The 144179-nt window shown below is 43.5% G+C and overlaps 4 protein-coding genes and 1 long non-coding RNA gene across 11 annotated transcripts; 4 read left to right on the forward strand and 1 right to left on the reverse strand.

Annotated features, from left to right (window-relative positions):
• Nucleotides 1-7028: 7028 nt before the first annotated feature.
• LOC113036113 (transmembrane protein 87A) lies at nucleotides 7029-29237 on the reverse strand. 2 transcript variants are annotated; one of them, XM_080288388.1, is made up of 21 exons: nucleotides 29020-29237; nucleotides 25083-25155; nucleotides 24552-24646; nucleotides 23016-23129; nucleotides 22863-22919; nucleotides 22563-22616; nucleotides 21861-21899; nucleotides 21638-21758; nucleotides 20760-20821; nucleotides 20470-20653; nucleotides 20285-20384; nucleotides 15822-15915; nucleotides 14245-14315; nucleotides 13746-13852; nucleotides 13613-13671; nucleotides 13311-13414; nucleotides 13152-13225; nucleotides 12679-12740; nucleotides 11932-11984; nucleotides 11812-11842; nucleotides 7029-7557 (listed from the first exon to the last, which is right to left on the reverse strand). In XM_080288388.1, the coding sequence occupies exons 1-21, from the start codon at nucleotides 29140-29142 to the stop codon at nucleotides 7516-7518; spliced, it is 1719 nt and encodes a 572-aa protein (XP_080144514.1). In that variant the 5' UTR covers nucleotides 29143-29237; the 3' UTR covers nucleotides 7029-7515. The 2 variants fall into 2 exon arrangements, with proteins under 2 accessions (XP_080144514.1, XP_080144513.1); XM_080288387.1 differs by lacking the exon at nucleotides 14245-14315 and adding an exon at nucleotides 15624-15700 and having other exon boundaries at nucleotides 29020-29236.
• Nucleotides 13868-15062, forward strand: LOC145419918 (uncharacterized). Its single transcript, XR_013901179.1, has 2 exons — nucleotides 13868-14444; nucleotides 14539-15062. It is a non-coding gene; the product is annotated as an uncharacterized LOC145419918 (long non-coding RNA).
• Nucleotides 29238-30533: 1296 nt separating the features above from the next.
• Nucleotides 30534-39328, forward strand: LOC113036540 (calpain small subunit 1-like). The gene is made up of 11 exons (XM_026192947.2): nucleotides 30534-31303; nucleotides 32678-32736; nucleotides 32819-32855; nucleotides 33242-33334; nucleotides 36678-36735; nucleotides 36866-36930; nucleotides 37080-37148; nucleotides 37240-37318; nucleotides 37512-37628; nucleotides 38232-38290; nucleotides 39020-39328. Exons 2-11 carry the CDS (start codon nucleotides 32690-32692, stop codon nucleotides 39044-39046), a joined length of 651 nt encoding a protein of 216 aa, XP_026048732.1. The 5' UTR covers nucleotides 30534-31303; nucleotides 32678-32689; the 3' UTR covers nucleotides 39047-39328.
• Nucleotides 39329-41481: 2153 nt separating this feature from the next.
• Nucleotides 41482-56709, forward strand: LOC113036394 (synaptosomal-associated protein 25). Of its 3 annotated transcripts, none has more exons than XM_080288393.1 (8): nucleotides 41482-41624; nucleotides 45166-45316; nucleotides 50244-50285; nucleotides 50952-51000; nucleotides 52369-52480; nucleotides 53392-53538; nucleotides 53843-53987; nucleotides 55447-56709. In XM_080288393.1, exons 2-8 carry the CDS (start codon nucleotides 45233-45235, stop codon nucleotides 55510-55512), a joined length of 645 nt encoding a protein of 214 aa, XP_080144519.1. In that variant the 5' UTR covers nucleotides 41482-41624; nucleotides 45166-45232; the 3' UTR covers nucleotides 55513-56709. The 3 variants fall into 3 exon arrangements, with proteins under 3 accessions (XP_080144519.1, XP_080144518.1, XP_080144520.1); XM_080288392.1 differs by having other exon boundaries at nucleotides 41494-41637; XM_080288394.1 differs by lacking the exon at nucleotides 41482-41624 and adding an exon at nucleotides 43820-44142.
• Nucleotides 56710-56843: 134 nt separating this feature from the next.
• Nucleotides 56844-76942, forward strand: LOC145419240 (uncharacterized). 4 transcript variants are annotated; one of them, XR_013901174.1, is made up of 9 exons: nucleotides 56844-57043; nucleotides 60803-61072; nucleotides 61694-61788; nucleotides 62241-62397; nucleotides 63533-63712; nucleotides 63973-64020; nucleotides 64503-65447; nucleotides 74838-75719; nucleotides 76604-76942. XR_013901174.1 is itself a non-coding variant. In XM_026192724.2 (7 exons), exons 2-7 carry the CDS (start codon nucleotides 60931-60933, stop codon nucleotides 65378-65380), a joined length of 1500 nt encoding a protein of 499 aa, XP_026048509.1. In that variant the 5' UTR covers nucleotides 56844-57043; nucleotides 60803-60930; the 3' UTR covers nucleotides 65381-66073. The 4 variants fall into 4 exon arrangements, 2 of the variants coding, with proteins under 2 accessions (XP_026048509.1, XP_080144515.1); XR_013901173.1 differs by having other exon boundaries at nucleotides 74838-76942; XM_026192724.2 differs by lacking the exons at nucleotides 74838-75719; nucleotides 76604-76942 and having other exon boundaries at nucleotides 64503-66073.
• The last annotated feature ends 67237 nt before the right edge of the window (nucleotides 76943-144179 follow it).

Below are 144179 nucleotides of genomic sequence, written 5' to 3' on the forward strand. Positions count from 1 at the left end.
AAAAGTACAGTAGAGTAAATTGGGTAAATTTTATTGTTAATTTTCTCTGAATCATACAGTAATTTGGGCTGTGGATCACAGGGGGGAAAGTGGAGATTAACCAAAACTGGGAGTGGATTGTGAAGTAAAATAGTGTCAGGACACAAAACACTGCGTTTCTAAGCCAGTCGGCACCGATACCGTAATATGCGTAAGAGTAGTGCAACCACATTCTCGGTGCGGCTGGCGGGGCGGCTAGCTTGACTGTGACTTCGTAAGTGAGGGCTCACTTGACCGCAGTTCTCCTGTTGCTACTTCAATCATGAAACTGATCAATGATCAGCTGATCGGCTTTTCTCTCTTGTTTGTTTATCGCCCACTTTGCGCCAGAAACAGGAAACCAGCGGATGCCGCGCTAAACAACAGCAGCACGTTTTAGCTTGATCAGCTGTTGTTAGAATTTATTTAATATTAATTTCTAGTATCAGCTGATGTTTGCTGGAGCCACAGCTGTAAAAACTGCGGGCAATAGCGCACTGCTGGCACGTCTCTGCGCACAGAGAATCTGCGTTGCGCACAAACAAAATCTGACCTGAATTGAAATTAACATTAAAACTTTAACAATCGTGTTTTGCAGTGTTAGCCAGTGAGTGACTGGCTGCTCCTGTATGGGATTAGAAAGATGCCATCTTATCCCACAGACGCAGCCAATCAACGTCGTTGACAGGCTGTGACAGCGGCCTTATGTGCCGGTGTTTTAGCAAAGCGGCTGATGTGGAGTGAAGCCACGTTAATGACAACCTGTACAACCATTGGAGATGTGAGCAGGACAGACGGAACAACTGACGGGAAAAGTGTGGACTTTATACCAGTTTTTAAATTGTGTTGATCGGCCACGTAAAACCAGAGTTATGATAAAATATCTGCAATGTTTGTTTTTCTTCCTGAATACTGTCGTTGTTTATATTTGGAAACCAAACCCCCGCCCAGCCTTTCCTATTGGTGGAAAAATGTACCACGTGGACCAATCAAAAAATGATAAGGCAACATGGTATTTAGTTGTTTAGGGAGGGGGAAGTTTTAGGAGTGACGGCGTGTTTTGAGATGTGAGAGATTTGAGACGTTTAGCACAAATCTTGTGTAGTCAGTGTGTAGTTAGTGTGTAGTGTAGTCAGTAGTGTTGTTGTGTGTGTCAGAACAATGAGGCGCCTGCTGAGTGTTACAGGTGTTACAGCAGTGACACATCTGCTGCTGTCAGGCCTGCAGGTATCAGGCTGTTGTTCTCCTTCATCTCATAGTGGACAGAAATTATTTTTTGGAGCGGCACAAATAATTTGTGTGGCATCAAATTTGATGCAGAACAGCTGATTGTTCTGTAAATAGTTTGAAATGTTTGTTTAAAAACACCTTGGCTGCATTTTTAGGTAAAAGCTGCAAAACACTGTTGTTTGCATGACTCAGTAACTTTTTTGAAGAAGTAACTATATAATTAATTGCCCAACATTGGTCATTATTTACTGTATTTTGCAGACAGAGTTACAGACTCTCTCCCAGACCACAGACTCATACAAGTCAGAGCTTTATTTAAAAAAAAAGAAAGAAAGTTGTGTTTTCAAAATTGGAGTTCAAGTTATTTTTCCTTCCAGTAGTGTTAACATGCTACAGGTCAGGAACTAGATTTGTTTAAATTGTCATTGTAAAGCAGTTAATTAAAAGTCGTCTAACATAAATGTAAATGCTGTAATTTGATTATTTTAATAAACATGTAACTTGGATGCTGGCGTGACCACAGTGCACACGTCTGCTGTTGCTCACAGTGGTCCAGGGGACGCTCAGGGAGTTTGTGTGTTTGCTCAGACACATGAAACATTAGAGGCAACATTGGTCATGATGGTTTGGATATGTGGTGAGAGGGAAACATGAAGATGAAACCAGGAGATGTCCTTACTGAACCATCAGAGCTGTGATGGAGAAACAGGTTTACCTTTTAGGTGACATGAATGAGTTGAAGTTATGAACAGTTTCTGAGAGACAAATAACACCAGGATCCTTTTCTAAGTAGCTGACAGCTGGTAACTGTGCAGGGGCGGGTCTAGCAAAGTGTTGCCAGGGGGGCAGGTAGGGCATTAACAGGGAGAGGGGGGCACAAAGAAATACTTTTCTTTCTTATTCTCATTTAAAATGTCTCACTTTTATTAAATAATTATCTGAATCTTACAACCAAAGTTTTTATCTGATGTAAAATGCATAGAAATCATACATATACCAACAAGACTGTACATCACTGTCACAACAGCGTTTGCTTTCATTCAAAGGCTTTAATGCCTGGTGGGCCGGTCTCTAGTCAAAATGCCCATTTTTTTGTCCCAGTCCAGCCCTGGGCACGACACGCAGTGAATCAATCTGAGAGGTGCATTAAAAAATAAATGGCCGGGCCAGCGATGCACATCGCAAATCAGCTGGCATAGACACATTAGTTGTGCCGCTTCTTAATGACGATATCTTAGCTAACAACCCCAACTACCAGATTCAACTTGTAATTGGCTAAAAATAACTTTGAGCAATGAAATTTCCACATTCCAACACTTCAAATGCTTCAGCATCTGTCCGCTCAGCGCAGCATCAGCACCACGGAAACACACGGATACATCCGTAGACTGAGACAGAATTCACAATGTGTTTTCAGGTGTTTGGACCAATGTTTTCTTTTCTGATCAAACCAGAAAGCTTCAATGAGCAGCTGGTTTGTCTCACATTAACTGGCTGAGTTAATGCCAGTTAATGTGACATCGAAATGCAGCTGATTGAACTGAAAAGCTCGACTCTGTGGGGGTCAAAGTTTGCAGAACTACAGACGCAGCTGGAATCCACAGCTGTGCGTGTTCATGGAGCTGCATGCTCACCTGCTGGACATCACTACCTGACAAGTTTAACTGTCTTCAGAACATTGCAGAGGCCTTATTGACAGTATTTGGCTCTACATGTCTGTGTGAGCAGATTTTCTCTCACATGTGTCCTCAGGCAGCCTCTGAATGCTGGACACTCTGAGACCTGTGTCTCTGAGTGGGAGACCAGAGATCACAGTAACATGTGTGTCTCTGTATTAACAAACATGCCATATTGGCTCATTTTATTTTTCTTATCATTGTTGTGAGGAGGCCATAAATAGCATTTGCAGTTGTTTCAAAATAGCTGATAACTATTCGCTGACAGCTGCCAACATCTGCGAACAAATATAATTCTATAAAGTTGTTCTATATAATGTGTAACTGTTAATATAGAGCATTATTAAATTTATTGCTAAAGCAATCATATGGCACACTGACTGCTGAGCAAATTTTAGATGCACTCGTCATCAGAAAGGTTGCCGACCCCTGCGGTAACATTATGTTGAAGCACAGTACGTATCACTCCGCGAGGCTCCTGCCTACGATGCCGTAACGCTCCGACAATCCATCAAGCGGTGCGGCTTCGTAGCTCAGCAAAGTCGTACTAAAACATTTGACAGATTTTCGAGCGCCGTGCACATAAAATCGTTTCGAGGTCAGTAAACACAACCAGAGTTCATACATAAGGCACACGGGATTATAAGGGGCTCTGCCGACTTTCAGAAAAATCAAAGGATTGATTTTAAGTGCGCCGTATTTTCCAAACAACACGGTAATAACGACGGCCCGCTAGCATGCGCTACCAAAAATAGTGCTTTGTTGTGTATCTGACGGACGAAAGCTAAACCAGTTCCACACCAGTGAAGCTGCAGCATTTTTACAAACCAGTTCAGGTTCATCGTTTCATTCAACGATCCACTTTCTCCGCCATGTGCGTATGAAAACAAAGGCACAGCGCATGCGCGTTTTACCCAAATTCTATCGTCATATTTCATTTTCTTATCGTTGCCCAACATTATACCGTGAACGGTATGATATGGCCCAGCCCTACACCAGGTGAGGTCATATTCCACCTGTTCTCCATTTACAGTGAGAGTTGAGTGGACCTGTCTGAGCCTGCTGACACCCATTATGAGACGTCAGCTTCAGGTTATTCTCTTTGCAGCAGCGGGACAAGTTCTCTACCTCCACCCTGTACGCCGTCTCATCTCAGAGGGGGCAGAGAACGCAGCTCTGCAGGGGTCCGGGAGGTGCGGGCCGAGTCGGGCTGATTGAGGCCGGTTTGTTTGGAAGATCCAGGAGCAGATGGTGGTGGTGGTGGCATCCTCCATGGAGGACTACCCGGTTATCCCCCTCGAGGGAGGGGGGTAGACGGGTAGTCTATTCTGTGTAAAAGTCATTAGACAACCAATCAGAACAACCAATAAAGCCAATAAACAATAAATGTCATAAGATGCAAATATCAAACACATAAGAATTGAAATATGTGAGTAAAATCAGAATTTAGGGGCAAAGCTCATAACTTACTTTTTATTAACAACTTCTGATTTTTTTAAAAAGCAAACGGCAAAATAATTTTACAGACTGAAGTGGAAAACAAAGTTTCTCCCCAACATCACAGCTGATACAAAAACACACTTTTCACAGAGACAAACGGTCATCGCCGCAGACGACTGAGCGACTCCTGCGTCCACAGTTCAGCAGGAACAGATGTTTGGTTTTTACTTTTCATCTAAATTTAACGGCCCCGTAATCACACACTGCTGCGCGAACGCTGCGCACATACTCCAGTGTAAAGCTCAAAGCCTGCATTACATGGATTTTATTTATGTGACGCACTTTTCATCTGTAACAGCTGCTGCTCGCTGGATTTAAAATGAGACAATGCTCGCTGTCAGACCCGTCTTATCTGCTCGGGATTTGCTGTAGGTCCACTTTATGAGAGCAGCTGCATTATGTAAGCAAACACAAAACACTGAATATGACTCGGGATCAGCAGCCCTCCAAAATAAAAGTCCAGCCTCAAACCTCACTGAGAAAAAGATGAAAGTGGAGCTGATTTCTGTGAAAGCGAGCGAGCGCTGCAGGCTGATGGGAGCGGGCAGCACACAGGGAGAGTTTTCCTGCAGCTGATCCGGGCGATTCATGGAGCATTTAGTCCATCCAGACAAGTCAGCGTCAACACTTAGACTGAAACACACACACACACACACACAGGGCTGTGTAAAGAGTGTGTGTGGCTGAGAGAGAAGACACTGCAGGCGGCCGAACAGACAGATAAAAAGATGGTGCAAAGTTTGAATAGGAGACGTTTTCCCGGGGCTGAAGCACAGACTGGATATCTGGAAATAGGAAGAAGCCTCCAGGGTTTCTTCCTGTTAAAAGGGAGTTTTTCCTTCCCACTGTCGCCAAAGTGCTGCTCATAGGGGGTCATATGATTGTTGGGTTTATCTATTTATGTATTATTGTAGGGTCGACCTTTCAATATAAACCACCTTGAGGTGACTGTTGTTGTGATTTGGCACGGTATAAATAAAACTGAATTGAATATAAAAGATGGATGCAGCCATTGTGACATCATTAGCCAAGTCCTCCAAAAGCTGCAGTTCCTCCAGGGTCCACTCGAGGCTCCATAAGTGAGTCAGCGGCAGTTTTGTTTCAAACACTTTGCCTTTAAAAAAAAAAATTCTCTTATGCAGTGAAGAGTAACCAGAGGTAATTTTACCGGCAAACAAATCAATTTGAAATATACTGAAAGAATCCTCAGAGACCGACTTCCTGCAACTATCCAGGAACAATCTGCTGACAATCTGTGCACCTTCCAGCATGATGGAGCTCCATGTCACAAGACAAACATGATCTGAAGTTTGCAGAAATCTTGAAACTTTGGATTCATGGGCAGGATAATCTGACCCAGAATCTTTGGTCGGTGGTTGGACGAGGAGAAGCCGACAAAGCGACCAACAGGCTGAAACGCTGATCGGGCAAGAATGGATCTAACAAGTCGTGACAGTGAACCAAGTGTGGCGACTGGACTGGTTCTTAACTGCACACTCAAAGGGCTTCATCCAGCGTCTCACTGACACGAGCACAGTTTCTAACATTCACACTGCCGTGGATGCATCTGAGAGCACTTTGGGGTTCGGTGCCTTTCAGAGGAATACTCTGGCATCCAGACTATCAACCTTCCAGGTAGATGACCATAAATTTGTCGATACAACCCGAGTTTGAAGTATTTGCTACTTTGGTGTGTCTGAGTGTTTGCCAGGTTCTTTTAGACTTGTAAAAAATCGGACAGGGGCTCCGCGGGGCTGTGATTCATACATTCAGTTGGCAGGAGAAAGGTCGCTGGGTCAAGCCAGAGCCACAATTCCCCTGTGAGGTTGCATCAGGAAGGGAATCCAGCGTAAATCTGCAAAATCAAACCACCTGCTGTGAAACCTTTTATGGCAGAGGATCAGCAGAACTAGCTTTAAACTTCTCACAGTCTGACAGAAAACACTGGAAGGAGCCGAAACAAGTAAATCGACAAGTTAAAAACTGCCACAGGCAGCTCCAGCCTGGCACCTCGGGTAATTCCAGTCCCTGAACTGGACCTTGTTTGTACCGTTGGAGCCTTTTTAATGACATCATCTGACCAATTATATGGCTTCTGTGAGGTTACTGTAGTAACCATGAAGTCTGAGTGAAAGTCGAGGACTTTATTTGGATGTGACTCAGCGCTAATTAGCAGGTATCTGTGATGTGAGCGTGTTAGCCATGTTAGCTAATAATGCGGCACCTCAGCTCTCATCCAAATACAGTCCCCGCTGGCGCCAAAGCGCCAACATTTAGGAAAGCATCTTTTATATACAGTCTATGATTTTACCCCCAGCCAGACTCTGAGGTCTGATTTTTGGCGTTATGATCGAATAATAGACCTAAATTATCACCAAAGACAGACCGCGCTGTTTCGTTTTCCTGCTCCTTTCTGTGCAGTAATGAAACCCTGTGCGTCGGGGCCTCGTCGCACGTTTTACGGCATCTGAACCGGAGCCTGCAGAAGGCGTCAAACTCAAACAAGCCGTCTCAGCACAGGAAGGACGTTAAGTTATGAATTAATAATGAGAATTAAACGAGCTCCACGAAAACACAAAACTGGCATGAAAGACAAACTTCAGCTTCATCAGAAATACTCCATGTTTACTCACATTTTACTTTTATGATTCACAATTTAAGTCTCTGCAGGTTGAAGAAATCAAAACACAATTTTTTCATTCAGCTTAAAAAACCAAACAAACCAAAAAAGCCCCCAAAACCCACTGCGGTGAGGAGACAGACACCTGCGCGTGTAAACGTGAAAAATCCAACAAACACAAAACATTTAACGTTAAATCGGTCAAAATATACTGTTTGTGTATGCAGAGTATACAGAGAGGCGTATAAGTACAAACAGGAAATAAAAGGATCTGAGCATCAACTCTGCTCCCAGCGTATGTACAGGTCAAGGCTTACAAAGCTCATAAGTTCAGGGATGAAATCACACGGCGACAGTGAGCTCTCGCTCCCATCGGTTCCCTCCTTCATCTCTCCCTCCTCCTCGTCACGTGGGCGTACCTCTCGGTGATGCCAGTCTCTTGTTTTTTTTAAAAAGCTTCTCTTTTGTGCTTCACTCCATCTTGGACATCTCAAACTTGGTCGTCATCGTTTCCTGCAACAGAAAACACAGCAGCACGTTTATAGTTTCAGGAGCTTTAACCCACAGACTGTTGAAGCGTCCACCTTAGAGCAGACGCACGGCCTCAGAGCTCCTGAAAATCATCTATATCATATCTTACAGAAAGACAGATTTAGGAAGGATTTACATCCTTTTGACTCGACGCTGGAATATCGTCTGCAGGCTGTTCCACTCCTGCACGGCCACACGGGGAATTTTGTGTTTTTGTTAAAATTACTGGAGTTGACCTCACTGAAATTTGCACCTTTTGCAGACTCAGCCCGGCGAGCTGAACTGGACCCTCTGGTGGTTCTGGTCCCACGTGACCCCTGCTTTACATTCTCAAGCAGTCAAAATGTTTCCACAGCAGGACAGTGGAGCTCAGCATGGACGTAAACAGCAATGGTCCTGAGTGGATCTACAGCCTAAACCTTCTGCTCAGAACCGGCCTTTCTGACAGCTCGGTGCACTCTCTGAGCGACAACCTGCAGAGGTCAGCACCATTTACAAATATTAAAAAGCTCTTTTACATCAGGTTATTTCAGGCTCGGGGATTAAGGAAGGTCAGAGAGCAGCTTCTGTCTTCACCTCCGTGTTTTCATGAGAGACACTGAGGAGCGTTTCAAACAAAGCAGGAATCTTCACACGCCGGCTCAGCTGCCAGAATCCAGGTTAACAGGATTTATTCAGGTAGCAAAACAACACAAAGCGTCGGGGTGACGGCAGGTGAGGCAGAATTTCCTCCTCGATCGTGATGAATTGCGTAATTTACCATAACAGGCAGGTTGGGTTCAGATTCAGCCCTCGTTTATCTCTTAAATAACAAGAACGCGTTACATAATCTACCAAAAGGAGGTGACGAGCAGGGAGTTAAAGGCATTATTTCCCCTTAATTTAACCCTTTGATGAGCCGGCTTCGTTACGTACACGTCCATTATCCTCGCTGGCAGAACGAAGCCCGCTCGCCCTGCGGGGAACAGAGCGTGTGCACACTTCATATCTTCTGTGGGTTTTAATACCCCTCTGCGTTCATATGGCCGCTTATGTAAGAAATTGATTTTACATAAGAGGCACTTTGTTGATTGCCGGACGCCTTAAAGAGGCTCGGTTTGGAGACGAGAGAGTAAATAATTTGGAAAATGGTTTGAATGAACAGCCAACAGAGGACACGAGGAAAAACACAGACGGATATTAAAACGAGCGCGGCGTCTGCTGGACGTCAGTCTGAGGCCACGGGAGCATTTTTACTGATCACACAAACAATGATGAGAAAAAATACAAATTTGTTTTTATTCAGAGGATCATTAACAGCTGCAGCACACACACACACACGCACACACACACGCACACACACACGCACACACGCACACACACACACACACACACACACACACACACACACACACACACACACACACACACACACACACACACACACATCTGTCGCGTCACATCTTTCTGCTCACCATGACAACACAGAGGACGATAAACAACAGTATGACGTAACCAGCAGCACAGGGTGTCTACTGTGGATCTGCTGCCCCCTGCTGCTCGTAAGCTGTGTGTGTGTGTGTGTGTGTGTGTGTGTGTGTGTGTGTGTGTGTGTGTGTACCTGTGTAGAGATCTTTGTGGGGACCAACAGTGACTTATGAGGACAAAAGTGGTCATTAAACACATCAGAGCTGCTTTTCCACCATCCCTGGACTCGCACCAGTTTGCATACAGGGAGAACCGGTCAACCGAGGATGCGATCGCCACAGTGCTGCACACATTACTGAAGCACTTGGAACACAGGAACACCTATGCACGGCTCCTCTTTGTAGACTACAGCTCGGCTTTTAATACCATCCGGCCATACAAACTCCGTCCCAAACTCCACCAACTGGGACTTAACTCCTCTCTGTGCAACTGGATTGTGGACTTCCTCACTAACCGTAGACAGAGTGTCAGAGTGGGTAAGAACACCTCTTCCACCCTTGTGGTCAACACCGGTGCCCCTCAGGGGTGTGTTCTGAGCCCTCTGCTATACACTCTCTTCACCCATGACTGTATTTCCTCCTGCGCGTCCAATCTCATTGTTAAGTTTGCAGATGACACTACAGTGCTCGGACTTATATCCAACAATGATGAGACAAACTATAGGACAGAGGTGCAACAACTAGAGTCATGGTGCCACGACAATAACTTGGTCTTAAACACCAAAAAGACCAAGGAGATCATTGTAGATCTCCGGAAGAGGGGTCATAACAACCATCTGCCTCTCTTCATTGGCAGTGAGGCGGTGGAGAGGGTGAGCAGTTTTAAATTCTTGGGGGTAACTGTGACCGAGGACCTGTCCTGGGGCAACCATATCACCTCAGTTGTACGGAAGGCCCAACAGCGCCTCTACTACCTGAGGAGACTGCGGAGCGCACACATTCCCAGATCTCTGATGTTGAACTTCTACAACTGTGCCATCAGCAGCGTTCTGACGTATGGATTTCTAGTGTGGTTCCCCAGCTGCACCAAGGCCGATCAGCAAGCACTCCAGCGGGTGGTGAAAGAAGCTGGCAGAATTATTGGAACAAGTCTGCCAGAGATCAGTAATATCTTCCCCACTCGCTGTCTGAGGAGGGTGCACAGTATCCTGCGGGACCAACATCACCCTGCGCGCCACCTTTTCCATCTGCTGCCCTCAGGGAGAAGGTACAGGTCTATACAGGCCAGAACATCCAGACTGGCCAACAGCCTGTATCCACAGGCTGTGAGGCTCCTGAACTCTCTGCCCCCCTCTCACGGACAATAACCATATCCAACTTCTTAATAGCAATGAACTGGTCTGCATTGGTGCATCATATCTTTATTCTCTTCCCCCTCCTGCCCCCCCCCCCTCTTTCTTAAATAGATAACTATCATATCTGATATCATATCTCACAGTACAATAATATTGAATGGGTTGCATTGTTGTATTTTGTCATGTTTCTCAGGTCTTTGTCTGAATTTCTACGAACATTATTGCTAAGGATTGTCTTATTGCATTGGAGTCACACTGGGTTAAATATGTACACTTTTTAGTTTTAAGGGGTATTTATTTATTATTTTCTTCTTTTTTTGGGTTGTATGGAAGCCCCAAACGCAATTTCATTGTTCTTGACAATGACAATAAATAAATACTACATACTACATACTACACAAAAGTGGCCGTCCTCACGAGACTGAGGGCATTTTTGAGACTCAAAATGTGGTTTTAGAGTCATGGTTACAGTTAGGTTATAGCTATGGTTCAGGCTGATGGTTAGGGTTAGCAGCTAGGGGAAGCATTATGTAAATTAGATGTCCTCACAAACAAAACATGAAAACGAGAATGTGTGTGTGTGTTTCTCAATAAGTTCGAGTTCGTTCACTGAGCTCTCCGAGTAAACTCAGTAAGACTGCAGGTGAGAACAGTTTGACGCTCTGTGGTCTCCAGAGGGAGATCCATCCAAACCACCACAGCTTTACTTCACAAATGAATATAAAGTGATAATGATGATAACGTGGAGTTTCAGGGTGAATCACAGAAATGAAAACACTATTTAAACCCTGCAGCTTCGTTCCACTGGTTCAGTTTCTCTTTTAAATGCAAATATATTTAATATGTTAAAGTTGATTTTTTTAGCCCTCTATAACAGAAACATAGTTTATAATAGAAACATCTGCTTGACTTTGCACCTGATCCCAGAGGAGTTGGGCACCTTGTCCTCTAAAGCATAAAAGATGTGACCTTTAAAAATGATATATTCCTGTGGATTTCAAAGTTTTACAGACTTCAGAATTTCAATTAACTGGAAAAGAAACAGTTTATTGACATTAAATGAGCTCTGATGGCTCAAATGCGATACCTCGCAGCCCATGAGGGGACCCCACACTCTCTGGGGACCTTTCGGGACTTCTCATGTCCAGAGACACTTCCTGCATTTCTCTTTAACGCAGATAAACAGACTCAGGTGATAAAGCTGCGTGCTGCTTGATTTTGTCGTTGTTACCTGCAGGTTATTGTCAGTAACGATGACGATCTCATTTATTATTTATCTGTTAGCGGCCTCAAACACAATTTTCAAACTGTGATAAAGTTTAAACTTTAATAACTAAACCATCAGCTGGTCAGATCCCAGTGAGTCTACTCCGGGTACCATTTGTGCCTTTGTGCTCTAAATTCTCCACAGTGTTTCAAAGTTTCATTTTACGTTTGAAGTGATGTCAATTTTTTCCAGTGAAGTGAAAGTTTACCTCGTCAGAGTCCAGCAGGGGCGGCAGGGCACTGCGAGGAAGGGAAAACACGTTCAGTGTCACGTTTGTGATTTACAATAATCAGCAGATTCACACTGATTAACGCTCGTCACGACTTACACATCTGCAATAGATGACGGGATGTTCTCCTCAACCCACTTCAGGTCCTCATCCTAAGGAGATTAAACATGAGGGATCATGCTGCATGATGCAAATAGAAGATTTTCCTTTGAACACTAAACATGGGTTCATCAGCTGTTACAGAAACTGTGACTGAATGCAGTAAAATAAGCAGCTACCACGACTGAACAATAATCAGTTTAGTAAAAACTTTAGTGAGTAAAGTTTAAAAAAGGATATAAAAAAAAGAAAAATAAGTTTTAGTTTCTAATCCATTCAACGGATCCAAAAAAATTAAGATAACGCTGGAGCACCAAAAGCTGCAGTTCCTCTGACGTCCACCGGAGGCTCCAGCTGCTGACAGTCATGTTAAAACGTTACAGCACAAATGAAGCACGTTTACAGCCTGATACAAAGAAATACGCTTTTGTCTCCGCAGCTAATTTCCTCCTTTATTACTGTAATTTTTTTAAATAAATCATTAGTTCACATTTTATTATTTTATTTTTGTATTTCCTTCATATATCTGTACCTGAGCTGAGGTGACACAAAAATTTCCCCGTTGTGGGATCAATAAAGTCTTATCTTATCTTATTGAGCAACTTTTCTGGACTGTGTTTGTGCTGTTGGTGCCTTTAGGACCATTTTAATGCCACAATCTGACCAGTAACACGGCTGCTGCGAGGTTCCTGTACAAACCACTAACACGGGCTGATGTCTGGCGGTGTTCAGATTCCTCTGACTCACCACTTTGTTAGCTTTGGCTGAGCCGTTGGCCTCATTCTTCACGCCCCTCATCTTCATCCCCTCTGGAGACACAAAGGAGTGAAAAACAAACAAACCGTGAGAAAAATAATAAAACGTAGATGATCGTTTACCAGAGGTACCTCACACATGTGCAGCATGGCTCCTGTTTCAATGATGGAAACGTATTTAACATCGTTAACGTGTTAAAAATGAGTTTCTAATAATGAGGTCACAGCTGCTCCTCAAAGCTCTTGTTAATGAGGGGCATCCAATCAGAAGAAGGCTGGTTTAAAGGGCTAAAAGCTAAAACGGCTCGCCCTAGACGGAGGATGGACTGAGTATCAGATAACGGATTATTATGAAGAGTGAATCATGGAGCTGAAGAATAAACCGAACGAATCCACTTTAATGGATTCATTTCATCTCAGGCTAAACAGAAAGAGGAGAGAAGTGAGGCGGGTGTGCATTCTGACCAAAAGCCTCGTTCATCATGGGCTCCTTCTCCTCTTCATCGCTCTCTTCATCCACCAGAGGACTGAAGGCGTACCTGTTACAGACACAGAGGACACGGCTTTACTTTACAGACACAAACTAGAGACTGGGGATTAAAAAACCCCAAAACAACATCCCACCTCTGGTTATTGGCTGACGGTCGCCATAGAAACATAATGACCAATAGGATGATGGAGAACAAGAAACGCCAGAAAGCGTCATCTATCCACAGCTCCCTCCAGTCCTGCAGAGAGAGAGAGATTCAGCAGTGAGGAAGAAAAAACAAACTCGGTTCAGAGAATAAATCGAATTAATCGTAATTCTTCTCATTTTTGCAGTTAAATATTCTCCAATGAAATTTACCAACCAAATGAAAGCAAGAAATGAAAGAGAGAGAAGCTGGAGAGCAGCTTTAACTGAATCCAAGCGCTGAAGCACTTACAGACTGACATTTGGACATCCTGAAGGTCTTCGTGGTCCAGATGATGAAGATGACTGACGCTGAAAAGCACACAAACATCCTTAAAACAAGGACATGAAAATAAAATGTTAAACACAAAGAGAACTTTGAATACCTATGACAGCAAAGATGAGCGTGTTGGTGAAGTGTCTGTAGAGCAAGAGCTTCACCACGTTCCTCCTGAGGCGCAGCAGCTTCATCGTCTGAATCAGGCTCACAAAGATGTGACGACACGGTCAAGGAACTTCACCAAGAGGAAGGCTGAAACTTGTCATGCAACATTCACTTCACACGCAGGACAATTTAATACTTTAACTCTGTCCCACTCAGCTAACATCCACTCCCTCCCTGCCACAGCACAGGTAGGAACAACCCAACAGCAGACGCACCTGTCGGATTTTCTCTGTGCCGATCATGCTTTGAGTTCTCCTGGTGCTTCAGGGTAACTCTCAAAACGGACCCTCTGATGTTTAAGGACACCTCTGATTCAAGGGTCCATGTATCAGTTAGCTCTGGCTAAATATGTAACAAAGCAGCAAGGTAGAAACAAGTGAAAAAGAAAGGGAGAGAAAGCCAAACTTTCACTAGAAAGGGGGGAAGGTGCAGCGGCGGATATCCACCAGCAGAGGGTAGAGTCGAGCACAGCCAGAGGAATAGCAGCCAGGAGCACTACATCATCTTCAGCCTGGAGAGGGAAAGACAGGAGAAGACACGGAGGATGAGGCGAAGGAGACAAAATGAAGAGGAAGAGGAGGGACGCAAGAAAGCAGGAAGGGAAGGAAAAGAACGGAGGAAGTAAACAGAAAAGAGAAGGGTGAGAGGAAGAAGAGAAATGCACACACAGCCCACCCACACGCAGCACAGCGAACAGCTTCTGTTCAGTCTAAAAGGTTTGTTTTGCTCATCAGGGTGCAGCAGGTGGGTGGAGTTTATTCAGCATCCCTCATGTCGCTCCATCATTGGATATTTTAGTGGGTCGGACGCATTTACATCCCCCAGCAGGGAAAAACAAACAGGAAGAGACAAACAAGAGGACCCGGTGTGTTCAGAGATGTATCGCCCTCTGGTGGCTGCAGCTGAAACAGCCGCTTCGTTTGGACTTTAAATTTAGACTTAAATGTGTCATAAAATATTAAGTCAGTTGAATTCTGTGGTTTTTTTGCTTTGCTGAATTTTTTATTATAAATTCAGTTTTTACTTTAATTTATGCTTATTTTAGTTTATTGGATGGTCCATTTTTACCTCATTGACGTTTTCATTTTGCTTATTGTTATTTTTATCTGATTGGACTCGTTTCAGCTATTTCTTATACATCCGGTGTGTTTTACTTCATTTTGACTGCTGTAACTTTCCCCCCCACAGTCGAAGACTTTTGGTGACCTGCCACTGACGAGGGCTCAGGCTTCTAAATAAAATAAAATCTTGTAAGCAATGTGTTTGTCCAAGAAAAGGCATGAAACAGGAAAAAGAAACCTTCACTGCCGATGCTCCCTGGATGCATTTGACACCTAGTTTAGGTCCGTGTAGCTCAAATGTGCAGAGCAGAAACATTTGGGGCTCAGCTTTAAGCCTGCAGAGATTTACAGGACCGAACCAAACCTTTGGCACGGAGCTCGCAGCTTTGAGCCGTCCACTCAAACCAATTATGCACGGACACCTCGCTCTGGCATTTCAAATAAATTAACGCCCCTAATGGAAGCTAACACAGCCACAACAGGTGCAAAAGAGACTCTTGTCTGCATTAAATTAAGAAAAACCCTCGGTATGATTCATTTCAATACTCTCCTCCCAAAACGATGACTCTGAGAGGAAAACCCCTACAAACACAAAAAGATGCCTCCCCACGCCGATGCCTCTTTATCAAATCCTGACAGTGTGGTCATTAATACATTCTTCAGTGATTTATGTGCACTTATGTGTGACGGATTTTATTTAGTTTTCAAAAGATTAATTAAGCGTGAGAGGATGATTCTCTTAATACATGTTAAAGGATATCCACCAGACAATACAGGAATCAGTGAAGGCCAGCACTATGTCACACAAAACTCTACTGCTGGTGTCCCCTCGATCCTGCAGAGAAAAACATGTCAGACATAGACACACACACACACACACACACACACACACACACACACACACACACACACACACACACACACACACACAGTACTGCAGCGCTCTTGGGACTCACAGCGTTGACTCTTAAGAGTCCCTCGATGATGGAGAAGATCAGGTAGAGCAGACCAACGCCAACGACTCTGTGCAGCAGAGCGCCGAGTCTCGGCCTGCGGGAGAGAAACGAGAAACGTCACTCTGTGTGTGTGAACTGTACCTGGAGATAATGACCGCTATATAAAATGAGTTGGATCAGGTGGCAAGGGATGGCGCTGGACAGACCTGTCACGCTAAAATGTATAGTGAGGGTGTGTTGGTAACGCCTAGCAGAGGCCCAGTCCGCGAGATCTTCAGCTTCAACAGCATTCTGAGGGAGACTGGGGACATTGAGTCCGGATGGACCATGTTCAGCATCTCCACTGTCGAAGCCGCTGCACTGAGCTGCGGCCGCAAGGTGGTTGGTGCCTGTCGTGGTGGTAACCCCCGCACCAAATGGTGGACACCAGATGTGAAGGAGCCACCAAGCTCTGATAGGAGTATGAATGCATCGGAGAGCAAGTGGGGAGCAAGTGTATTCGGCATGCAGACAGGAGCCAGGGATCGAACCACCAACCGATCAACAGATGACCTGCTCTACCTCCTGAGCTACCCCAGTTGTATTCCAACTACAGGGGGAATCACACTCCTCGGCCTCCCTGGGAAAGTCTATGCCAGGGTGCTGGAAAGGAGAGTTAGTCCATTAGTCGAACCTCGGATACAGGAGGAACAATGCGGTTTTCATCCTGGTCATAGATCACTGGACCAGCCCTTTACCCTCACAAGGATACTTGCGGGTGCATGGGAGTTTGCCCACCAATCTACATGTGTTTTATGGACTTGGAGAAGGCATTCGACCGTGTCCCTCGGGGGGTCCTGTGGGGGGTGCTCAGGGAGTATGGGGTGTCTGGCCCATTGCTACGGCCATTCAGTCCCTATACAACTATTGCAAGAGATTGGTCCACATATCGGCAATAAGTCAGACTTGATCGGGAGATCGACAGACGGACTGGGCAGCGGCCGCAGTGATGCAGATGCTCAATTTCCCGGTTGATCTACGTCCCTACCCTCAACTATGGTCACGAGCTGTGGGTAGTGACCGAAAGAACGAGGTTGCCGATACAAGTGGCAGAAATGAGCTTCCTCTGAAGGGTGGCTGGCCTCTCCCTTAGAGATAGGGTGAGTACGGCCATCCAGGAGGGGCTCAGAGTAGAGCCACTGCCCCTTCACATCAAAAGGAGCCAGTTGAGGTGTTTCGAGCATCTGACAAAGATGCCTCCTGGGTGCCTCCTGGGTGCCTCGTTCCGTGCATGTCCCACCGGGATGAGGCCCCGAGGCAGACCCAGGACACACTGGAGAGATTATATCTCTTGGCTGGCCTGGGAACACCTTGGTCTTCCCCCACACAAGCTGGAGGAGGTGGCTGGGAAAGGGGAGGTCTGGGCTTCTCTGCTTAGGCTGCTGTGCCCTCGACCCCGTCCCGGATAAGCAGAAGGAGATGGATGGATGGAATCAGAAACACTTTCAGTGGATCTCAAAGTTCTTTCAGTTCGCCGCTTGACTGCATTTCCACAGTGGTGATATTAATAGAAATCTATGGGAGGATTCCCCATCTGCAAACATGGCGGTTATCCCTTAAACCGCGAAACACAAGCAAGTTCTGGGATCTGCTACAGAGACTCTTATCTTCCTCCTTGTTTAAAGCTGGAATCAAACTTTTTTTGTTTAGTGAATGAAATTTTAAAAATGCAAAGAGTATGCTTTTGACATGACATCGATTCTGAGCCAGGTAAACAAACAAAAACCTGTAACCCAATCAGGTAGCCGCACTGATCTGAGGATGGAGTTGTGCGCCATTTCTTTCTGGGTTTTCTAACTTTCCTTGATGCATGATATAAATTTTAATGGAGTCCGTTCAGTCCTCTGGTTGGATCAGCAGAACTGACGATAGCATCAGCGGTCTGCATTTAAAAGTAATGTCATGTGACGCTGCACAGAACAGAAAAGGGAGGAAATCGTATTTTTGAGCAAAGTCAGCAAAATGTTTTGATTATTTTATGAGACTTGACTGGAGACTCGACACAAGCAATTTTTATATCCTATTATTATGTAACTAAAGGTAAGACTTTCTCCTTTATGTCGAGGATTCAAAATAATACGAAGCACTCTGGACCCATCCAGGACTTCATAGATGTAGTTTCAGGGCTGAAAAGTGACACCACTAAAGACCAGCAGGGGGCTCCTCTGGTTCCAAAGACTTCTGATTACATAGAACAGCGTTTCCCAACGTTTTGGAGCCACAGCCAGTGTTGGGACTAAGGCGTTATTAAGTAACGCGTTACAGTAACTACGTTATTATTGTGGTAACGAGCACGGTAACTAGTTATTATGCCAAAATCAGGAACGCGTTAGTCGTTACTGGGATTTAGATAGGCTCGTTACTCGTTACTTCGTGTGGTGGCATCGCAGAGCTTCCACAGATTCAGTAACATTAGCAAGTGGTGGAGGCAGCAGGTGGAGGATGGAAAGGGGACGCAGAAGGAAAAGAGACCCGAGGCGGCCGCTGGTCCAAGTGTGAACTGAACTTCAGGTAAGAAGTTATGACCTGCAGTCTCTCTGGGTCAGATATGAACCAAGTTTAGGTGGAGTTTATTTTCGTTATTCTGACTTTTTCCGTACTGCGTGCTAGCTAGCATGACGGAGTTTCTATACAGCTGGGTGGTGCTATGAAGTTACTGATGTTGAACTTTATTTTGTTCATAAGTTATTAGAGTTGCCAACCGTCCCGTCTGGTATTCAGAGAAAATATTACGCGTTTCTTATTGAGGTGAAAAGGAACAGTTTGTCCCGTAATTCAGCTACAATGAAAATGGCACAAAGCTGGAGTTATTCTGTTTTTGCTGCACAGCTGCCTCTTCTTCTCTCATTCTCTCCCCCTCCCTCTCCCGTTTCTACTTCAATCATGAAACTGATCAATGATCAGCTGATCGGCTTTTCTCTCTTGTTTGTTTATCGCTCACTTTGCGCCGAAAGAGGAAACCAGCGGATGTCGCGCTAAACAACAGCAGCACGTTTAAGCTTGATCAGCTGTTGTTAGAATGTATTTAATATTAATTTCTAGTATCAGCTGATGTTTGCTGGAGCCACAGCTGTAAAGCTGCTGGTCATGATGTTGGTTTGGATACGTGGTGAGAGGGAAACATGAGGATGAAACCAGGAGATGTCCTTACTGAATCATCAGAGCTGAACAGGTGATGGAGAAACAGGTTTACCTTTTAGGTGACATGAATGAGTTGAAGGGAAGTTATGAGCTGTTTCTGAGAGACAAATAACACCAGGATCCTTTTTTATGTAGCTGACAGCTGGTAACTGTGCAGGGGCGGCTCTAGCAAAGTGTTGCCAGGGGGCAGGTAGGACATTAACAGGGAAAGGGGGGCACAAAGAAATACTTTTCTTTCTTATTCTCATTTAAAATGTCTCGCTTTTAAAAAATAATTATCTGAATCTTACAACAAACGATTGATAGATTGATGCATATATACCATCAGAACAGTGAACATCACTGTCATAGCAGTGTTTATTTTCATTCAAAGGCTTTATGATTTTTCCTATATTGGTGGGCCGGTCTCTAGTCAAAATGCCCGGGACAATTTTCTGTCCCAGTCCAGCCCTGTATGCAGCTCATCTGCAGTCTGCTGTTACCTACATCTTCCTATTCAGAAGGCAGAATTTCCGAGTTCTGAGTGCAATCGAAAGCACCACGACTGCAGTTTTTGTGTTGGATGTAAAAGGCGCACATGACGCTGTGACGTAGGCTAGAATCATGGCAGCAGTCAATGACGGTCCAGGCGTGGGATTTCTCTCGTGGAAATGTGCACATTATCTTTTCCTGTCTATTGGTAGGTGGCACAGTGCACTGTGGCAAGTAAGCAAGCTAGAAGACTGGCAAAGTTATGGAAGCAACACATTAACAAGAGAAGTCTGAGTAAAACCAAAGTTACTTTCCCTAGTAACTAGTTACTTTGAAAGTAACGAGTAACTTGAAGTAACTGAGTTACTTTTGAGAGAACTAGTAATGTAACTAAGTTACTATTTTAAAGTAATTTACCCAACACTGGCCACAGCACATATTTCACATTAGTAAAATCACATAGGACACCACCAGACAAAAATGTCACAAAAAGCATTTTTGTTTCCCAGTACACCTTTTTTGCAACAACAACAAAACAATTTCCAGGCCTAAATGAACATTTATGGTATTTTTCTACGATGATGCTGGGCTACAGCTCCATCTGGTGGCAAACGGGTGCATAACATTACCGGCACTAGGCTCGTAAATCTGCTAACTGGCTTCAGCTAAGCTGCTGGGTTTTTAACTGCACAGCTGGAGGTTTTCAGACACATCAGCCTCAGAGTCGGTCCTTCCTTCTACTACAGAGGAGGTTCTCACAGTGGAAACATATAAAGCACCTGCCAGCCGTCAGTAACAGCTGTGAAACTCACTTGACGATGCCGTATCCCAGACTGGCGATGATGACCAGCACTCTGGCCAGAGTTCTCTTCACTGCAGAGAGCACCTCAGCAAACACCACCGCCCCGGTGACTGCAGGAGGACACGTGACACAGGATATTCATCACAGCTCTGTCACAAACCACGTGGGCCACCACCTGTGTGCGTCTTTGTCTACCTGACACGCCTTCATATCTGAGGCTCTGGAACTCGGCATAGTAAACGGCTTTCTCCAACATGCCCAGGAAGATGACACCTCCGATCCAGAACTGAATCCGGAGCAGGTCCCTCCAGTAACACGCGGACAGAACCAACCAGAGCACGGCGAGCAGCACGTACACGATGCACATCACCATGTAGAACTGGAAGAAAGGAGCGACAGGAAGTAAATGACTTATTGCTGCATTTTAAATACCAGAGCAAATAAATATCATTTTAATTTCTCTGCGTGCACGTGTTTGCTCTTACCATCATTAGAGGCCATTCGGACGCCGATATAAAGCCATGTGGACCCTTCATACTGATCTCGACTGCAAATGCAAACAGAGTGGGTATCAGACGGTGACTAAAAGCATTATATAAAGTAGCCTCTGCTCACTGAACATCAGAGCAGACCATCCAACTCCTCTCAACATAGCTCCATGTTATAGTCCTCTACTCGACCAATCAGCCTCCTTTAGCAAATGCTAGCTTTAAACACAAACAAACAAACAAAACCCCAAAAAAACAGGCAGAATCAGCCTCACTCTAAAACAAACTGAAGGACATGAAAGTCATTTTATTTCAGTTTGGACGTGTTATGGATGCTGGATTTGAGAAAAACCAAATCAAAGATGTTCTTTTGTTGTACAGAAGCAGGTTTAAATGGTTGTTTTTCACCAGTTTAGTTTCATTTACACCAGGGGTGTCCAACTCCAGGCCTCGAGGGCCGGTGTCCTGCTGGGTTTAGATGCGTCCTTGATCCAGGATGTGGATTTAGATGTGATTCAGGAGTGTTGACCCAGGGTGAGAGCTAAAACTTGCAGGACACCGGCCCTTGAGGCCTGGAGTTGGACACCCCTGATTTACGCCTTTGATTGAGGACCAGCTCTCGAGCGCCCCCTGCAGCAACACCAGGTGAACTGCAGTTGATGTTTCTCAAATTCGCTCTGATTAGACTTCACTGACACGCTGGTTGAAATGTTTTATTTAAAAAGCCTGTTATTGTGATTTTGAATGATTTCATTATGAGACACAGACTTAACATATTTTAATTACAATTGTAAATCTCATTGATTGTTAACTAATCCTGAGACTAATGCAGACAGCTGTCTGTGTTTGTGTTTTATGTATGCGCGTGCACTGACGCTTCAGGTTCCATGGATTTTTGGCACTAGACTGCTGGTTCTTGTCTTCGATTTTGAGGATGAACATGTAGGGTCCGTCATCCCAGCTCTGAGCCACCGCATCGAAACCAGGATTCCCAGCCTGAGCAACAGCGGAGAGAGCGCAGCTTTTACATCAATTTAAAGAAGCCTCCACCTGGATGTCCTGGGATCACAAGATAATCTTTCAGGAATAGCAGCTGACCTGTTTTTGATCTTTGACGGTGTCGTTCGTCTTTGCTGACTGTGAGACAAAGAAGAACAACATTAGTTAAACTGACTCAAACACTCGACTTCGTCCCATGAAGCGTTTCGTAATTTGGTCCAAAACATGCACAACAATGACATCATTTCCTATTCTTCCATTAACTGAAGACAACAGATAAGCAAACACACAAATCAGAACATCACAAAGCTTTGTTTGCTGCCACAGCAGAGAAAGTAAAGGTACTTTCAGCTGCTCCCACAATTATTTAAATTTATTATCAACATAATTTCCTTAAATGTTAAGGAGCCCTGGTTCCAGACCGGGCGGAGACAGAAGCCCAGGCTCAGAGGGGCACAAACTAGTGTAGCTCTCATACTGATCCTAGATGAGGAACAGGAGCGTGGGGTTATAAAGGGCGTGAGGTAGGGTGCACAATCTGTGGAGGGTGAAGCTGAGAGCAGCAGCTGTTTTTACGAGCGTGGAAAGAGCTTATCTCAGCTTCTGCTGTTCGTTATTTTACACATTAACGCCCTGAAATTCAACTGTTGGTCTGACACTGTGTATTTATGCAGGCATGCAATTACATTTTCTGCATGCTCCCCTTTATGCTCAGTGAATGCGCATTCATATCTTTGTGGGGACCAAAATCCTTGTCCCCACAAGATATGAATACCCAACGCGTGTGCATGATGTGCTCACCTGTGGCTTTGGAGCCTCTCTCTTTCGTCTCCCTGAAGCGTTTCCTGTGCTTGGCTGAAATACAAACAGCAGCTTAAACCAACCGGACAAACCAGAAAAGGTGTGTGAGCAAAGCGGCCATGATGATTCTCATCAGACACGCAGAGCATGTAAAACACGCGCAGTCTGAGACACACCTCTAAGGGTCAAACTGGGAGTACAGTCAGTACACAGAGCTGAAGCTAGCTGCCGAGACAAAGGGCCGTAGTGCTTCGGGTGTTTGGCTTTTTTGATTGTGAAGAACAGAAGGAAAAAGCTCACCTGTGCCTGATGCAGTGGTTTCAGTGGATGTATCGCCTCCGATTGATTCAGGTTGAACTGAGTCATAAAACAAACACGCCCGTCTTAGCGTTCAATCACCACACAGACACTTCATTCAGTATTTGCACTGTATGTGCGCGTGTGTGTGTTCACCTTGGGGTTCTGATGGTCACAGTGGATTGTATCATACGTGTGTGAAGAATAGGACCCAGTTCCTCCTTCTCTCCTGACGCTCTCGGACATGGAGTACCATTTTGCCAGATCTTCCTGCAGATGGCACACATGTGATCATTTGACATGTTGGATCCTGAGACGAGACTCAGTGTTGTCACACTTATAGCAGTCCGAGGATTATGAATTTAAAAAAACAATTAAAACTGTGATTGTTGTTATTGCATTCAGTGGGAAAGCAACTAGATGACAGAAAAAAGAAAATGAAACGTGAAAACTGAATCCTGATTGTTTGGGAACGCTCCTGTGTGGAGTGTAAACAGAAGGAGGACAGACGCAGCGAGGCCCAAAGGTTTGGGGAAGGGCCGCCATCTTTGTAGTCTTTACCCGCAGACCATCAGATTACACATATATGTGGGGTGTGTGTGTCAACTCAAGCATATCAACATTCTCTGAGGTTTGCAACACTTCCTGTTGGAGAAGTGTTGCATCAACTCGTCTGCAGCAGAGCCAAAGTTTTACTGCCCTTCAAAAAAAGCATTGTGTTTGTATTTTAAAATATTAATGCAAATTAACTAATAGAATATATAATTTCACTTTAAGTCAGAATGTTATGACATCCTGGAAAGAAATATGGTCTTATGCACCCCATGCCCACCTTTAGATTCACCCCTGCTTCTTGCAGGTATCACTGCCGTAGACAGTTTATCATATCAGAAGAAGTTTACAGCTCATCTGCATATTTTAATGCAGCTTCTTTTTTCTCTGTGTGGATGAAGCATCTACAGAGTTCTCCTTCCTTCACGCTGAAGCTTGTGGATCAGGTGCTTTGCTTTAAAGGTGACTAGAGGAACAAGAACCGCTCGCTTGGATCACCTCTGCTTCCTCGCTGTGTTCCTGTGTGTGTGGACAGACTCCACATTAACCTGCTTGCTGATAGGAGGTCATATAATTGGTGGGTTTTTCTCTGTACATATTACTGTAGGGTCGACCTTAAAATATAAAGCGCCTTGAGGCGACTGTTGTTGTGATTTGGTGCTATATGACAACATCATCCTCACTGCTGATGTTGTGTTATCAGTGTTGCTGTTAAGAAACTGGAGCCTGTGTGGTCAGAGCCGTAAATAAAGCACAAAAAATGTGCATTGAAGATCCTTTTTTTTAAAAGTCAAGTTATACATCACCTCCTTACTGATCCTGTCCCGTTATTTGTATTATTCAATGAATAATGGTTGGAGTTAATACGTCTGTTAAACCCTTAAAGCTGAACGTCTGCACTTCACGTGACTGTCTGACTCGGGCTAGTGCACAAAGGCAAAACTGTCCACAAACTTCCAACCCTAACTGTTAATCAGTAATGATGTTCGGACTCTGTGTTTTTGAGCGTCTGTGTGCGACAAAGTTACAGGTTAAAAGAAAATACTCAGATCATCTGTAGAAGTTTGCAGAAGTCCAAAACATGGAAGTAGTGAATACTCCAAATAAGCAGTTTCCAGAGAAGAAAGCAGAGCGTCTTACGTTCAGGTTGAAGACTTCGTCGCTGCAGCGCGAGCTCCTCAGATACCAGGAAATGTTCAGGATCGGGTGAGAGGTGGTGCAGTCTTTTGATACAACTGCACACACAAACAAACCAAATTAACTCACTTCTAGGCCGCAATGCTGTTCCACTTGTTATTTTCTTTATTTCACTTCATAATTTTAACCTGACCCAGTGTTTCTAAACCAATGCTCAAAGTCAGCTTTCTTCTGATTGGCTATCCTTCATTAACAAAACGTTTGAAGAGTGGGTGGGTGGAGCTTCTGTCCTCTCAGACAGACACACAGGTAAACCTGAAAGTGTCTGCCTACATTTAATATGAACACGTGATATGTTCTGTAAAATAAAGTTTAATAAGTCCACTTTAAGTAAGCTTTTTCTTTCAGAATGTGAGACATTAGTTTCTGCTTCTGCCTGCACAGCAAACATAAACTGGACTTTTTGGACAAACCCAAACGTTATTATCCAACTCTGTAAAATAAAGATTTAAGAAAGAAGAAACATCTGCTTACATTTGATACTGATAAAGCTGTTATTGAACAGAGTTTTACTGTAGAAGAAGTACGTCTGGTCCTTCAGGACAGCCTGAAACAAACAAAGAAAATCCATTTTTATTCTCTGACAGTTAATTAAGTCACAACTAGGGCTGCCACAAACGATTATTCTGATAGTCGACTAGTCAGATCATCATCCATTGGACGTACAGCTTATTGCACCAGCAGCATCTGCTCTTATATAACTATCATTAGCTTACAGCTTTAAGTGTTTAAGGTCTGTGCTAACTAACAATAAAGACAAGATGATGGTTTATTAAACTTTTAATGACATTTGCAGATTGTCTCGGTGGAGTTTAATAAATTTGTCCGTCTGTTCTTTCTATCTAAATATAACAGGACACAGGAGTAAACTCTCGACCGTCTCACACTTCTGTTTAATCAGTTTTCTGTTTGACGTTTATTCAGCTGTGTGAAAATTTGAACTTTAATCTCAGCCAAACAATAATATTTTTAAGTTATCTAAGTGACTTCTATATCATGTTTGAGTAGGCACAGACCTGAAAACCATGTGCCGGGATGTCGCTGTTCTCGCCGGCTCTAGTGAGGCTTGAACCTGAGCTAGCTACGAGCTGGTGGCTAACAGACGTCTCCGTGTGTTTCGTGGACGTTGTCGTGTTTGTCGGGGAGAAAACTTACAAACTTACAGTACAGCACTACAGAGTCACACTGCTGGTGATTGATGTACTGTACAGGAGAGACGGCACGGAGGAGATCGACAACGATCTACAGCCGATCGGGACGCACAACACAATGCGCTTTAAAAAAAAAAAAGCATGCAAAACTGCACTAAAATAAAATCAGCGAGACCGCGAAAGGTGAACCGCGTTATAGCGAGCGACTGCTGTAACTGTGAAGATAAGTCACAACATACCCTTCATAAATACTAACATGTAGAGACCCTGACCAGCAATCATTCATGCATTTTTATATTCTGTGGCTTTTAAACACTTTGATCACTTGGTCAGGACCAGATATCTGTTTCATTCTGTTCTGATGTGAAAAACCTCACAGCTAACACAAGGTGGGCTTTGTTTTTACATGACTTGTAAAATGTGTTGATTAATTATGATCTTTACTCATCTCCTGGGAGACTAAAGCCTGTAACCTGCAGGCTTATTGTTTGTAAGCGGTCCCAGTCCGATATTTCCAGCTGCCCACACAAACACAGTGCCCTCCATCCAGCCGTGGTCCCTCCCAAAAGTGAATAAATTCAGGGTTTTTCTGCATACAAGTTCCACCAAAGGAAAATCACCAGGACTGTGATAAAACTATTTCGCTATACTCCTAAAAACACTCATTTGCAGCCCCGTGTGTGAAGCATTAAAGGAAATACAAATTTCAGCCCCTGAGCTGGGAGATGCCTGTTATCGTGTTACTCTGTGTTAACCGATGATCTGAGGCCTTCGCTTTGGCAGTTGATAACAACATCAGTGGTTCATGTTCCTGTTTTTGGAAAGGTGGCTTACAGTGTTCGGGAACTTTGTGTATTTAATTCCACACCACTGCTGGTTGTGCAGATTTAAAACAGTGGTACAGTGTCAAGGCTCGCAAAATTTCTAAATCCCTGGCAGCCCTTTGGGCCGGCACTCTGCAGTTTTTGGTAAAAATAAATTCAAGTAGCCCGAATAAAAAATAGCATTTTTTTATGTTTTGTTTCCCGTTTTGTTTCCGTTGTAACAGAAACAAAAATTAATCAAAAAATTGTTACAATATAAATCACAACAACTGTATAAAAATGACAATCATCAACTCAAATACTTGGCTCTCATTGAACAGAAATTTCTATGAACTTGTAAGAACTGCGTAGGACATGAATCTGACATTTCCACTGGAGTCACTGGTAAGAGGCAAGTGGAACCAACATCTAGGACGTTTGCTTTTTGAAGTTTGCTAAATCTGGCCAGTGGTAGGTCACTCTTTGCTACACAGCACGCGGCTCTAAACAGCTTTGTCAGGACTTCTTCTTGTGCTCGGTTCATTTTTAGAATGTTTTTTGCAATTGCTGTTCGTTCTGGGAAAGATACTGCAGACTGGGCAATAATGCATTTCTTGCATTTGTCATGGGTTCTAATGGGGTCTTTCTTAAAATTACTGGTCCCAGTAACAAAGGCGCTTGTCGACTCACAACACACCTGCAGAACATCATGTTATTTAGCTCGTCATGTTCCAGCCACAGAAATTCTTTTGTCCATGAAACCATAAAGCTGCACTTTCTTTTTGCCTTATAGTCTGATTTGTCATAACTTCTCCGTTTTGTGGTAAGTTTTTCTTTGGCTGTCACTTCTTCACCCTGACCTGTCTTATTTGGCTCAGCAGAACTAAAATACCGGCTTGAATCCTGCTGCTTTTACACACGCACTCACATAAGCTCAGCGATTCTCTGCGCGATCAACCTCTCACATGTTTAAGCTGCGGGAGATTTCACTTGTCATGTTTGCGTAGTAAGCTAATGAGTGATAAGACGATGTCAGAGGAATTGGTGCACAATTAATCGTCACTCACCAATCAGTGCTGTCGCTCTCTACACGGCGTTCGCGCAATCGCAAAGTGAAAGCAAAAAACAAGCGCAAATTCAAACGCGATTTCAATATGTCACATAGTGACAGTGGCTCACCGATGCCAATGACATAATTACTCAGATACATTTTCCAAAGAATGCAAAAGCACTGACATTTTCCTATGATAGGCCGGGACGTCGGGCTAGCGATTTTGCGAGCCCTGACAGTGCTGTCTTTGTGCATCAGCTTTGATATTTAACCCGCAGCATTGATGACTCTGGTTTATCATTAACCGTCATACTGTAAGTCTGGGTTTCCAGTGCACAGTCACAGCTTTACAGTCTTCTGCAGACTAATGCATGTAACAGGTGGACAGACTGTGCTTACAGCCCAACCAATGCAGGATCTCAGACCCACAGCGATTAAAAATCTGATCTATCAGCAGATATTGTTTCCTTTAAGACACACAAAACTTCGTCTCCTCAGACATGTCCAACATCCTCTCATACTTCTCTCACCTCCTCATTCAGGTCTTCTGCATCTGCTTTTCTGGCTCCACAGACTCAAACATCACATGTGTGGAGCTGTTTCTCAGCATGAAGCCATACTGCTGCTCGCTGATTATCCCCTCTCTTTAACCTGCTCACGACTCTTTCCCACACTTTTTATTGGTTTGCTCATCAGCTGTATTCCACTGTAGTTACTGCAGCTCTGTACATCGCGCTTGTCCTTGAAAAGTACCAGCACCGCTTCTGCATTGCTCAGGCATCTTCTCATCCTACAGGACTGTGTTGAACAGTCCGGTTAAAAAGCCTGCTGGCCTCCACGTGTGTCATCTGAAGCGTCCACTTGCAGTCTTCAAAGCTGCCGTCACTGTCTTTCTTACCAATCCTCTTCCTGATTCACCAACTGTCCTCCAGTCTCTCTTCATTCACGATAACTCAAAGTACTCCTTCTGTCCTCTCAGCAGTATTTTTTTGCCTGTCCCGTTTGGCTCTTTTGCCATCAGAATTATTGTCTAAAGGCAAAGAAAGATGCCCAACGGATTTCTCAGCAGAATCTTTAAACAAGGCTTCAGCATCAGACGAGCGGCTGGTATCGGCCTGTTTCACATATACGCGAGTAACTGGTGATTTTATTGATATCAAACGTCTTCATGGCGCAGCTGGTTATCACAGGATCGTTCGTGTTGAGTGACGCGCCACTTGAATACTTTCACTTTAGCTAACGTTAGCCGTTATGGCGCAGGGCAAACAGAGCGGTATTTTAGCGGCTGCTTCGCAGCTGAAACACGTTTTATCTGCTCAAAGCTCCTCTCCGCTCCAAACCGTCCATCACAGAACCTAAACGAACCATCACAGAATCACAGCGGGAGGTACGAGCAGGAAACTCACGTTATTGATGTCCAGGTCCCACTTCCCCGGTTCCGACACGGCCGCCACCGGCCAGCTCGCTTCCGCCAGCATCAGCAGGACCAGAGCCCAGCACCAGAGTCCCGGACCCGTGAAGCTCGCCATTTGAGCCAACAGGAAGACGAGACCGACAACAGCAGCAAAGCCTCCACGACAACTCACAAGCTCCTGAACACTTCCTGCTTCCGGGTGACGTACACGTAGCGCAATGACTCGTCAGGGGAGACGTAATAAAATAAACTTAAATAAAATAAAATAAAATAAAATACATTTGCATTGTTTCTTTTCAAGAACGCGTTGTTGTTTAGGACAGGGAGAGATATTTTTTTTACTTATCCGAGAACATTATTTATGAAATCGTAATAAAATTAATTAATTAAAAATTAAGAGAAATGACTACAAGAGAACGTAAAACATCCCAACTAACTGGTAGCGACGAGCACTACAGGGCAGCCTCAGGCATTGTTGCTGTTGCTGTCTTACACGTGCAGTTCTTTACTTTCACCACTGGAGGGCAGTGAAAGCTCTTTCATTACCGTTTTGTTAAACAGCCGATTGGTTCATTTTCCTTACAGACACTGGATTGCCCAATCAGATCTCTATAATTCGCTGTGCGCTCAGCAACTTGTAGACAAAGTTTGGTGTGGAAAAACTTGTGAGAAGGTGGAGCTGAAAGCTAAGAGCAAACAATACAAAGAAACTAAAAATAGATCCAGTAAAATGTGTCAAATTAACGACACGTTAGCTGTCGGTGCGGCTGCACCCTGAACAGCAGTACCAACAACAACCAGTAACTGATGGCAACCAGGCCTCCCAGTGACAAGAGGCTGGAGCTGCACCGGCTCTGGAGAAGCGAGAAACATCCGGTTATACCGCATGAAGAAATCATTTATGCGAGGTTTACACTTCATGTTATCACCGCCAAAGGATACAGACATAGTTTTAAACGCACAATCATAAAAATGAAGAAAATAAATGTGATAAAACATAATCAATTTATTAATTAAACAGAAAATACAATTAAATAAATAAAATGCTATTTTCTGCTAAACTTCCTCCTTAAAAACCACAAACTTAGATAAAATAAAACAAATGCAATCAACTATCAACAATACAATAATATAAAATAAATATTTATAAAATACAAACACAAAGTAAAATAATACAAAATAATTAAATTATAAATGCATTAAAAATTAATAACTAAAGTCAAATGAAAAGAACAAAAATAAATCAAATCATAAAACCTTATAAAATACATAAACAGCAGAGGATTCATCTAAAGAACTGTAGAATAATTCAGTGCAAGTTATTCCAATCCACACTTCTCTGCTTCAGAGTAAATAGTGATGCCTTTAATAATGTCTCTGTAAACGTGTGTTTATGAGGAAGTCTTTGTCACGATGTCAGCTGTAGTAACATCAGTAATGATGTGATCTTCAGTTCTCGAAGCTGAGACACAAGCTGAGCTCCACAGAGAGGCTGGAGCTGTCAGAGGAGGCGTTTAAAGGTGGGAGACGTAAAACAGGTCAGCCAGCTCTTTAACAGACACACCCACTGAAACAGGAAAGATGGAACATATCTGAAATATTTCTGGCAGTAATCAGCTGATGGATCAGTGGCTAGAATGTTCCTTTTACGTCCCACCTTGTCCAACATGATCTTTTTCCTGAAATCTGAAAAGTTCCAGGTCTGAAGTCTGTGAGTCAAAAGAAACGCAGACAACATTTACCAGGTTATCAGAGGATAATAAACCACCCACATCATTTCACATCACGTCGAATATAAAAACATTAACGTGTTCATCTGCCCCGGGCAGGAAAGGCTGACCATGTCCACAGCAACACTCAGGTAAGCTGTGGACGATGCTCAGTTGGACCCAAAGTGTGTCAGGATAATATCCCCCACACCACCAGCAGCCTGACGTGCGTTTACAGACAGGCTGAATCCACGCTTCCAAACTCTGATCGTTGAAACTCATCAGAACAGCTAATATGAGGTGAGGTCTCCTCTGTTGGTGATGAGTCATTTGACCTGTGGGCCCCTGAACGCACCACGTATTTGAACTCTAGAGGGCGCTATGATCTGGCGGCCTGCCCGTGCATATGTGCGTGTGTTTGGGGAGGGGTTGATGACGCATTGAAAAAGAACGCTGTCAGTGGGCTCGCCCTGCAGTTCCTCCGTGTCTGTGTTCCCCGCAGTCCGTGATCGTCTCTGTCGCCGGCTCCGCGGTCTCTGCCTCCGTCTGTCCTCAGCTGAAGCTTCTGTAAGTACCACAAAGCTCCTCTGTGTCCTGTGTGCTGGCTTTGCCTCAGCTGTGTAAAAGTGCAGAATTGTGCATGCTGTCCCACCCACCCGGTGGAAATTTACAAAACAAGGTTAAAGTGGAGAAAACAACCCAGCGCGGCCAGAACACGGAGGCATGGAAAGATTACCGAGGGTGAGATAAGACAGGAGCTGTGAGCCTTCAGTACCGACGGAGCCTCCTCCCGCCGCTGACGCTGCGCTTTATTTAAGAAAACATGGCACAAAATGGACAAGTGTGTGTGTGTGTGTGTGTGTGTGTGTGTGTGTGTGTGTGTGTGTGTGTGTGTGTGTGTGTGTGTGTGTGTGTGTGTGTACTTAAAGTACAAATACACTTAAAGTACAAGTATAATCGTTACTACTACATAAAAGTTACTACATGAATTACTGATTCATTCATATTTGATTATCGGTTAATTTGGTCAGATTACTCAGACTGGAAAATTGTGAGTTCCCTTTAAAAAGAAGAAAAATGTCTTTTACATTTGATCAATGAGCTGTGAGTTTAATTCGTCTGAGAAAGCTGAATAAAGCGAATCCAGCGGTGGGAGGGATGCTGGGCTGAATGGAACCTGAGAACTGTTCCAGACACAATCATTTCATTTGAATAATAATCGTTGAGTTTGTTGTTTTAATAATCTCTGAGAGCCAAAATGAGCTCAGTGGATAAACTACATTTACTCATGAACTGCTCCAGCTTCAGGTATAATAATAATAAGCACTGTGTCTTTGCAAGAGTCAGCAAAATAAGAAGTAACAGAAGCTTTAAAGTAGAATAACATAGAAATACTTGAGTGAAGTACACTAAAATATTAGATCAGTAAAATGCTTGAGTACATGTACTTGGTTAGATTCCAGCACAGGTCGTATTCGTAAGACTGACAGTAGCGTTTCATGTTGAGTTCATATTCATATTTCAGGAGGGGTGGTGCCACCACGGGTCCCCTCTCTGGACACGGCCCTGCCTCTGAATGCAGTTTGGAGCCTGATGAGTTAGTTGAAAATATTTAAAGCATGTAGTTTAATGAATCAGTGTTTGTTCTCTTTATATGATTATTTCTCCATGATGATGTTATTAATATGAAAACGGGCTATTATCAGAAGTATATAATCATATTATTATTATTATAATAGTTATTATCTATGACATCATACTGATCAAAGAGTATAAAAACGTTAACTTTAATGAAACGTTCGTTAAACTTCTGCGTGAGTTCGTCTGCAGTCGGCGGTTTCTGCCTCGACCTTGGTGTTCAGGTCATTTACAGCCAGTATGGTGAAAAACCTCCCGCAGATTTCACGTATCAGTGTCGATTAAATCTTCGGTCTTTTTCAGATCGACGCCAAAATGTTTCTGTTGAAAGGAGTGATCGGGAGCGTCATCAAATCTGTGACGTGAGCACACTTTTTCTATCAGTTTCTACTCGAGTGTTTATGCTGAGCTAGGCTAACCGAGCCTGTGATTTCTTCCCCACAGCGACATCGACCCGTCTCAGTTCATGCCGTCAGACCCTGTAAGTACTCTGTAAAGTCTGTCCTAATGCAGCCTCCAACATTTCTAATGAAAGCACAGGTAGATTTGCGTCAATGAGAAACGGGAAAAATAGATCCCAGATCAAATTTCTGCTTGTGTGCAGCACCTGAATGTCGATGAACAAGTTTTAATATTTAATGTAGCAGAAACAGAAAGATTTTTTGTCTTGTTCCTGTTAACAACTGATGACACACAGTGGATAACTCTGAGCTTATGTGCATCGCTTGAACCTTGAACTGTGTGACTGAAGCGACGCCCTCTCAGTGGAAGATTTTATGTGCAAACAAACACACAAACTGTCCAAACACAGTTGGAGGGAGGATGTGTGTGAGTGTGTGACCTAACAGAAGCTTCTTCTGTGTGCAGCCTCCTCCCCGCAGACCTCTGCAGTTCGCTGAGGCCAATGAGAGCGAAGAGGAGAAACAGTTTCGGAGGGTTTTCAAACAGCTGGCTGGAGATGTGAGTGCACCTGTGTCCTGATGCTCTTCTCTTTAAACCAGGCTTAAAGCATTATTGGGGGCGTGGCCTCTTTCACTAAACTTTTAAAGTCACTGGGGTGTCTGCAGAAAGATCAGCGGCCCCTTAAATCAGCTTGTTCTGGTGGGTAGAAAGTGTATTTAGGCTCATCTGCATAGACTGGGTAACACCTGTGCACTCTGTGTTTGTGCTCTGGTGCCTGTTTGGAGCATTTTTAGTAGAAACGGTGAAGGAGGACCTGCAGAGGGTTGGCGTGACAGAGGAGGACGGTAAAGATGGAGCAGATGCTCTGCTGTGGTGACCCCTCATAGAAGGCGTAGAAAACCTGAAGGGTGAAGTATAAGTAGTCAAGGTGAGAAAATGGACAGGGGACCGGACAGACGGGATGAGGGTTGGAGTATGAAAAGCAGGCAGACAGGTGTGGTGAGGTGTGATGGCTCAGGTGAAGCACAGACACTGACTGAGAGAGAGAGAGAGGGCCTACAGCTGCCGACTGTGCACAGCTGTATGTTTAGCATCTGTGCTAGCAGCATGCTACAGTACGATGCGCTGCTTGCTGTGAACCAGGAAGAGCTCCTGTGTATTTTTACTGGCTTGTAAAGCTGTGAAGCAGCCTTGTTGACAGCGGTGTGAGAAAAAGTGTGACTTTCAGAGCTTGTTCTGTTCATAAATATCTCATAACATTGTAGAAAGGCCTTTTCTGGATATCGGACCTTTAACAGAAAAATAAAAACTGTGCGCAACGAGCTCGAACCAGCTCAGCAGCTCTGGAGTTTCCACAGCAGTGAACTAACTGTCAGTTTGCACTTCTAAACTTCAACCGCCTGTTTTTGACCCGTGAAACGAGAAACTCCTGTAGCAGGGCGCGGCTGTACGCTCAAGTATCATCCCTCACAATAAGGACAGACATGGTTTCTGTGTGCTCTGCAGGTCGTATACAATAGAAGGATGTGTGTAGATGGGTGCATGCTTTATCTGTGCATTTACACTAGAAAATACTAAATGCACTTACAGTGCTTCCATCTGTATTGCTGACTAGAGGGTGCAGTATAGAAGCAGGAAAACTACAATATCAGGAATCAATTGTGTGTCGTGTAAATCTGCAGTCACAGAGTCCAAAGATAAAAACACAGAGCTGGAAATCAAGAGCTTTAAAGAGTCGCAATTTGGTCGTCTCAGGAGCACAAGGGGAAGCCGACTCTGTGCGGTTGGTTGTGTGTGAGTCCCCGAGTCATGTGGGCCCCTGACTGTAAACCAGGCGCAGATGTGCTTGGATGTTACAGCTGCAGGTTGAAGCCCTGAGCCACGGAGTGCAGCGCTGAGACGTCCTCGCACCATTACAGCCAACCGGGAAAGATCGTTATTGGTCAGATAATGTCATTAAAAATGCTCCAACAGCACAAACACAGTGCAGCTCAGGGACTCCAACTAGCAGACAGACAGCAGCTACCTGTGCCGCCATCCACCTGTCAGAGGCCACGCCCCTAATAATGCACACTTTAAGCCTTAATACAGTTTAAATGGGTGAACTCTAAATACATTCAGCCCCTGTACCTGAGGGGGAAATTTTCTGTGGAGACCAAAACTTCCAAACCAAAGAATCAAAGATGACTGAAAAAATAAAGAGAGCTGGAGGAAACTGAATTACCCTTAACATCAGTGACTTCAACGTGATGAGGTGAAGAGTGTTTCCTACTTTTTTATCGAAGCGAATGTGTGTGTTGGTGTGTTTCCAGCCACTGACCTCACCGTATCCATGTCAGAGAGCCTTAAATATGATTTGGAGGTTTGTAAATGAAGTTAGTGAGAGCAGAGAAAGCTCCAGTGCTGTTCTTATTGTGCACTAGTGATTGTCTTTAATGCGCTTCTTCCTGGCCCTGCTGTACAGTCTACACTTCCACTCTGAGATGTGCTTTCTTTGGTTATCATAATTTTGCTGTATTATATTTTAATCACAGTGGAGTGAAAGCTCCCTCTGGGACTGGATCAGGAAATGCCACCGGTGTAAAATTCAGCCAAATCAAACATGGAGCCGCACTCTGTGGAAGGCCTGGTGAATAAAGGAGCAGCTTTTTCCTGCTTTTTAATTATAGCGTGCGGTTCTGTCGCAGACATAAACAGTGAACTCGTTCGGTGAATCCTCTGACAAACATGTGGAAACTGCAGTTCGCTGCAGGGCGTGTTACACAGAGAACTCCCTCTCTGCATTCCTGCCATTGTCTGGCACAGCCGCAGTCATGCTGTGTGTGTGTGTTTCTTCTACTCATCTGATGGGCGTGCGCACCAGTTAGACCAGAACACAGCCGGTTCTCGGCTAAACCAACAGCAGTGATAACTGCTGTGACAGAGGCTTGTAGTAAAGTATGCTCCTCCCATTTGCTTCAGGCGGGTGGAGTCAGGAGGCTGTGAAAGGTGAGTACTTTGTGGAAATTTCCAGGAGTTTAGTTTACCCTTAACATCACTAAGGGGAGCCCGTCAGGTGACCGGGGCTGATGCTGTCGATGAGTTTGCAAAGCATGAAAACTTTGAGAACAGGCCTGGTTGTATCTGAAGAGGAGGAAGACCTCACCTCAGAAAGGAAACGGAAGAAAGGATTTCTGTTCTGAAGCTTAACGTTGGGCCCAGATGTGATGAACACCTGCAGCTTTGTTAGGTCTGCAGGGCCACCTTATAAGGCCCAGTATACTTGCTGTAACACATACTGGGCCCACCTAGTTATCTTTGGCTCACAGAACAGTTTTTAGTGCCATAAATGCTCCTTATTCAGTACAGTGTTTGTCACGTGTGGCTTCTTCGTACTTTTTTACAGTTAGATGTAAATAGTGGAAAAATGAAGTAAAAAGAAGAAGGAAAAGAGATTGAAGTGACTCAAGTGGCCGTGACTAAGAGTTTAGAGCTTCAGAGAAAGCTCGGGAAACATCCCAGCTCACTGCCGGATGAACATTTGATTCGAAGTCGAGGTTTGTGAGCCGATCGGCCAGCATGTGAAAATAAATCTTTCCCGCTCACCCCGTGGCCTTGGAGCCCAGCTCACAGCTACAGGCTTTCATCGCGTGAAGAAAAAAAAGAGTTTTTGAGGAAGCCGCGTCCGGAACTTTTAGCGCTGCTTCTGTGTTTTGGTTGCGTGTTGTTGGCAACAGTGACTGCAGTGAGTCAGACGCTCGATCGAAGGCTTTGGTTTGAGTCATTCTGTGAGGCTGTGACTAACTCAGGGGACTTCCTGTGTGTGTGTGTGTGTGTGTGTGTGTGTGTGTGTGTGTGTGTGTGTGTGTGTGTGTGTTGTGTGTGTGTGTGTGTGTGTGTGTGTGTGTGTGTGTGTGTCCAGGACATGGAGGTGAGTCCCAATGAACTGATGAACATCTTGAATAAAGTGGTCTGCAAACGTGAGTCCGGTTTCCTTCTGCAGCTCATTAAATCGTTCTTATTGTTATTTTCTAGTTTCAGTGTTTTGTGTGTTTGCAGTAAATTTGTATTTTAACTAAGCTGAACTGAAGTTGTGGATCTGTCGTTCAGATGGGAAGCTGAAGACCGACGGCTTCAGCAGTGAGTCCTGCAGGAGTATGGTTGCTGTGATGGACGTATCCTTCCACAAAACATAGTGCAGACTGAACACAGTAATCTCAGTGGTTGCAGAATTAGTAGCAGCAGATCAGAAAATCAACCGTCACGGTTCTCAGTGAGTTCTGCTTGTGTTGCTGAGTTTGACCTTTGACCTGGCTCCCATCAGAGTGACAGCACAGGAAAACTGGGCTTCCACGAGTTCAAGTACCTCTGGAATAACATCAAGAGATGGCAGGTCGGTCGGGAGCAGCCGTGCAGACGCACTCTGACGGTTTCCACGCTGGTTTTATGTTTGTGTTGTTTATTATTTGTCGTCTTGTTTTCAGGGCATCTACATTAACTATGACACCGATAACTCAGGTGTGATCAGCGCTAGCGAGGTGCCTGGTGCCTTCAAGGCTGCAGGTAAGAAATGCTGCTGTGTGTGTGTGTGTGTGTGTGTGTGTGTGTGTGTGTGTGTGTGTGTGTGTGTGTGTGTGTGTGTTCATACATTTGTTGGGACCAAAACCTGGACGTTCACTGTACTTGTGGGAACCAAAGACGTTTGAGTGTGTGTAGTTTCATACTGAGTGTGTGTGTGTGTGTGTGTGTTTTGCAGGCTTCCCGCTGAATGACCAGCTCTACAAGATGATTATCCGTCGCTATAGTGATGAGAACGGCGATATGGACTTTGACAATTTCATTGGCTGCCTGGTGCGACTGGACGCCATGTGCAGTGAGTCTCTCTTCACCCTGTGATTTCAGATATGCGTGCACTCGGCTGTCCGACCGTCTTATTTTCAGCTTTACGTTTCTGAACACGTAAAGTTTGTATAATGATGTGTTTAACTTTCCTCACCTGTGAACAGCTGTACATGCTGTACATGACGTGTTGTCCCTACTTCTTTGTCTCTCTTATGCATAATAGAAGTAGTTAGTGTATCTCCAGTGTGTTGCCGCGTGGGGTGTGGTGAACCCATTTGCACGAGTCTATTCTCAGAGGAGAGACAAACCCAGCCTCAGGGGGTCAAAGCTATTGTAGCTAGTGGACCAATCCCAAGCCCAGATAAACAGGAGGGCTGTGTTAAAGTTCAAATCTGTGCTACACCAAAACATGTGGATCCGTCCACTGTGGCAATCCCCTGGGAAACAAGGGACCAGCCTGAAGCACCTAGTTCATCTCTAACCTACACCAAACTCCTCCTCCCTCCTCATCCACCCAAGAAACAAAAAGCACAGAAGAAAAATTTTTTTATATCAATTTAAAATGCACAACCTGTGTGTGTGTGTGTGTGTGTGTGTGTGTGTGTGTGTGTGTGTGTGTGTGTGTGTTTTGCAGGAGCGTTCAAGACGCTGGATAAGGACAACAGCGGCACCATCGATCTGGACGTCAAGGAGGTAAAACCCAGACTGGTTCACTTCAGAATGTTTTCTAATTCTCTCGATTCTGAAGTTTAGACACTGAGTGGACGAGTGTGGTAAAAGTAGGAACGTGTGTGTCAGCTCACAGGGGAAAAGATCCAAACACAGGAGACGAGGGTGCATCAAATTCATCAAGGGGCAGGCAAGCAAAATGGGTGGGGGTCGGGTCAAAGGCCAAAGACGAGAACGAGATTAGAAATGCACGGAAACAGTCTGAAGTAGGAAAAGAAAACATGATTAATATTTTGCAATGATATGGAGCAGAAAAAACATGAGGTGGAGACGGATTTACTGACTGTGAACCACAGGAAAAAAACAACTAGTGCCTTAAATCTGTATTTTTTCTAATATCCACTAGGGGGCAACATTTCTTCTTCTTCATTGACTGCGTTATGGTCTCAATCCCTAGTTTCAAGTCTTTTTGAGCAAAGCATCCTTTGATTTCGTAATTCTGGCCTGATGATGAGTGCACAGTCTCCCTCAGTCAGAAATGCTCAGCTCGAGGCTCAGCGAGCAGTAATGGCCACATCGTTCTTTTCTATACAGTCTGGTCTGGTTGGAAATGAACTTGAATCGCACAGAAGTCTGTAGGAAAACATCGGTCAGCTCCTGGGGTGACAATCAAACTGAAACTATAAAACCGAGGAGGACAGAGGACGGCTTGTGGTCACATGTAAACACTGACGGTCTCTTTCTTCCTCACAGTGGCTTCAGCTCACGATGTATTCGTGAGGCGACGGAGGGAAGCCTCTCCACAGCTTCTCACTTCTCACACCTTCTCCTTCCTCTCACTCAACCCGCGATGCGCAGTTATCGTCTTCATCTCTGTAACGGGACCAAAACGCCGGCACTGAGCAGACACGAAGGGAAAGCTCGTGCTGCCGTTGCACTCTCCGGCGCTGCGGCATCTCTGTGTTAAAGATTTCTGTTCTTTTGTCTCTAAATGAATTTTATTAGGCTGAAAGTTTGATGACTCTGAATGTTTGAAAGAATAAACTGACACAGCTGATGCTACAGTTGTCCTTTTCTCTGAGTTTTCATGCACGCTTTGTCCTTGTTCATGCACGTGACCACATGTGATGTTACACTCATTCGTCTGATCAGGAATATTTTTTACTGCATCAAATTTCAAAGCTCAACTTCAGCCTGCCGAGGTTCTTCTGCAGCCCCGAACCTTTAGTGGCAGCTCTGCTCGTCTCGCAAGTGAAAGATGAAATATTGCTTTTACGTTTTCATTCATTCATTTTGACTTTTAAAGACACTTTACAACACCTTACTTGTTGAGCTTGATTCTTTTATCTGAATGTGAGACATGAGACAGGCTTAAAATCATGGCTGTTTTATTCTTTCCCTTAAACTGTGAAGATTTTTTGGAAATTTTAAGCGAAGTTACAAAACCTGAGTTGAAATGTCCTTCAGAAAATGTGTTGACGAATCCTAAAAGATTTTATTGTACAGAAACCAAAAGGATGATCGGCTTATGGATCCTAATGGTGTAACTTATCCTGCAAGTTTAACCTGTGAGATGCAAAACATTCAAAAGGTTTGACATTTTCTCTTCAGCTTATTTGTTACCCAGTGCAGTACCGTCAGAGCCCACCAGGGGGCTTCAGTTCATAAGCGGTCACACCAGGCATGAGCGGCTGAGAGCGCCTCTGGCAGATGTCTGAAAAACAAAAGCTTAATGAAAACTGTTTTTACACAGTCTTCAACTTCAGTTTGAATTTGGTTAAAAGTGGAGGGTCGTCTCTGTCCTCGACACCTGAGGTCCGCACACCTCGTTAGGAAACGATGAATTTGATGTTCAAAGAAACACCATGTGAACCAGACAAAAACTGGTTCACCCAAAAGGCAAAACGCCAAAACACAGACTTAACAATGTGGTGTATGCTGTACAGTGCAGCGAGGAATGCTCAGACCTCTACATTGGAGAGACCAAACAGCCACTTCACAAGTGCATGGCACAACACAGAAGAGCCACCTCCACAGGACAAGACTCAGCAGTCCATCTGCATCTAAAGGATAAAGGACACTCTTTCGAGGATGCCAATGTTCACATTTTGGACAGAGAGGACAGATGGTTTGAAAGAGGAGTGAAAGAAGCATCTATGTCCACTGTGAGCGACCATCTTTGAACAGAGGCGGGGTTTACGACACCAACTCTCTGCCATCTATAATCCAGTTTTGAGATCCTTCCCAGACGCCTTAACGCCCACTCACATCCTGGGCCATCTGACCTCAGGAAATCGCATGATAAGGTGGGGCCAGGTTTCACAATGAGCTCACCCGAAACTCTGGCTGATTGGGACCCACGCCCAGTTTCCCACCTTGGCTCAGGCGATTAGAGGATCATCGGGGGTCCTTTTGTCCCTCTGTGGGGGGAAACTCCCACTAGGTTTATATCTGGGACTCTCCACCATTTGACCTTAGAACTGAAGAAGCTTCTCGGATGAGAGGTGAAACGTCTTCAAGCAACTTAAAGAAGTCCAGACGCTTTTCTTTGCAAGCTCCTTTGACTACGATGACCTGGATGACTGAGAACCTTCACAGACACCATGTGACTGACATTTAGACAAGTATAAAGACTTTTTCGGTCATGTTTAAAAAATGATGAGCGCCTGTGTGGCTGTTTGATCACAACTATTTTACAAACATGTCATTTAAAAAAAGTCTAATGTTTGACACACCGCTCAAACCACTGAACGTGATATACGTGTCTGCTAAACTTTCACCTTCTAAACCACCTTCATCCCAGTTTTAGGCTTCAGTCATGTCCAGTGTGCCATTTAGACACCTTTGGACAGGGTTTCTAATGCTTTGTTCAGCGGATAAACGGATAAATGAGAAAAACACCATCATTATGACGTCACTAAGAGAGCATTAACACATGTGTTTGACAAACGCAGGAAAGATGCAGATTTCATGGCGGCAGCTTCAAAACAATCAAAGCAGGATTCAAACTGTTAATTATGAAAATATTTTTTTGTAAAGTTTGCTAAACTGTCAGGATGCGAGCAGAGCTTCCTGCTGACCAGCGCTGAAAACACGCCCATCGTTTACCCTTAAACATGTCGCTGGTTCCTCCACCTTCAGCTGCGTCCTTGGGTGGAGAGAGGCGTTCAAAGCCGCTGCTCTCTGACGTCACGCTCAGGAAGAAAGTTTGGGTTGCTGTTTGTTGGGGGGCGGGGCCTGTGCGGAGGAGGGGAGCGGTGATGCTGAGGAGGAGTAACCGAGGAAGAGCAACAGGTTTCAGTGTGCTGATGGGTTCACGAGGACAGAGCACGAGCGTATGAAGAGGACCGGATGAAAGGTACGGAACACAGGTTCGTATGGACGTCATCTCTGAAAAGAGGCAGCTTCAAAAAAACTGTTTTTATTTCAAATGTAAAAGTTGGTCATCAGAGTGACCCAGAGGTGGGAAGTAACGAAGTAGAATTACCAGGTATCTCTATTTAACTCGAGCGTTTATTTTTCTTGTTACTTTTTACTTTTACTCCCCACATTTTTAAACAAATATCTCTACTTTTACTCTTTACGTTTTAAAACAGACCCGTTACTTTAAGTTCATTCATATTGTGTGTGCTCGGTGTTAAACAGGGCCGGTGTTCCAGATTAACTGGTGTCACAGGTTAACTGGTGACGGTCAAACAGGCAATAAAAAAATAAATATTTCATCTGTGAGACTCCGTCTTTTTGTTCTTGAACAATCAAATACTAAAAACTGTCGCGAGTGTACCTGGTGATATTCTCACGCACGAGTTGACCGCGAAAACGGCAAACAAATATACGTCACCACGCCGATTCACAGGGCAGCACGATGAGGAGAATCCTGTCTTCGTTATCATCCCCATCACTCCGTGTCAGCCTCACAGCTGAGGCTGCAGTTTCACTCGTGTACACGTAAATGAACTGCCATAGCCTGTGACCAGGTGAGCCTGTGACGCACACCTGCACCTGCTGTCACTACAGAACCAGAGGTAGCCAAGAAATCACAATGCGGTCAAAAAACAGTAGAGGAACAAAAGACAGCATGGTACCCGGATGTTTGATTTAAAAAAAAAAAATATCCAAAGAGCATTTTTGTGGTAAACTTACAAGAGTGATGTCACTATACGACGGAAGTAGCTGCTCAGAACAGGTTGTACATGAAAAGTCTCCTTTTACCTAAATTTGATCCCAGGCTCATCTTCTAAAATAATTTTCTAACGTAGTCGTGAAAAAGATTTTGAATTGATATTAATGCTCTAAACTGACCAGAACAAACAGTCGTAATGAAGAAAAGAAGATTTGACTTTAAATTGTGACACTTGGAGTGGGTGTAAAACAGATTTCAAGTTTTCTACAGATCCTGAAACTGTCACACGACTATCTCATCTACTTAAAAAGTTGTAAATGGTCAAAAATGTTGGGAATAATAATTAAAAAACATTAAATTTCAGCCCGCCTCTGTCCTCTGAAGGCTGTTAATGCAGAAATTATGAAGGTAAAGTCTTTCATGGCTTCATTAAACATGTTAAAGCTGATTGTGACGGGGTGAGGTGGGCAGCACTGAAGAGCCAATATTTAAGGAGGAATAATTAGTTTAGTGTCGAAAACAGATTTTCAGACTCATCTGGAGCCCAGGACAAAAACAGATTTACCACATGAAAAAAGATCTGTGCTAAATTTCAGTTTTCCAAAGTGGTAAAACAAATATTTAGACTCTTTAGTAAAATTCACAATCCCCCCTAATAATAGTAAAAAGTTGTAATATGAAAATATGGATCATAGTTGTGGATTTGAGCTGGAGAAGATTTTAATGACTTGTATAGTGCAGGTATCTATCTATAGTAGTACTGTGTAGTACATTAATACATCATATTTTGGGGGATGTGCCATGTGATGCCCCGCCCACTTTTGGGCACTCCTGAACATGAATGCTCATTATTATGCCTGTGATTAGGAAGCAGTGCCAAAGCCTGCATGTTTGTGTGTGTTGGTTATTTGTCTCTGGTCACTCTTAGCTAAGCGTGCATCACTTTAACGTGACAGCTGGAGGAGATACTGGTGATGATGTCAAGCTAAAGGAGGTGACTCTTTTCTGTTACAGAAGTGTTACAGAAAATCTAGTTTACAGTCAACCTGATGAACATCGGCCTTTAAAAGCCGAACACAGTCGTTTTCTTCTGTGTGTTGTGTCCCAGACTGAATACCTCTGTCTATTTTAGCAGTTTCATTTTGTAGACTAAAAGATTTATCAGTTTATGGTGCATAATATTTAAAACTGATTTTTTTAATATCAAGAACATCGTGGCTCATTTGTTCTTTTCTTCTTTCTTGTTGTTCCTCTTCTTTATTCCAACAGGTGGTGATTAGTGGTTGGGGCTAATTATGATGCTGCAGCCTGATCACACAAAGAGAAGTGTGTGTGTGTGTGTGTGTGTGTGTGTGTGTGTGTGTGTGTGTGTGTGTGTGAGGACTCAACACCTGGTTAGAAGCTGACATTGTGTGGACTCCTAATTACAGAGGAGGCAGTTGTTGTAAGAGTGAGGAGGGATTCGTTTTAGGCGCTTGTGAGAGCCGACAGCCGAACTGCATTCATGCAGATACTGTAACACTTTATAACTGAATTGTGGTCTTTTCTAAAGAGCCTTTGTGGGAGTTGTGCGAAGACCGTGTGTCTTGCCATCACAAGAATAACATCCAGTGAAAGAGGACGAAAATTCCTACCATTTCATATTTGACTGATATATGCAGAGAGAACGATCTGAGCAGGAAACAACGGGAAAGCAGGTTAAAAAGAATATGTGTGTGATGTCATCACTCTGCAGGGCAAACTGAAACTGGAGGTAAAAAACAGAGATTCACTCATATGAGCTTTGTTTTAGATGAAAATAATTTTGACTTGATATTAATGCTCAAACTAAGTCGTGCTTAAGAAAAGCAGATTCAGAGTGGGTGTATAAACTGAGCACTTAAACCTGAAAATGTTGTGTGAATATATCTCCTCTTCTTCAAAAGTTAGAAGAGCTCCAAAGGCTGAAAATATAACTAAAAAGCAGCCAGTTTCACACCCACCCCTGTGCCCTATAAGGGCCTGTATCTGTGGATATATAAGTGAGTAATGACTCTGATTAACCCCCGGATTAATCGGAGATGGTGGCTGGGGAAAGGGCGGTCTGGGTGTCTCTGCTCAGACCTGCGTGACTTGGACCTGGATCAGCAGCAGAAACTATGGATGAATTTAAGAAGAATGACGACAGGGACAAGAAGGAACCCGACAGTGTGCTTCAGTGCTTTTTACTGGCACACATTAAATGACTTATTCAGACTAAGCTAACCTGAGAGTTCATCCTTCTTCCTGTTTGGCCATTTGAATTGCTTGTGGTTTTAGCTGAAGATGATTTTAGTGTAATTTAGTGTGTTAGGTGTTTATGAAGAGCAGTGAATCACAAATAAGCTAGCCTTTAAGGCTGGAGGAAGGAGCTAAGAGAGCTTGTTTTAGACAAGAGACGCTGTATCAAAGCCCGTGCTAGACAAAGAAGGATTATTCTGAACTGTGGATGTTTCAGAACTATTCTTTTGATAGGAAATGAGTATTATGGGTCCCCTTGACCTTGAAGTATCACATTCATGTGTGCAAAAGGCTGCTGCAGCTGATGTTTTGAGTGCTAACTGGATGACCGTTGACAGTTACAGTAACTGCCATTAAAACGAAACAGTCTGTTGGATATAAAAGTAACTGCTTCTTAAAAAATAAATGTGGTTATCCTGAAGCGTGTTTGTGTAAGAGCCTGTGCTGCGTGTCTGCCTGCCTGGCGTCTATTGTCAGTCATGAAAAATAATCATGGCCTCGCTCTCACCCTCTCCAGCTGTTAAAGACACCTGATGCTGCAGTCTGATCCGCTCACCTGGGACTGAACACACACACAAACAAACATGGCTGCTAACGCACGTTCAGACCCGCCCATCCTCACAGAGCAGGAGGAGTTACAGAGAAGAGCCAATCAGGTCACAGATGAGGTAAGAGGATTATGATGGTAAATAAGTGTTTTATTAATTATTAACAACCACACATAGAAATGGCCGTTTACTTGTTACCCTTGTATCCAGTGCACATTAACCTGATAACAGCCGTTGACTCACCTGTTTGTGTAATTTACCTACTTTTCTCATGCCTAAAACCCTCCTGTGATTTAAACCGTCAACGACGGTCCTTCACCATTTTCAGTCTTAAGCCTTTTCTCCCTGACTGAAAGAAGATTTTTGGTCATCTCACCACGTCCTTAGTTTCCTTTGACTGGACAAAACATGTGCTGCAGACATGAAATATACTTCCCTCTTGTAAACGTTACTTACAAATTTGTGCCATCTCAAAAAAATTTCACAATTCATGTCCATGAGCATGAACAAATAAACAATATATCTCACGACCCGGCTGTAAATCCAGGAGCAGGAAGTCAACAAACGTGACAACATAAATGAAGGTTTGGAGGAAAATGGAAGCGTTTGGAATTCTGGAATTTTGTTGTTTATAAAAAGTGAAATAATTTCTTGATATCTTTTAACCTCTTTTGTCCCAACGTAAAAAGTTGTTGTATAAGAACTAAAGGACCAAACAAAGTTGTTCTAGTTGTGTCTGTGTAGCATATGGCTAAAACACAACCATATCTGTGAAGTGTATAACTCGAGCTGTGGTCTCTCTGTGGAGGCGAAAGGACTTCCTCAGCTCCACTAACCTCTAAATGTGGACACAGATTAGTTCGTATGAGACGGCACATCTGAAACATCAGGTTCAAGGACATGAAATTCATTTCCAGAATCACAAATGAATAAATTGGATGTTTGGAGTATTTCATAGACTGCCTTGAATCAGCAGGGGGATTTAAGTGATTCTACTTAAAAATAAAAACGTATTATTTCTTTTTTATATAGTGAATTTTATCAGGGATGCCAAATATTTCCTTTCAGTGCAGCCCACCATAGGGAGAGCAAAAACTGCGAATAAAGAGGGGCTATAATACACTTTACACTGTATTTTGCTTAAGGAAACATTATGTTGCAAGTCATTAATAATGAATCAGACTGCATACCATGACCAGTTATGGAGTATGGAGCTCCATACTGAGCCTGGGCTGTCTTTGGGCTCTAGGCTGGCTTCAGAAAAAGAAAAAGTTTGAATAATACATACAGAGAAAAACCCAACAATCATATGAACCCTGTGAGCAAGCACTTTGGCGACAGTGGGAAGGAAAAACTCCCTTTTAACAGGAAGAAACGTCCAGCAGAACCAGGCTCAGGCCATAAAAAGACATGGATAAAGACATGCTGTGGAAGAGAGCCTGAGATTAATAACAAGTATGATTCAATGCAGAGAGGTCTGTTAGCACATAGTGAGTGAAGAACAAACACCCAGTGCATCATGGGAAATCCCCCAGCAGCCTACACCTATCCGGTTGTTCAGTGATGACGTGACGAATCCTACTTCCGGGTCTAAAGTAGTCTGCGTTTAATATGGCTTTTGTGTTGTTAACATGTTTAATGTTTTGTATTTTCTTCTATTTGATCTCAAAAAGCTCCTAAAACAGTCAGTGATCACTGTTGACCTCCCTCAGCTTTTATTACCGCTAATCATTTATTTAAGCTCAGTTTTTAAAACCTTAGGATGTAACTACAGCCCAGCCCATGCAGCAGTATATGAATGACTAACCTCGTATTGTGGATGGATTATCTCAGTTGTTCTCCTGGCTGAAGTTTGGTCCTTTTACAGCATCCTGCCATGCGATTACATTTGTTCCTGACCACCGAGAACACTCACGTTAACTTTTATCCAGTGGAAAAAAAGTTGGCTTGTTTATATTATGCTAACATAGCTGTGTCGCTAGCGGTCACGTAGCACATAATTATATACCAGCTAGCCCAACTTCAGTAACCCTACAAACGTCACTGCTGTTTAGTTTTCTGTCTTCATTTATGTTGGAAGTGATAACAGAGCTGTACGTTTGAATTTGTTTCCAAAACCCCGCAGGCAGGACATGCTATATTGTATTTAGATAGAAGCTAGCGAGCTAACTCCCTGCTAACTTCTAACTCCGTTAAATGTCATAAATTCCGTTTTCATGGATGCCTGGATGTTAAACTCAATTGTTACACCTGGTAGAGCAGAACGCTGATCATTTTATTAAAGATGAAAGACTTTAGACAGTTTTTCAACTCAGTAATGCCATAGTGATCGTTTGATATATGGACCTGCAGCGGAGTTTAGGTCCAGACACGGCTAGTGACGTCAGACTGAACAACTGGATTGCAGCATAACTAAGGGAGGATTCAGGGTCACCTGATTCAGCCCTAACTATATGCTTTAGCAAAAAGGAAAGTTTTAGGTCTAATCCAACACGTTCTCATCCCAAAGCGTAACATTTTACGCTAGGTGACAAATCGTCAACATATTACATTTTCGGCCACCCAACGCGTTCCTAAATGACGACATTAGCAAAATGAGGAAATATGAGAACTGTTTGGACACAATCTACACATGTTTGTTCATTTTCTTAAAAACGCTTCGGAAAACACCATTTCACGTCATTAAACTACTGGTTAAGGTTAGGGAGAAGGTTAGATTTATGGATTTCATCCATAACCCGGCACGTAGCATTAGAACGCGGAAGGTCTCCTTTTGCGTTCCTCAGGAACACCGCAGGATGTGACAAAACGTCGGCATGTTACGCTTCGGGAGTGAAAACGGTCTGTCTAATCTTAAAAGCAGAGATAGTTTTCAACAGTTACCTCACGGAGCATTTTGTTGCACGACCTTCCAATCCTACACTATATCATCATGACTACAAGTAACAGACTCTGAATTCCCAGTTCCAGATGTTATAGCTCCTCCCCTTTAAGGCCATCTTCCCTTTCTTCTGACTGGCTGCTCCTGTAAACAGAAAACGGGAGGAGGATATTGGGCCATATCCACTTATCCCCCGTCTGCAGTAGAAAAACGATGTGAAACTAAGCCAAGCCTGAATGTTCGGCACATGGGAATTACGCGGATTCATCTTCTCCTTTGACACTTTTGCCATGTTTCATATGAACATGGTTTTACATGTGCGTTACCCTTCAGCTAACTCGGCCTAAAGAACGGATTGTGAAAGTGTCAGACCAGAACAGTGTAGTCGGGTATTTCCTTTGCCAACACATTTTTGAGGCTGGCAAGGAGCAGAGAAAAATACAATCTAACAGTGGTGATATGGACGGGAGCGAGTCACAGCAGCATCCTCAGCTTATACCCCGGAGAGCGTGTCACACTCTGTGTGTCAGTCAGAGAAACCTAATGAGGATAATTATAATTAGAGCATCTCAGCAATAAAACCAAGAATTCATAATAAACAAACTGGCAAGAAGAGTGACGCAAACTACTACACAACCTGCTGAGCCACAGAGGACACAGCCCTGCCTGAGGGGAGGGCCTCTTCAAGGGCACCTGGCTCACCTGGTTGCCTTGGAGACAGCTGGTCTCCATGTGCAACTGTCTGGCACAGATGAGCTCACAACACACACAGACACACACACACGCACACACACACACACACACACACACACACACTCCCTGGTGTTTAAAGGCTACTGCAGGTCAGAGACATGTGTCACCTCATCATCCCATCAGTGGGGAAATCCCAGAGGACTGATATGATATTTACACAACACACACACACACACACACACACACACACACACACACACACACACACACACACACACACACAGACCTAGGGGTAGATAAACAGGCAGCTAGCACTTTCTGCACATAACTGATGTAGACTGTATCCTCCTACTATAACCTATAATAACTCCTTAATGACACAAAGACGATTTTGATGGAAAGTTAAAAGTTCTTTTAACTAGAAATGACTTTCTAAACACATCAGATATCTTACTTGTTCCTGCTCCCATGTGTCACCCTTTACATTTGGAGCTGAAACTATAACACATTCCACAATACTGATGCTCAGAGATGGTTACTGAACAATAGTGAGGAGCGAGAACAAGTTGTAGCTTTAGATTTTCACACTTGGTGCGAGTGTAAAATGAGTTTGACTGCATTTTTGACAGAGCTTAAATGTGTTTTTACACCCTCAAGCTTAATATTAAAATGTAGAATATTAACTTACTACCAGCTGCTGTCATTGTTCAGATGATGATAAGAAATTGCATCAATATCTGGTATAATGGAGGACGAGGTCTATCTCGCCCCTGTAGGCGGCCACGGGTGCGCACGGACCGGTTTAGGTCCGACAGTATTTTCACGGACTGGCCTTTAAGGTGTCCCGGATAAATACAACAAAATAAAACCAGTGCTGGTACCAAAAAGAAATAAGATTTAGTCATAACACACGGGAAAAGACCCAGAGAAACGAGTTAACGATAAAAACCTGGTACCAAACGACTCATGGACCGGTACCGGTCTGTGGCCCAGGGGTTGGGGACCACTGCTCTACCAGAGGCCTGGAAGCTTGAGCTTCCTGTGTAGTGTGTGTTTAAGGTGGTGATCCACACCACTGACAGGACCATTAAGACCACCCTCCCCACTTTGCAGGACAGCTACATGAAATGATTCACCTGCATCGTCTGCTGAATGAGGAGCAGCTTCTGACCTCACACCATCACACTGCTAAATCAGACTGAAAGACCTCCAAGACTCAGAGTCACTCTTGCACTTCTGTTACTGTCGCACCGTTTCTTATGTTGGTTGGATGCATTTAATGTATTTCTTTAACTTATGTGTAGCTGCAGAGGGGAATTTAAAGACTTCACTGTAGGTTGTACTAAACTTTAACTGTTTGTATAACTAAGAACAAAATTAAAGCTACAAAAATGACTTAATGGGCACGCAGTTCACAAGCTCATGTAATGTGTTGAATGTTAAATATTGAAGCAGTGATTTTGTGTCTTTCAGTCACTGGAGAGCACGCGGCGGATGGTTCAGTTGGTTGAGGAGGTACACACACACACACACACACACACACACACACACACACACACACACACACACACACACACACACACACACACACACACACACAATATAATCTAACAAAGACCCCCACAGTGATGGAGTGATAAAGCACAAACCTCACTGTGAACTTTGTCATCATCATCTGTAAATTAGCCTGCTGTGTTTCCACACGAGGAAATGGCCAGAGATCCATGTCAGGATGACTCTAACAAAGACGGATGCAGTGTTATGATTAAGTTTAAGCTCCTGGAAAATGATTTTGGACAAACGACGGCCGGGAGAGCAGAACAGTGAGGAAAGCAGGAAAGGATGTTTTTTCATTACTCCATAATGCACAGCATTCATGTCAAGTGCTCATACGTCCTTTATCCATAACAGCCATTTGTTTACTTTTAGTCACTGTGATCAGGATCGAGGTCATGTGATCTTACTGCAGATAAACAGTTCAGGCAGTCTTACCTTGTTGGCTTTTTACCATAAATCTAAAATAGAAAGAATTTAAAGAAGTGAGCATGAGCTCAGTGGATCGCCACGTGGCGTCTGCAGCAAACGTCTTTAAATCGATTTCCATATGTGCAATAAGAACCTGTTTGGAAACGTCGCTGGGGCTCCTGTCAGTAACGGGTTGTTATGTGTTCCATCCTCCAGAGTAAAGATGTTGGGATCAGGACTGTGGTGATGTTGGATGAACAAGGAGGTAAACAGGTTTTTCTTGGCTTAAATGTAAAGACTTGTCTTGACCATGAAATTTGAAATTTGCTGGGTTTTTTTGTTCCTCAGAAATTTGTGTTTATTCTTAAATTTCTCATTGTATCAAGTTTTTTTCTCATAATTTAGCCTTTTTGTGTAAATATCTCTGATTTGAGCTTTTGGTTTGGAAGCCTTGCCAGTACACATTGTGTAAACATGCCCATCTCTGTATTGATCTCTGCTCCTGCTGTGGCAACACCATAAAACTCCCGTTCAAACAGAGCAGTTGGAGCGTATTGAGGAGGGTATGGACTCCATCAACAGGGACATGAGAGAGGCAGAGAAGAATCTGACAGACATGGCCCAGTGCTGTGGCCTTTGTATCTGGCCACTCAGGAAGTAGGTCCAGGAACCTGCGTCTTTATCCAAACAGGCCCTAAAAAGCCCCGTACTGGTGCCCAGTTCCATTAAATGTGTTGCAGTGTTTATCAAATGTGATTAGATTATCAGACTCCTTCAGCAACGATAATCGTAATCAGTCGTCATCATCATAATAATCAGGGGCTTAAATTACTCGATAAGCCATCCTGACTGAATGATGTCACTCTCTGCTCGTTTCCTTTTGCCCAAGTATTAAACTCAAAGTTTTTTTTAATTTAATAATTAGTTTTAATTGATCCATTAAGAATAAAATAATCCCAAAATACAAAGAATGCATGTTTTTACTAGTAGATGTTCAGTGAATCAAGATCTGAATGATATATATGAACAAACTATTTGGTAAAAGCCTTCAGGATGTGAATAACTACACATTTGCTGTTTCTGAAGTAGAGATTTTTTGGCTTGAAGGATCAGAAAAATCTAATTTATAGACAAAGGCCTGTAAAAATGAACTCGATATAACAGATAAGCTCTGCATCTCTTGCATCTGATGTCTGTTTATAGCAGAACGGTGACAATGAAGAGTTTTCTAACTGCATGTGACTAAAAATACCTAAATTTGGATTTAGAAGACATATTTGTATAAATGTTCCTTAAAATCTTCTTTAAAAGAAGCACAGATGCAGAAACATCCTTCGTACATAGCCCGAGAGAAGAAAACAGAATGGAAGTGGGCACCGAGGTCAAAGGTCGTTGGCTCTGCACCGTTTGGTCCAGTGTGCTGTTAGCATTTAGCGCAGCGTGGTGGTGTTCTGTTTCACGTTTCTGGTGGCTGGTTTTTCAGTTCATAGTGCAGCCGCGTGGAAATACTTTGTGATTTTTTTCTATTATTCCACCTCCCTCCTCCTCTTTCTGCCTCCATTCTTCTCGTTACGTTCCTGCTTTCTTTCACCTTTGCTCTTCCTTCATCCTGCTCCGCTGCATCCTCTCATAGAGCAGTTGGAGCGAATAGAGGAGGGCTTGGATCAGATCAACTCTGATATGAAGGAGGCAGAGAAAAACCTGACTGACCTGGGCAAGTGCTGTGGTCTCTGCTCCTGTGATAAGTAGGTGGAGATGTGTGTGGCGTGTGTGTGAGTGTGTGTTTGTCTGTAAACATTATCCAGAGGTAAGTATGTGAGATGTAGTCATAAGAATCTATTTGTAAAAACCTAAATTATACCTGATTCACAGCCCTGGGCCACGTTTACTGCAGCGGCTTCACCACAAACCTCAGATTTATACAAAAGGCACTTTTCCACCATATCAAAGCGATCTGTCAGCTCGGTCCTGTTATTATAATGTTAATAGAGTTGAATTGGTCCTGTAAGGTCAGGCTGCAACATTCAAACACCATCACAATGAGCAGCCATCTTATTCACCAGTTTTTTCTGGCGATTTCACACTTTCAGGGCTCGGCGTTGGTGTTATGGCTGCTGCCGTGTTGGAAGTGACCATATTTGTAGTTTTTGGCACTTCTATGCCCAGACGTTACTCACAAAGACAGAAAACCAAACATAGCAGGAAAGCTAAACTGAGTGTTCTTCTTAAAGAAACCACTCTGAAGTGCAGATCTAAATGTGATATAGTTCTTGTTCTTCCCCAAACGCACTGATCAGGATGATCCCAGTGATACCAGTGAGCACTGGAGGTAAAATAGATGTTTCCAGTAAGGTGCTTTAACATACAGTGCGATGCTGACAAGGAGCAAATAGCCTCGTGAGATTTAAACATGAGAAAACTCTTCAGATTTGGTTCATTAGTTGCTTTTAGCTTTTGCTGTCGGCTTGCTTTGCTGCTCTGATTTGCTCTGAAGTCGTCCAGCGCCATGTTTGTCGTGTTTTATGGTATAAATGGACCCTTGGTGTACCCGTACTGTAGCTGCAGGAGCAGTATGGGTACGCTGTGGTTCTCACGTTTCACGTTTAACAGACTTATTAAATTGACATCCATGGGGTCATCACTCTTTCTCTTCCAGACTAAAGGCTTTTGAGGAGAGTGGGGCATACAAGGCAGTTTGGGGCAGAGCCTCAAGCCAGGATGGCGTTGTAGCCAATCAGCCGCTGTCATCTCGGGTCGTGGATGAGAGAGAACAGATGATTATGAGTGGAGGATACATACGAAGGTAGGGAGAGAGTGACACACAGAGTTTAGTGGAGTGTGTTATTGTGTGAGCTGAGAGACGGCAGCTGCATACACGGTTTGTGTGTGTGTGTGTGTGTGTGTGTGTGTGTGTGTGTGTGTGTGTGTGTGTGTGTGTGTGTGTGTGTGTGTGTGTGTGTGTGTGTCTGTGTTTGCTCTTCTTTACAGCAAACTGACATCTAATACTTAAGCCATCGCACACAGGCAGCTGGTCAAACACAAACACAAAAACTTGCACACATCTTTGCAGCATTAATGTTTTCCTGCTTTATTCCTGCCCGTGTCAGGGCGACCGGCGACGCCCGCGAGGACGAGATGGAGGAGAACCTGGCACATGTGGGCAGCATCGTCGGAAATCTGAAGAGCATGGCCCTGGACATTGGCAACGAGCTGGAAACACAGAATTCCCAAATCGACCGCATACAGGGAAAGGTACCGCCGTCCTGTTCTGCATGTACACCTCAGTGTGTACTAATCAAATAAAATTCATTTCACCAGACTCTGTTAAATGTAACAATTTAAGGGTGCTGGTTTAGCTCGCTGGGATGAACGTGCAACCATATGCCGGGTTTGAATCCGACCTGTAGCCTTTGCCGCATGCCTTCCCCTCTGCTTTCATGTCACTCTTTGATATATCGCTCAAATAAAGCCAGATAAAGAGTAAATAGTCGATGATTACTTTTACAAGATTCTCAAAGCACCTTGTAGTAAACTCAGGTAGGGATTCGGAAGAGTAGGAGGCCAAGGAAGACATTAAGCGCTTAACTCCCACCAGGTCAGGGTTAGAGTTGGATTTTGTTTTAGCCACATGATGAATACACACATTTTACAAAACTGGAGGACTTTACATAAAAGCTTTTCCTTTGACATGTTCTAGACCGGTGAAACTCTGTGAAAACAGCCACACCTAGAACATGCCAGCAAACCTCAGACTCCTGTATCTGGTTTTGCATCCAGTTCTCCAAGAACCCAGTTAAAAAAATAGCATGGAGCTCATGTAAAAGACAGCGTTATAAAGAGAAGAAGCACTAACAATGGTAAACAGTCAAACAAAAGAGCAATAGCTTCTCAAGACTATACCTGAATAAAAGCAACTGAAAATAGGTTCATCTTCAAAGTTGATTTCACAGGTTCTTATGTAGGAGGGCCGACTATTCCAGAGTCTGGAAGCAATGAGAGCGTGGCCTGGTCACCGTTAGGAGAGAATTCCCAGAAGTTGTTGGGATAATGATGGAGGCAAAATAAGCAGTTAACAGACCTGAGCAGCCATAAACAGGAGTGACGTGCTGTCTTTTCTTTGTACCAGTTAAAAGTCAAGCTGCTGTACACTGAACTATGTGAAATAGAGAGTGAGAGTGGAATTAGGCAATCTTATAGACAGAGTTGCAGTAGACCAGCTGAGAGGTAGGTAAGGGGGGGAGAGCTGTTTCCAGATCCTTTAGTCAGACGGAGTTCCGTGAGTTTCACACGGATCCATCTGGGATCTTAGTGAGGAGAGAAATGAGGAATTATGGCAGTTCATCTCAGGCTTGTGCCCAGAGAGGGAGATGAATGAAATCAATAATGTGGCTTCTTACCTGACAGAAGCAGTTTGTGCTCTTCTCTTTGAGTCAGAGATGAAAACAGCACAGGAACTTGTGCTAACAGCACTAAAGCTAAGAATTCTTATCTATGAACAGTTCCTTCTGAGCAGGAGGTGTTTGATTATATTCACCCTACTGTGTGTTGTTGGACTGTAGAGCTTGCCGAGCTCTACAGCCTTCCTTTGATTAACCAGTGCAATTAAGCAAACCTGAAAGTGAAAGATAGATGGAGAGCACAGCTGTTTGTGCCTGCCTACCACATTCTTGTTAACACTTCCTTGTTCTTTCTTTTTTCCTATCCTCTGCAGGCTAATCTCAACGTTACCCGAATCAGCGCTGCCAACCAGAAGGCTACCAACCTCATGAAACGATAGAAGTGCTCTTCCAGTCTTTTTCTATTAAACTGTGCTTTTGCGTGCCGTGCCAATATGCTGACCCTGTTATTTTAAACCTCCCATTACTCACTTTCGACAGTGAAATGTGCTGTAAAACTCATCTAGAGGCCGTAAGGGGTTTAAAGTGGAGCTCTTTATTCCGTAACCCGTATTTTAACATTCCTGTTTGTTCCCCAAATATCATAATAGAAAGTCGTAGTTTTGTTTATTTGTATAAAATGTGACCTATGATTATTATAAGTCAGTTTGCAGTGCAATGTACGCTCTGTTTTACCCCTCAGCGTGGCCTCCTTTAGCTCTTGGGAACCTTTAATGGTCCCTGTGGGGAAAAAATGGGTCACTCCAGCAGCACCATCACTGCCAGCAGTAGCAGTAGAGAGCACAATCACACAAATACGTCAATTTGTGTGAAGAGCGGCTGTCCCTGCTGTGGTGTTATGAAACATGAGCCCATACGTCGCCTTTTCCATCTGCCGGACGGACAGGGGAATAACGGCATCTGTGCAGCAAAATGTTCTGAAAAGCAACCAGTAACCAAATTACACAACCCTGTAATTCCACTTTCTCCAAAATCTGCCACTGTGGATGAAACACGTATGTGACGGCGCCCTCTGTCGGCCAAGTCGGGTATTGCCCAGAAGAAGGAAATACGTATTTCCCCACAATGGAGGATCTCTGGCGACACCAAGCGGACGCAAGCGGAACATGCATTCTTCCTGGCCTCTCCCATCTTCCTTCTGTCTCCATGTTGATAGAAAATGGTGGTGACACCAAGTGACGTTGTTGCTGATTTTACGACCCTGTCTCTCAGTCGTGCACATCAAAGGTTTGCTGACAATGCCAAAAGTCACCATATCCTAAATGATTTGTACTTGATGTCTGTGTTTGTAATGTTAGCCAATCAGGGAGATCCTTAAGTAAACTATGCTGTCTTTTTATTAGCTGCTAGGTTTGAAATCGTCCATTGGGTAGAAGCTGTTTTTTGTTTAATTATGTACTGATGAGTAATATAGTACAAATCATAGAAGTGTAGATGATGCTGACCTATGTTGACCTAAAAAGGCCTTCATGCGCGTAACTACAAGGTAACTACTACAGCTGAGGCTCACTTGTGTGTGTTTGCTACGATGAAATGTTGAAATGTGAACGTAATGAATAAAAAAATGTGCGCAGGAATATAGCGTACGTGATTTTGGGACTAATTAATTATGTGAGGCGGGAGGAGGGGCTGTGAGGGTGATGGTAGTCATTAAATATTCACCGTGTGGCTGAACGTGCAGACTTCGTGAGTTTGGTGACTGGTGTGTTGGGAATGGGAGTGACTGGTGCATACGCTTCTGCGGCACATGGGGGCGCGCAGCGGCCTGAAAATGTTGCGCGTTCGAGGAAGAAGAAGGAAAAAAACCACACGCGCTGCGTGAATAGAGTCTGCGCAATTCGCTTGTTCTCGTCACTCCGAACTTTCGGGAGAACCACGAAGGAAGGAGGGGAGAACAGCGCCATTTGCCTGGTAATTATTTACAGCATATGCGGCCTTTTAAAAAACACTGCACGTCACGCGGAATCCGCAATAGCAGCCCGCACGGGCGGCGTTTTCGCGCAAAGCGTACGAACGTGCTACAGTGCGAAATAAAAGCGTATCGCCGAGCTAGCAGGCGTCTCCTCCAGCTCTGACACCGACAGTTGGAGCGCAAAGACACTGCACAGCTCCGCTTGTAATGTTCGCGATAATCCGGCTCGTGGTTACGGAAATTCGCAGGATTCGCACGTTTCGTCGTTTTCACGCAGCACCGGTTCAGCCCCGCGTAGCTAACAGACGCGGAGGAGTCTGGTGGGCAGCTCCCCGTGTGAACCATCAGGCACGAGCTCAACAAAGACACAGCACGGTCGCAGCTGATTGGTTCGCGTGGGTCACGTGGCCTGGTAGAACGCAATGTTTATCAGGTATTTAATGAGATCTGGAACATTAGTACGCTCTCGTGGATGTTTACAGCCAGCCAATCAGCGCCGGTCCGAACTCCGTGACGTAAACAGAATTCAACAGATTAACTAAAAGAAACAAAGTAACTAATAAAAGCTGCACTGACATGGTTACTTACTTTGTAACTGCTTGATATATGGATACACACATACATGTGTATGTAGAGGAATTTCCTACACACACGTGTGGGTGGGTGTCTTTAGGTTTCCTCAGAAAGTAGAAAAAGAATAATTTCTGAAAGACAGGAAAACAGTCATCTATCAGTGTTCGTGTATGTTAAAGTCCAGCCAGGAGGGGGCAGTATGGGGACACGAGCTGAAGGAAAAACGAGATGTTCTCGTCCACAGCCATGAAAGCGGCCCCTGTCCAACACTGCAGGTGGTTTTCCTGAAATCTGCACTGGCTGTTTATGGTTCAGTCACCCTGAAAACAGTCCACAGTCTGCTACGCATGCAGCACTTTTTGTCTGTGTTGCTAATTAAAATTAAGTTTTCACAACATAAAATCCATTTCTCAGAAGTCTTGTGTGTCAAAGGAGGAGACGTAGGTTCGGTTCAGCTGCACAGCTGTGGCTCAGGTGATAACATCTGTGAAGTCCAGTTTTATATGAATTCGTCGCAGTCGCTAAATTTGTATTTTTTTTTTTTGAAAGTATGTAGAAGGATTTTTGAGAACATAATTTTGTAACCTTTAAATTGTGAGCTGCGGGTACATTTAAAAGTGCCAGTGGATGACTGGACTACCTGCTTCTGCAGTCATTTTTAAAATTGGGAACATACTTGAAACATGCATGAAATATTTATGAAACTGTATGAAGAAAGTTTTGTCTCACAACTTGTAAAAAGAAAATGCCAAATTCATTATTCATCACTTCAAATATATTTGTTTCAGTGGATCAGTTAGTGCCGCTGGGACCAGAAAATTGGTCCAGTGAATAAAAATGTTTTGATTTTTTTCTTTTGTCTGAAGAAATTTAATGGCTTCACAGACTTAGAAGAAACAACAGCTCACAATAGGGGAAAAAAACAATATTGCTCAGATTCCTACAGAAACTACTCACTCCACAGCTTGGTAGCTTGTAATATGAACGTATTAGGTGTACCAGTGCTCTAAATGCTCACTAGAGTGAGCCGATGGCGCGATATGGCAGCCTCGCTTCTGTCAGTCTGCCCCAGGGCAGCTGTGGCTACAACTGTAGCTGCCTCCACCAGTGTGTATGTGAGAGTGAATGAATAGTGGTATTGTAAAGCGCTTTGGGTGCCTTGAAAAGCGCTATATAAATCCACTCCATTATTATTATTATTATTATAAACTTGAGTGGGCAGATATACTTGGCTGGCCATTAACATACAAAGCTTGGAGGAATGGGACTGCTATCACTTCCCGTGATCCAAGACAGTAGTTACGCCTCTTTTCCGCTGGTATCTACTCGTCTTAACTCTGTTGTTAGGTTTTTCCATTAGGTAGTAGTACCTGGTACTGGTTACTTTTTTAGTACCTGTTCAGTGGGGGTTGCAAGTAGGGTTGGGTTTAAAAAATAGATTTTCCGATTCAAATCGATTTCAGTTTGAATAATGCGATATGGATTCATTAAATCCTGAGTCGACTTAAATATAAATGTATTTTTCCAGAAATGCCAGAATCTCAGGTTAAAGCTAACGAAACTATTTCAACAACCACCAACAGCTAAAACCGCAAACGATTAAAAAGCAGGTAATCCGATAAAGATGTGAACCCGACGGCACGCACAATTCACTGAACCAGCAACAAAGGAAGATCAAAACCGCTTCACGTTTAGAAACATCGTCATGGATACACTCTTGTTTTGGCAGTTTTGCTTCCACCACGATAAAATTACACTTCCTGCACAGCTCTCTCTCTCTCTCTCTCTCTCTCTCTCTCTCTCTCTCTCTCTCTCTCTCTCTCTCTCTCTCTCTCTCTCTCTCTGTACTCAGAGACCAGTTTAGCATCAAAAATCTGTTTTCTGGATTATTCGCTAGCTTACTACACACCAGTCTACCGTTGTGTACAGCGCTGTCTGCCACACGTGACCTCCGACAAGAAGCCTCGTTTGTGTTCGATCCTAAAGAAATGTAAACTTTTACAAATGATGTCAAATTGCAAAACCCTCAGTTGTGTCTCTCATCAAACCTCTGTAACTTTGCTCTGCTTCACTTCAGCAGCATCAGGTCATGTTCAGATGTTGATTCATGGTTTTCTTCAGTTTTTTTTTCTACTGCAGAATATTTTAAGGTTTTCTGCTATAAAAAGCCAGGACAGGAAAATCTGCTTCATGTTTTTGTGTTTTATCCTCAGTTACTTTGACACAAAGGCATCTGCTCACACCTCTGATGAAGTCTCACAGTGTCAGCCTTGTTTTTATACATAGATATAAAATATGGATGTACGGATAAATGATCAGAATTATAATATTTCTGACTGTCTGAGTCAAAATCAAATTGAATCATATCGGCACCTTGTGAATCAGAATTGAATCGGTCATGGAAATCCTTGACGATAACCAGCCCTAGTTGCAAAAATGTGACGTCGACAGACTGCATGCTGGTGACTGGCCAGGCTGTGGCGTTGCTCGCTGAGTCATGAGATTGTCTCCTTCAAAGAAATCAAAACTGCTATTTTTGAATCTCGGCCACAAATAGCCACACAACATCCAACACTCTGGTCCCCGAGTCTGACAGAAAGCCAGAGACTGAGCAGCAGGTGTAGCATCACCTCGAAATCCTCTTTTTGTGTTTGTGTCATATAAACATGACATCACAAGACTTTCAGCCACGTTACTTTGATGACCACATGCACATTTAGGTGGTGCTCGTTTGCAGTGTAAATCTGATCAGTCAAATCGAGTCATGGAGTCCATCCGACCCAGGCCTGCATCACAGCATGGGAAAATATGAGACAGGAAGCAGCACAACTAGCTGATTAGCAATGACTGAATTTTCAGAATAAGAGCGAGGGTTAGGAGACTGTTGAGTGTAACTCAATGATGTTATTATCTTACATGGATTAAATCTCACATTAGTCAAAATGTACTCATCTGTTTATGCTGAAATTTAAAGTTATTTTGTATAAAATGAAAAGATAAACTTTGATCTGCACAAAAGCTTATTAAGGAGCTTATTTAGAGCAATAATAAGGAATAGTTTTTAAACGGAGGGAAATATTTTGTATGCTTATGAAGCAGAGATGCTATTTCTGCCTGCTTATAATTCATTTTATCCTCCATATTTCTTTTCCTTCATCGTTTTTTCCTTTGTGTTTTTTCTGCAGGTCCTGTGCAGTCAGCCAGGCGTGTCTAGTCCCGACTGGCAGCTGGATCAGGATCAGCTAGCCGTGGAGGGCGGTGAATTTGGACTCGGTCTCTCTTTTAGTGGGCCGTCCGAGGCAGCGGTGGAGCCATGTCAGCCACGTGGCGTGAGGACGATGAGGAACTGAGGGTGGGAGGAGTAAAAGGAGCATTGAAAGCCAAAACGAGGTTCTCCTTCACTGAGGTCAAGCTGCTGCTGGAGGCGGTGAAGAGGAACAGATACATCATCCTCAGTGAGTAGGAATAAAAAAGTAGATTAGTTCTTTTCTATTTAGGAGGAAAGTCTTTGAGGAGCTGTTCGTAATAAAACGTGTGCCGTTGAGGCCATTCTGGTACGACCTACTGACCGTCCTGTTGGTCGTGTTTATCATGCGAGTGTTGAGCTCCTCAAATCTCTCATCACATAGGCTGATGGATGCCAGCTTCGCCACCTTGGGCTGCATTTGGTGACAGTGATCTGTATTCTGCTGCAAAATGCACTCCAGCCGACTGGCAGCAGGTGGAGAGCTGCTTCTGATGCTGCTCTGTCATCCTGCTCAGAGAGGCTGCAGTCAGAATCCCTCCATCCTTTTGTTTTTGTCATCACGGCGTTTGGGCAGTTAAAACACAGAGGGACATTTTTTAATATTGTTTAGTTCAGGAACCCCTGACACCACTGATACAATCAGTCAGATGTCAAACATAACATTTGATTTTATTGTGAAGTTACAGGATGTTTTACTGGTCAGTCTGCCCTCTCTCTGTTTTTAGTGCACTGTGCTTTTAAAGATCCTTACCAGCAGAGGGAGCACGTGGGTCACCTTTTACAGCACTGCTGTGATTTAATACTTGAGACTGATTCGTTCTCTCTGTAGGGAAGTTTAACCAAGGTGTGTCGGCTGAAACGAAGAAACAGACGTGGGTCGAGATCACCAATCAGATCAACGGTCTGGGAGAGAATCACAGAGAGGTTTGTTTTACATCATTCTCAGCTCCAGAAAGTCCTTCGAAAGATGATTTGTGAAGTTGGCACAGTTCAGAGAAGCCCTGATCTGTCCTTCAACGTTTTGTTTTTCTGCATTACGTTATTAATTTATTCAAAGTCATGTAAAAAGAATCAGTTCTCCCAGATGAGCGAATTAATAGATAAGGCCATTCAGTCCTGCCACACCATGCTGCCCTCTGCTGTTTGAACACAAAGGCTGTATAAAACCTTTGCAGTTATACTCATACCAAACTTAACAATCACATAAGCTGAAAGTCTTCACTTCAGGATGCGATAGATTTATTTTTTTTATCGTTTGTGCTTCATAAACGACCGGCGGATTGTCGACAGTAGTTTAAGAACTTGCAGCAGTTGCAGGCAGTGTGATGGATGCGATATGTCACTCAGCACTCCTCAAAGGTTTTGTTTCCACTCAGGTGCGTCAGATCATGAAGAAATGGGCAGACCTCAAATGTGATGGGAAGCGACGCATTGCAGCGCTGCGGGGTCCCAACGGCACAACCCTGAGGAAGAAGAAACTGGGCCCCGTGGAGAGGATGGTCCATAAGATACTGATGATGAGTCCTAGAGGAGGTGAGGCGAGGCATAGAGCAACTCAGGGTTTAATCAGATTGTCCATTTTCTTTCTTGGGAAGGTTTCTAAGTGAGTGAAGTGACCCAGAAGTATCAGAGTTTCAGCCACAATTACAGCTGTTCAACTCTCCAAATCCGAAGGAAAGGCGCTTCACTGCTGCCTCCTTTCGCAAAGGATGCACTAAAATCCATCCTTTAGGAAAGGAAACAAGATGATGCCATCCAGCCCGTGATGAAAACACGTGTTAGTTTAGTTTCACTTCACTGCTTTATAAATTCTTTAATGTAATAGTCCTTTTTACCTCATAAAAGGCTGATGTTCTTCAGAGATTAGTCTCACCCCAAGCTGCCGTCATGTCACTGCACGCGTTGGCGTTTCAACCAGACCTCATTTTTGTTTGTTTTTCAGAAGTTTGTTTCGACTTCACAGGTTTCTCCTGGTTTTTCTCACTGTGCCACTCAGCTGTCAGTGACCCAGCACCTGCTAGTGAGGTGATCTGTTGTTCGACAGCTTCACGGCGCATTAACGCCACCTTCTGGCAGCAGAGATGCTCTGCATCCTGCTAGGTGGCTGTAAAAACTGGTCTAAATTCGTACAGCTGATTTTACAACTGACTCGAGTTACAGCGTCGTGCATCACTGACACTGGTGTATATTTCATATTGCTGTGGCTTCAGTGTGTGTGTTCTGTTGTTTATTTTATTACAGATTTAATGTGCTGTGTACACAAACTGTGGTTAGAAAGTGTTTTTATCAGCCTGCCGGGGGCTGTGTACTTCCTGGGTCAAGTGCTGAAAGTCTAGAGAAGCGTTGTACTCAGCACTGCCCCTAGAGGCTAAGGAAAACACTGCATGCACAAACTGACTTCCTGAACTAAGTAATCTGTCTGATGTATTCTTTGCTGCTGCAGCTGGAAGCTGATCACATTACTGGCAGCCAATCAGCAGATGCGCTCTGTCCGCTGCCTCTCAAAGGCATTTCACTTTGCAGGATGGTGCTGCATTGTTAGCGTGGTCAGTGTAAAACTGAGAGAGGAGGTTACAGTGATATTTAAAAAAAGGCATCAGATATATCTATGAGGATCCGTCCAGTCAGAGTATCAGAATTTACTCAGATTTCATGTGTTGGTTTTCAGACGGCGACAGCGACCTGGACCTGGGAGAAGACGACGACTTCTCAAAGATGTGCAGTAAAGGGCTACCCTCCAGCAGTTCCCCCTACTCCTACCTCAGTCTGACAGACGGCACTCACACTTTATCAGGAGGACCCTCTTTTGAAATTTCACCTCTCTCCTCACCTGAAAAAGAACTTGGCGGTGAGTAAAGAAAAAGCTCTGGCAGCTCGATCGAGGGTTATTTGGACCAGACTCTGAGGTGTAAACCATGGAGCTTCAGGGTCCTGTTTTACATTTAATATAAATATGAAACGGTTGGTTGTGAGACTGATCTCCCATCGTCACCGACGTACAAATCAATTGTTTAAGAAGAGAAAAAAAAGTTCTTATATCCAGTTCAGATGTCAAAGCCTTCTTGAGGCCTTCTTGGACATTTTCATGACGTTCTCATGTTTTTGCAGGAGATCCTTTCCACTCCTCGTCTGACTTTGACCTGGGTGACGATGGAGGTAAGGACACTGTTGATACTTATTTTTTAAACCATGCAGTCCAACGTTTGGCTGCAAGTGTTAAAAATCATACATAATGTGCATTAAATGAATATGAATCAGGCATGACGTGGGTGTTTGAAAATGTTGTGAGGTCCTGTAAACTTCCTGCTTTCATTTGGCACAAGCATGAATGTCATACCTGAGCCTCGGCCATAATCTGATGGAGGCAGTGAAGTGAGGAATAAGAAATGAAAACCCTGAACATTCATCTTCTAGATTTGTGCGTTTCTTAGAAATTCCTGTAAAATGTGGAGAAACAAAGATGGTTTACTGCGTGTAGAAACACGATGTAAACATCTCAACGGTGCGGTTTCTTCTGTCCTCGTTTTAATCTGGTGACAGCATCAATGACAGTAATGAGAGTTTGCATCACCCTGCATGTTTCAGTGCTGCTCCTTTAAAGAATAAACTGATCCTCCTGTGGCGTTTGTCCTTCACAGAACAAATGATGGATTTTGATGAAAACGACGACTCCATGTTCTCCTACCCTTCCTCCGTCCGGCCACCCCCCACCTCCCTCGATCCTCTGCCCGATAACGCCCTGATGAGGGTGAAGCCCGTCTACACGTACTCCCGAAGCAGCAACGGCCAGAGCCAAACCATCCAGAACTCCTCCTCCTCCAGCAGACCTCCACCCGGACCTTCCTCCTCCTCAGTGGCTTCCACGTCCTCTGGCTTTCCTTTGGCTTCTGATTCAGAAGCTGCTTCAGCCTCTGCTGTCCCCCCACCATCACGGTCCCCCAGCACCTCCAACAGACCTGGCTCCGCCCTCCCTGCTCCCTCTTCATTCCCTCCTCCATCATCTTCCTCTGCACCTGCTGCAGCCAATGGTGCTTCCTCTCACCCTCGACCTTCTACCTCAATTCCACCACCTGAAGCTTCCTCCGCGTTCTCAACAGTCACCTCTGCCACTATTTCCTCTTCTTCTCGAAGCCAGCCTCCTCCCTCCTCCTCCATCTTTCCACGCAGTGCTCCCACCTCAGGCTCAAGCCTATCGGACCCTCTCCCAGCTGGAGCGTCCTCACGCAGGGCACACGAGCAGGTCGCCCAGGTGGCGTCTCAAAGCCTGCAGCAGCAGCGGGCCAGCAGGATGCTCCTGACCTCGGTGTCTCAGTCTCTGGAGACGTTGGCTCAATCGGTCCAGCTGCTCGTGGAGAGCCAGCATGAGTTCGTGCAGGAGTCCCTGCAGCTCCAGCGGGAGACCGTGGACATCCTGAGGGATTTCTCCAACACTGCACTAACCATGCTGAGAGACAAGGCCAGCAGCGGGCAGCTGGCCCACCATCACCACCGACATCATCCCGCCTCGCACTTCTGAAACCCAGAGGGAGAAAGGACAGGTTTGAGCAGTGCGAGGAGCTTCTCATCAGTCGGGAGTCTTTCTGGTGGGTGTTCCTGTTTGCTGCACACAAAAGCTGCTTTCCACTGGTGACTCGAGCACACGCAGATTTAGGCCCAGAGCTCAATTTTATTTATGTGCCTAAATCCTGTTTTGTTGTTTTCCCTTTTTCTAGTTTTGTGTCAAATTCTAAAAGTTTTCCACACTGTAATAATCAGCATTTCTAAAGGTGCTGAGCTGCTGTAGTCTCACAACCGCCGTGAACATTTCCACACAAACCCAGAGTGACCGAGCGCATTTACAGGAGATGATACACTACGTGGTGCAAGGACACGATCTGCAGTTTGATAATTCTGCTTCCTGTGTGGACATGAGAGGAGAACACTAACCCTGCATCTGATCTCCAGAGCCAGGCTCAAGAGTCACGGCGCTCTTAAACTCAGACTGGCTCCATTTCAGTTTCCTGAAACACCAGAGGAGCAACACCTGGGGACAGGTGGGACAGGTGCTTCATGTCTGTAGTAAATTAGGATAAATTGTTGAGCAGAAGGAACCTTTTTTTGGGGGTTACTGCTGAATTTCGCTGCTGCTGATGAAACTTTAGCTGTAATTGACCAATAGATGAACTGAATCTCTTTCCCTCATTAAAAACAAACAGTTCTCTTTTGGTAATCTGTGTAATCTGCTTACAGAATGCATTCATGCACAAAATCAGATAAACTTTACTGTAGACACAAACAACACACCCAGAGCGTGCAGCATAATAAAGTACCTAAAACAGGAGGCAGCAGATATTAACGACTGATTCACAAACTGGTTCCCTTTAACCCAGTCAGGGTCTAAGCAGCCGTGCAGTTTTCAATAGAAGCTCCGCCTTTTATTGAACAAAGCTATAAAATTGCAAATGTGCAACCCAACAGTATCCAAAGTTTCCTGACTGTAAACCATTACAGGAGGATTAACTGCTGCAGGTGACCGTGACACCGCATCATAATGTAAATGGGAAAAACAAATGTGAGCTGACAGAGTCTCTTATATCTTTATAAATGTACTTTTGCAGCCTGGGCACCTTCTTTGTGTGCTTCCTGAAACTAACATAAATCAGATATTGTAACTCTGTAACTTGTGCTGTGGCTCACACGTGAATCTTTAACTTATTTGCCTGTTTTAAGGACGGAGAAAAGCAAAGTTTCACAAAACGTTAAGAAGTCCAGTCGCTTTTCTTTCGAGGCTCTTTAGAGTACCGTGCCTTGCACTTAGGGAGGAACACCCTTCGACTGGAGTATGAAAATCAAGAATCAAGGAAACTAGCAGATTATAGAAACCATCTCCGTTTCCACCTAAGATGCACACAAAGCAGACTTATTTCCAAGAGTTTGCACCTTGGATCCACGGTGAGGCGACACAGAATGGCGTTGTTTCTGTGGAGAGCACAAAACCAACTTCTAGGTGAAAGGATGGGACGGGTCACTATAGATGCACTCCACAACAAGATCAGATTCTGCAGGAACTCAAACCCATACTCTCTCCTATGTTAGAAGACATTTTTGGGTTTGTGGACAAGGCTAAGCTCACATTTAAGGAAAAGTAAGACAACTCCAAAAATTCCATACTTCCCTAACACAAACTTATATTTCCCAGTCTAGACAATACAAACAAGAACAGGAAGACGTCACAGCCGAGGACAGTCAGGAAAAATGGGTGACGAACTTTTCAGGCAGGACTCTCACTGAAGCTGAACAGGAGATGCCAGCCAAACGACTCAGTTTTTGCCATTTCTCCACAACAGCTGCCCGTAGTGGATGACATCACAGCCACGGAAACCGCCATAAGGATTAATAAAGTAACAACCCGAAGCAGCGAATCAGGGTGAAGGTTTCACCCACCCTCTCCACTACAAAAGTTCCTCCATCTAACCTCACGATACAAGAAAAGAAGGCCGTCGCTGAGCAAAGATCAACTTCAAGAAACTTTAAGAAATCCAGTCACTTTTCTTTCCAAGCTGCTTAAAGTCTGTTTTCTAAATGCTGGGTGTCCCCTCTGTAAACCTGCACCAGGACGTGGCTGTAGTCCATTTATATTTATAACTGCTTATAACAAGCAGAAGTGGGCTGAGGACAGAACCCTGTGGAACACCTGTCAGAGGTTACTTTTCATTATTGGAGAACAACATCACGTTTCCCAATTAGATACGATTTAAACTTATTTTTTCTAATAAAATCCTGCAGTAAGCTTAGAAAGTTCATGTCATGGTTTAATGTGTCAGATGCCTTTTTAAGACGGAGAAAAACCAACACACGATTGAAGTTGTTCAATCAGAAGTGACCGTCTCTGTGGAATAATGAGCTTTCTGATTATTCCACTGATTCCCACTTTAGATGCAAAGGTTAGGAAGTTGCAAAAAGGAAGGCTTTACTTCCTGTGTCAGGGCACGTTAACGCTGTAGAGATGGTGCCCACAGTGTTTTCGCTGTGGGGTGGTTCTCACCTTTACCTGTCATTTAAAAGGTGGAACTGGGAGGCATCAGCAGCACAGCTGCAGCTTAAACAGGGGAGAACTTGAGCCTCCTCGTGCCAAAGCTCACTTCCTGTTAGACGTCTACTATCAACTATTCTTCTAGCCCAGATTTAATTTAGATAACAGCGCAGTGTCAGTCGTGCCCAGTATTTAGATGTTTCCTATGGAGTTATTGTGGATTTAAATCCCAGCTACAAAGATTTAAACGTCTGAATGTCTGCATTTCCAGCCGGTTGTTGGCAGGTGCTGTAAATCTTATTTAATGTAGTTCAAAATCCTGCTTTCTTTAAACTTTGCATTCCCAGGGACTGTTGAAACCTTTACTCGATTTTCTCCTTGACATAAACCAGTGAATAGAGTTGAGTTGATAAACAATATTAATAAACTGTCTTGTAGCAGTATTATTACTCTTCCATTTTCTGGAAAATAAAGACCGAGCTTCCACCTTAACCATCACTTTAAAGGCTCAGTCACACATCTATGGAAGCCTGTTTCCGCCACTAAAAAAAAAAAAAAAAGCTAGTATCCATAACTCGAAATTTCGAGTTATTTTCTCGAAATTTCGAGTTAGCTCTGCCAATCAAAAATATACGTGAATGAGGTCGCTTTCTTGTTACCCGGAAGCATATGGCGCAGGACCGCGCACTCAAAAACGGATCCCAACAAATTAAAGTATGTTTGCTGATAGTAACACCATGTGATTCAGCTAATAACACAGGGATTTCATCATTTGTGAAGCCAGGCTGAAAACACTCAGCAATCTGTGCATTCACGACTGGATGTAATACCGGTAGCTTAGCTGTAGCATTTGTAGCTGAGGGCTTCAGCTTCCGGGTAACATGGAAATGACGTCATTCACGTAGATTACTGATTGGCAGCGCTAACTCGAAATTTCGAGTTGCTTTTCTCAAAATTTTGAGTTAATATGTCGAAATTTCGAGATAATAACTCGAAATTTCGAGAAAATAACTCGAAATTTTGAGTTATGGATCCTTTTTTTTTTTTTTTAGTGGCGGAAACGGGCTTCCATACACATCAGCACTGAATCAATGCTTGATGAATGTTCCAGGCAGTCAAACATCTCTGCTAAATTTCTCGTCAGCCGTCGTGGCCTTTGCACGAAGAAGTGATTCTCTCTTCTGCAAGAGTTTATTCCACTAACACCAAACTTCTTTGCTTATACTGGTTTTCATTCTCCGTGTGATTATAGTTTATTCTGGTGTCCACTCAGTTTTTCAAACTGCTGCTGTACCAGAACAAAACACCTACTGCGGCTTTTTAAGTGGTATAGATGTAAAATAATGTCGGCCACAAGTAGAGTTGATGGACCAAAAAATCCAAAATGAATGAAAGCAAAGAACAAACAAAACAAGAAATTCAAGAAACATCCAACAGAACCAGGTCAATAAAATAAAATCTATAAATGAGTAAAAAAAATTGCTTGTTAAACGTTAACATGTTAAAATATTTAACTTTACAGCAGAAATAAATATTTACAGCCAACTATAGAAAACAGCTTTTATCTTTTAAATAGGTGACGTACAGCTGGCTCTGCAGAGGAGACCGACTGAGACGTCTGCTTCAGTTTCAGTCGGTGAAATTCTTGCATTTTGTAATTCTGTTGCTCATCACTAATCAGCTGGTGTTTGTCTTTGCATTCTCCAAAACAACAAATCTTGAAAATGTGGAGATCAGAAAGCAGCGAGCGTGGATGTGACTGTCCTGAATATTCAGTCTGTAGCAGGACATCAAACTTGTTTTACACTGTGGGCCACATGAAGCCCAATTTGATCTAATCTGGCTTAATAACCTGTAAAAAAAGATTAAGGATGAAATTTGTAGAACTACAGAAAAATCCCAGTCAGCTCGTTGCCCAAAACACAACTTCTCTCAATTTTTTTTATAATACTGTGGACCAGCTGCAAGAAATAGAGGCTTTATTATTTAATGAAATATTGTCAATAAAAAAACAAACAAAAGAACTCTATCATATAATGACTTGTCTTTTACTTTAGTGTATGGCAGGCTATCATCTTTGTCAGTAAGACGATTTAAAACTAACCGAACTTTATCACCTTCTTTGGAATTTTAGTTTTTTGGCAGCTTCCAGGCGGGCAGATGAGGCCCTGTGCTGGTCTGGTACTGTGTGTTTGACATCCATGTCTACAGTATGCAGCACAAAGTTCAAGCAAAAAGTTTTTAAGGACGAAGTTGTTGAACTAGAGAAGATTTAACAGATGATCCGGGCAGAGGGAGTGGGAGGAAGAAGAACAGCAGAGAGTCTGAAGCAGAAATAAAAAGAAACACATGGACTCATCACTGAACTACAATAAAACTCGAGCGGTAGTCTTTTAGTTTTCAGGCTGTGTTCAGTACGATCTCACCTGGATGTCACCAGATTACAGACGGCAACAACGTCAGGTGTTTGAAATCAATTATGCTGAACCGTTTATTTTGACCTTTGTTTCTTTGCATTATAAGTGTGGACCACTGCTGTCCTTGTATTTATTCATCAGAGATCTGTCTGTTAGAGCCTGAATATTCAAATCAGTTCAGACCCTACAGTAATGCAGAGAAAACTGACCCTCCACGTGTCAACAGTGGGAAGGAAAACCTCCGTCAGAACCAGGATCGAGGCGAGGAGGCCATCTGCAAAAATCTGCCTTGATATAAGAAGGAAATAAGTTCTAACAGTGACCAGAAGAAAACCACTCCTCTCACACTGGAGTTATGCTACACAAGAATTGATCTTTTCCAGGTGGATTAGTGGGCTGGGAGTGGGAAGCCCAGGACACCACGGAGTTATCAGATCAGCTTGGTTATAGACGAGAAAAGGTGGGTCACTCAGAGGAATGACATCATCAGTCTTGCATCTTGTTAAGAAAAAGTTTTCAACCACTGTAACACTCCGCTAACACAAGGCCCAGCGTTAGCGGGGAGAGACCTTCCTCCTGGGAATGTTCCTCCTCTCCAGGTCCTCCATGCTTCCACCAGGCTGGCTGCTTCCTAATTGCACAGTGAGCTTTTCCTTCTGAGACCCACACAGAAACAGGTTCCCAGTGCACACATGACCTGATTAAAAATGGATCCTCCTTCCAATGATGAGTAGATTATTTAAAAAAAACAGAAGCAGTGAGTCTCAACACCGGTTTCCTGTTTCCCCTTTCTAGAGAAGGGCCGCAAACCCACAACATTCATCTACCCCGGTACTCGACTCCAAATAGCTAGCAGCTGGATTAGAGGAGAATTTTAACTCCCACATATCTGAAAACACGGATCCAGTGTTTTGTAGGAGATTGGGAGATGGCTTAGTGGGTCAGCATTCAGCAGTGATGGAGCACTGGTACCAGTACAGACCTTACTGCACGCATCGGTAAATGGCAGATGTGACTGCTGTAACCACAGATTCAGTTTTCAGTCAGTGAACATTCATATATTCTCAAACAGTTTTTAATTTTCAGGGAGGTCCTTACAGAGCGTGTACAGACATGCAGCACGTTAGCTTCTTTTCCCGATAATAAATCAATGTGCACAAAAGCGCAGGTGAATGATCAATCAGCTTCCTCTGAAACATTTGTAGAAGATTCTACGGAGCTCAATCGGATAATGAAAGGGTTTCTACAGAAGCCAAAAACAGTTGCTGTGAAAATAATTGTTAAAACTGCATCCACTTAAACCTACAGACCAGTCAGTGACCCTGGCAACCACTGGTTGCTGGGTATCAGTAGAGTTAAACTGGCTGTTGACAGGTTGCTGTGCTTTTATGTCTTGTCTGCAAATACTTGCAAACTACTCACCAAGTGTTAGTGAAACTGTGAAAAGTACAACTCAAACAGGAAATGGAGAGTGTGACCTTCAAAGTAAAAGCTGTGTCCTCTGGATCATGTTAGATTAGATTAGATAAAACTTTCCTCTGGGAAATTTGGTTTCCAATAGCACAGCACCGACAGAAGTTACAGAATGTGAGCAGAAATATACCATATATACACATATGTAACTACAGAGACATATATAAATACAGTGTACAAAAGGAAAATAGAATAAATAGGAGTAAGAATACAAGGGAATTGCACATTTCAAGTATTGTGAGTCTATTGCATCGTTAGATATTAACAAAAAGTATTCCACAGTGAAGAGGCACTACAGCTTAGTTGTTCCCCCCTCCTTTGTCCTCCTGTTTCCCCTCCCTCTCCCCTCCAGAGAGGAGTTAAACAGTCTGATGGCGTGTGGGACAAAGGAGTTTTTAAGTCTGTTGGTTCTTGTCTTTGGGAGAAGCAACCTGTCACTGAACAGACTCCTCTGGTTGTTTATGGCCGTGTGCAGAGGATGCCAGCATTGTTCATAATGTCCAGCAGTTTCTTTAATGTCCTTTTCTCTGCCACTGTCACCAGAGTGTCCAGCTTCATGCCGACCACAGAGCTAGCCTTCCTGATTAGTTTTTCCAGCCTGGATGAGTCCTTCTTTAGTTTGTTAGTTGTTAGTTTTACATTGAAGGCGAACGCTCTCCATTTCTTGTTTGAATTGTAGTTTCTTGGCGAGCAGTTGGAGAGTGTTTGTAGACAAGTCAACATCTTCCATACAAACCACAGGTGACGATGACTGTTTGCTATTGACCACACCAGTCAAAGAGGGTTTCTGTGTAGCAACCAGTTAAGGTCATTATTCCCTAGTGACCAGTGGTTACCAAGCAGCACCTAGGCTTGTGACACTGAGGCCTTAAATTAGGGGTGAGGGAACTCCAGGCCTCAAGGGCTGGTGTCCTGCAGGTTTCAGATGTGTCCTAATAGTGTGAATGCCTCACAGGCCTGGGGTTCTCCACCCCTGCCTTAGCTGTTGGATTTGGGAGGGAGGATGTAGTTACCATTTTATTTAGTGGATTCGCTGAAAAAATACTAATACCCCCATGGTTGTATTTTAATCTTTTGCCTTAATTACTGCTAAAAGTAGTTGAGCAGTCAAACAAGAGCACTGGGGACCCGACCCTGTAGAATCAGTACCATCAGAGTGGGGCGCCTTTGTTGACCATAATTTCAGAATTTATACAGGAGATAGTTTTAAAGGATGCATCATTGTAAGGAATCCCAAAGGGCATCAGAGAGAAATAACCTTATAAACCCGAGGCTGTACTGGATTAGAACTAGATTCTTTTCCTTTGATGCAAAAACTTGATGTATTACTGATTTGATTGGGGAAAAGTGTAGGAAAGTGGTCCAAGTACGTAGTTCTTCTCTTTAAACTTGGTGACAGATTCTGTTTCTTCTTTGCTCTTTTCTGCAAAGTTGTTCAAATGAGTTCCCTGCAGATGAGTATTTTTGGAAAATTGGGGGGAAATAGGGACCCAGAAGTCAGTACTGGGGATATGAGTGTTGAGGCAGATGAACAGAAAAGTGCTTTAGTAGCAGCTTTTTCCAGTACGAGCGGTTAGATATTACTTTTCCTTCAGGAGGCACACAGCGGTCGAGATAACAAGGCAGATTGATGCTCGTGTAGAAGGGTCAGCATATCTTTCATCATGGGTCCCATTTCAGTGCCCGAGGAAGCTGTCGAGAGCAAAGAGGCGTTAGCTGGGGCTGAGAAGGAAGATTGTTTTATTCCTGAAATGAATAACTCTAATTTGGGTGGTTGGAGCTTCAGAGGAAACCTGCAGTAGGTGTTTATTGAGAAATAAGAGCCCCGAGACACATGGATGCTCCTCCGGCTGTTCGGGAGTGTCAGAGGCAGCAGATGGGGAGTCTCTTTCTTCCAAGTACTGATCCAGTTGGAATGAGGGCTCATCTGGTGGCTCAACCACACCTGCTGAAGTGTGATAGAGCTGTACTGATTAAACATGCATCTACACACATTTCTGTCAGAAATCTGGTTTTGTGTTAACGTAAAAAAGCAAACAGGGCAGGAAACTGTGTGGCTAGGGTTGTGAGGAACATGCATGAGTTTGTGCAGCTTGCTAGCTAACACCAAACCACAGGCTGTAACTTTTAAAAGTTCTTAGCAAGACCGCCGTTATTGTTCTCACACTCGAGATAAAGAACCCAAGCAGAGAAGAAGCACTGTGTGTCCTGTATGTGAGGTCAGCCTCGCCCACCTCCCTGCCTGAACGGGGACCCAGTGTGGGCCGGGCCATCGGTCTTTAATCCGCAGAAGATTATAAACAAGATGAATCAATGGCTCTGTCTGAAGATGCCCTCTCAGCTACTCAGTGACTGTGTTAAAGTTTTGAACCACACAGGGACAAATCTTACATATCCTCAACCAAATCCTCCCTTTTTAAAATGATCTATCAAATATCTAAGGTTCATATTAAACATGGCCACAGTTTCAAACGATGGTGTCAGTGTATGTTCCAGTAATCCCAGTGAAACGACTGCTCAGGCTGCGGCACTTTTTTCTAGTCTTGGCTCTGTATGACGCAGCAGCCCGTCCACCATGTGCCAAACCTGCTTGTTATGGGCTGATCCAGTGAAAGCTAGCTTACAGAAGCAGCTAATGTTTATATAATAAAGATTACAGCGGGTTTTGTTGGATTTGTAGTGCACATATGTAACATTTTTGCACTCATGTTATAAGGCCCTCACTATGTGCCTGTGATTCTGTTCATGTGGACGTAGCGTTTTCAGTGGGAAAAACGTCACTGACAGATGAACCCTTAGGCCCCTCCTCCATTCAGAGATGGTCTTTCCCTTTTCACGTAAATGGCCTCCTTGACTCCGCCCTCAAACCAGCGTTCCTCCCTGTCCAGGATGTTACATCCTCATCATTGAAAGAGTGTCCACTGGCCTGTAGGTGTGAATAGACTGCAGAGTCCTGGCCTCATGAAGTGGCTCTTCCGTGTTGTGTCATCCGCTTCGCCAGAGGTTGATTGGTTTCCCCGATGTATAAAACCTGCCTGTGACACTAACTTTAACTGTGTTATTTATTGTAGGCTGTATTCTCCCAGTGATGAACAGAATCAACGTTCTCGGACTATTTTTCTTCTGTATCCTGCAGCTCACCTGGTCGTCCACCCGCCGGCGGCTTCAAGTCAAGCTCGCTCACAGAGACTGCAGCCTTTCTTGCCATAAAACTGGATCAGAACCTAAGACTTGAGTTGAATACATCAAAAATTGTTTTGGCTAAAAAAACCAACCCAAACCAAACTTTGGAACATTAAATTTTTATGCAAATTGGAAATGGTCCATCAGAACATTTTCTTTGATTCGCGGTGGAATGACACATCTTTGTCCTTCATGTACACAATGTGTAAAACGTATGTTGGACTAATCTACCCTCGGATCTCTCGCTCTCCCCGTCTCCTGCCTTTCAACCTTTTGTGTTCATTTTCATTTGGAAAATCCGATAAAACCAACAGTCATCGTTTCCCTTCTTCTAAAACACATAACTCAGATTTTGTGAATTTAAGGCATTGATAAACTTGCCTCATCGGACTCTGATAAACCTTTTCTTTCGACAGAAATGCTAATAATCAATCGCTCCACCACTCTCTCCCTCTCAGGGTCTCTCTGCTCCAAACAGTGATAAAGTCTCCTGCTACTTTCCTTTGAAATGTTCAGAAAACCAAATGTTCCTCTTGAATTCTTCACAGGCTCGCTGACAGACTCCATGTTTTAATAATTCACTTTGTTTCTTTATCTTCCTCCAGCCTCCATTTGTTCCTTATTGTCTTCATTTTCTGTATTTGGTGGAGACAGAAAAGACGAAATGAGATTTCTTTTCTTTAAATCTGTCATTTCCGCCTGTGACACCTCCCTCAACAAACCGCTGATAATACAAAATTAAACCAAATTATGATGCTCATTCAAAGCTGGTGAGTAACTTGTGTCCTTTGTGGGTTTCTGATAACACTACTTTACAACATATCAAATAACTATCTGGATTATTTTTCTGTTCAAAGTCAATACGCTGTATGACGTTTACAAAATTGTTCTCCAGCTGGATCTTGAACAGAAGACGCTGAATTTTACAGTCATTCCCAAAAATCTGTCGCAATAACGCACAACTCTCAATGCAGCACCCTGTGCACTAGTGTGGAATAATGAAAATAGCCCAGCATGTCTGCGGTATTATAACTGATCTAACTGACCACTCAGAGACTGAAAGCCACATTCAAGTGTTCTAACCATTCATGGCCAATAACTGGGTTTCCTGGGAGGAGCTGGCTGGAAGATTTCTGCGTCTATATTCAGACAAACATGAGGTTTTTGTACTAGAAGACCACGTTTTCCCTATAATGACTTTTCTGCATTGGCTCCCTGTTAAATCCAGATTTGGATTCATAATCCTTCTCCTCACATGCAAACGCTTTAATAATCAGGTCCGGTCATAACTTAACATCCATTACCTCGCTGTTGCACTCCCCTGGAGTATTTAAAAGTAGAATGGGAGGCAGAGCCTTCAGTTTTCAGGCCCCTCTTCTGTGGAACCAGCTTCCAGTTTGGATTCAGGAGACAGACACTATCTCTACTTTCAAGATTAGGCTTCAAACTTTCCTTTTTGCTAAAGCATATAGTTAGGGCTGGACCAGGTGACCCTGAATCCTCCCTTAGTTATGCTGCAATAGATGTAGGCTGCTGGGGATTCCCATGATGCATTGAGTTTTTCCTTTCCAGTCACCTTTCTCACTCACTATGTGTTAACAGACCTCTCTGCATTGAATCATATCTGTTATTAACCTCTGTCTCTCTTCCACAGCATGTCTTTATCCTGTCTTCCTTCTCTCACCCCAACCAATCACAGCAGATGGCCCCGCCCCTCCCTGAGCCTGGTTCTGCCGGAGGTTTCTTCCTGTCTTCCTATTTTTATTACAAATTATATCAGTAAGGAAGCTGACTAAATATTCACTGATAATTTATGGCAAAGGGGTGGGATTAAATAAGTGTATACTTCTTCCCACTCCCTTTCAACATGTAAATTAATCAGAATGTTTTTTTGTATGTAATTTGTATAGTATTTTTTTTCTCTCTTATTTCTTTTCTAAATGTACTTGTATATTGTTCACATGTTGAAATAAATTACCAATCAATCTCAAAAGGGAGTTTTTCCTTCCCACTGTCACCAAAGTGCTGCTCATAGGGGGTCATGTGATTGTTGGGTTTTTCTCTGTATCTATGAAGCGCCTTGAGGCGACTTGTGTTGTGATTTGGCGCTATATAAATAAAATTGAATTGAATTGTGCAGAAAAAGTGAATGTATTGTCCATATCCACACTGCAGACTGCGCCACTATTTTCCTCTTCCAGGCACACAAACTGAGGAAGGCAAAGAGAGGAGGTGAACCCAACTGGTTTTCCTGGGTCATGGAGAACAAATTACACCCAAACATTCCTGATGATCTGTCCAGGTGCATCAAGATGATGTATGTTCAAAGAAATGAGCACTGATGATGAAAGACATACGCACACAGATTGTGGATATTTATTCAATTCCCTTAGGCTGAATGTTTGCATACACAACTTGTCTCTCTCTCCCTGTGTGTGTGTGTGTGTGTGTGTGTGTGTGTGTGTGTGTTGGATTGCCACTAAACAAACAACAATCAGCTAGCAGGTTGTTGCCTGCAGGCAGCTTGTTGTAAAGTCAATACCTGTGAAATTGAGAGTCATCATTTTGCTGCAAGTATTTTATCTCCACTGACACAAAGAAACAAAATGACTTCATAATGTGTGTACAAGGCAAAACACACACACACACACACACACACACACACACACACACACACACACACACACACACACACACACACACACACACACACACACACGACAAAGTTTGTTGCTTAAAGCTGAATAAAATCAAAAGTATGTGCACTTGTTAAAACTACACACTGGAGTTGTTTATATTTTTTGCCAGCTTCACTGATTGTGTTTTTTTCCTTCTGCTTTACATGGATCTATTATAAGGTTCATTTAACTGAACTTAATTACTTTTGCATTGTTTTACTTGGATTGGAGGCGCGCGTTTCTCTCCTTGTGTTTGTGTTGTTTTTGTTTCAGTCTTATTTCCTAATTTTGTTATGACAGATAGAAATGTAATTATTAGCATTCCGCTTTAAGGAAACACGTGTGCTACTCTCAAGTATTTGTTGGGAGAGCACATTATAGATGCTTTCACATAAGAAAATATGAGGAGTTAAGCTGAGCCAAATCTGTCCTTTTCCACATGGCCCACCGCAGGAGAGTGTTCGTATCAGACGAGGTCACACTAGTGGAAATAAATGAGGATGCTACGTCTGTTGAACTTGCAGAAGGAAGGAACCAGACAGAAACCCTCTGAGCTGAGAAATGAAGCCAGCAGGGAAGTGGCAAAAGCTGCAGTTCTTCTAATGTCCACTTCAACTGAATGCAAGAGTGAGTCCGTCCCTACAGACTCTCGTGCATAAACACCTATAAAAGCAGATTTGGCCTGACGGTTTGCACCTTCGTTACAGCTGAGCAAGGTCAGATGTTTTTATGACTCACCCATGTGACGCTGTAGTTTTGACTGATGGGTTTTCTGAGAAACACCTGAGAGTGTGTTTGTTCTCTTTTTTGATCATTTATTCAATTTTAGTTTCTGTTATGACCATTAGAGCCATTTAGATGTTATTAACACTTACAGTTAGGTCCATATATATCTGGACACTGACACAACTTTTATTTTTTTTGCTTGTTTACTGAAACATATTCCAGTTATAGTTATATAATGGACATGAACGTAATGTGCAGACTCTCAGCTTTTATTTGAGGGTGTCCACACTCAAATAGGATGAAGGGTTAGAAGTTTCAGCTCCTTAACATGTGCCACCATCTTTTTAAAGTGAACAAAAGTAATTAGAAAATTGACTCAAAGACTATTTCATGGGCTTTTGTTATGTTATTATAGATTAAGCAGATAAAAAGCCTCATTTCCACACTAATAAGAAACCCTTTCACAACACCAGGAGGAAGGTGTATCGATATCCAAGTCTACAGGAAATAGAAGACTGCATGAAAGTAGATGCAGAGAGTTCAGTGCAAGATGCAAACCACTCATAAGCCTCAAGAACAGAAAGGCTAGATTGGCTAATAAACATCCAAAGAAGTCGGCATAGTTCTAGTAAAACATGCTTTGGACAGGTGAAACCGAGATCAACCTCTACCAGAAGACAAAGGTATGGTGAAGGCGTGGAACAGCTCATGATCCCAAGCATACACATCATCTGTAAAGCACGGCGGAGGCAGTGTGATGGCTGCCGTGGCACCGGGACACTAGTGTTTATTGATGACACAGGACAGAAGCAGCCGAACGAAGTCAGAGGTGTTTGGAGACATCACATCCAGGTAAACGTACAGTGGTAACATAAAGAACCAAAAAAGAACCAAAATGATGACTCTGTTCCCTCTGCTCTAAATCTCATTCATGCGACCTGAATCCTTTCACATCTCCACCCAATCAAAGACCCTCATCCAAGTCTCCACCTGCTTCATCTCTACAGCCACCAGCCCGTGCTACTTCCTGTCATTGTTGGGGTCCACCTTGATACACAGCGTCGTTGGACCTATCGGGCTAATTGCTGCAGTTATCACTCAAACTGCACTTTAGAGCTCAGGTCTTGCAAATGCTCTCTCTTTAGTGGAATACAGTAGTTACAAAGCTGTGCTGACTGAAAGGAAAGCTATTCGTGCCATGTACCCATAAAAAGGAGGTTATTGATATTTTGCCATGTGAGTGAACTGGGTGCTGTAACAGGTTAGAATAAGCATGATCAAGAAATATATACTTTACATAACCATTTAATGAGTCCTTACTGCACTGCTTCACAGTGTTATACAGCTTCGTGCATGTGGTCCGATGAAGTAAGAGAGGGAAATGAAACTGAGGAAAAAGTGACTCAGATCAGAAAAAAGGGGGAGGAGAGAATAAGAGGCGCACTCGATCTATAACCAGACACCGTACACATCACTACTGAGCTGTGACTCCACATGAACCTCTGCTTTTCTTCCACATAATTGGCTTCTAAAACAAAGCAGAGGTCTGGAGGTCATCTAAGATCATTTATTATACAAGCAGATGCAGACTCTTTGGATATTCACTTTGTGTTTTCAAACTGGTATTCAAGACATCAGAGAGCAGAGAGAATGAGTTTGCATCTCTCTGCAGGATAGCTGTTATCTGTTTGTGTGTTGTTGTTTGGGGGGCAGAGTTCCTGCATTATGCAAGAGGTGGGTGATGAACCCTCACGAGAGGGCGGCTGAGACTCCGTGACACGTTTTAGGAGAGCATGCATTATACAGCACCGGTCCTCCGACTTCTTCTCTTGTCTAAGCTGCTGCAGTGCTGAAAACATCTTTTAAAAAAGTGTCTGTCACTGGGGAATCAGTCCAACCCTCAGCTGTTGTACTGCTGTACTCCCCCACTCATGTCCTAAAATACTCACTTCAGTCACAACAACTCATCCAGAAAGCTGTCTCGTCTGCTGCCTCCCCAACATTCTCCTGTGTCTCCCAGTTGTCCTAAACTCCCCTCTCCTGGCTCACTGTAAAACCTCGTGTCAAATCTGAAAAGCTAATGTTGGTCACGCCTCACATACGTTCTGCAGATTCAAGCTTCACCACATTTAATAAGAGTGTCTCTTTTATTCAAAAATGAGAACAGAGGCACAAAAATAAAATGGGAGAAAACCAGAAGTGTTTATATGTAAGAAATCTAGAAGCAAGCACTAACATTTAATTTTAACTTGTTATAACTTAACTTTTTTTAGCTGCTGTTGAGCTGCAGAAGTTCCTGCCCTGGCAAGGTTGGAGTTCGAATTCACTTCGTCAAATTCAAACTTCCAGACTGACAGAACTTTGCTAATGGTTGATTTGTGGAACCACATTTTTGCAGATCAGAATGTAAACTGGGAGCATGTAGCGCGGTAACTTTGAGGCTTTCACTGTGATAAAGGTTCACGTCTTACTGTGGTACATTGCCACGGTAACTCAAAGATGCTGGACTTGCTTTGTAGTTTGGTTGAATAAAGCTGCTGTGCTCACAGGCAGAGCCGTGTACCACAATTAGAGACACGCCCCCTCCCTACGTATCAAGAGTAGAACAAAAACACCTTAAACTGATATCTACAGCAGGAGTGGGAACTCCAGGCCTCAATGGCCGGCGTCCTGCAGGTTTCAGATACGACCCTGGGTCAACACACCTGACAGAATATAAGACAGCATCTTCTGAGTTTCTGGAGGAACTGATTTTGAAGAACACAAAGGTGTCACTGAGGACAAAACACCTCCTGTTTAGGTAACTTGATTAATATTTGGTGAAGCCATAAACATCAGCTAATGCCTGCCTGGCCTTTTTAACCAATCTGACAGAATTTAAAGTGTATCCTGATATAATCCCTTTAGAAATCCTTCCTCGCTGTCACCTTGGCTCTTTTCTAATTTTAAAAGTCGTCTTTGTTGTTACTCCTCTTTCCTAGTTCACTCAGAGGTTGCTCACATCACTGCTGGTTTACTGAGATAATGACTTACTGAATATATTTAGCCTTTGCGTGACCAGACATGCCTTTCTGAGTCTGAGGGTCCATCCATCTCAGCCAGGTTCAATGATATTTTATATGAATATGACTGTGCGATGTCTATTTTGGCCTGTCAGCAACACAGATGCTTTTCCTAAAACACACATAAATCAAACAGGCAGCCAGGAAAAGTTGAAGAGCCCTGCCAGCTTCATACAGTGATGTGTCAAAAGTGCATGTGCCAGGATGAAGATGAGCTGAAATATATTGGCAGCTTTTGGTTTTATGTTTGGATAATACGAAAACGTGTGCCACCCTTAGCTAATAGCATCAGTCCATATCTGCCTGCACACTTCTCACTCTTCCTCAGACCATCGTGATCTCTGAGGGCTCACAGTCGAGGCCTCCCTCCTCATTCATCCAGCATCCTGACATACAGGATGTTACACAGCACTACTGCACGATCCCTTCATCTGATTTACATCACTTTACAACCTAGGTTTAATTTGCAGAAGCTGGGTAACAGAAATCGTACATGTGATTTGGTTTCATAACCTCCAACATTTGAATATTTGGCCATATTTAGATTTTCCTTTTCATGTCTTCTGTTTAAAATGGTCAGACTAAACTGGTAACACGAGCAGCAGGTACACAAGCACTGGCTGAACTTTGAAAGGAAGACCAGAATCCTACCTCTTCTATTATCTTGTATCCTCCGAAGTCATGACACAAATCATCAAGAGAAGATGTCGTTTTTATGTCTTCTAAAGACGTTTGTCGCCTCTTACCACAAGAGAGATTCATGTCAGGGAGGGAAAAGTGACGTTTTCATGATTGACAGATAGACCGTCCTGTGGAAGGATCATCCTTTCCCCAGCCACCACCTTTAGCTCTTCTGAGGTGTATGTAAGGCAGGTATGACTCAGGTTCTCCTCTCAGGCCGGCTGAACTGGCTCCCTTCGATGGACCCTCCTGAATGACTCGAGTTCCTGACCCCATCTCTGAGCCTACACAGCCTTCTGCAGAAGCTCATTTCCTGCACTTGTATTGGTGAGACAGACCCTGAGTCCAATGATGGAATAGCCTGCAACAGTGGTGTCGATACCCAGCACTCACGAAGAGCCAGCCACGGGAGAACCTGCAGCTGAGTCCAAAATGTACCAGAAAGAAAGACTAAACAAGCTGGAGATTAGTCAGATGATCTAAAACAATCCTTACTTTGCTCTCGCTTTATTAATATCTGCAGTTAGCTAGTCTGCCAGCTAAATTACACAATAACAGTTAAATTGAGCAAAAATCTTTGCTCATATTTTAAATGCACGTGTTTTGTCATTTAGCACATCTACTAAAAGCTAAGACTAAAAGAAATTAAGATTTTATTATGATGTCCGATAAAGAATTTTAAATCGAACAAAATTTGAATGCTTCCCTGTTATTTTTTCTTCATCACTTCTTTGGTCAAAGGTCAAAGCAGATAATTGTTAAATTGGTCTGATTATCTCTTTTCCTCCAGCTTGTTCACTTCCTACCAGGCATCAGCTAATGGAGCCCAGAATGAGGTTTTTGTGATACTTTGTAACACACACACAAAATACACAGATCTGTAACAGATTTGGAGAGAAACCGCGCTTTCCTCCAACCAGACTAACTCCTCCATTTATCTCTGTCTGGAGGCCACTCCAGCTAATGATGCAGGACGTTTCCTAACGAGGTGCTTTAATGAGCTGACCTAACAATGAGGCATCCCTTCAGTCTGATGGCCTCGGCTCTGCTCTGTCAGGCCTGACGTCATTTCTCGTCTTCGCGTCAGAAAGCAACATAGCGTGCAGTCCAGTCATCCTTCAGTCTCTGTGGGCAGGACTGATGACTTTTCGTCTCGCTGACCGGCACAGAATCGTTCCAACGTGTCAGCGCTGTGACCTTAGAGCTCAAAGAGGTGTGCATGGGACGGAGCAGTCACTGTTTTAAAGTGGATAAATCTGAGCAACTTTGTGTGTCTGTTGTGTCTCTGCACGAAGCCCCGAGTGAACCCTATGCTTACACTAAAACCTTGCTGCCTTCGACAGAAATACAAGCCTGTTAACCAGTCATATTTTATTAAGGCACTGTTGCAGCTGATGGTTGTAAGCAACCTGGACGAGATGAAGCTGCTCTCTCGTACGGGAAGAGGCAAGGGTATCGTGTTTAGCTCTGCACTGAGGACAGATCTGACAGTTTGGCCAAGTGTGTAATCATCTGTAGATTAGTCACATTCCCATCCCACATTTGAATTTTCTGGACACAGCGGTGTTTCTGTTCAGAGGAATAATAACTGTAAGGGTCTGAGTGTGCGCGTTTGGTCAGGGCAGGGCACTGGAAGCTAAAAAACAGACATCAGTTCAAACCTAACACAGTGAAAGCAATCCCTCTCCTCCTGTCTTAAGGCACCGGTCAACCCACCAGGATGATCGCTTTGCTCACCGCCATCTTGTCTCACAGCCACTTGTGTTTTTTAATGCCATAAAGGTGCAGGAAGCGGCGGCAGTATTCTCCTGAACGATAGGTGTCACCACTCAGAAAACATTACCACATAAGTGCTGATGTAGGAGAAGAAGAAATCAAAACCAAAAGACAAGACTTTGAAATCTCCTTCTGTACATCTGGATGTCTCTGTATTGTACACTTGAATCATACAGTCCTTACTTTGTTATGATGAGGCTATTGTAGACCTGTGTCAACTTAGCTGGGGCAACCACAGCGCACCAGAGCGCACCACACGCCACCAAGGCTGTGCAACACATGATGTGACATGAGAGCATAATGGCTCCATCCTATCAGGCAGCATCATTAGAAGACATAGCATACATTTTCAGCTCTATCTGTCCATGAAGCCAGATAACACACACCAATGAGTTAAACTGCAGGAATGTCTTAAAGACATAAAGACCTGGATGGCCGCTAACTTTCTGCTTCTTAATTCAGATCAAACTGAGGTTATTGTACTCGGCCCTGAAAATCTTAGAAATATGGTATCTAAGCAGATTCTTACTCTGGATGGCATTACCTTGGCCTCCAGTAACGCTGTGAGGAACCTTGGAGTCATTTTTGACCAGGACATGTGCTTCAACGCACATATTAAACAAATATGTAAGATTGCTTTCTTCCATTTGTGCAACATCTCTAAAGTTAGAAATATCCTGTCTCAGAGTGACGCTGAAAAACTAGTTCATGCATTTATTACTTCCAGGCTGGACGACTGTAATTCATTATTATCAGGAAGTCCTAAAAACTCCCTGAAAAGCCTTCAGCTGATCCAAAATGCTGCAGCAAGAGTCCTGACAGGGACTAGAAAGAGAGAGCAGATTTCTCCTGTTTTGGCTTCCTGTTAAATCAAGAATTCAAAATCCTGCTCCTCACATACAAGGTCTTAAATAATCAGGCCCCATCTTATCTTAATGACCTTGTAGTACCATATCACCCTATTATCCCTAGTATCAGGCCTACTTGTTGTTCCTAGAGTATTTAAAAGTAGAATGGGAGGCAGAGCCTTCAGTTTTCAGGCCCCTCTTCTGTGGAACCAGCTTCCAGTTTGGATTCAGGAGACAGACACTATCTCTACTTTCAAGATCAGGCTTCAAACTTTCCTTTTTGCTAAAGCATATAGTTAGGGCTGGACCAGGTGACCCTGAATCCTCCCTTAGTTATGCTGCAATAGACGTAGGCTGCCGGGGATTCCCATGATGCAAAGTGCTTGCTCATAGGGGGTCATATGATTGTTGGGTTTTTCTCTGTATGTATTATTGTAGGATATACTGTGCAATATAAAGCGCCTTGAGGCGACTGTTGCTGTGATTTGGCACTGTATAAATAAAATTGAATTGAATGATCAGCATCCTGTCCAGTAACGGCTCTCCTGTTGCTCATTTGCATCATTTTTGTAAATTCTGCCATCTTCTGGCTGCAGGTGGCGCCTGTCTCTGTGAGCGAGCTTGACTTGAATCTACAACTTTTTTTTACTTTCCTTGCTCCATTAACAACAGCTAGACCTGTGAAGCTGAGAGGAAAGCTACTTTCTTTGGTTGTCATTCTCACCGTTAACCCGAGGTCTCTGACCGAACACTGATGGGAGAAGGAGCATGCTGCGGTCACTCTGCAAACATATGACTTTATAAATATGATGCATTACATCAGATTACAGCAGAAATATTCATCTATTTATCACTGATGGACATTTTTCTGAAGAATAATTTGTTTTTAGGTATTTAAATAAACATTGCTACTAGTACGCAGCAGTTAGGTGTACTGCTGGTTTCTTAAAGAAAGGGTTCTAGAAATTCCTCCACTGCTGGCAACGTTTTGATGATGAGATAAAACATCTATGAAACAAATCCAAACAGGAGGGAGAACAGAAAGCTGAAGATGTGCAGGAGACGTGGAAATCATGAAACACCATGTTTTAGTCTCAGACTGAATTATTTCTGCTTGCTCTTCTGAAAAAAATCCAATCATCCATATTACGAGTTCTTGTTAGCACGGCACACTTATTGCTGGCTGTGATCTAGTGTCACTAAATCTACTATAGTTTTTAAAATGAACCAATGAGACAGCCCCGTTCTTATCACTTCATTTGAAGTATGAGCTAAAGGTAAATCACGGCATTGTTAGATGTCACTGACAACATAAACAACAGATTAATTTGCCTGCCTTTGTGTTCTGGAGCTGTCCAATGAGCAGTTTTTACAGTCAAATGCTGTTCCTGGCTTTAAGAGCTCCAAGCTCTAAATAACACACTGTCAGAGCACATTACCGAGAGCAAAGCAGATGAGGTGTATAAGAGAGTGCCCGCCCTATGGAAGACATCCTGCATCGTCCCGGTCCCTAAAAGGAACCGGCCCAATGAGCTGAATGACTTCCGACCGGTGGCACTGACGTCACATCTTATGAAGACTCTAGAGCGGCTCTTCCTCAACCTCCTCCGACCACAGGTACAACATGCCCAGGACCCACTACAGTTTGCATACAAGGCGGGTGTCGGAGTGGAGGATGCCATCCTGTACCTCCTACACAGAGCCCACTCACACCTGGATGGGGGAAAAGGCACGGTCAGGATCCTGTTTCTTGACTTTTCCAGTGCCTTTAATACCATCCGGCCCTGTATGCTTCAGGAAAAACTGAACAGGATGGAGGTGGACCCCTGCCTGGTGGCTTGGATCTCCGACTACCTCACCGACAGACCACAGTACGTCAGGCTGAAGGACATCACGTCTGACACAGTGGTCAGCAGCACAGGAGCACCACAGGGAACTGTGCTGTCCCCTCTTCTCTTCACCCTGTACACCTCTGACTTCTGCTACAACTCTGAATTATGCCACATTCAGAAGTTTGCAGACGACACAGCCATCATGGGGTGTATCTGGGATGATCAGGAAGAGGAGTACAGAAGTCTGGTGAGGAACTTTGTCGCATGGAGTCACACAAACCACCTGCAACTCAACACCTCAAAGACTAAGGAACTGGTTGTGGACTTCGGGAGGTCTAGAGCAGGTCCACTGCCGGTTCAGATAGAGGGGGAGGAGGTGGAGGTGGTCAACAAGTACAAGTACCTCGGGCTGTGGGTGGACAATAAACTGGACTGGTCATGCAACACAGAGCACCTGTATAAAAAAGCCCAAAGCCGACTGTACTTCCTCAGGAGGCTGAGGTCTTTTAACATCTGCAGGAAGCTCCTGAGGATGTTTTACCAGTCGGTGGTTGCTGGAGTACTTTTCTATGCTGTGGTGTGCTGGGGGAGCAGCACAGCAAAGAAGGACTCATCCAGGCTGGAGAAACTGATCAGGAAGGCTAGCTCTGTGGTCGGCATGAAGCTGGACACTCTGGTGACAGTGGCAGAGAAAAGGACATTAAAGAAACTGATGGACATTATGAACAATGCTGGGCATCCTCTGCACACGGCCATTAACAATCAGAAGAGTCTGTTCAGTGACAGGTTGCTTCTCCCCAAGACAAGAACTAACAGACTTAAAAACTCCTTTGTCCCACACGCCATCAGACTGTTTAACTCCTCTCTGGAGGGGAGAGGGAGGACAAAGGAGGGGGGAACAACTAAGCTCTAGTGCCTCTTCACCTCACTGTACAATACCTTTTGTGCAATAATTTTTGTAAATAGTCAACAGTGCAATAGACTCAATACCTACTACAATATTTTTTATTCCTATTTATTCTATTTATCCCCTTCGTATATTTTATTTATATTTGTCTCTGTATTTATATATGTGTGTGTGTGTGTGTGTGTGTGTGTGTGTGTGTGTGTGTGTGTGTGTGTGATATATATATATATATATATATATATATATATATATATATATATATATATATATATAACAATTCTGTAACTGTAACTTCGGTCGTTGCTGTGCTTTTTGGAAGTCGAATTTCCCAGAGGAACCCACCCGAGGGATTAATAAAGTTCTATCTTATCTTATCTTATCTTATCTTATAAGTGAAACAATACCCGGATATGAGGATTTATTAGGAGAAAATGATTTGGAGATGACCGAAAACCAAAGCTGCCATCAACAGTGAAAAAGAATCTGTGACTCTGAGTTAATGGAGCCATTTACAGCACATATGGTCGGTCAATAAAAGCCTCGCAGTAAGCAGCAGAGAGCCAGCACGACATATGGCTTTAAATAGCTGGTTAGCTAGTTAGCCAACAAGGTTGTATTATGACAGATGGTTTGGTTAAAGCACAGTAGCCCTGCGGCTCGTTGGCTGAAGAGAGCTTTACAATTCCAGTTTCTCCACTGAATCTGTTTTTTCTTCACGTTGTGTCTCCTTTGTTTTCCATCTAAGACACATGATGGACATTCCTGAGTGAACGTAAAGAATCAGTCTGTTCATGGTTTTTCTGCTCTTTGTTTACAACAGTCAAACGTTTTTACTCTTTCATTTTTGTCTCTCTTAACTTTCCTCATGAGTACACGCTGCTGCCCTTTGGCCAAGCTCCTGTGGGATTGTACCAAATGGGCTAGGGAAGAGGGGGAAATGTTTGGAAGATTCAAATTCAATTCAATAAAACTTTATTGATCCCGAAGGTTGACTCTGAAGGAAATTGGGTGGGAAGATATGTTTCTTTGAGTAATTTGAGATGGTGTAAACTCTTTTGGATGTATATAACAACCGAGCCATAACAGGAATCCAGCTCTCTCCTTTTTAAGGCGTGGCTGAGCTCACCCTCACTGTGCTACAGCCCTGTCACACACAGATCCAGGTCAAAATGTTTGCTTGTCCCAAAGTAAACAGTTGGTCCAAATACTGCATGAAAAAGTAAGAAAAACTTTTTGATCTTGGAAAATTTCAGCTCAGTAAACTTGACTGAGAAATGCATCACTCGTGTGTGACATCAAGTTTGAGCTTTTGCAGCGCACAGAAGCATTTATATAACACCGCATCCATTTTTCAGTAGTTTGTCTGAGAGGTCATGTGGACGACGTACTCGTGCTGACGTTTTCAGGAGAGTGTCACAAAAAATGGCCGAAAAGCTGAGAGCTGCATTTTTTATAAAGCGAAAGACATTAAATGTTCATTATTGTCACAAACATGTTGCAGCCACAAAATGTTTGGGTAGTCGATTGTTAGAAATTCATTTGAATTAAACATAAAAGCATATATATGTTATATATTTTCTTAAAGGTCAAGTCAAGTGGCTTTACTGTCGTTCCAACCATGTGCAGCGGTACAGTACACAGAGAAACGAGACAACGTACCTCTGAGACCATGGTGCTACATATGACAGACCAACACAGGACTACATGAAGTGCAAGTGTGCAAAAAAAGAAAACAAAGACAAAGCAATATGACATTTTTGGACAGCTTTATAGTTGTGCAGGATAAATGTGTCAAAGCTGTAATGAAAATGCAAACTTAAAGTAGAAAACAATCAGAAATAGTCGGTGAGAGTCACGTGTGGCAAAAGATTTCATTGTTTATACACATTAGTAATGTTGGTCGGCTCGTTTAAACTTATAGTAAAGAGACCAACTAAAATATTTATTAAGTTTATTAAATTATGTATTTAACAAAAAATGAATCAAAATGAAAATTGCGTTCAAAAAACTAAGCACACCCTCGGTGTCAGTGGCAGGCAGGTGCTGCTATAATGAAACGAACACTAACTGTGTGAGCACTTCTATGGAGGTAGAAGAACTCTGGTCTGAAGTTTTTAGGTGAGATTTAACACAAGTCAGGACATCAGCTGAGAAGCAACCGTGCATCAGCCTGGGAAAGGTTATGAGGCCATTTTTCTACAGTGAAAAACATGATTTACACGTAGAAAACATTCAAGAGAACAGCTAATCTTCCCACGAGTGGATGTCCCAACAATTTCTCCCCAAGCTCCCACTCTGGGATGCATCAGCTGCAGCTGTCAGCACGGCAGTGGAGGGGAACACTGCAGTCAGTGATGGGACCATCAAGCTTGGACCAAACTGGGTCATCAACAGGACAACGATCCAAAGCACAGCAGACAACTAATTGGACCATTGCAGCAAATTAATTCTTTCCTTTTTCAGCCAAAGTCCAGACCTCAGGTTAAATAAGATGATGCGATGGGACCTTCAAAGAACTGTGCATAAATCAGTGCATGTGTAACCGACCCAGAGTATGGGCCGGTAAAACAGATTAAATGTTCCTGCAAAACAGGAAAATGATGAGACAGAGACGACTGGTGAAGTTTCTCTTTGCCTCGCTTCTGCCATATTGGAGAGGAGGACCTATGACCTCGCTATTCTGTCTCACTGAACAATGCGCCACCCGGAGGCTGGGGGGTGCAACTACCTCATTAAACATAGTTCACTTCGGTGACAAATCTCTCTTTCTTTTAAGTACTACTTCTGATGGGATCACACATTAGTGTGTCACACGCTCCCTGACAAATGGAAATGGCTCCTGACATTCAAAAATACAAACATTTTCAAAAGTAATACAGTCAAATACTCAACATGGCATATGTGCAGGGTAAGTATATGGCCCAACTGGATAAGGCACACAAGATGCAAACCCTGGGCTAAATGGTACAAAAGGTGTTAGTGTCCATGGCTGGTATGGAAAGAATGGCGCAGCTAGTGCAGATACTATGGCCTGTGGCTGTAGAGCCGGTTCTCCCAGTGACTCATAAGTAAACACTTGTCTAGGTCTCCTTTCTCGGGCTGACCTTCTTAACTCAGTCTGTGGGTCACCTGCGGGTATCTGTGGTAGCGCTTGCCCAGGTAAAGTGGACCTTTCACATTTTTCTTCCAGACAATTTGGCTGTGCCTGTACCTCAGGGACAGGGGGCATCTGACTGTCCCTTCCTGTCTGTTCATGTTCGCTGGAGGTTCTTTCTCTTTCACTGTCTCTAGTTGGTAACCGGAAGCGGTTCCTTTGGTCCTCAGGGCTTTGGCTTGTTGGGGGTACGCCAGATTGACTATAATGGACGTCTCTTTCAACATGTCTAGCCTCTCTGGGGAACCTAAACCAGTACCCTCCTGCATCCTCATCAGATTCTGAGTCACTAGAATCGCTTTTCTGTCTGTTTTGTTCACTTAACTCCGCTTCTCTCTGTCTAATCGGTTTCTTAGGTGCCTGCTCAGATCTCGGAGGCGGAGCCTCAACTGGGAGGTCGTTAACCAGTAATAGGAGGTTACGGTGTAGGACCCTGGTTTTACTTCCATCACTGCCCTCCGAATAGACTGCATAAACTGGATTATCACCTATTTGCCCTTTAACCAAATAAATGGTTTTCTCCCAGTAAGATCGCAGCTTCCCTGGTCCCCCACGTTCCCTGCAGTTCCTTACGAGGACCCTATCACCAGGCTGTAACACTACACCCCTCAGCTTTTTATCATAGAAAGACTTGTTTTTGATACTAGACAACCTACTTTTTTCACTGGCTATCCTGTACGCTTCTGTCATTCTTTTCGCCCACCTGTCTGTGTAGCTTTTGTGTGACATTATCTGCTTCTCCCCAACTAGACCAAATAAAATGTCTACCGGAAGGCGCGGGTGATGCCCAAACAGTAGAAAATGGGGGGAAAAACCTGTGGATTCATGGCGCGTACAGTTGTAAGCGTGAACTATGTGTGGCAAATGATCCTTCCAATTCCCCTTTTCTTTTTCACCTAGCGTTCTTAACATTTGTAAAAGTGTCCTGTTAAACCTCTCGGCAGGATTACCTTGAGGATGATATGGGGATGTTCTCGAGTGTCCAGTACCTGATTTCTCCCTCAGTGTCTTGAAAAGTTCATTTTCAAACTCGCGCCCTTGGTTGTGGTGAAGTCGTGCTGGGTACCCAAAGCGCGGAATGAACTCTCCAAAGATTCGCTCAGCTGCTGTCTTCCCAGACTTGTTTTTGGTGGGGTACGCCTGGGCAAACCTGGTGAAGTGGTCCACGACGACAAGAATGTATTCATATCCCCCCCGGCTGGGCTCCAGGTGGAGATAGTCGATGCAGACCAGGTCCAAAGGCGAGGTGGATGTGATGGTGCCCATTGGAGCACGTACCTGGGTTGTTGGCTTCTTGCTAATGATACATCGGCACTTCCTGGTAACATAGCTTTCTATGTCCCGTTTCATGTACGGCCAGTAGAACCTCTCTCTCACCAGTGCCAGTACTCTCTCTGTGCCGATATGTCCCATGTTATCATGCAGGTGCTTTAACACCGTCTCTTTGTACTTTGCGGGGAGGATTAGTTGTTGCCTTTCACCTGTCTGTCTATACATCAGTCCGTTTTTGAAATTTAATTTGTCCCACTCCTGCAACATTTTCCTCGTTGTTTTAGTCACTGTGTTTCTGATGTCATTTGTTAAGACTGTCATTTTCTCCTTTAGCCTCATTATTTCTCCAACCGTTTTGTCTTCTCTTTGTGCTTGAGCTAGCTCATCTTGGTCGATTGCAGGGAAAACTGGATGTGGCTCCCGGGCTGCATTTTCAGCGATAGTTAGGGCAGCAATCCATGCAACATCACTTTCTCGAGCTGCTCTAGCTCCACCCCAGGCTGCTTGGACCACCTCAGGTGATAACTCTTCAGTGCACTCACCCACATACATGTCAATGTTAAGAGGGAGACGGGACAATGTGTCAGCATCAACATTGGCCCGGCCAGGCCTGTATCTGATCTCAAAGTGAAAGTCTGACAGTTCCCCGACCCAGCGATGGCCCACGGCATTAAGCTTGGCAGTACTCATAACGTAGGTCAATGGATTATTATCTGTATAGATGGTAAAGTGTGGAGCATAGTACAGATAGTCTCTAAAACGCTCACACACTGCCCATTTAAGTGCCAGAAATTCTAGCTTGCCGCTATGGAGACAATAATTCTTTTCTGCTGGTGACAATGTCCTGGACCCATACGCTATTACCCGTAATTTTCCATCCTGGCGCTGGTAGAGAACAGCACCGAGGCCCTGTTCTGAGGCATCTGTGTGGAGGCAGAACGGTGAGTTAAAATCTGGGTAGGCCAAAACTGGGGGACTTGTAAGCATGGTAATTAGCTGTTCAAGTACATGCTGGTGTTCACTAGTCCATGCAACGGGGGCCTTGGATGACAACTGGGGACCTTTAGTCTTCAGTTGGCGCGATGGGAAGGTTGGCATGTCCGGTTTTACTTTTAACAGTTCATAGATAGGTTTTGCAATCCTCGAAAAGTCTTGGACGTAGCTTCTGTAGTAGCTTAAGAAGCCAAGTAGACGCCTTATATCACCAACTGTTTGAGGTGTCTTAGTTTTTAGGGATTCTACTGCCTCTAAGTCTTTTGGATCAATCCTTACCCCTTCTGCAGATACAAGGCGGCCAACATACCTTACTTCTTTGCAAAACAGTTCGCATTTTTCGGGTCTTAGTTTTACTCCGTGCCTCTGGAGTGCTCTTAAAACTTGTCTCACACCCTCAACATGCTCTTCAAATGTTGGTGCATAGCATAAGATGTCGTCCAGGTATGGGATACAACAATTGTCCCTGAGCGAATCTAACATCTCCTCCATGCTTCTTTGAAAAGCCGCAGGTGTATTGGAGAGGCCGAAGGGTATTCGTACCCACTCATAAAGGCCCCAGGGGGTGACGAAGGCTGTGAGGTGGCGTGAGCCCTCCGCCATGAAGCCCTGGTGGTACGCCTTTCCCTGATCAAGGATACTGAACCATGAATGCCCCCCCAGAGTGTCGGTCAGGTCTTGGATCCGAGGAAGAGGGTGTTTATCCGGAATGGTCTTCTGATTCAGCAGACGGTAGTCTATACAAAGGCGTAACGAGCCGTCTTTTTTTCGGACACAGACGACTGGAGCAGCATACGGTGACCTGGATTTAACAATCCACCCCTTGGCCAGGAGGTCCTGAATGTACTCCTTCACTTCGGAGAACAAAGGCTTTGGGACAGAGGAGTAGGTGCCCTCTGCACTGGGACGTCATCTTTGAGGTTGAGTGACATGTGCAAACTAGGAATACAACCAATGTCATGAGCATCTTTAGCGAAAGCGCCTGACTCCTCCCATAACATCTTTTCCACAATGTCTTGCTGCTGTTTCTCAAGATGGCCTAGATCTACTGGTGGCTGCCACAAAGTTCTAGGGGAACCTGTCTCTGCCTGACAAACAGTAGTTGCCTCTACTTTAGCGTCGTTTTCAATGGGTGAATCTGTCTCTATCACCTTCTTAATTGCCTGGACGCTACCAATAGCAGTCTTTCTTGTTAGAACAATGTCATGTCTAGTGTGGTTTTCTACAGGCACAGCTACATAAGGTAGTTTGCCGGGCTGGATCTCTAAGAGTCCCTCTCCTAATCCTAACTGCTGCAACTGGACAGAACTCTCTTCAGGCTCAAACAAGACTAAACGTTCACTTGGGTCAAGCTGTGGTGGGACTTTACACTTTACCCAGGTTGTGCTGCCAGCAGGAATTACTGTGTCTCTGTAACCCACCCTCAAGCGCCCCTGAGCTGTGTTCTCCTGATGTGTCTGGATGAAATGTACCATTCCCTGTGCTTCATCGACTGGAATAGACAGTGCACCCCCAAGTAGCTTAGCTAAGTTAGAAGCAGCCTGTGCTGGGCTTCCCTGGATTAACACTTCCACCACATTGAACCCTATGAGTGGTGTGTCTAAGGGCACTGAGCTAATTAGAAACGGCACATTCATGGAAAGCTCTGGGTCTTCATTGCCTGGCAAATTTACAGTTAATACTACCCACCCATCAAATGGAAGAGATTCCCCATTAACTGCATAAATCTTTGGCACTTTCCCATAGTCAGTTAACTCTATGAGCTCTGCTATCGGACGAACATTGACATCTGGAATGTATTTATTTTTCCAAGCTCGGTCTATCAAGCTAACCTGAGCCCCTGTATCTACAAGAGCGGTTGTTGCTTTTTTTCCTATTAGTCTTACTATTGGCTCTCTGTTGCTTACAGTGGTTTTTAGTGGCTCATTTTTGCTCTTCTTGGATTTCTGTGTCTTGAGTTTAGCTTGGTGCACTTTGGTGTTGTCACATGATTCAGTCTCTGTGTCAAGGTGGGACTCCGATGTTGTCTCGGTCACAGCTGGTCCCTCCGCAGCAACCGGCCCTCGTTTCCCGGCTGCTTTGGACGTTTGAGGCAGCCAATTGCTCTATGGCCCTCTTCGCCGCATGAGAAGCAGTGGTTACAATTTTTAGAGCCCACCTGTGAACATGTAGAACATGCATAAAGTCTCTCAGTCTTTGTTGCAGCTGGTCTAGCTGTACTGCTAGAAGACTCTTTCTTCATTTTTTCTGCGAGTGAATCTACTACTCTAGTGAGTGCATCAATCTTCTCTTCCAGTTGCTTTACTGTGTCGGCTGTTGACTTTTGATCTGCAACCTCTCTCTTTGTTAGTTTGACTTTCCCTTCATCCACATGGGCAACATGAGCACTGAACTGTTTTGCTCGGGGTGTGGAACCTAATCTCCGGTGACGCTCAGATTCTTCACTGGTCACTTTCATTGCATGTTTCAGAATCATCTCATCTGTCACTGACTGATTCGCCAGCAAGGGCTTCAGCTCTCTTCTAATATCATTGTCCTTATGTCCGATCCCCTGATAAACTGTGTGCAAGAAGACACCTTGAACTGTTTCTGGGGTATATTTAATCTCAGAATCAGTCTTTTTGGACTCAAAAAGAACTCTTTGTTTTAAGCCAATTATGCGGTAGAGAAATTGTTGTGTTGTTTCATTTTCTCTCTGTTTGGCACAAATCAGTTCCTGGAACAGCTCTGTACTACTCCTTTCTCCAAGATGGGACTGCAGGAATCCTTTTAACCCGGCAACTGTCATGTCATCTTTATTAACTAACATGTCCTTGAAACTGCCTGGTTTAATTATTTTTAACACCCCTCTAACAATCTCAGATTCTGTAAAATTCTCTTTTAGACCCTCCTCTATCTGCCTACACACACTGTTGTAGCTGATGTCTGACATGTGATCCCCTACTTGGCCTCCCTGAACCTTGAACTCACGTCTCGGAAGATAAGGTAGGTCTTTGAGGGAAACTACAGGGCCTGGGGGAGGTCTAACATTACTTTGTGAGGTGAGTTGAGCTTGCTGTAGTGCAGGAGCTTTTACTAAACCTTGCAATGTCCTACCAACCTTCTCATAGTCCGAAATCATTTTAAGGAGTTCTTCTTGTGGGATGTTTAGGCTAGAGTCAGACTGATCCATGTTTACTTGAGCTGCATTGAACTGGCTGGGCTCTGAGGTAGGGTGGGGTGCATGCTCTGACGTCCGTGTTTCCACATCTGTCTCCACGGCACTGGTCTGGTTGTTGGTAGGATTCAGAAGTTCATCTACCATGTCCTTTAGCGCTAACAATTCCCCCATCCCACTGTCCTCAGCTTCTAACATTGCCTCGCTGTAGATGAAGGAGTTGATGTACTCGAAGCTTCCTTCTGCATCATCACTTGACAGCTCTGACAGATCCTTGCCTGGTACTGGACCCACCTTTGCAGCAATCTCAAAAAGCTGATCCGGCATCAGTGCGAAAAGGCCCTTCCTGATGTCCCACACCAGGCTCTTCCTTACACCGTCAGCCATGATGTCCTCCTCGTTGCTCTGCGATGGGTAATTCTAAACTGGATCTTCCCTCTGTAGTGGACAGCAGCTCCTCCGCTTTACACCAACTCTCCTTGGGCCATCAGCTCCGCAGCAGGTCTTATGGATGTGTGAGGATCAGCTCCATTGATGATGTGGAACCAATCCCCGTACGGGCCACCAAGAATCTGTAACCGACCCAGAGTATGGGCCGGTAAAACAGATTAAATGTTCCTGCAAAACAGGAAAATGATGAGACAGAGACGACTGGTGAAGTTTCTCTTTGCCTCGCTTCTGCCATATTGGAGAGGAGGACCTATGACCTCGCTATTCTGTCTCACTGAACAATGCGCCACCCGGAGGCTGGGGGGTGCAACTACCTCATTAAACATAGTTCACTTCGGTGACAAATCTCTCTTTCTTTTAAGTACTACTTCTGATGGGATCACACATTAGTGTGTCACACATGCAAATGCAATGAACTGAAGGAACGCTGTCAAGAACAGCGGGCCAGAACTCCACCAGAAAGATGTGAGAGGCTGATGAAGTCATTCAGGAAACCATCGCTGCTGCTAAAGGAGGTTCTAAAGATGCTGGTACAGCGGAGTGCATCTTCACTTAGAGTTTGTCATGACACAGTGGACTTCATCATGTTGGTCATCTCAGGTTGTATTTATCTCATTTTAAGACCTGCTGACTCTTTTAATAGAAAAACAACCCCTGAGACTGACCCACAGATGATGCACTTATATTTAACTCAACATCTTCAGGATGCACTGATGTGGTGATAATGAGCTCCACAAATACAGATGATAAGACACGAGGGTGTGAAGCCGATGAATGTATTGTGTGTTTAAAGCCACTGTTGTGTCTTCAGATATGCAACACTGGCACGATGAGCTGTGTTGAGAATAGATTCCTGAATATACATCAGAGTCAAAGAGAATATCGTTTGGGATTGCTTGCAACATTATAATATTGCGGGTGTAAGAATACAAAATAGAAAATAGGTCTGGAATGGGAACAAAGAACTGGGGTGCAGGACAGGAGGGGCAGACAAAGGGCAAACGGACACTACCTTAAAAGGAGATGGGGGGAGGAGACCAGAGGTTCTTTAGATCAGCCTTTAGCATGGACGCAGTGTGCTGATCTCCAGATGCATCTGTAAGAATAATGTGTAATAAAAGGATTGAGTGAAACATGGAAACATCTCAGCGTGATCTCCACCAGGACCAAAAGAATCGCAGAGACCGCCGTTGTCTCTACAGCTGTTTGTCACAGTTTTGATAAAACGTGGATTAGCCTGTCCGCTTAGACAGAAATCCAGTTAGCTTTTTTGTCTTTTTAGACATGTGGTGAAAGTGTCATAAGGAAGTAATCCCTCAAAAGTGTGACAGTGACGTCTTCTAATTTAGGCGGTCATTGGTTGGTTAATTTTAAAACGTGATTTGATGTAATTAAAAGTGGCACATGCTGTAAAGGAAGCTAGGTGAAGACTGCGATATATGCAAACGGCCTATTACAGATATGACAAATTAGACTATTATCCTGATTATCAAGTACACGCGAGGCTTCACAGCACGAGTGTGTATTGTACGAGTACACGAGTGCGCATAAATCAAGTCGTCTTCCACTTTACTGTGTTTGTGTGTGTCTGTCTTGCTTCTTCCATCCTGTTAGCATCAGTCCCGTCAACAGATGATGTGTGTTGTCAATCACACAAAGCTTTTTACACGGTTTACACAAACCCACGTAACTGAGCCGTGTCATCGGCAGTTGTCGCGTGAAGCCATGCGTGCACGTTAATAACATCTGGAAGACAGCCAACACTAAATGTTTCTGTTATGCAAATACCCCACAGAGTACGTTTCATTCGTTTCTAAGACGTGTGAAAGGCTAATCTGGATTTCACGTCATGTTTCTGTGCGATGAATGACGGCACGCGTGTATGCTGCATATGGATCGCTGATTATTTTCACTTCCTCAGACTGTGGGTGACAGACACAGGCATGACACGTCTCTCACCAGGACTTGCTCATTAGTGGCTGATGGAGGGACTCCTCTTCCACGCATGAAGGTATGAAGGTTTGGCACATGCGACACACACACACACACACACACACACTGCAAAGAGTTCAACCCAATTAGAGTTTCAATTACGATCCGCTTCGGGGTCATCGTCACTTTGTAAATCTCATTACATCTAGCTGCTGTTCACCATCCAAAACAAGTGAGCAGGTACTTCATTTCTGCTGCATGTGGGTGAATAACGTCCCTTTCCTATAAACTCTTGTTTAACTTGCTTCATTCACACTGCAAAATGGCAGCAGGGCTGTCAGCCCAATGTGTTCCCTTTCCTTTTTTCCATTCGAGGTGTTCTTCAGCACAGCGCTGAGGTTTTTCCGTTTTGGTCAGCACTTTTCTCTCAAAGCGGCTGCACTGTGCCAACAGCTTTTCTCATCGTGAAGCTCGAGTTTTTATCACCAAACACCGGGAAGAATCAGCAGCTCGCAGGATTCACCTGCTGCCACCCGCAACCTGGAGACAGCAGGGACATCCGGGACACTTTGACACGTCTGAGGAAAAACAAACTTGGAGTCTTTTTGCGTGGTTAATGTGTTTGAGCAAAGATGAGAACGCAATTATCACACCTACAGGTTACTGCAGCAGTTTCACACACAGGTGTCGCAGCTCTATGTCTTTATCTAATGTGTGAATAGAGCAGAAAATAGGTGGGATGGAGGATGTAAGCACAGGAGACCCCAGCTGGCAGCCGGATACTCAAATCTTATTGGCTTATTTTTAGGAAAAGGTTGTGGTTTGGTTTAAATATTCACAACATGAAGCCTGCACAATGAAAAACGTTTTAAACATGATGCCTTCGGGTCCTTTAAAAATGTCTCATTACCGCCTGACGTGTCCCAGCACTGATGCCAAAGGATACCTTGTGCATATATGAGACATCGGCAGTTTTGACACTTGCAGCATGAGAGGCAGCTGAAGCTCCCTGCAGGAAAAATCAGATCTCAAACTTACCCACAGTTTTTGTGGGAGCTACTTTATTCTCTACATCCCACTTGTAATACATTTGATTATCTTTCATTTTTATGCATTTCTGTTAAACAGAATATTAACGTCAGACAAAGCAAACAGATGAAACGCAGCTGCTGCTTGCTGTGCATCCTTCAACACCGTCGAGGTGTGGAGCGCACGGAGGAAAAGCAGAGCAGTACACGACACAGTGGCACACTTTTCTCATATATTCAATAAAACCACGTTTGACTTAATGTTTTATGAAGGCGAGGAGGAGAATCAAGACCTTAATAAATGTTGTATCTGCTGCTCATGATCAGGAAAACACAAGCTGAGTCTTCTTTGCTCTGCTGCTGTGACTACTAGCACTTTTGCATGCTTTGTGCACTCTTTGCCCCTTGAGCTGCTGCATGTGTGGAAGCTGTGGAGGCTCGTGCATCATGGACATGATGGAAACCGCTGTGACTTCATGTGTCTCCTGGTCCACACAGATGTATGGGAGCTTTAGCTCTCTGCTGACTTTATTATGTTCTTGCATGCATTTCATACTCAGCTGATCTTTTCACATTTTCTGTAAAGTCCTACATTAGGCAGCTGTACCAAACATTGCATTGTCTTCAAAAGTGAGTCGCAACAGACAGACCAATCTCCAACTTTACAGCAGAAATAAACATGTTTAGCTTGCCACTAAAAGTTTTGGCCTCTGCAGCTGTTTTTGTCCTTCGTAACAGCTGCACGGGTTCAGGTGGACACTGATGAAGCTTAAAGTTGGGGGTGTGGCAGCTTCAACTAACAGATAGCTTCTAGCCGGGGCTTCACCTCCTCTAACTGGAGCCCCTGAGCTGGACCTCTGGTGCTCCGTGCTGTTGGAGGCTTCTGGAGCATTTTTGATGCAATTATTTGACAAATCCTATGACTGCTGTGTGATTAATTGCACAAACAGACTATCCAATTAGTCTGTGCACCAGTTTTGTTCAGGTAAATGTGCAGATACCTTACACTTAACCCTGCTATGTAATTATGGTGCTTCTTGCTCCAAAAGCAGAAATGGCTGCAGTGAAAATGCTGAGAACCGGTGCTTAAGAATGAGATGCTGTGCTGTTTGTCTAATACATGCAGTGTGTGGTTGTGTGCGTGGCTGCAGCAGTGGACAGAATGTCAACTACGGCTATTTCATTTAGAAAAATGTGTGGTGTAAACCGCAGGGGGCTAACGGTCATCCTCGTGGAGCATCTTTATCAAAATTTTAGACACGTGATTTGCAGTCATCAGTGGCAACAGTTAATGGACTCTAATCATCTCATTAATGACACTCGAGATCAGAATGGCCCCTAACTGTTGCTCACTCATTCACGATGAGCACAGTTCCACCCTTTTCCTCCTCTTTCCATCTTATGCAAACACGACAGAGACGCTTGATTTTTATATAGCTGCATGTTTGCGTAAAAGAAGATGAATTATCATTAGGGCTGAATTTGCTGGAGGCAAAATAATAATGAAAATGAACAGAGGAAAGCAACATGACTCTCTGACCTCTGAGAACCACTTTGTTTGTTAGGTTATAGAACAATGAAGACAATATTCAGGATTAACACCCAGGTGTGTATGTGCAGGTTCACTCTGTGCCAGGAAAGACGCCGGTGCCTCAAGATTAAAAACGACCGCGCACACCTCAGGGAGTAAAGACATGTGTGGCTCTCCAGCCTGAGCTTTACTTAAAATGCTTCTCAACAGGACAGTTCTGGGGGCTCTCTAATGATAACCGCCCCCTGGGGTGCTGCCTGGTAATGACATACCTTTAAAGGGAATGTAATTAGATTTTCTCATGCTGTTAGTACACTTTCCACCACTAGGTGGCAGTGTTTTATCAGAAATTGTCAGTGTAATTGCCCCTGTAGTTATAAACAGTAAAATGAGATATTTGCCCTGATGCTGGGCAGCGGTTAGCACCCTCTTCTTACTGCAGGAAGCTTCTGATTTTAGACTTCCTGTGCAGGTTGGACGTTCTCCCACAGGACAAAGACATCGTTGTTATGTAACTGGAGAGTCTGAGTTGGCCATATGTGTGCCTGTGTGAAGGTCCTTTGATGGACCGGAGCCCAGGCTCTCACTCTGTGACAGCTGGGATAGAGTTCAGCTCTAAAGCGATTAAGAAGATTGATGGTCTAAAATCCTCCAGTGGACAGTTTGGGAGATGGCTAAGAAGTGCTAATCACACACGGCAACTGTATCGTTACTTTTGTACGTTAACCCCGCACAATCTAAGCACTGGGGATCTTTTAATAGACAAGAACTACAACCTTTAATGAAAGGCTACTGTTGAATTTATTACATGGTATTATATTCTTCCCCCCCAAAAATAATAAATATTTGACAAGAATGGAACCTCGTGGAAAATTTACTATACAATATGAGTGCATGAGGAAAGTGTTCACTAAGGTCAGGCCCGAGGGGCTTTTTCTTTTTTCCATAGGACCTGAAGTCATGTTGTCACAGGTATCGCCCCCTGGTGACCAAAAAAAAAAAGGTAGGATGGAGGTTTAAGGTATCTGGATGCTGACTTGATGTGTCAGACCTGGAAGCTACAGCTGCCCTAACATTTCCTCTACCTCTCCTGATGAACCACTGACTCTCACCATCCAGTGGTACAAAATTCTCTCATAATAATGTCACAGCGGTTGTGTCCTTACATTCTGTTGATAGCATGCTTCATCAGGAAGGCTTTAAACGCTTTATTTACCTTTACAGGCTTTTTTTGGTTAAATTTGCACTGCCAACAGGAACTCTGACCAGCTGGCAGCTTGAATTGCTAATGCCAACATCATGGAGGACGATATGATCAAACTGCTTGTTGCCTGTTGTGCGAGTTGCAAAGGAGAAATGATTGCTATTTTCTTTATACGCCGAGTATACGAGAAACTGCGATCGGCTGACCAACACGTTGTTTATTTCAGCCTCAGACAGTAACAGTGCTGCGAGCACTAAATACTGCATTTCGTACTGAAACTTAACACATACTTTGGCAACAATAGTCTTGCTCTACCAAAGTCACAGGTAAGCTAGAAGTAACCTAGAAGCTGAGGAGGACTGAAGGAGGAGGAAAAGTCAATTTGCAGCTGGTTGATGATTAAATTTAGGTTCCAATAAAGGTAACTGGCTTGAAGATTACTTGATATATGAAATGTCAAACTCCAAACTGAAAAATGTCCGCGTGGATCTGGTGGAAATGATGACAAATTTACCAGCAAACTACTTTTTGGATCTCTGAGTGTGAATAATGATTGCTTTATACTTCTGGACTTATTGCATGATGGATAACTGTGCAAAATCCACACCACCCACACCTTCCCCAAAGTTGGAGAGGCTGTGTCTGTGTCCCACAATCTGATTGGCCAGCTGTGTGAAAGACATTGTTCCTCTCGCACTTTTCTCATTTGCTGCACGTCCCTTTGTGTCACTTGTGTTGGAACATTCTTTGATTTCCAGCATCAATATGTTGTGAAAGCCCATAAACCCGCCCCAATGCTAACTATAAACCAAAGTGGGGAATAGATGCATGAATCAGCACATGAAAAAAATCTAACTAGAAGAAGTGCACTTCACACAATGACAGCAGAGCACCAAACATGCAGGGCTGTTTGGAGAACTTTTTTAGCAGCCCCCTGAGGAAAATGCCCAGTAGAGAAGTCTCCTGAGAACTACATGCATTTTTATTTTTGCATTTGCATTGTTAATGGTTCAGTCACACCAGGGTCAAAATAGGAAAGAAACCTCCACTTGTCTCCAAACAACTGTGATGTGATTCGGATTAACTGCAGTCGCTCTCAGACGGGCTGGAGGAGGTCTGCAAATAACTGCAGCCTAATCTATAAATACAGACAGATGGGCAACTTGTTGCAATTGTGAGTGCAGTTTGTCTGTGACGCTTCTCTTGGCAGGAGGGGATTGGACTTAACTGGCTGTATTCTGGTTGTATTTTTATAGACAAACAGGGCTATGAGCCCCAGAGTCGCTTTGCAGTGAAATCAGTCCTGTATGTCACGATTTGGGAGGTCAAGGTCAAGTTTATTTATATAGCACATTACCAAAAGTCCATGCTGCACAAGGTGCTTAACAATGTGAAATGCCACTAAAATAAATAAAATGCACAACAATGATCCAGTAAAGACAGTTAAAACTAAAATGTTTAGATCGATGTGTTTTAAAAGCCAGACCAAAAAATGTAACAATTTTAAATGTTCGAGTGTTTGTGCAGATCCAATATTAAGAGGAAGACTAGTGTAGAGTCTGCCACAGAGCGGCTCTGTGGCCACAAGGCTTAAGTTTAGTCCGTGGAGTAGTTAAGGTTAGTTTTGACCTGGACCTCACAATTCTTTCTGGAGCATAAACAAATAGGAGCTCAGACGGGTAAGAAGGGGCTCGACCGTTAAGTCATTTATGAACAAAAAGTAAGATTTTAAACTGGATCCTGTAAGGAACAGGACGCCAGTGTAGAGAAGCCAAGCCTGGGGTAATATGCGCCTTCAGTTTTGTGCCAGCAGCTGCATTTTGGACCAACAGTAGACGATGCAGAGAGGCCTGGTCCAAACCAAAGTACAGACCAGCAGTAGTCCAGTCTGCGAGTCAGGAACAGATGAATGACATGGGAGGAATTTCTGTTTATATAGACATAAACAGATTTGCAGATTTTGTTCATTTCTCACCAACAGGAGTAAGTACAGTAATTGACAACCTGACCCCATAACATGCAGACTGATAGTGTTGTGAGCTGAAAATCTTTAAGGAGGACACTGATTTAATTGTATTTTATTTTTGGGCACAGTGAATTATTAGAGTTTTACTGTTTCCGGGAGGTTAGAGTTCTGACTGGCTCATGATGTCATCAGTAAGCACAAAAAGAAAACAAACAACAAACAGTGCGAGACGAGAGAGTATAGGCATTGATGGGATGCTACGTGTAGTGGCGATTCCTTTTGTTTGACCAACCAAACATCCAAAAATTTAAATTTCACAAGCCACTGCTGCACTGAGATAATATTTTGTACGCAGGTAAAAGAAGTCCACTGTCCAACCTTGAAAATTGCACTTTATGGTGTATTTATCCAGTTTGGTAAGCAACAACAAGATCTGGTAAAAAACCATAGGCCCACCCCAGTGCATGCTGGTCCTATACCAGTCGCTTTATTTATAGAAAAATGGCCTCACAGTTCTTCCTGACTGACTTAACAAGATAAACAACAAAACAAAACAATGAAACAAGTATTACCTACAAATATAACTTGTGAATAACCCCCAAAATATAAGTAAACCAACAACAACAAACTTTAACAAATTTCAAAATAATAAAAAGAAAGAACAAATAGCTCCAACACTGTGCTTCATGTAAACTCCAAACCTGAACTGAGGAAAATAGAAAAAAGTTGCCAAAAGCAGAATGGAGTCCTGTCTCTGAGGGTGCAACAACAGCAGACTGATGGCAAACTAAAACCACCGTTAAACTCACAAAAAGGAATAAAGACGTGAACGAGCTTCACTGCGTCATGCTACTCACTGATTAATCTTCTTCCCTTTGCAGAACAATTACATGCATGCATAATCTTCAGTGCCACGCGCTGCTATTTTAGAAGTCCCCTAAGGATAGTTTAACGTTGTTGCTATTTCAGATTCAGAGAGAAAGTCTTCATCGTATGCTGATGTTCACCCTCACTTTTGCAGCTCTGCACATTAAAAGGCTCCATGATCCATGTGAAACAAACAAAAACAGCTGTGCCAAGATCGCCCTCTTTCCTCATAAAAAGCCCCAGGAGAGGTTTGGCAGGATTCACAACCCAAAACATGACTCATTTAAACTCTGCACATTCCCGATGGATGTTGGACTTCTAGGTGCAGACGTGGAAAGAAAGCGGCCATATTTGTTGGTCTCAGGATCTCATCAAGCAACGACCTCCAGCTTTCAGAGGCTGGATAGTTGGGTGAGAATGAACAAATAGGCGAGTGTCTGTCCCAGGTTGGCGGATGACTTACTGCCCTGAGTGAAGGAGTTCAAATATCTTATGGTATCTCTTGTTCACAAGTCGGGGGAGAAGAATTGGCAGGCAGGCTGGTGCAGCGTCTGATGTAATGGCTACAGTACAGGTCTGCTGTAGACTCTCCTGGTGATTTTTGTGATCTGTATTCTTATGCTTATCTATGGCCACGAGCTGTTACTGTGACTGAAAGAACGAGATCGCAAAAACAAGAAGCAGAGAGAAGTTTCTGTAAAAGGATGTACCAAAGACACGGTGAGGAGCAGGACCATTCAGGAGAATCTAAGAACGGAGCCACTCCTCTACATGAAAGGAGGTACATCTTGATGGATGCCTCCTGGTTGTGGTGTTTTGTGCTTGTCTGACTGGGGGACACTCCAGGGCAGATGCGGGACATGCTCATGTCTCACAGTTTGCTCGGAGACATCTCGATGTCCCCCAGTCAGAAGCCACTGGTTAGCTCTGCAACCCTAACCTGGATAAACAGGTGAAAATGTACAGATGGAGTATTTTTGGCAGCAGGGATGCTAAAACACCTAAACACGCAGGTGTTCAGTCAATTTAAAGCATGGAACAATATGTACTGATGTACAGATTTGACTAATACATCACTTAGCAGACTGGTGGCTCCAATGAAGCTGAGCAGTAGGACAGATGCCCCCACAGTTTAGATGCTGGTGGGTGAGCAGATGGCAGGTGGAGACTTGAATGAGGGTCTCTGAACATCCAGGATAAACTGGAGAACGTTAAAGAAATGAGAGTCTGAGAGGCAGAACGAAAGCATGGCAGTGAATTTTAAAGAACAGGAGGAAGTCTGTGATTGGTTCATAGAGATGATTATTGAATCAGAGTGATGACAGCAGAACTGTGTTTGACAGCAAGGGCAAAAGAATGAACGCAGGAAGGCGAGAGCACACAGAGAGCTCCGCCGAACTTCAGTTCAATTATAGCTTCATAAGAGAGAACATGATGTAAACCCCTCAGCTTTATGACAGAGGAAGAGGAAAATTAAAATCTTACAACTGGCTGCTTTTTACAATCCTTCAGCTGTTTTCCTTATGTTTTTCCTGGCACGGATATCAGAAAGAAAACTGAGCAACCGTTGCTGCCAAAATTTGTGACAAAAAAAAAATCCAGTCCAATAAGCACCATGTTCACTTAACTTTCTAAAGGAAACCTACCGCCACCTGTGGTCACGAGCTGTGGGTAGACTAAAAGAACGAGATCGCAGATACAAGCAGAAATGAGCTTCCTCCGAAGGGTGGCTGGCCTCTCCCTTAGAGAGAGGGTGAGAAGTTTAGCCATCAGGGAGGGGCTCAGAGTAGAGCAGCTGCTCCTCCACATCCAAAGGAGGCTGACAAGGATGCCTCCTGGGTGAGGTGTTCTGGGCATGTCCCACTGGGAGGAAGCCCCAGGCCAGACCCAGGACACGCTGGAGAGATTATATCTCTCGGCTGGCCTGGGAACGCCTTGGTGTTCCTCTGGACAAGCTGAAGGAGGTGGCTGTGGAGAGGGAGCTCTGGGCTTCTCTGCTTAGGCTGCTGCCCCACGACCCGGCCCTTGAAGAAGATAGATAGATGGATGGATTTCTAAAGGAACATATAGTTTGATAAAGTCTTGCAGGTCCCATCATGGAGACATAACTAAATCAAACTAGGAAGCATGGAGACATCAACAGGGTTTCCTCTTATCCATTCTCCAGGCGAGGGCATCAGTGGACACAGCTCTGGACTCTGGCTCAGTGGAAACCAGCTGAGTGAAGGCTCAGAGCAAAATCATGATTCAGCAAACACACGGCTTTCATGTTAGCATGTAAAGCACATCACGTGATATTATCAACGGATTTTGTAAAGACTGATTGAACCTGCAGCTTTCTGCGAGAAGGCTGAATCACGGCATCATTATGTGAGTATTAATCAGTGGAGCTAAACAGGTGGCCCCTGATCAGATTTGTCAGTTTAATTTGCTGATGGCTGCTCATGATGAAGCTGCAGCAATGAGCTCAGATCTGACTCATCAGTGGATAAAACAGGGAACTCTATTTGTGTTTTTATTCCTGGTGACACAGCTGTGGAAAAGCTGCAGGTAGTGGGAGAAACGGGGGTGAGAAGGTGAGATTTTGGTCATTTAAAAAAGGTTAATTAAAGACATAGGGGTGGAGGAAGGGTGAGGGGCATGTGGAGAGGAAAGAGGTGGTGAAGGAGCGGAGATGGAAGGGAGGGGTGCTAATGAAGACAGGGAGGAGAAAAGAATTTTCTAATTAACACTCCTCCAGTTTGATTCAACAGGAATTCTCCCTCCAGGCATCCTGATGTTTCTCCGCATCCACCCCTCTATCATCTCTCCTCGTAGCTTTTAGCTTAGCCTTGATCTTTTTCCCTCTGCATCTGTCCATCTCCTTTTCTCCACCATTTTGCCCTTTCACTAGAATCGCCTCTACTTTGTGACATATTTCCATTCCTACCTTGACTTTTTAAACCGCCTGCCTCCACCTCTACCTTTTTCTTCCTTCTATTATTCCTCCCTCCAGCCCCCATCTTTCTTGCATCCTTTCATTCTCTCTCCTTTCCTTCCTCCCTCCTGCTCTTTCTCCTCCAGGAGATGACAGGCTGAAGCAGGTTGTTATTAGTCCAGCCCGTTCTCCGTGGGTTTGTACAAGCAGACTGACAGGAGGAGTCTCCAGGAGAAGGCAAACACTCCCAGCACTGACATACTGGGCGAAGAGGAGAGGCAGAGAGAGTTAAGGAAGGAGGAAAGGTGAGGAGGTAGGAAAGAGTTATTTGGATCCCAGGTGGAAAAGGAACAAAGGAGATGAAAGAAGGATAGCAAGAAGGAAGAAAACTGGTAAAAACAAGACCAGGAAAGAATGATGATTGTTCGACAAGTATCTTTAATTTTAGGCATTTATGAGTTTCAGGTATGAAACTAAGCCTTTACTAAACACCGGCAAGCAGAGTATAGCAAGAGCAATGCAAGGTTTCAGCCTCTCTGTTTGCATGTGTAAATCAAAGATTGGTTATGGACACCTGTGCATCACTTCATGTCACACTGATCCTACATTATGGAGTGTACTTGCACTGATATATCACCTTGTACTACTTTAAGCGCCGACAGAAAAACTTCTCATGGTGGGCATCAAATAAAGCTGCTGCCCTTTGGGAGATGCACTCAAGACATGCTTTGGTGTCGGAGCTGCAGCGTTATTAGAGAGTGTTATGGCGCTACAAAGGCCCTCTGTGATTTTCCCCTTGTGGGTGTGGCTTTACTAGCAGCTAACTGCATTCATTAGCTAAAGACTACTTAAGGTTGGGGAGCAGAGAGCTCTGAGGCCAGCAGGGAGTGAACCGTGTGTTTGTGGCTCCTTAAGAATAGGAGCATATTTTGGGTTAAGCCCAGTTTATGGTTCCCACATTGGTTGCTGTACATGCAACAAAGGACCTTAACTGTCAATACTTTTGCTTCAGGTGCACCGGACTCACTGAAGTCTTGAACGCTCGGTGTTGCAGCTCATCAGAGCAGAAGAAATCAAAACAGGAAGCAAAGCGTTTGAGGATTTTTATCCAGAATGTCTCGTCTTTTCAGGCTGCAGCGTCTGCCTGTCTGCGATCTGGGAATCTCTGAGCTCCAATTTATCTATCAATTTAGTCACTTTAGTATAGTAAGAGCGCTCCTGTCACCAGTTTGTATGCTTGTGGAATGTGATCACAAGTGGGGCCCAGGTTTTATGGCACCTTCACAGCAGACTCATTTTCCTCTTGAGGGCTCTGGACATCCTGTTGTAAAGGAGGTGACGGTTGGTCGTCTGTGTCTGCGTATATAAGATGTAAGGGCGGTGGCCACAATTCAGAGATCATCCTAGTGTTTGGCTGGAGTCATTTCAAAAATCATTTCAAAACGCTCAGTGGGTGTGTTGCAGGTTATTGTTAAAATTTCCATAACAAAACTCATGCATCAGGTTCCAAAAATCGGGAGTTGCATGACGTGCAAAACGACACCAACGTGCGGTCAGCAGTTGTGACATCACTTTTGGCGTACGGGAAACAAGGGCAGCGTAAACGGGCTGTTTCTCACTTTGGTTTGGTGACCGAGTGTTTCTGTGTCTCTAACGTAATAATAATGGCTTTTTGGTTGCTTTTAGTTCAATTATCTGTAAAAGCCTTTAATGATAAAAATAAAAGTCGACCTGGAAACTTTTACTGTTACTTCCCAGAATCTCCTGATTTTCTGGGAAATGCAAAATGCTTATGTGGGATGAAAAAGGAGGCGAGCGAGGAGGGTAGTATTGCGGCAGGTTGACAGTTTTCTTTGTTTCTTTCCTTTATATTAACTCCATGTGTGGTGAGCTGGAGGTCGTTTCACCAAAGCAACAATGAGTGCAAATAGTGCCGACGTCTCATTTCACCAGGAGCCGACACTCAAACTGCACTTTCACTTCTAAAGTGTTTCCCCGATGAGATTAACACAAAAGAAGGTGATCTCCCATTTCAAGTTACAACTTGCATGTTGAAAATGTATGAAATGATTTGAAATAGAGATCTCAGAAACAGCTTCTCTCTGAAGCAACTCAGCGTTTAGTAAAATCTTTCCAACAGTTTCATTGTTTTCTTCTGCAACATCTGAGTTTCTACATTCTGTCACGTGTTTGGTGTCACGAACTTTCAGTGATACAGACAGTTTGAGTCTCCTCTGTTCTTTTCTTCATTCATGCAGAATCCTCCTTTATTGCTCACAGTGTCAAACATTAGTTAGACTCAAAGCTTAATGCTTTTAAATCCTTCTTTAAAGACCTGGTTTAACCTCTCGAAATAAAAATGTGTTGCGGGCATACCACACAGTCGAAGCCTCTCCAGCTGAAAGGAGTCAGCAATGTGTTTCACGTGGCCTTGTTTTGCTCCGACACCTAAACAAAGCGGAGCACCTTGGTTTTCTTTAAGAATCTATTTGGTTGCTTTCTGAAAAGCGCTCAGATGAATGTTTAAAACACGTCAGAAAATCCATTCTGACAATTTCTGCAGTGAAACTGTCAGAAAGCAAATTTTATTTTCTTTAAGATACTTTTAACGTGGACGTGAAGGTTGCCCTGATCACCTTGTTAGACTTGTCCATGAACTGGTTTCTACTGTCTCTGTCATTATTCCTCAATAGTAAGAATGAGAAGGAAAAAACCCTCATTGGTTATAACCTCTGGCCTTTGGTGCTACTTCCTCTCCTGAGCCAACTGTCATCATTGTTGTACTTTTATGAGTGAAGCATTTTGTTAGTTCTGCTACTTTGGTCTGTTTTGATGCAAAGAGAGCTGAGCTGGACGGTGAACCTTTCAGTTTGCGCTGGATAATCTGCTCCCTACTATCACCCAGCACAAGCTGTAGGGACTGAAAGGAAAAGATCACAGATAGAACTGAAGGGTACGGTGGCCCTGAGAGCTCAAACACTCTGCAACTTAGGAAAACACGAGCAAAGAGAAACACAATGCAAAAGATGAATAAAATACAACAAAAGTAGAAAAACACAAATCTCACCAAACACAATGAAAGTCTAACAGCTGCTAACAGTAAACAGCTAATAGTAAAGCTTCTGTTTTGTTCTGGAAGGATCTCTGGGCTGTGCTGAGAGTAGATCCACTGAACCCCAACACTGACAGAAGCCAGCTGAGGGGATCTGGGAAAATGCCTCCTGTGGTTCAGAGGTGAGGAGTGTTGGACATGTCCTGAAGGAGGAGGAGACCGTGGGGTGGACCCAGGAAACACTGGAGAGATGATCTCCTGTGGCTGGCTTGAGAACACCTGTGTGTCACTGGGAGAGCTGGGGGAGGCGGCTCCACCAATTTGTCATCTTTCTTGGTTAGAAACCAGACAGACGGCTGTTTAAGTCCAGTAAAAATAATCCTTTTTACCTCCATTTATCTAAATGTAATTTTTACTATTCATACTCAGGGCTTACCTTTACCTTTAATGGAATGAATATTGTGTCTCATGTTTTTTGATGGTAAGAACAAAAGAAAAGAGGACGAGTTACACTGAAGACGGGCTGTAAACTGTTTCCTTGTGACGCAGAGGAGCCTCGCAGCTCCTCACCCTTTTTCTCCCAAGGCCTCTCTTCTGCTGACACAAACAAAGGGAACGATATGAGGATGGTTAATGGGGTCCAGGTGCCACATGTTGTTATTGGGCTTCTCCTGTCCTGCTGGACACAGAGGTCTCTGGTGTGAAGCTGAGACTATATGAAATAAAACCAGAAGCCAGAGAGTGAAAGGGCTGAATCAAAGCTCTTTATTAGCTCTGACAGTCTTTCAATAATCAGTCTTCCAGTTTCTGGAATAAAAGCACCACATCACCCTCTGTATTCACCTGACAAAGTGAATTTCCTCTTTAAGTCTTTATAAAAAAAACCCCAAACAACAAATGTCTCTGAAGCTGCGTGAGCTGAGCGTGAACCTCGAGGACGTTTCTTTGTACTGTGAATGTGATGGGAAGGAGGGCAACGGCAGAGCAAAGCAGCTCATTCGTTACCTCAAACTTTGGTGCAGGGTGCCAATTTATCTGCTTAATTCAAGATTGAAGACATTTAATAAGCTTTTGTAACTTCTTAGAGGTGCAGATGAGAAGGAGAATCCAAGCAGAGCAACAGAAAAAAACTACTCAACAAATCAAACGTCCTCCCAAATATCACCGTCAGGTTTTGGAAACTCTCACAGACTTTAGAAAACAAATCTTCCACCACATGGAGCAGAAGTACATATTCATATTGATATACTGTACCTGTACATTGGATCCAAAATGCAAGAACAGATGTGATTACACGTCTATTTTGCATTAATTTGTGGATGTAATGCTATTTCATTAGAAATGGTAATATGTAGTAGTCTAATACTCCTTTAATCTCAGGACAAAGTGACAGCATGTTCAGTGTGTCTGAAGGTTCTCAGTCGTCCAGGTCATCGTAGTCTAATGAAACCATCTCGACTTCTTTATGTTTCTTGAAGATGTTTCGTCTGAGAAACTTCTTCAGTTCTAAGAGCAACTGGTGGAGAGTCCCAGATTTTAAGTCCTATGGGAGTGTCCCCAAGAGGGTCATGAACCCCCAGTTGATCCTCTACCTAATCACATGAGCCAAGGTGTGAAAACGGGTGTAGGTCACACTCAGCCAAGGTTTCAGGTGAGCTCATTGTGAACCCTAGCCCCACCCTATCATGTGATTTACGGAGGTCAAGTGGCCCCGGATGTGAGTGGGCGTCTCAGACGGATCTCAAAGCCAGATTAAAGATGGCAGACAGTTGGTGTCGTAAACCACCGCCTCTGTTCAAAGATGGTCGTTCACAATGGACATAAATGGCTTCTTTCACTCCTCTGTCTTCTCTGTCCAAAACGTGAATGCTGGTATCCTCGAAAGAGTGACCTTTGACCTTTAGATGCAGATGGACAGCCGAGTCTCGTCCCGTTGAGGTAGGTTGATGGGGGGTGGGGCTTAGACAGTGTGTTCTGTGCAGAAACCTTTGGCTTCACACCGTTTTGAATGGTGGGAAGTGCAGACAGTCAGCATTGCTTGGTCTTCTGTGATCTTCGGGTAGATTATTATTTAGTTAGTATCATCAATACATAATACAAACAATAGATGCACAGCACACTGGAGTCAGGGCAGAGAAACAGGACAGGAGAACAGAAGAAGAGTTAACAAAAAGAAAAGAACAGCGGTGGGTGGGAATGAAAAAGTGACACTGAGTAGGATGGATAAGTGGCCCAAATGAGTCGAGAGGAATGCGGCCAAGTTTTAGTCAGAGAGCAAATGTTAATTTATGCTGTGTTCAGAGATTCTTTCAGGAGGGCAGAGCTGCTGCAGATTAGACAAAACTCAGTAACAAAGGGAGTATAAGCACTCCATGAAAGATCTCCTTTCAGCAAACAGCCGGCTTTTTAAAAATTAGGACAGTGTTTCAAGAGTAGAGAAGCTTTGTGCTTTCTTTTGTTTAATCCCAAATTGTCAACTCTGTGTTCCTTAAATAAGCTGCTTTACCGTTCACACTTTTCCTCTTCAGTATGAAGATGCTGTTAGAAACGAATGAGTTGCGCACAGCATCACCTACATCAAAATGCAATATGTCTGCCCAGCACCTCACTATTTGCTTTCTTTTGTACCTTTTAAATGTCTTTGCTGCTTCTGAAAACACTTGGCAGGGTCTAGAAATTCATGCATCCAGACGCCCGGACATGCTCGGGGTGGTACGACCACAAGCACACCACTGTGAATTTGCATGATGCTGATATATGATTGTCCTGATGTCAGGTTGTATTTTGGTGTATTTTAACTCACTCAGCTTAAATTTTATGTAATATTTAATTGCAAATTTTATTCTTATGAATTCTATTTCATTTTTAAATGTTACTTTATTTTATATCTTTGTATGTTTCTTCTTTTTTATATGTGTATTTATTTTCTGGTCTTTGCAAAGTTTTAAAACTTTGCAGAGTAATTTTTAATAAAAAATAAAGTCAGAAAGTAGGCTGCTGTATGTGTCTCTGACTGTGCCTTTAAATTTTAATGATGGATTCAGAGCATGAGGGAGCTGACAGGTTCTGCAGGGAGAAGAGGGACGCCTGCTGAGAAGGGCTACGGTGTGTGTGTGTGTGTGTGTGTGTGTGTGTGTGTGTGTGTGTGTGTGTGTGAGTGAGAGTGAGAGCTGCATGTAGACGTAGACACTCTGGCAAACATACACACGACACTTGGATGCACTCAGAAACAGACTCATACGCAGATACACGACACATAATCTGACATGCCTGAAAGTTAAGCATTAGCTAACCGCCCTACCAGCCTTTCATCTACGCGCATGTTTCAGTCTTGCTTTCTAACTTTTCATCTTTATGTGTCTCCCTCTAAACTAATTAATCTTTATCTCTTTAGATGGCTGTAATTGTGCTGCTTTTTTTTAAAAGTGATCTTCGTTAGCCTGTTAGCACATCAGATCCAAAAGGCGTCTGCTCCTCTGAATGACATCTGTCTGAGAACGACCTGCTGGGTGTTCCTGCGGGCAGGGCGAAAGTCTCAGGCAGGATGTGAGAAAGAGGGAAAATCGCAACATGACATGCTCATTTCACACGTGGTGTGTGTTTAAAACAAATAGCAGGGTGTCTTTTTATCCATACGTTTATGCTCACAGCAAAACTGTCTCAAGCAGAGATCAGTACTCTGAATGAACAGTCACTATGGCAGGAATAAGCAAACAAAAGATGGAAGGTTAATAAAGTCAACCTACAGATTCAGAAATGATGCTGCTGGGAACGTAAACGTTTTCAGGCGTCAGTGTTGAATCTGCACAATGTTTTTAGACTTTAGACACAAACTGAAGACAGTACGTGGCCTTCATGATGACATGCTAGATGTCAGCGGAACATCCATACATCCGTCTAGATATAGATATATCTAATTTTCACAGATAAAAATCACAAAATGCTTCACAATAAAACAAGAAGTATAATGTATCACAACAATGTAAAGCAGCAGAATAAAGTGAGTGGAGTCTGTACAGCGTAAAGAGAAGATTTTACGAGTGAGTGAGGCCAGTGGCCAGCTTTCTGACCCGATGACCTGCGAGCTCGGGAAGAAGAACGAGGTTTCAGCAGGTGAGAGGTGTACAGAGGAGCCTGACCATGTAGGGCCCTAAAAGTTCAAACTACAATTTTAAAGTGAAACCTAAAATTTACTTGTGAAAGGAGGCTAAAGGGTATGCGATCTTCTGTTGGTGCTAGTTAAGTCTTGCTGCAGTATTCTGCACAGTCTGAAGGCCATCCAAAGCTGGCTTGTTAAAACAAGTCAGAAGATCACAGCAGTAATCCAGACGGGAAACGATAAAAGCATGAATAATCATCTCAGTTCGGCCTTTTGAAATACCTCTATGATTGAAAATGATTTAAAAATCTTCTAGTTCACGTCTATATTTTACCCTGAAGTTTCTCTCAGGTTTTCACAATTTTCTATCCCAGGACAAACGTGAGTCGCCCGGCAGCTGTTAGTAGCTCCAAACACTAGACTGGCTTTTTCAGTCCTTTCTTTCACACTTACAGCTCTGAAACTCTGGGACAGCCTACCTCTCCATCGGGGGCCTGCAGTAACCAGTGAGTTCAACGTACCCACGCTCTCTTTGCACTGTGCACGTACCCCTGAGGACACTGAGGATAAGCAGTCTGATGGTTAACAGCTTGCTGAGCAAACCCAGGGTTCAATTTAGCTACAACTGAGTTCACGTGAAAGGGACAATGTTTGCAACAAAATAAAACTAGACGACGTAAAACACATAATACCGACTGAAGCAACACAGCTGCTGCAGTCAGGGTGTGTGTGAGAGGAAAAGTGCTGTACAGCAGTGCGATATTAAGAGTGCTGTATGAATGTGTGTGTGTGCTTAAAACACTTTGTTAACATAGCAGCGCTTTACCAAAGTCTAGTCTATATGAAACCAAGAAGAAAGCCGGCAAACATGCCGACTGTATGAGTTAACGGACTTTTCAATATCACAACTCTATCGTTACGAAACGGGAGAATCTGAGGGATTATAAGTGATATTCTACTGAATTAATGTTTATGTGTGTGAGACAGTTTTTAGTGCCTGAGCTGCAGTCCGGTGGTTTTTAAGCGCTCGATAATGAAGAGAAAGTAGAAAAAAAGAAGTCCACAATAACTGTCACGTGTGTGGCAGGCAGGAAGTGGACCCAAATGCAGGACTCAAACACAAAAAGGTAAACTGAGAACAGAAGCTTTAGTCACTGGGAAAAAACCCTGAGTAAGAAACTAAGAACAAAACACTTGGAGACTAGAAGCGTGGGACTAAGAAAGAAACAGAAACACGAGACCTACAGTGGTACAAAACCACAAAGGGCAAATGGAAACACAAGACTTAAATACACAAGGGAGTGACAGAAGGGAAGCACAGCTGGGACTAATCAGACATAACGAGAGGTGGAGGAAGCAAAACGGAATACACTGAACACAGGACAAGGAACTATCAAAACCATTCACAAAGATGTGGACCTTACACTGAGACAGAGACATGTGAATCACTAACTTGTGAGACAGAGGGACAAGAGGGCCTAGACGAGGAACACGGCGAAGGCAGAGCAACAGAAACCTAAAGTAAGAATATAACACAAGCAGAAAACAAAGGGAACCAAAACCATGAATCAGAGAATAAAAATGATCAAAAAACCACAAACACTGAGTCAGCAGACTCAAGACCATGACAATAACAAATACGTGCTCTATTTTAGGAAAGTATTTTAATGCTTATAGGAGAGAAATAAGGGGAAAAACCAATAAAAGACTAAATCTGGATCTGAGAGTGAATGTTAGATAGAATTCCACTGAATAAAACCTGTAAATGTCTCAATGACTGTGCACGTGTGACTTTTCAGACTGTGCTAATAAATCACCATCTGTTGGCTGACTGATGAAACAGCCTGCAGCAGTGTGGCTTTTACATCAGCAGATCAGAGCTCCCCCATTGGCTGGCTCTCTGTTTGTGTCCTTTGAGCTTCCTCAGTTGTGTTCCCTGCAGGCTGAAATCCCAGTGAGTTGGACCACAGAGACCTGTGTTTCACCCAGATCATCCCCCAGCACACTGATTCTGGGTTTTTCTATCATGGGTTTCTTCTCATGAAATCTGCTTTAAGTCAGCTTCAGGTTTCCTTCAGTTCAGATCTGTCCACCTTGGTAAGTCTGTTCCCTTTCGCTGAGGATCGTATTGGGATTATTTAGTTAGTGTAGTTTGAAAGGGAAGGTAGACGGCTGTGATGGTGTATGAATGCTGCAAAAAAGTTGGATCTACCCACTGTTGTATCACAAATTATGTGGAACGACTGAGAAAATCCTAAAAGTTTAAACCATTGAGTTGTAAAAATGTTTTTCGAGGGGCATTCCCTTTGAGAAAATAAGAAAAAACTGAAATAAAATACAGTAATCTGGGCTTCAATTACCCAGTTTACTTTTTCCAAGGATATTTTTTGAATCAATGCTGGCAGTTTGCAGCTACAACAAACAATGTGAGGAAAAGCACAGCTGGGTTCAAAGTCTTTTTCTGGCAGGTTTATCCATGACTGCCTTCCAGATTATACTAGCAGACCAAAGACATCTGGTGGGCTGTCACTGAAGGACACAAACTCGTCTGATACAATTGCGGTCAAATCAGAATTGGTGTTTGTAAGAGAGCCATCTGATGGTCAGAAAGTTGCATCGCAGGTGACGGTCAATATGCATGACATTAAAGGCAGAGTAAGGGAAAAACTAATTGTGCACATTATATGGGATGTTCTGGCTAAAACGGTGCATGGTGGCAACCCTTCTTATATCAGACATTAAAAAAACTAATAAAAATCTGTTTCTTTGATCAGATTTCTTAGTTTGTTATCAGAGAAATTGAATCTGTAAGTTCTGTCAAAGTTTAATACTTTACCTCTACTGGACTCGTCTTTAACTCCGTCTGCATCTGAGTCCAGCTAATGCCACCAGAGGTCTGAGTGTAGTAAGAACGAGAGCTTGGAGAAGTAGCAAAGGAATTATTAGCTCACTTCTTACAATAGGATCAGGTTGGGGTACTGTGGGCAAGCTGCTGAACAGGCAGATGAGTAGGCTGGCAACGCAAGGTGATCCAGGTAAATGATGCTATAGGAAAGGAACTTGCTGACAGTGAAGCCAGAGGTATCCTGACTGTGGTTCTTCTAATAACTCTTTATTAAGATTCTGCAGAAATTAGACAAAAAGAGAGAAAGAAAAGAGGGAGGGAGAAAGAAGATTGACCCCCAGAGATGGTGACAGTAAGAAAAAGAAGGGCTGATGTTGGTCTGGCATTAAATGTAAATGTAAAACTGATACAGCAGCTGAAAACATTGGACTTTTCTTGTGGTTGGACTTTAGGACAGATTTCTGTTGGTGTTCTTTCTTATATCCCAGAAGTGAAAAAACTTATTTCATACATTTGATTCTATTGATTTAAAAACAACTAATAATTAGATTTTCATGATCTTGGGCTTGAGCCATTGCTGGGATGTTTGCGGGCAGTGTTGACTCACTGACTATGAAACACACATGTCGTAGATGGTAACCGTTTCTCCACCCAAAAGCCATCAGACTTCTCTGCAGACCTGCTCTGGACTTTTAGAAGAACGAAGCTCCAAATATAAAAAACTGCTTCACACTTGGTCATGACTGAAAAGTTATTTGTCCAGTGTGCACCGATGAAGCACGAGAGCATTAACTTCCTGCTGTGTTCTTCACTACCTGAGCAACCACTTAACCTGACAGCAGTGTGAAGGTGAGTAAAAGAAGCACGAGGCTGGAAGTTAGCAGGAGGTGGTGGCCTTTCATGTATTATAGATACAACATTTGGTAACTGGCACACAGAAAAACAAAGCTTGACACTTTGAAAAACAAGACTCTTTAAGTGAGTGTCTGAATGAAGCTGGACAAATGGAGAGAAATGACTGTTTCTCATTTATGCAGCCAAACACAGTATAGATTGTTTTAACCTTAATCCTCAAAACCTGCTTCATGACCAGAGTGGGTCCTGTTCACCTGATCTTGGAGTCCCTTTCCAAACCCGAGCAGTCATGTACTCTCCAGCTCCTACACCTACACTTGTTCAGGAGTACCCATGCTTGCAGTGGTGGTGTAAATGGTGCCAGGTGTGGTGACGTCACTGTTTGCACATGACACCGTTGGTGTGGCCATAAAGGGCCCTTTAGAGCTTTGGTTTAGTGCATGTGTTAATGCTTTAGAGCCAGAAATCGCCTTATATGCATAAAAACATGTCGTGAGTAATGCACTTGCTTCAGCTCATTAATAAACAGCATGGGTGTAACTCTCAACCCAACTGGTAGTGGCAGATGGCCGCCCCTCCCTGAGCCTGGTCCTGCTGGAGGTGTCCTCCTGTTAAAAGAGATGTCATGGTCCTCCGGTTTTGCCGGGGGTTGCTGTTTTCCCCTCCTCCCGCCAGGGCAGCATCTGGTTTTCTGGCCTTCTGCTGTTCTCCACACCTGAGACTCATCATTCCTGATTATTCCAGCCTGTTTTTAAGAATGTTCCTTGCTGGATCATTGTACTTACCTCAGGTGGTGTAGCCAGGCTCTCCTCAATGAATTCCCTTGTGTTCCTTGGTTTCCTTCTAATGGTTGTTTCTCCTTCTCCTTGTACAGACCCCCGGGGGCCCTTGCCCGTTTCCCTTGGACCCTCCTTGGATGAGCGTGAGTGAGTCACTACATGAAGTATATCAGATCACTGTATATATGTATGTATTTCACTTGGTATTGTAAATAAAGTCCTGCCTCCCCCCAAGGCAGTTTTTCCTTCCCACTGTCACCAAAATGCGCACTCATAGGGGTCATATGATTGTTGGGTTTTTCTCTGCATGTATTGTTGTAGTGTCTACCTTACAATATAAAGTGCCTTGAGGCGACTGTTGTTGTGCTTTGGCGCTGTATAAATAAAATTGAATTGACTTGAAGTAGTGATAAGTAACATCCAAATAAAATCCTAGAATTTCACACACAAAACTGGAGCCCAGACTTCTTGGCCGGTCTGTTAGTGTAACTACCTGCACAACAAGTTGAATTATTTGTCAGATAATCTATTAAAAATGCTCCAAATCCAGTTCAATGATCCAGAAGTGGTGGATGAAGTCTAGCAGACAGCGACGGCGCGTCCATGTTGGGACAAACGCCAGTCAATGTAACAGCGACCCAACCTGTAGTACCCAGGTGGAAGAGTTATAAGAAAATTCCCCTGAATAGGATTGTTATGAAAGCAAAGCTATCCAAACGGCCTTTTGCAGGCAGCTGTAAATATGCTTTATTTCTGTGGTGAAGTTGGACATTTAACACCTATGCAGACCGACTCCAGGCTCATGTGGACATTAGAGGAAATGCAGATTTTGGAACTTAAAGAATTGCTTCATTTTCAGCTCCAATCGTTGCCCCTCGGTTAAAGTGCATGTGTGCATGCTTCAGCATCCTATGTGAATAAAAAGGTCTTTACAGTGTCCACAATTATCACACACATCAGTATGATTGAGAGTCATTCACTGATAGGCTTCTGAAGCTGTACCTTAAAGCAGACACCTAACCAGCACACGCACTTTCTCAGCACCGGACATGAGCCCAGGGTAAAGCAGCTGAAGCCACATGGACGGCTCTGAGGCAATTACACCATCTACACTGTCTTCTGTCAGGGAAGGAGACAGAAGGCCGCGAACTCTTCAACCCACCTCTCCACTTTGATTTTAAAAAAAGAAAGAAAAAACAAGACAAATGTATGGGTGACGTGAGAATTGTTAAAGTTTAATAAAGCTCCTGAAATCCAGCCTTGGAATATCAAAAGTATTGTGACAGGAGGAAAGCAGACACAACACGGAAAACATTCAGAGACTAGACAGCCCTGGTGCTTTTGAAAGCAGCACTCCTTTTACAAAAGCTGATTTTAAATCTGAGAGGTGGATACTGCTTAATCCAAAGGGCCGACTAACAGTGAATTAGAAATGTGGAACCTTTTGGTGTTGTGCTGTAATGAGATTTTATTCTTATCCGGATCCATCGGTCATGTTCTCACCTCATCTTAAACCAGAGGTCTCACACTCATTTTACTTTTTACACTTCAGTCCAATTTAATCTCAAGTGGGCTGAAACAGCAAAGCCAGTGCATAATAACTCACTGGTTTTTTTTTACATTTATCCCAAGATGTCTTTAAAATACATGTTTTTTCTACATCAGTGTGCTGTCATGTGGATTATAATCTGAGTACACAGGAAAGCTGGAAAAACCCTCATGTGTAGAGAATTTGGGGTCTAAACAGCAACCTTGCTTTACTTCCTTATGATGGAAAGGCATTAACTGTCCATACTTCCCATGACTGAGAATAGCAGTGAATAAGATAAGATAAGATAGAACTTTATTAATCCCTCGGGTGGGTTCCTCTGGGAAATTCGACTTCCAAAAAGCACAGCAACGACCGAAGTTACAGTTACAGAATTGTTATATATATATATATATATATATATATATATACATATATATATATATATATATATATACACACACACACACACACACACACACACACACACACACACACACACACACACACACACACACATATAAATACAGAGACAAATATAAATAAAATATACAAAGGGGATAAATAGAATAAATAGGAATAAAAAAATAAAAATACAAGTGAATTGCACATTTCAAGTATTGAGTCTAATGTGCTGGAAAGACGACCCCTGAATAATTAATGACTTTTCTACAATTTTCATTCTCTGTAGAGCCATCCAACAAGCAGGACTGAACCCTTCTGTGGGCCTGTTGCTGCAAAAGAAATGTGTCCAGTTGGCAGTATTAATAAAGCAGTCGCTCATTCTGAAGGTTTCTCTGCTCAGGTTTCATTTCCTGCTTTGCTCTTTTATTGTGGCTGTCATGCCGGAAAAGTGAACCACAAATCTTTGAACTTGCACTTTTTGGAGTTAATATAGGTTATAGGCTTTATATAAAAGATGGACCTATACTTGCTGATGTCACCCTCTGATATGTGAACTACAGTTTTTAGGGGTGACCATATCCAGCAGCATCCAAGTCACATACGATGTCCCTTTTTCATGCTGACAGACTTCTTGGATGTGCGGTTTGTGCAATTAACTTCATAACAAGCTGCAGTGTATCTGAAAAAGCTGCATTAAAATGCTTCAACAGCACAAACACAGCTGGATGTTTCAGTTCTCTGATTGCACCATTGCCATGAAGCATGCTGTTAGCAATGGAGACCATCACAGTTTTTGCATCAGGCTGTAAACATGTGTATTTCTGCAGTAAAATTCGACATTTTAACATGGGAGTTTATGGGGACTTACTCAGTTTTCGAGCCAGCCTCTTGTGGCCACTGATGGAACTGCAGTTTAAAAAAATTTTTTAATTTTTTTTTTACCTTTAACCTTGTTTTTATTCATCTTTGTCTCATTCTTTCAGAAGTCCATCTCACCACCAGAGCTGCATCTGCTGTTGAAATACAACCCTCTAAGCACCTTCCTTATATTTCTATGACTTAAATGATGTATTGGTATTCTTTATTTCTGAAGCATCGGATTTTGTAGCTTTTCAGGAGAAAACTTTTCGAAGGTGACCATTGCACAAGTTACAAGTGTCAGTTTTTAATTAAATTTTTGAAATCTTGTTTTGGCCTTGTGATGGAGACACGGATTTATCTGCAGCGTCTCTCATCCAAAGGGACCAAGGATACCGATTGAATTTGGAGATGTTTTTCTAAAGTGGAAATTTCAAAACATGTTGTAACTCAGGGGCTCACGGGATCAACTTGTTAGATAATTAGATAAAAAGTGCACAGCTTTCACCTCTTTGTCCTTCTTCTGCCGTTGTTTTAGAACAACATGCACTGATGTGACAACATTTACCGAGAAAGCTGCTCGGAGGTTTAGGGCATGAGTGCAGACAGTAGAGGTGCTGAGTGGTACAGATACTAACATTGGGTGTTTTTGGTTAATTTACCTCATTTTACCTTTTTAATTTTGTATATCCTTAATAGATCTATCACCACTGAAAAAAGTGTCTCTTCTCGCCTGTGTAGGAACTGTAAATGATAACCCTGGGTCAGGTAAAAAAAACAACAAAAAAAACCACACACATGGGGGCTTCTGGGCGCCATGACAGGTGTCCTCCAAATGGACCCTGAGGTCACCTGGATCCAATGTGGCTGTCTGTGATGGACCATTATATTCTGTAGGGGCAACACACTCCCCATGCCTAACATGTCCTTAGATGGCACAACACCCATCCATCTCTGCAGGTTCCGAATGAGTCTTCCAAGCTCATTTGCTCAAGGTGCTCCATGTGGAGGCAGGTCCTGCCATGAAAACCTTCATGAAGTGTGACCGTTTCACCCTAGCTGCTATCTTTGCGCCTCTGGGTACCCAACTCGGGAGAAATGCTTTCTCAAGGTAAAAAAGTAGATCTAGGATCTTTGCAAATACTGGAAGTGGAAGTGCAGAATTCCCAGTTCCAAAGAGACATACCAGGGCTACTCTCCAGTCTGACTTGCAAAGGCTCATCTGCCCAACAATCAGCTTCATCCTCAGTCATGCTATAATGATGGCTACAGATCCAATAATTAACATGTCTGCAAAAACTTATCGCTGATGCAGGAGTTTAACCTTTTCATTACCAAACTGTAGGTTTTAATTGTATTTACGGTTATGAAAGTATATTCTCGCTATCAGAAATTGTAAACAATGACACATTTACATTTTAATATCAAACCCTCTTAGTTTATATTGTTGACTGACAATTATGAGACAATGTGTTTCAGGTCATTTTACGGATAAATGTTACTTCTGATTAAGTGACATACGGCATTAATTTTAAGAAAGAGTTCTGTGTAATATGTATAATTACTACTGAGTAATGACCCCAAACAAAGAGGAGAAATGCCTCCAACATGTGCAAACATTTGAGCACACAGCGTGGAATTATTCTCCATGAATGCAGATTAAGATTGAGATGGTTAGTGATGGTGGTGACTCTCAAAGTGGAGCCAGTGAGAACCCAATGAGAGCCAAGAAGAGAACTGATAATGGAATCAGATTCCATTAGTTCTTATCAATCCTCTCGCAGAGGAAGGAGGATCTTTTATGAAGAGAATTAGCCATAAATGCGCAACAGCCTTACACAAGCCTGGACCTTTCAATATTACGCTACACGATCAAACACCGAAGAAGCTCGCTGACTGTCCTGAAGTCACTGTTTGACTGACAGGCAATTTACTGGAAATCCAGCACAGAATGTCGCCAGCAATGAATCCTCTACAAAAGTACTTCAGTGAAATAGAAGTCCACAATGTCGAAGTTTAACTGTACTGAAGAGGAGCGAGTGTACTGGTATCTTGTGCTTAGTAGTGTGTGAGTGATTCTTTACATGGAAAAGAGCTGAACAAAGACTTCACACATGCAGATCGATAAATAGGAGAGTGATGAAAACGTGTCGTTGAGCAGATTTCTTCTAAATTAAAAAAGAAGAACATTTGCACGAGTGTTTCCTTCTTTTCTTGTGTGTCGGGAGCTTTTGTAGATTTCTTTCAGTGATATATATTGCATGGCATTCTGGAAGTGCAGCTTTCTAAACAACTTGTTCTTTTCCTGAGTTTAAAATTCAGCCCTCAGGCAACAATTTACTTCAGCTGTAATTTCAGCACCGCAGACAGAAACACGCTCATCACCACTTTCCCTCAAGAGTCTCTCCTGCAGCACGGACAGCAGAGTCTCGCTGCACTAAGCTGCTTTATGTTTTCATCCAACTGCTGAAGTGAAGTTTATACATTGCATACTGGTGAAGTGTTTTTGTTACATAATCCTTGTCATTGCAAGTACTTCAGTTCTCTTAAAGGCCAAGTCCTGCATTTCCCATGTTGGGTTTTATTCTAATAATTGTCCACTCTGGTCTTGCCAAGTTTGCATAAGCCACTCAGACATCAGCAAACACTGACCTTGGCAGATCCTCGCAGCTACCTAACAGCAAATCCATCTGCCCGGTTGTTTACCTGTATTTACTTTAGGTCGTACTTGGTAAAAGTATTGGTAAAAATGAAAAGCCAAAAGTTTTAGAAGGTATGAATGATTGCCCAGGTACACGTTGTTTTGGTAGAGTTTGCATTTTTCCAAATCTCTTGGCGACAAATCTGGAGTGAAGGCCCTCCGGCAGAATGTGGTGGGAAACAGTACAACTAGAATTTATGTACCACAGAATAAGTGGAAAACAACCTGTAGCTTCAGTGCAGCTCTACCTTATTTTTTTAACCCAGCTTTTATTTCTTTATAAGTTCCTTTTATATATTAATAATAATATTTCACAAAGAGAATAACTAAAACCAAAGCACATTGCGTAATTACAGGATGCATAGGTCTTGGTTAATTTGTGATAGTTTCTTGAGAACATGGAGGGAGTTTTGCAATGTTTACAGTCTTGTAAAAAATTAAACGCACACTAACTATTAGGCCTTTTTTTTCTCAAGGTCCAGGTCCTCAGGTGGGAGCGGCAGAGGTCCGGCCAGTCCCTGCACCTAGACCAGTTCCCTGGGTAAGGGCAACCAGGAGCCAGTTTTTCCCTGCACTCGTACCAGTTCCTCGGGTGGGGGCGGCTGGTGTTCGGCCAGTCCTAGCACCTGCACCTGCTCCTCGGAGAAAAGCAACCAAGCTTCAGCCACAGTCACAGCCGGAGTCGAGCCCTGCGCAGCCTCAGTCAGAACGTTGTTCACCCGCTGGGGGTTCAAGAAAGCCTCCTCATTGTGTTAACACACACCTGAATGATCCAGATCAACAAAATGCCAGAACTTCAGCTTTAATGGAGGCGGACATGTGACACCTGGCTGCTACTTTCCCACTTGCTTGCCATGGAAGTAAGGCATACTTAGTGCATCTGTATTTTGGCTTAATTTTATTCAAATATATTATATGTGGTTGTTCATCATAAACTCCCAAAGATAAAGGTCAGCGTCACACTGAAACAAGGCTCACATCAAGTTTTTTTTTTTTTTTTAGCTATTCTGCAAACAAACAAACCAAATCAGTCACATAATGTCCTTGGTGGAGGCAACAGGTGAGCTTCAAATATTGGTGTTGGTGTATTCGCTCTTTTTGCGTTGTGCCCTCATTGCAAGTGTTAAATGACCCTTTCAGAAATTTTTAGAAGGTAAAAAAAAGTCAGAAACTTCATTTTAGTTTTACTTGAATAGGTAGTTTTTCTCCAACACTTTTAATACTGCAGGAAGACCGAATGGTGAAGCCAGTGATTATAATGGCCTATCCCAGGCCCCAAAGACATACAGATAACTAAATGGCCCGTCGGCGTCCAGATTTCCCCATTAGACTCAAGACGAGCTACCAGGCAGGAGCAGAGCGAGCAGTGCCTCTGGGTGCAGGGATACATTATGTACTCCTAGTTTGGTGACATAATAGGCTCTGTTGCAGAGACATCCATCCCTCAGGACTGTCTGTACATCTGCCAATGGGTCTCTCCTACCTGCTGCTTTGATGTAACAGCTAGTATTGCTTTTGTAGTGATGATGTTCATAGCCCTCTGTCTGTGTACTGTAAAACACCCCGAAGAATAATCCTGCATGAAATTACACATCTTTATTCACCTCACAGGTTTGTGTGGAAGGAAGAAGACCAGAAGTACATCAAATATATTCTTATCAAATAGACCGACTGTTGGATACCAGTGCATTTCTATCAAACATGCTTCCATTATTAATAAGATCATTTAATGACTTGGTTCAGATCTGAACAAAACTCAAGACAGACAAGACCAAAGCAGAGAGTTCTGGCCATAACGCACATCACCGGGTTTGGAAAAATAATCAAGATATTAAATCATGATGTGTATTTAGTTTCTAATAGGACTGAAAATGTTCGTTCTGAGATGACTGTAACTGGACCGGACAAACACAACGCTTCCTCTCCCAGTCCCGTCACTCAGCCCTGAGGCCAGAAAAAACCAAACATGAGCCTTTACTGCATTTTGAGTTCTTTATTTCTGATACCTTCACTAATAGTTTCTGTGAAAAACAGTCTAGTGACAGTTTGCATAATAGTAATGACTTCCAATCTGTTGATTCATGCACAGTACACACAATGAATGTGTCTGTACTTTTACAGGGCAAAAAAAGTCCATATTTAGTGAAGTGAATCATTTTGCCACTCAGTTTTGAGTTGTACACATCACATGTTTTCATACTTATTTGGTTCAGTACGGTGGCCCTGAGAGGCCAAAACGGACTGCAACTTAAGAACCAGCAATAAGAAAAACAAAACAAACGGAAATAGGAAAAAGCAGATTTCCAAAAGCACAGGGGAAGTGTTTCTGGGGAGACAATAACCTGAGGGACCAGTTGCAGGAACCCAAAACATGGTAGGGCTGTTTTATCATGATTCATACTGGATTTTTAGGCTAATAGTTAGCCTAACACACTTATCTCTCATCTTTTCTTTCCTCACAAAAACGATTGATCCTGCACTTCTTTTAAGTGTCTCCCGGCGCAATTCTTAGCATATTTTGGTTCCTGCAACTGGTCCGTCGGGTTATTGTCTCCCCATAAACACTTCCCTTGTGCTTTTGGAAATCCGTTTCTTCCTATTTCCGTTGTGTTTCGTGTGCTTTTGCGGCGTTTCTCTTATTGCTGATGTTTTCTTTAGTTGCAGTCCGTTTGGCCTCTCAGGGCCACCGTGGTTCAGGCATTAAAACCACTGTGTTATGTTTAGAGAAATGTAATATCATGTTATCTTGGTTAAAACGTTTCAGAAGCTGATGATGTCCTAAAGTCAGATGGACAGACACGGACTCACCCCGGAAACGTCTGTCAGTCTAAAGTCGCTGAAGTTAAAACCACCCAATAAGCACAGGAGGTCCACTTCATTTCAAGGTGAGAGGAAGAATAAGCAGCGGAACAGCGGTTTATATGGATCACATGTGTAATATCCAGGATATCCACGCGGTCTGTCACGTGATCGAAGCAGCTGTAGTAATGTTTCCAGGAAAATGTAAAAGTTCAACCATCAGTGCACAAATGTAAGTCATGGAGGCAGAGTCGAGGTTTTCAAGCTGTTTCCAAACAGATGATCTAAAATGTAACACCACTTTACAGCCCAGCAGAGTCCAGTTTTAGGCTCCTATACATCTTCTGAACAACAAAAATACTTAAGACAAGCTGAATAAGAGGCCAAGTGAGAAGGCACTTAAATATAAATCTTTAAGGCTCTTTTGATGTTAAGTCAATATAAACTAAAGTTCACAGAAAGATAAACAGCACAAGTGTTAATGTGGGCCTTGGCAGGAGTCTGAATTAAATCAGGAGACGGTTACCCTTCCTAGAAAATCCTGCAAGAGCAAAGAAACTCTTATCGGTCTATCGCAGTCTGAGTTCAGCTGATATCTCAAGTGTCTGAGAGACTGTGGTGATCGATACGGTGGGACTGCTAATATATTCCTATTCAATAACATTATTTTAATCACATATTATTAAAGAAATGTGGCCTTGCTCCAGCTCTGCTTTGCTTCAGTCTCTCGCTTTATTTCGGGTTCAGTGAAGCACAGATGTTGGGCAGAAGCACACGTGGAGCCCACAGTGAAGCTTTCTGTAGAGCACAGGAAGGCTCCCGACTGCAGGCGTGGAAGCGAGTCACAATAAGCGCTGTGCGTAAGTAATGGCACCCGTGTTTCCATGGTGTGAGACTTTATCCTTCTCCTGTATCATGGGCTTTAACTCCTCTACCTTCTTCTGCTCATTGAACAAAAGAACAGTTTTATGTTCTCATTTAACTTCAAACTTTGATTCTTTGCTGTTTTTAACTTGAAGCAAACACTTTTCTTCTGTGTCAGAAGTGTTGATGCTCAGTTACACGCACACGCGTGTTAAGAAGGATGCTCAGGATGGCTGCTGTGCTCTGTTATTTAATTCTCCGAAGGCCTGTGCCGCTTTCAGACTTCTCATCTGTTTCGTCCTTTAGCTCTTTGTGTGTCTCCTTCACTTTCTTGTTTTCTCATTACTAGATTTGTTCTCTTGTTAGCTCAGCTTATCGCTCTTTTTGTGAAACTTTTTTTTCCTTCAGGTCTCTTTAAAAAGAAAAAAAGAGGCTAGATTAGCACGGCTTTATTATGAATCTTGCAGGGAAAAAAGGAGGGAGATTGAGTGTCGGGGTGGTGAATAAAGTTTTTGCTCTGGCGTCCCTCTGAGATTTGCATGAATTACAAAGGACCCAGTTATACAAGTGCTTGATTTTAAAGGCTGCACTGAAGAAAGGAGTAAAAACATGGATGGAAAATGTGCAACACCTAAAAGTTTTTACAATTTGATGCCATTTGGGAACTGAAGCCCGTAAAAATACAGCGATACAGGAAAAGAAACCAGTGTGAAATCCAGAGGAGGTTTCCAAGAACATTTTACTTCCTCTTGGAAAAGCTTCTTTTGTGGCTTTGAGTGTCTCCTTTGCCTTGAACTCGGCTGTTTTGAACAATAGCTGGATTAGTGAATCAACTGCTGCACATAAGGGTTAATGAGAAATCTGCTGTGGCACACTTGCTGCTCTTTCATTGGCCCTCTCACATAAACATCTTTAATAGTCACATTTCATCATGACTGAGTGCAAATGATTAAAGTGATCGACTTTATTATGTTGCTGAGTAATTAAAATTGTCCCATTAGCTTCAGCAGGTAATTCTTCCCCTCATCACTGTTTCTCAACTGAACTTTATTAGCAGTCAGCGTTTATTTGTCCACACGGGACACGGGACATGTTTATTACCAGAGTTAATGTCAAGTATTAATAATATCATTTATTCTTTACAGCTGACATCAGCAAGAGAAGGTTGGAGGACATCATGTCTGATCATTCTGAACAAAATTATCAGGACATCAAAGAACAAAGCCTGAAAAACGACAATGGAACGAACACACACACACACACACACACACACAACGAGAGATTTCTGGTGATGTTATCAAGACACCGATGACTATCTGTGACCTCAGCAAAGACTTTATGTGAGTTTAGTGAGTGATGTCATGAGCAACAGACGATGAAGATGAATCAATATTTTTTACATGGATATTTGTGGCTTCCATTAAAGTGGAACTATTCAGCTTTTCCTTATTTTCTATCATGGATCTGCTATTCTATTGGTGGATGTTCATATTAAATATGGCAGAATAAAGGTCAGTATATGTACAACTAAACACTTTAAGCCTCTAGACTGCTTTAAACACTCAGTTTTACACAGTTTTTTCTTCTCTTGGCTCTGCGTAGAGCACAGAGAGAGGAAATCGGAGGGGGGAGACTAAATGACTCATTTCAGACAGATTATGAAGTTGAGGCTGGAAACAGCCCCAGATTAAGACAAGATTATTCTGAACTGTGAATCATACAAAGCTACTCCAGTAGAGTCAAAGTCTGAGAATGAGCAGCATAGCTGCCTCCTCCCGGCATCTTTATTTACATATGTTTAATAAAGGTGCAACAGGGAAAAAGACACACTACACAAAGGAAAGTGATAGGAAGGACAACAAAAACAAGCAAACAAGAGGCTCGAGGGAGCAATAAAGAGAAAGGCGAGGGGAGTAAGACACGAATATAGATTGTGATTGTGGTGATTTATGAGCGAGGACTCATTCAGCCAAACCCCAGAAACCCAATTATGTCTGAAAAGCCTTTAATGTCCTCTATTACACCGCGGGCGATGCCGTCATTCAACTCATTTCTCCAACACGTTGTGAATATCAGCCGCGGCTCCGTAACACCGAGCGACTATCAATGTCCCTACACAGCAGAAATGTTCCGTCGCCCTTCTGTTCCTCAGAGAGCCCAGAGTTTGATGGATGAGTGGCCATTATACAGTTATTCTAAGTCTGGAACGACACAAGAATGGAGACAAGAATGACAGTCAGCTATTTGTCAGACAGGGCTCACATGGCTGTCTGGACAGCTGCTGTTTTAGCCTGAAAGAGGTCAGGAGCCACTAAAACAGGTCCTGCAATGATTTATGTGACTTAGAGTTTCATGTGCTAATTGCTAATGAAGAGATTCACTGGAGTAAATGGCGTCTTGTCACTCCACACAGGTTCATTTTTATCACTGGCTACAGTAACATGCACACACTTTTTAAAATGAGCACCTGACGTGTGATGTGACTGCACCGTTTATTGTCATTTATGCAAATGAATCAAATTTTGGGGCCTCAGATCAAAAAGTGGTAAAGTTTGCACAGGAGTGGTGAAAATGAATCACTTTATTGCTTTATGCACACAGAGGGTGCACAGTGTCTCCATCAAATTTCAGCAGCCCCGCTGCTGTGTATGAAATTTGGTACACACCTGTAACGTCCAACAATCCTTTTTTAACCTCGTTCATGTAATTTTGAGTACATTTAGTTTGATGTATATTAATCTCAGCAGCACCATGCAAGTGATACATCCTGCATTTGTTTCCCTCACTGTCTAGAGCAGGGGTGAGAACTCCAGGCCTCGAGGGCCAGCATCCTGCTTGTTTTAAATACCTGGGTCAGCACACCTGAATCAAATGATTGGTTCATTAGCAGGCCTCTGGAGAACTTCAGGACATGTTGAGGAGGTCGTTTAGCCATTTAAATCAGCTGTGTTGGATCAAGGACACGTCTAAAACCTGCAGGACACGGCTATGTAATGTTTGTTCAGTGCAGTCATTGCTCTGTGGCGCTTTTTCTTTTAGGAATTTCAATAAAAAAAAAAACAATTTTTCCGCAGAGGACCCGTCCTGTACTCGAAGTCTTAACAAAATTCAAATTGTTGTATTATTTTTCTAAAAGATAAACCCCCTGTACAGCTGTCATGAAGGTAGAAACTATGCACCAATGCCAAAAACATTTCTATTTCAAACATGGATCCCCATGGAGACTGAGTCGCTTGGAGTCGGCTTAAAGTGGACAATTAGGTGAAAAACAGTTTTTCATCATGTTTTTGCTGCTTATCGGGCTCAAAGGCTGGTGTGTGGTTATTTTACACAACAGGAATTTTGGTGGACTTGTCATAATTTAGTAGCCAAGAGGATGTAAATGCAGACACAGGCTCTAACCACCATTTAAGTGTTTTATTTTACAGTGGCACAGGAACAGCACACTAAGGGCAATGTTCACCAAGAACAGGTTTCAAGCTGAGACTGGAGAGTGTGCAGGCAGTACTTTGTGAGGTAGAATCTGTATTTCCTGGTCTGAAGAAAAGCTCCAGACAGGTAGAGAGATTCCAATCCAGCCTCTGGGATATCCAGAGATGCATCCTGGGATATTTGGAGGAGAGCTGGTGATGTAGTAAAAACTATTTACCAAAAACAAATAGAAATTCCACAATTCTCCTGCACAGGCTGGAGTGTCAGCCTCTGAGTCTGGGCTTGCGTTTGAAGGAAACTTGGAGCAGGATAATACAGCGTGTCAAAAATGAGAAGTTTCACTAGAACTAGTTTGATGAAAATGACAGTTTCTCTGGTGGACTTCAGTGACCTCAGTCAGATGTGAATCGAGCAGAGCACCTTTCACATGCGGTAGAACGAGAGATTTCGCAGCCGACAAATCTGCAGAAACGATGTGATGCAACGCGGAGCAGGATATCAAAGGAATGTTTAAACTTCTTGTGAATTCATGACAGCAAGAACCGAAGCTGCTCGAGAGCAAAGCGGAGATGTGATTTCAGATGAACTGACACGAGCAGCCCAGTTGCCACGATATATATCCGTGGAGCAGAGCGAATGACATTCTGGCCAGATTCAGTGTCAGCGCTAAGCTGGAAGTGCAGGCGCGGCTGACAGTGAGCTCGCCTCAGACAGACACCTGTCCTTGGCCTTCTCGAATATTCGGCACATACCTATGCTGTTTATTTTATCTCATTTTTATATTCAGCCTCTGATCTATAATGGATGAAAAAGCCCAAAGAGAAAAACCACTCAGCACATGGAACACAGACATGCACATACATGAGTGCACACATTTCTGTAAATAATAATGTTTGATGGCAGCATGAAATATAAAAGGACAAGAAAAAAAATCCCCTTTAATGTTATCTGAGCAGCAACTTTTAACATTTGATCTACAAGAACAGACCTCACAGGGCTGTTTGGCTCTCATGTTTATAAGTTCACACTTTTTCTGTCCTTTCATTTTCTTCTGTAACACAATATTGACACTGATACAATTTCTAATCTGTGAGGCTGCTAAAGAAGTCCACTCTGTTTAATGCAGCTGAAATCTGTTACAAGTCATCCTTCGCTGAGACAACACTGAAGGACGTGGTCAGCTTTATGTTACTGTTTCATAAAATTGTCTTCCAGGTCAATAAACTTTTGACTGGCCATGAGAGTGACTGACAGCGTTTGATTGTGTTGTTTATGGGATAGAGAAAGACACTGGCATAGATTTAACAGAAAGACATTAAAAAAAGGTTATCCTGCATTTTTCTTTTTGTGAGAAAAAATTTCAAGACCTGGCAGACAGACGTAACTTAAACAGTTTTAGTTCCTGGCAAACTGCTGATTGAACAATATAACAAGCAGAGCTGAACTATAGCAAACTAACTGAAACCCCAAACCCTGACTAACAAACAGACACACAACAAGAGGCGATGACAACATGACAAGGAACAGAGGAAAACTAAGGCCCTAAATACACAGGATAACGAGAGGATGGGCAACAGGTGGAAAACACACCTGGAACAAATCCGACTAACAGGGGGAGCACAATAAACATAACGCACGTGAGACCAGGGACTGTCAGAATAAAACAGGAAGTGGCAAGCACACTGAGACTCAGACGTGAGCTTGATACCAGGACAGGGAAACAAACGACAGAGAGAGAAAAGACTGGGCTGGAAATGGGGAACAGACATGAAAGCAAGCAAAAGACAAACTAGAACATAAGAACCACAGACGACACGGCCAAGAGACGGAGAGCGAGAAAGACACCAAATTTTGACAAATATAAACAGACAGGACTGAGTGCACACTGGGGACGCTGAGGAGGGAAGACTGGAGTAGACTGGAGATGAAAGGGAATTGAATCAACAAGAACTAGAAATGTGACAAAACTCAGAGGCTCTCTGAAACTGAACAGCAGAATCTCAATATTCTGCAAAAATGAACAACAAGTCCAAACGAGTCAAAAATCAGGGTCTAAGGCCTTGAACCAGGACAGTTACACTAACAATGAAATGTAGAAATTGGAGCTTGAAGCCTCTCATCCTGCAAAAGCATTTTTTTTAACTGAACTGGCGTAACTGAGGATTGTAATGGGAATTTTGGGACATTTGCTTAAGACCACCACCTCTGACATTTATGAAACGGTACGCTTATTTAAGCATCTCTTCTTCTGTTCTACTTACTGTGGAGACTCCGGGGTCTGGGCCTGGCTGATTAAACCCTGCTTCTGTTTGGGCCTGCAGATACACCCAAAGAATTTTTCAAATCTGTCGTGGTGTGAATGAAGATAATAACACAGCAGTCGGGGGACACTTTTCTCTCTGCAGCACGTGTGTGTGTGTTTGCTGAGCGAGTGTGCGACGTCTCAGCGCTGCGTGTGCACATGTGTGTCTGTGTGCATGTACAGTGGGATTCGTGTGTGTGTGTGCTCCTGGAGGTGTAAGCCTTCCTAAGATAAGCTATCTACAGCACCCAGACACTGTAACACAGAACTGATAGACACTGGTTATCACTGCAACAGTAAACCCCAGGGAGAGAGAGACCTGCAAAGAAAGAGGAAAGGAGAAAAGAGAGAGTGGGGACATTCAGATGGCTTTGGGAATTCAAGCAAAGGAGGGAAAGACATCAGAAAGAAAATTTAAAAAAGAGAAAATATGTGAAAAAGCAAAGAAGAGAGGCACAAGAAAAGAATTGTTGCTTTGCCACATCCATCCATCCAAACGACTTTCCTCTTGCTCAGGTCGTCCATGGCTGGACTCCAACGTGTTCCCAAGTCAGTCGAGGCCAATGTTCCCTCTAAGCTGCGCTCGTGCGCAATAGCGCACTGCTGGCACGTCTCTGCGCACAGAAAATCTGTGTTGCGCACAAAAAAAATCTAACCTGAATCGAAATGAAAATTAATACTTTAACAATTTTGCAGTGTTAGTCTGTGAGTGACTGGCTGCTCCCATATGGGATTTAAAATGTACCATGTCGACCAATCAAAGAATGATATGGCAACGTGGCATCTAGTTGTTACTCTGTATATTTTTATATATTTTATTTATTGTTTACTCTATTTAATTTGTAAAATATGTGTACACACACACACACACACACACACACACACACACACACACACACACACACACACACACACACACACACGTGTAGAAAAATATTTAGTATACACATCCAGAAATGCATATACTATTATATATTGTACATATATTTATTAGTTTCAGATGTAGCCATTCTTGTATTTTGCTTGTTTACATTATTGTATTTTGCACAACTCTGTTGCTTGTGAAGCTCGCACACAAGAATTTCACTCACATGTGCTGTACCAATGTACCTGCACATGTGATGTGACAATAAAAGTGATTTGATTTGATTTGATTTAAGAAATGGGGGAAGTTTTAGGAGTGACGCGGTGCTTTGACATGTGAGAGATTTGCGACGTTTAGCACAAATCTTGTGTAGTTAGTGTGTAGTTAGTGTGTAGTGTAGTCAGTAGTGTTGTTGTGTGTCAGAACAATGAGGCGCCTGCTGAGTGTTACAGGTGTTACAGCAGTGACACATCTGCTGCTGTCAGGCCTGCAGGTATCAGGCTGTTGTTCTCCTTCATCTCATAGTGGACAGAAATTATTTTTTGGAGCGGCACAAATAATTTGTGTGGCATCAGATTTGATGCAGAACAGCTGATTGTTCTGTAAATAGTTTGAAATGTTTATTTGGCTGAATTAAAAAAAAAAATAGCTGCAAAAAACTTTGTTGTTTGCCAAACTGAGTTACTTTTTTGAAGAAGTAACTATATAATTAATTGCCCAACATTGCTCATTATTTACTGTATTTTGCAGACAGAGTTACAGACTCTCCCAGACCACAGACTCATACAAGTCAGAGCTTTATAAAAAAGAAAGTTGTGTTTTCAAAATTGGAGTTCAAGTTATTTTTCCTTCCAGTAGTGTTAACATGCTACAGGTCAGGAACTAGATTTGTTTAAATTGTCATTGTAAAGCAGTTAATTAAAAGTCGTCTAACATAAATGTAAATGCTGTAATGTGATTATTTTAATAAACATGTAACTTGGATGCTGGCGTGACCACAGTGCACACGTCTGCTGTTGCTCACAGTGGTCCAGGGGACGCTCAGGGAGTTTGTGTGTTTGCTCAGACACATGAAACATTAGAGGCAACATTGGTCGAGGCTTCTTCTCCAGCATGTCCTGGAGTCACCCCAAGGTCTCATCCTGGTACATGTGCCTGAACACCTCACCTGTATTGGAGGCACCAGGGAGGCATCGTGATCAGACACACAAACCACCTCGACTGGCTCCTTTCAATGTGGAGGAGGAGCAGTGCCACTGTGAGTCGCTCTTGTATAACTGAACTCTCTTCAGTTTATTTTCCCCTCATGACCTCATTCTTGTGCACCAAATCCCAGAAACAATGCTCTCAAAGGGCTTCATATTGTAAGGTAAAGACTGCACAATTTCAGAGAGAAAACCACGATCATCAGATGACCCACTATCAGCAAGTGCTTGGCGAAAGTAGGAAGAAAAAACTACCTTTTAACAGGAAGAAAACTCAGGCAGAACCAGGTAAACTGATCATGTCGCACTCGTGCTCATCTCCAGCATCCTCATCACTGCAGACAATGGCTGTCGGTCTTCTGCTCCTCTTTAGGGCAACAACTCTTCACCCACCCTGAGTGGGTGAAGCACTCCACCCTTCTCTGGCTGAGAACAATGGCCTCAGACTGGAGCTGCAAATTCTCATTTCAGCTGCTCCACACTTGGCTGAGAAAGCTCCAGAGCCAGCTGAAGGTCACCGCCAAATATGAATCCAAATATGTATTTTTTGCAAAAAATGAATTAAAAATAACTCTTGTTCATAATTCTGTTATTCACTTAATCCTTTTAAACTATAAGCTGTGGGAAACAAAGAGGAATGTAGTTTAAAGCTGAAAACATGACAGAAATGTGCTGGTGTACCAGCATCCAGCAGATTTTAGTGAGAAATCTGAGAACCCATTAGGAGCCACAGTCTGTCTGACTGCAGCAGCTGATACTGGGAGAGGTGTGGAGAAAAGCCTGGACACGCTGCCAACAGTATGAAAGGATGCACTACAATATCTGAGTTTCAAACAAAGAAGAAAATCCAGTTAAGTTGTGGCAGCAAAACCCTTGTTTGCATGATGTGTCCTCCAGCAGATATAAGCTGTGTCCCAAAACGTCGGCTGCATTCTCCGGAGGCCGCATTTGAAGGCCGATTACGTCACAGCCAGGCGACGAAGGCTGTCCCAATTCGTCGACTCCTTCAAATGCGGCCGACAAATGCGTCCTTCATTTCCCTGAATTTGAAGGATGGGACGGGTGTGTCCTTCGTGGCCCACCATATCCCAGAATTCATAGCGCGGCCCAGCCAATTCCAGTTTCCAACAATGGCGGCTGCTACTAAGTTTTAAAATTACTCTTATCAATCTTTCTGGGTCACAAAATAAACCTTTATCACATTTTCAGGTGAGAAAGTAGCTGTGTAAACTTTAAATATCTTCTCGGTTTATCAAGACATCGCATATTTGCAAAAGTGCGCCGACGTTTTCGGAGACGTCTGTTACCCACCCGCTCGATAGCAAGCCGGGAGCTCAAGGGTCACTGGAGCCGGCGAGAGCAGTGGACTCCTGGGGCCCGTTCTTCGTACCTCGCTAAGTAGGTTAGCCGGATTAGATTGTTGACGATTTCGCGTGATCCTGGATCAGTCGGTTCCCCGAAGCTCATCCGGGACTTGCTGTCATAGCAACAGAGCCGTAAGCGTAAACCTGCTCGGGAGCAGGCTTACTTTATGTAAACAGGATTAGATCGCGGCCACGCAGGTATGTCCGCTTCATTTATACGAAAGCAACAGCGATATTCCACCACTGTTTCACCATAAATAAATATTATCAATGTAACTAAAGATAATGCAGCACTTGATCCTTTTATTGATGTCACACAGATACATACAGGTCATTTCCTAAAAAAGGGAAATGTACTATTAACATTCTATTACATGTATGTGATTATTACAGATGTAATTCATATTTCAGAGTAGTAATTGCAAATTACTTTGTGTAATCAAGATGAGAGACCACGGCTATAAAAGCGAAGGTGGATTTGGGAAGCCTGTCGCAGCCATGTCCTGTCCGTATACGCGACCAACCCATTGCGGAAGGTGCAAGATTGATAAGGAGAGTTTTCAGAATTCAGCGTATATTGCGGGATAGACAGGATCCTTTAGCTCAGCGCGACAGTGTGCTCATAGAGAGATATCGATATTCCCGTGAGGGTATTATTTACTTAACCAACTTGTTGACGAGGGGGTGCAGGACCACCACCTGTCTTTTTTTTGCTCTGCCCTTTTCTTGGTTGCTGTTATAAACAAACAGATTATTTCAGGGTCTCTTTCCTAGAGACGAAAAGCAATATAAGTGATAAATATTACCATTCTGTAGAATATTCTTATATTTCACTTTTACTTGTTCCCATGTTCTAGTGGGTCCTGTTGTGGCTCTAATGTGTAAGGGGATATAATATAACATAATATAATGTAATATAATATTGGATAATATAGTGTAATACAATAAATTTACCCTACCGCCTACTGGTGTTGGCCAGAGGGGCCGATGGCGCGATATGGCAGCCTGGCTTCTGTCAGTCTGCCCCAGGGCAGCTGTGGCTACAACTGTAGCTGCCTCCACCAGTGTGTGAATGTGAGAGTGATTGAATAGTGGCATTGTAAAGCGCTTTGGGTGCCTTGAAAAGCGCTATATCAATCCACTCCATTATTATTGTTATTATTAAATAACTTACGAGTTTAATTTGTCAGCAACTTTCTGCCAGCCCTCTCTCCTTGCTTTTGCAGCCTTTGCAGTGTTCCCTTGCGTTCTGATTAAACTCTGAAACTCCTGAAATCCCTCAATCAAGAGTTCTTGCTCTGCTGCCGGAAAATACCGAGCACGCCCCTTCGACATTTTCGCCGACCAATCAGCGGGTTGCCGATCAATGTTTCTACTATCGATGCGTAGCCCCTTTTACGACACCCAGTGATGTCACATTACTGCGTCCAGCTGTAGTAATCGTCAACAGCAGGCGTGTTCGGGGAACCGGATTAGCGAGCTCACGGTTAGCGCGATGATTTGATCTTGGATGTGTCATTTGATCTTGGATGTAGTAAGCGACGTACGAAGAACGGGCCCCTGGCTTCATTGTTTTCAGACCCCGCTGTCTTTCACTACTCAGGTTAAACGTGATATATGAGTCACCCGGATAACTTGAAAATGTAATTGTTTGACTTTTTCTGTGTTTTATTTGTTCCGGAGTAAATCGGTTTGGCTGAGATCAAAGTTATTAAATTAAATAAATCCATCGAGTGGGTTCCTCCTTTTTACACAGCTGAATAAACGTCAAACAGAAAACTGATTAAACAGAAATATGAGACAGTCGAGAATTTACGGCAGTGTCCTGTTATATTTTAGATAGCAAGGAGCAGAGGACCGAGTTTATTAAACTCCACCGAGACAGCGGTGATGCTAATGTGAAGGCGAGACCGTCCAATTTCACAGCCTCACACTTCTGGCCTTCTTCTCTGGCCCACTGCGAAGGCTGCGTCCTCCGAGGAATGCAGCCTACGTTTTGGGACACAACTATAATGACCTCAGAAAGGACGTAATGGAAACTAACTGGAACTTAGATTCTTTATTTATTCTTCCTAAACACTCAAAGTGCCTTTGACATCCACCCACGCATTCATACAGTCATGTATTCTTTACACTTTATCTATCAAATTACTTTAATAACATGCAGATCTTTGGAGTAGGGGAGGAAACCGATGCAGGAGAACATGGAAACTGCCTGGCTCACCACACAGATCCTTCTAGCTGTGTGGGAACAGTGCTAACCGCTACTACAGTATGGTTACTGACAACCAAAGCAAGAATCTGAGCATGTGCAGTTACACAAAGAGACAGAAGATGATGGGACATCTTAAACCCACATAAGGATTGTGCAAAGTTCACCAAGATACTTGCCAAGGATGTGTCAAAGTCCCCTGCAAGTAGCACCTTAAAACTTTGCACAGGATAGAACTCGTATGTCTGAAATCAATAAACACATCAGAAATATGATGCTGTCCCTGCACCTCACTCACTGTATAACTGGAGGTCAGCTGTCTGGTTTTCAGGGAGAAGAATGCAAATACGGTGATGCTGAAGAAAGCTGGAAATTGAGGAAGAAATAAGGAGAAAGTAAATAAAAGAAGGGAGCGAGAATGAATGATGATGAGAAGATGAGGTGAGAGCGTTGAAGGCGATACTTAACAAAAGACGAGAAGAGAAGGCTGATGAAAGGAGGGGAGACGAGGAAGTGGAGACAACAGAGGACTTTTGGGATTTGGAAAGTTGAAAGTCAAAAGGAGAGAGCAGGTGATGTAAGAAGATGAGAGAACGAAGACAAAACAGGATGATGTGAGGAGTAGACAGAAGGAAAAGAAGTGAAGGATCAGTGAGGTCAAGGAGAGATGAGTCTAGTCCTGAGACGTGTTTCTGATGAAAGGAAAGTCAGAACATCTCTCACAATCAGCTTTTCTGTTCATTTAAATTGATAAAAACAACTTTTTCATCATCGGAGAATAAAATCATTTTAAGCTCCATGTTCTGATCTTTTTAATTTAAACGAGGACACACTGATATCCTTCCATATCCTCGTGATGAACTCGTAGTGAAATAATCATTTGTAATGTGTTGAAATCCTTAAGCAACAGCAGCTGTCTTACATTAATGCAAATTACATTAAAGCAGAAGCAGATAATTTATTGCATTTTACTCCTTTAATTAACTGAATCTGTATCGTGCAAACTTAGCAGATTTGTGCAGATCAGACCCGACTGCTATTTTTAAAATGTGAAGTGGAAGTCCTCAAACCCTGACTGCTTGCATTTTCACTGGATGTGTCCACAGTCGAAGCCTGAGAGTCAGCCACGCCAGCTTACCAGTATAATAACGAATATCTAAAATCACTGTTTCTTAATGCTGCTCATCCCACCGAACGACAGTTCAGAGTAGCTGTGTGGAGTGCTTGAGGCTGCTCCACCTGGTGAGAGTCGTCCCAGTAAGACTGGGAGACTTCCCTGGAGATCTTCAACTCCCTCCTCCAGCAGAGCTTCGACAGCATTTAGGTGCAGACTGGGGACATTGAGTCTGAATAAACCATGTTCAGCACCTCCATTGCTGAAGCTGCTGCACTGAGCTGTGGCCGCACGGTGGTTGGTGCCTGTTGTGGTAACCCTGAGACAAACCAAGCAAACTCACAGATCTGTTAGCGCTGTCCCAGTGCCAGACACCACAGAACACCCACATTACAGCCCTGTTGGGGATGGTAAGTGTGCATTTCGTGCTGACATCATCTTCCATCAAACTGTTACATCTTTTTTGTTTTTACCTGTAAAAAATACAAACACACAAAACCCAAAGCCAAACTGGTTTGATGGATTTTTTGTTTTAGTATAGAGACAATTAACTCATTCACTGCCATTGACGTCTATAGCCGTCAATTGCAGTGAATGAGTCAATGGGTTTAACTCATTCACTGCCAATGGCTGGCAGTGAATGAGTTAAGAAAACCCATCCAGTCATAGCCTGTCATTGATCCTGTGCTCCTTTCAGACCGCTCTGTCTCTGTGAGCGCTGTTTGTCCAGGTTTCAGCCACAGTTGGTGAGTTTATTGGATAATTTTGAGATGTGATGTTATGTTGATCCCAGCCTCCCCCACACCCCCGCCAACCCACACCCGTATATCGCTTTCCTGTTCCCCTCTCTCTCAGTCACCATTTCATTTTTCATCCCTGCAGTATTTCCTTCCTCACACCTTCCCCAATTATCCTGTCACATCTCCCACCAGGTGTGTGTGTGTGTGTGTGTGTGTGTGTGTGTGTGTGTGTGTGTGTGCGCGCGCGCGCAGCAGCTTCACAGGTTCTCTGACATCTCTATCCTTACAGATAATTGGATGTTGGGTCACGACATCAAAAAGCTGCCAGGGGAGGACATGTATGGGGAGAGTGACAGAGAGAGAGAAAATGGGAAGGGAGAGATGAAGAGAGTCATGAAATAATTTTGAATTTCCTTGCAGATCAATACAACAACTCACAACTAAAACACGTCTGACACGTCTGTGTTTTTGGGGTTAAAATGAAGCTGCCGGTGGCACATGGTCACAGCACAGCTTGAACCTTTTAATCACACCTACAGGAAGGTATTTTATGAAGAGGCTGCTGGTAGACATTATAGCACATATGCAGTCAGACAGAGCACTCATCCAGGGAGGAGGGAGATTGTGACAACGAACAGGATGAGATGCAGACAGTATACACACAAGAGGGAGTCAGGGCAGAGAGGAAACATCTGGAACACAGGTGAACATAGTCAGACTGATGAGACCGGGGAGGTAGAACAGAAGATGATGCACGCAGGACGAGGGACTGACAAAACAGGAAGCACAAGAAACTGAGAATGACTGCATAGAAAGAGCGAGGGCACAGAGGAACCAGATTGGGGAAACAGAGGCTAATAAACATGGAGACGAGACTGACTGCACAGTAAGACACCAATAATAACACTGGAAACATAAGAGGACAGAAACCTAAAGGCTGGATAACAAAATATAAATATATATATATATATATATTTTTTTTTTTTGGAATTAAAAAACGAGACTGCGAGTTTTTATTTGTTTTGTTTTTTTTTTTTTGTTTTGTTTTTTTTTGTTTTTTTGGCCTGTCCCGTTTGGCTCTTTTGCCATCAGAATTGTTGTCTAAAGGCAAAGAAAGATGCCCAACGGATTTACTTTACCAAACTGACCATCCCAGCCTTGCCGTAATGGTCCATTTGATTCACCTTTTATTGTTCATTTTATTTTCACTTACTGAATACGGGACAGACTTGACTGGGGGAAAGAAGGGGAGAAAGAAAGAGGGAAAGAGAAACAGCTGAGAAGAGGGACGGGGGAGAAGGGCAAAAGACAAAAACCAACAGAACGGGCAGAGAAAAAAAAATGCATATATCAATCACCTGGATCACCTGCTGAGAAAGAAAAAAGAAAGCAAGCAGAAGAGAACAAGAGTAATAGAATAAACAACATCACAATGATATATGGGAATATGACAGTAAATACTAAATGTTAAACATTATTGTGCAGCACATAAGATCAACAGAACACAGTGTGCTTTGAGGTAGGAGCCAAAAAGGGTGTAGTTTGTGGGTGTGATCACCCGTGTGTACACCTGTGAGCATGGACGCGCTTGTTTTTTGTTTTTTTAAAAGGTTCCTTCATGTAATAATCTGCTAGAGGGTGTGGGGGGGCCACAGCCCCGTCCTCCAGGGCGTGAAGCAGGTATGGAGGAGATCAAAACTCCAGACATCCAGAGGCCCCCAGAACACAACAGACCAAGGAAGACCAACAGAGGGGCAGCTGCGCCACTGTCCCGGAAAGAGCTGAGGAGAGTCCCAGATGAGGGCTCACTCAGCAGCCGCGGAGCAGAAGCCAGGGGGAGTTGCAGTGACGCGCCCGTGAGCTCCGCCGGCAGCCAGCTGCGCCTGAGTGACCGAGCCCCAGGCCGAGAGGCCGGGGGCACCCCACCTCCGAAGTGGCCCGAGCGAGCCCCAGGCTCCAGGCCCCGATAAGCGGCCACCAAGGAGTGAGCCGGTGTGTACCTGGACGCCCATCCCCGGACACAAAGAACCACCAACGCACCGATGTCTGAGGGGGTCCACCACTGGCATTTAAACAGAGGAATCAACATAAACCTGAATCCAAAGTCATAGACCCAGCACCATGAGTGCAGTGCAGGTCTAATGTTAGTGTGGTTGATTTGAGCAGCCATGCTCATATTACTGGTACAGTGGCTCCCATTTGTGAAAGTAAGCCAACACTGGGGTGAAAT

The sequence above is a fragment of the Astatotilapia calliptera genome, chromosome 14 (assembly GCF_964374335.1).
Source record: "Astatotilapia calliptera chromosome 14, fAstCal68.1, whole genome shotgun sequence".
NCBI lineage: Eukaryota > Metazoa > Chordata > Actinopteri > Cichliformes > Cichlidae > Astatotilapia > Astatotilapia calliptera.

Coding starts and splice junctions, on each gene's coding strand:
- LOC113036113 (XM_080288387.1), bottom strand. CDS start 29,142: ATGGCGAGCTTCACGGGTCCGGGACTCTGGTGCTGGGCTCTGGTCCTG. Junction 13,672..13,745: donor GCTCATCTTTGCTGTCATAG/GTATTCAAAGTT, acceptor TGTGCTTTTCAG/CGTCAGTCATCTTCATCATC. Junction 11,985..12,678: donor CAGCCAAAGCTAACAAAGTG/GTGAGTCAGAGG, acceptor TAATCTCCTTAG/GATGAGGACCTGAAGTGGGT.
- LOC113036540 (XM_026192947.2), top strand. CDS start 32,690: ATGTTTCTGTTGAAAGGAGTGATCGGGAGCGTCATCAAATCTGTGAC. Junction 37,629..38,231: donor GCGACTGGACGCCATGTGCA/GTGAGTCTCTCT, acceptor TGTGTTTTGCAG/GAGCGTTCAAGACGCTGGAT. Junction 38,291..39,019: donor TCGATCTGGACGTCAAGGAG/GTAAAACCCAGA, acceptor TCTTCCTCACAG/TGGCTTCAGCTCACGATGTA.
- LOC113036394 (XM_080288393.1), top strand. CDS start 45,233: ATGGCTGCTAACGCACGTTCAGACCCGCCCATCCTCACAGAGCAGGAG. Junction 45,317..50,243: donor CCAATCAGGTCACAGATGAG/GTAAGAGGATTA, acceptor TGTGTCTTTCAG/TCACTGGAGAGCACGCGGCG. Junction 51,001..52,368: donor GATGTTGGATGAACAAGGAG/GTAAACAGGTTT, acceptor ATCCTCTCATAG/AGCAGTTGGAGCGAATAGAG.
- LOC145419240 (XM_026192724.2), top strand. CDS start 60,931: ATGTCAGCCACGTGGCGTGAGGACGATGAGGAACTGAGGGTGGGAGGA. Junction 63,713..63,972: donor ACCTGAAAAAGAACTTGGCG/GTGAGTAAAGAA, acceptor ATGTTTTTGCAG/GAGATCCTTTCCACTCCTCG. Junction 64,021..64,502: donor TGACCTGGGTGACGATGGAG/GTAAGGACACTG, acceptor TGTCCTTCACAG/AACAAATGATGGATTTTGAT.